At 40.5% G+C, this 144,179-nt stretch overlaps 3 protein-coding genes across 4 annotated transcripts; 1 reads left to right on the top strand and 2 right to left on the bottom strand.

The window, feature by feature from the left end:
- The first annotated feature begins 30,665 nt into the window (after positions 1–30,665).
- MPC1L (mitochondrial pyruvate carrier 1 like) lies at positions 30,666–31,352 on the top strand. Its single transcript, XM_043459137.1, has one exon. The coding sequence runs from the start codon at positions 30,738–30,740 to the stop codon at positions 31,212–31,214; it is 477 nt and encodes a 158-aa protein (XP_043315072.1). The 5' UTR covers positions 30,666–30,737; the 3' UTR covers positions 31,215–31,352.
- A 6,060-nt stretch (positions 31,353–37,412) lies between these two features.
- CXHXorf38 (chromosome X CXorf38 homolog) lies at positions 37,413–57,585 on the bottom strand. Its single transcript, XM_043459136.1, has 7 exons — positions 57,008–57,585; positions 56,707–56,841; positions 50,434–50,553; positions 48,259–48,408; positions 46,972–47,145; positions 38,215–38,377; positions 37,413–37,777 (listed from the first exon to the last, which is right to left on the bottom strand). Exons 1-6 carry the CDS (start codon positions 57,221–57,223, stop codon positions 38,216–38,218), a joined length of 957 nt encoding a protein of 318 aa, XP_043315071.1. The 5' UTR covers positions 57,224–57,585; the 3' UTR covers positions 37,413–37,777; position 38,215.
- Positions 57,586–59,423: 1,838 nt separating this feature from the next.
- On the bottom strand, positions 59,424–119,926 carry MED14 (mediator complex subunit 14). Of its 2 annotated transcripts, XM_043458153.1 has the most exons (31): positions 119,388–119,926; positions 115,355–115,381; positions 112,815–112,920; positions 107,261–107,434; positions 106,483–106,612; positions 105,890–106,018; positions 105,464–105,571; positions 104,564–104,696; positions 103,689–103,839; positions 103,081–103,192; positions 98,898–99,023; positions 96,524–96,602; positions 93,131–93,290; positions 90,017–90,211; positions 89,484–89,618; positions 86,644–86,720; positions 82,230–82,390; positions 81,977–82,123; positions 81,212–81,303; positions 80,317–80,469; positions 79,828–80,097; positions 76,590–76,730; positions 74,912–75,023; positions 71,975–72,106; positions 69,844–70,026; positions 68,725–68,960; positions 66,470–66,649; positions 66,211–66,318; positions 64,763–64,888; positions 64,298–64,490; positions 59,424–61,739 (listed from the first exon to the last, which is right to left on the bottom strand). In XM_043458153.1, exons 1-31 carry the CDS (start codon positions 119,594–119,596, stop codon positions 61,666–61,668), a joined length of 4,359 nt encoding a protein of 1,452 aa, XP_043314088.1. In that variant the 5' UTR covers positions 119,597–119,926; the 3' UTR covers positions 59,424–61,665. The 2 variants fall into 2 exon arrangements, with proteins under 2 accessions (XP_043314088.1, XP_043314089.1); XM_043458154.1 differs by lacking the exon at positions 71,975–72,106.
- Between the last annotated feature and the right edge of the window lie 24,253 nt (positions 119,927–144,179).

Raw genomic sequence — 144,179 nt, 5'->3', positions numbered from 1 at the left:
CTCACGTACAGATGTGAGAGTTGGACCATAAAGAAGGCTAAGTGCTGAAGAACTGATGCTTTAAAACTGTGGTGCTGGCGAAGACTCTTGGAGTCCCTTCGATAGAAAGGAGATCAAACCAGCCTATCCAAAAAGAAATCAACCCTGAATACTCATTGGAAAGACTGATGCTGAAGCTCCAATATTTTGGCCACCTGATGTGAATAGTCAACTCATTGGAAAAGACCCTCATGCTGGGAAAGATTGAGGGCAGGAGGAGAAGGGGGCAACAGAGGATGAGATGGTTGGATGGCATCACTGATTCAGTGTACATGAGTACATCTCAAGAACCTCCCTGAGATTCACCTCTAGGCTGTATTCTCAGGACCTAGAAAAAATTTGACCCTGAAAATCTTAGAAAGAAAAGGCTCACATTCTTTTTGCAACAAAACTTGGAGCCAGTACAAATTGAGGAAATATGAAAAATGGCCTCTGAATGGCACACTAAATTGTAACACAATCCTCCAACTTGATCTCTTTTGCTGTTCCTCATGCTCAAACCTTTATGGCACTTAGTCTGACTCCAGATCTAAGGGACTCATGCCACATATGTCTTTCTTTTGCCACCTTATCCCCTCAACTCCCTCTGGCTCTCCCTCTCCATCAGATTTCTGAGCCCAGGACTTTCTCCTATAATCAAAAGCCTGGGAAAACTCTCCTAACATTCTAAAGAATCCCCTTATCACTCCTCCTACCTCTTGGGGACAGGGTTGGGGGGAGGGAGAAGAAAATGGAAAAGAAACCAAGCTTCCCCTCTTTCTGCAAGTTCCCTTACTCTTCCAAATTCTTCTGATCAAACTAAGCTCCCACCTCCCCAGAGGAACAATCGCGGCTGGGACAACATCAGTCTGCCCCTGTCATCAGAGCCAATTTGAGCACTCTCTAATTTAAATGTTATCTATGAAACTATGACTACAAAAAAGAGAGATGACATTTTTGACACTGGATAGCCATGATATTCTTTAGACCCTGAAAAAAACAACTGGTTAAAATGAAATCTTTTTGAAATTGCAAAACTGGTTCTTTTTGCTATTGCAATTAGGAAAAAGCTGGTTTGTTAAAATCTCTCTTTTTCTCTTTTTAGCTCTGACCCAGCCTGAGAAAAGAGAAACATGCCTAGGAAAAAGCCTGAAGTTAACTCTTACCATGTCCCTGAAATACACACCCCACTTTGCCTGAGACTCCAGTCATGAGCAAGTTAGCAAAACTTCAAGCCAAGGGGAAAAAGGGGGCAAAGAGACATGTTAAATCTCAAGCAGAAAACTGAGATCTCTGTCCAGGTTTATGTATGTCTCAGTGTGTGTCTTTGTCTTTGGGTAATATTGCTGAGGTTATTCTGTCAATGGGCTCTATTTAATCTGCCTAAAGAAAAGTAAGCACTTACAAATCATACAAGTCTTAAGTCAAGAAAAAAATCAAACTGAATCACTTTCAGGTTCATGTGAACTGGAAAATATTCATTATTAAATTAATACCTGGTATTAACATTTATTTGTTAATCTAATGAACATAGATATTGTGAAGGTACTTTTAAGAAAATGCAAATGACCTAAGAGTTTTGGGTGATTTATGTTTACCAATGTACGGAATGCTTATATAAAGGACAGTCCATGGTTGCTGAAGGAAAGTAGGGTATATGTTTTCAGTAAAAAGGTATAAGAAATGAAATTACATTCTATTAAGGGAAAAGGAAGTTAAGTCTAAACTTATAGGTGCCTGTTCTCTGACTGAGCAAGTGATGTATTTACAGAAAGTGTAAAAAATGTTTGTGGGACATGGACCCCGAGAAGAGAGTTTTGTGCATCGTACCAGTTTCTTAAGATGTTGAACTGCATTTGAAATCTTATTGTTACTTTGGCTAAGTGAATAACTCTTGTTTCACAGTGAATATAAGCTGGTACCAAACTGGAATTTGGTTTTCTCTCCCTGTTAAAAGAATAAACTTTTCTTAGAATATGGTTTTTTAACAACAGATTATGTAAATTTCTTCATCTTTAAGTGATTTATATTTGTTTTCAAAACTTATTGTTACTTTGGCAAAATGAGTATTATTTCACTATGATCTATGAAGACTGTGACACACATAGACAAAGCTCATTCTGCTTCTACAAAAATTAACCCCTCATCTACTCCTAAATCAGGGAATTTAAAATGGATAAAGAATGGCTGTAAATCAAACAGTCAGGGCTATGGGAAATCCAAGATGGCCGTTTGGCCTTTCCTGGCTCCCTGACAAACCTCACTTTCATTTGATGGAATAAAGCCGTTCCTGGCTGCAGAGTTGATGCTCTTACAATGAAAAAAAATGTTTAAAATGTGTCTTCCACTTGGATATATGTTCTACAATCTCCAGTGTTCAAGGCACCCACTTCACTGGACAAATCATACAAGCGTTAATAAAAAAACTTCACAAACTTCTTAAAAACTATCACTGTCACTGCCACCCCCAATCATCAGGTAAGGACAACAGAACAAAGATGAATTACATGGGATTAAATAAACTGCTAAATATGATTACAATTTTCATGACTTTTTGTCTGACATACCACTGGCTTCTAATCTTTGTTTTCAGATATAAAGAAGCTCTTCCCCTCAAACTACTTGTGGTCTAAAACAATTTAGCAATTTATACCTGTGGGTAAAATTAAAACTTTTTTCTCTCTGCCTTGTCCCTCCAGAAATTTGAGACACTTGAGCTCTGAATAACCTTATCAGGTAAATGAAAAGACTGTCTCCTGGCATATACAGAGATTTCAAAGTGTAGTAGGGATCTCTAGAAGAAAATATCCACCTTACAAAAACTCATGACAGGTGTATGGTGTCTATAGTCAATGGACCAAACTTATTTTAAAAAGAAATTAGTCTTGACTGTATTTAATAAAAATGGGGCCAGAAAAATTTATGTTTCACTGAATATTAAATTCTAGTTTTGTTAATTTAACGTCTGTGTTTACCAAGACTCACTTCCCAGTTAGTCCCTTGCTGTTATGTTTTACTATTATAAGATCTAATTGAGTTAATAAAAGGACACTCTAAGTTTGTTTCTGAAGCCTGACTTCATAATCAATCTTTGGATAAAGATCAGGTGCCCCATGACCTACAACCAGGAGATGAACACCAGCCTACAGTTGTTCAACAAAGTCAGACCACACAGTATATACTGGGCTGCATCTAATAAAAGTTCTTAAATTCTTACTTGTGAACTTCCTACTAGCATAGTGTTTTCTTTTTTCTTTTTTTTTTTTTTTGAGCTTTTTTTTTAATTTTTAATTTTATTTATTTTTATTTTTATTTTTTTATTAGTTGGAGGCTAATTACTTCACAACATTTAGTGTTTTCTTTTTTAAAATTAATTTAATTGGAGGATAATTTCTTTACAATATTGTGGTGGTTTTTGCCATACATCAATATGAATCACCCACAGGTGTACATGTGTCCCCCACATCCTGAATCCCACCACCACCTCCCTCCCCACCCCATCCCTCTGAGTTTTCCCAGAGCACTGGCTTTGAGTGCCCTGCTTCATGCATCGAACTTGCACTGGTCATCTGTTTTACATATGGTAATATACATGTTTCAGTGCTGTTCTCTCAAATCATCCTACCCTCCCCTTCTCCCACAGAGTTCAAAAGTCTGTTCTTTACATCTGTGTCTCTTTTGCTGCCTTGCGTATAGGATCGTCATTATTGTCTTTCTAAATCCCATATATATGCATTAATATATTGTATTGGTGTTTCTCTTTCTGACTTACTTCACTCTGTATAATAGCCTCCAGTTTCATCCACCTCATTAGAACTGACTCAAATGCGTTCTTTTTTATAGCTGAGTAATATTCCATTGTGTATATGTACCACAACTTCCTTATCCATTCATCTGCCAATGCACATCTAGGTTGCTACCATGTCCTAGCTATTGTAAACACTGCTAACATGTTGTTTTCTATATTGCACGGTTAACAAAACTGTTGTCTCTCACATTACCAAATGTGTGACTGAGCCTCTAATAAACTGATGATAGATAGTTCCATATGAGATCAATGATTGTAATAACGTTAACTCTAGATATGGGAAGAAGCAACACGAGGGTATATTTTCCTGGACTATAAGAGACTAGTAAGGCAGATATGGTCCAGGACTTTTGTTACTTTCATGGCCTAGTAATGGCATATTGAGTGACCTATCAAAAATAAATCTTCACCAGACCTGAGCACTGCTACCACCATGGGACAAAATGGACCATGAGTTGCCCCCAAAACCAAGGTCAAATCTACAGCCGTGAAGGAGCCCTTCTGACTGGAACTGGCACTTGCTGTTTGCCTCTATGGAGATTAAATCAGGAGCCACTGCAGCTACTGACCTTCAACACCCTGTGAAAGGAGCTCAGGGTAGCAATCACAAATGAGGCACTTTGTGCTCTGGGAAAAACTGGCAGAACAGGCCTTCAGATAATTAGATATTTTCATGAGTCCCAATTCTTGCATCTTCACTTACCTAGAGAAACACCAACATCATGGGCCAATGTCTGATCCTAGTTCTCCTGACTAGCCTCTCTTGTAGGCCCCTTGGCAGCTTCTCTACTTCTATTAATCTTTGGGCCACATATCTCTAACCATCCTGTTAAGTTTGTTTTTTTCTAGAAGACAACAAGTAAAATCTCCAGATGCTGTTACAACAAGGATACCAGCTGGTGAACACATTGGAACAAGCGGTTCTGTCAGTCTGCGGACTCTCAAGTCCCTGAGCAGATACACCCTGACAGAGAGCGGGCACTGGGACCCAGGACCCCACGATGCCCCTGTCCAGAAGGAAGAAGCCAGAGTGGTCTGTGCCCCTTGCCCCAATGACCTGGGTCCCCACATCCCAAGACCGGGATAGGCAGGTAGTTAGACATGAGCAGGGTGTTAATGGGCCAAAGATTTGGCCCATGAATAAGGAGAGGGACGAATGTTGAGCTCCTGCCCCCAAGGCCAGAGGTGCAAGGACTTGCACCAAGGCCACAGAAGCAGAGTCCAGAACCAAGGACACCTCTGAAGCTGACTGAGCCCCTTTGAAATCACTGCCAAAAGCCCCCTGATCATCACTAACAAGCTTCCTGACTCCCAATTACTCCTACTCCAGTAAACACCCTAAGGCACCCCAAACAATCACCTAATGTCAACCATCCAGCAGGAATTTTGTCTTGAGGCTATAAAAAGTGGCTATTAACTCACAAAAACTATTGACTCTCCTTGGCCTGTCAGGATGATGGCCCACTGCACCCGCAGTGCCCACATTATCTCTGCTCTTTGTTCTTAATAAACTAACTCCCCTCTCAAATGCTCTTCTTTTCCAACCCTGACTCAACAAATACTATCTACAATAATGATAAGACTTTAGCTGGTTAGACTCATCTGTTAAAATACAGGGAAATATACAGCAGGCCTAATTTCCCTGTGGGGAAAGGTAATCCCAGACCAGTATTACTGGTGTTCTCTACTCCTAAAACTGTTTGGTAACTATCTCTGCCAGGCAGGATTCTCTACATGTTTGTTCATTTCTCACCCGGTATCCTTCTCAAGTCTCACCAAGTTGCATTAAAATGTCTTATTCTCCATTTGGGCCATTGATTCCAACAGTAAGAACCAACAAATATCTCCTGGGCACAAACCTTATTCAAAGACTATATTTAGCTAGGCATCTATCAGCTGGGATTCTACTAGGAAAGTCACTTAAAACTTTGTCTGTACCTCCATTTCTCTGCTTCAAAATAGCCCCCATGAACAGGAAGATCTTGTCTTCCATTTGGGCCATGTCCAGACAACACATTAGAAACGCTTGTGGGGAGAAGGAATGTTTCATTTGGTGATACTTCCCTGGCCTAAGGGAACTTGCAACACAGCTGGAAAGACAGAAACACATCAGATGTTAAAGTGATTTGTGCAGAGGATTGATGTGAGAAAAGGAAATTTTAATCCTGGTCTACCATGAATTCCCTGTGTCACCATGGCACATGATACAATCTCTTAAACCTTCCTGTCTCATTTGTAAACTGAGAAGGCTAGAGTGGGTGATGATGATAACAGCTAAAATTCACTGAGCATTTCTTATACACTAGGCCCTATATTCAGTACTGACCATGGATAAACACACTGAAACCTCCCAATACTGCTGAGGTAGGTACCACTATCATCCCTATTCTGCACATAATCCATGAGATCCAATGTTCTGTAATTATGTGGTTTCAAGTTAAAGATTATGGTAGACAGTATTTTCCAAAGGTGGCCACAACAATAGTTCCCATCCCACATGCTCTTCTTAGAAAGTATGACATTGACACTCCTGCCTTAGAGAGGTGGGTCTATGTCCCCTCTCATTGAATCTGGGTGGGCTTTTGTCTGGAGAAAGTTATGTTATGGGACGTCTGAGAAGAGGTCATAAAAGCCAATTAATACAGCTTATATTAGTTTTCTACTGTTGCACAACAGCTTGTCATAAACAGTGGCTTAAAATAAGACATTTGATCATCAAAAAATCTACAAACAAATGTTGGAGAGCGTGTGAAGAGAAGGAAACTCTTCTACATTAGTGGTGGGAATGTAAATTGGTACAGTCACTATGGAGAACAGTATGGAGTTCCTTAAAAAACTAAAAAATAGAGCTACCATATGACCCTGTAATTCAACTCCTAGCCATATAGTTGGAGAAAAATACAATTCAAAAGGATACATCCACCTCAGTGTTCACTGCAGCACTGTTTACCACAGCCAAGACACAGAAGCAACCAAGACCCAGAGGAATGGATATAGAAAATGTGGTACATATATACAACGGAATATTACTCATCTAATAAAAGAATGAAATAATACCATTTGCAACAACATGGATGGACCTAGACACTGTCATACTGAATGCAGTCAGAAAAAGAGAAATACATGCAAATTCTAAAGACAAATGATACAAATGAACTTATTACAAAATAGAAACTGTAATGTTGAGTGTAGTCAGACAAAGAGAAATACATGCGGAATCTAAAGACAAATGATAGAAATGAACTTATTTACAAAATAGAAACAAACTCATAGAATGAATTTATGGTTACTAGGGAAGGGTTGGGGGGAAGATATAGTTATGGAGTTTGGGACTGACGTGTACACACTGCTATATTTAAAATGGATAACCAACAAGGACCTACTGTATAGCACAGGAAGCACTATTCAATGTCATGTGCCAGACTGGATGGGAGGGAAGTTTGGGGGAGCATGGGTTCATGTATATACACGGGTGGGTAACTTTGGAGTCCACCTGAAACTTAGGTGGTGTAGTAGTAAAGAATCCAGCTACCAAGGCAGGAGACGCAAGAGACATGGGTTCAATCTGTGGATCGGTAAGATCCCCTGGAGGAGAAAATGGTAACTCCCTTTAGTAATCTTGCCTGGAAAAATCCATGGACAGAGGAGCCTGGCAGGCTACAGTCCATGAGGTCTCAAAGAGTCAGACACGACTGAGCAGGCACACACACACTTGCCTGGAATACTCTTCCCCACCCCCAGTGAAACTATCACAACATTGTTTACTGGCTAAACTCCAATTTAAAATTGAAAGTTTAAATTAATAATAAAGAAAAACTACACAGGGAACATCAGTTAGGATGTGTGCAACAATAATGACAGAGAATAACAAGTATCAGCGAGGTTGTGGAGACACTGGAACCCAAATACATCACTGGTGGCAATGTAAGAAAGACACTGAAGCCCAGTTTGTAAAAACAGTCTGGCAGCTTTCAAAAGACTAAACATAGAGTTATTTACGACCCTGTCATTTCACTCTTAGGGATCTACCCATGAGATGTGAAAATATACAACCACATAAAACAATCCAATCAAAAAGTGGGCAGAAAGCCTTAACAGACATTTCTTCAAAGAAGATATACAGATGTCAGTAGGTACATGAAAAGGTGCTCAACATCACTAATTATTAGAGAAATGTAAATCAAAACTACAATGAGAAACCACCTCACACCTGTCAGAATGACCATCATTAAAAAGCCCACAAATAACCAATGTTCGAGAGGGTGTGGAGAAAAGGGAACCCTCCTACACTGCTGATGGGAATGTAAACTGGTACAGCCATTATGGAAAACTGTGTGGCATTTCCTCAGAAAACTAAAAATAGAATTACCATATGATCCAGCAATCTCATTCCTGGGCATATACCCAGACAAAACTCTAATTCAAAAAAGATACCTGCAAGAAAACTCTTGAAGACATTATAGTCAAAAACTTCCAAACATGAGAAAGGAAATAGCCAGCCAAGTCCAGGAAGCACAGAGTCCCATACAGGATAAACCCAAGGAGAAACACGTGGACACACATATTAAACTAACAAATACAAATTCAAAGAAAAAGCATTAAAAGCAGCAAGGGAAAAGTAACAAATAATATACAAGGGAAACCTCATTAGTTTATCAGCTGATGTTTCAGCAGAAACTCTGCAGTCCAGAAGAGAGTAGCAGCATACATTTAAAGTGATGAAAGGGAAAAAACTACAACCAAGATTAGTCTAACCATCAAGGATATCATCCAGATTCAACAGAGAAATCAAAAGTTTTGCAGACAAGCCAAAACTAAGAGAATTCAGTACCACAAAATCAGCTTTACAACAAATGCTAAAGGAACTTCTCTAGGCAGGAAACATGAAAGAAAAAGACTTACAAAAACAAACCCCAAACAATTAAGAAAATGGTAACAGGAACATACATACTGATAATTATCTTAAATATAAATTAATTAAATGCTCCAACCAAATGGCACAGGCTGGCTGAATGGATACAAAAACAAGACCACTATATATGCTGTCTACAAGAGACCCACTTCAGACCTAGGAACACATACAGACTGAAAGTGAGGGCATGGAAAAAGATATTCCATGCAAATGAAAATCAAAAGAAAACTGGAGCAGCAATACTTATATCAGACATAATATACCTTAAATTAAAGACTGTTGCAAGAGACAAGGAAGCATACTACATAATGATCAAGGGATCAATCCAAGAAGAAGATACAACAATTGTAAATACTTATGTACCGAACATCAGAGCACCTCAATGCATAAGGCAAATTCTAACAGCCATAAAAGGGGAAATCAACAATAACACAATAATAGTGGGGGACTTTAGCACTCCACTTACACCAATGGATAGATCATCAAGAAAAAAAGTTAATAAGGAAACACAAGTCTTAAATGACACACTAGACCAGATAAGACTTAATTGATACATATAAGACATTTCATCTGAAAGCAGAATACACTTTCTTCCTAAGTGCACATGGAACATTCTGCAGCATAGATCACATGTTGGGTGAAAAATCAAGACATGGTAAATTTAAGAAAACTGAAAGTATATCAAGCATCTTTTCAAACCATAATGCCATGAGATTAGAAATCTATTACAGGGGAAAAAAACTAAAAAAAAAAAAAACCCCACAAAAACATGAAGGCTACATTGATATGCTATTAAATAACCAAGACATTGCTGAAGAAATCAAAGAGGAAATAAAAATACATAGAAATGAATGACAATGAAAACACACACAAAACCTATGGGATGCAGTAAGAGCAATTCTAAGAGGGAAATTTATAGCAATATAATCCTACCTCAAGAAACATGAAAAATCTCAAATAAATGACCTAACCTTACACCTAAAGCAATTAGAGAAAGAAGTACAAACAAAACCCAAAGTTAGCAGAAGGAAACAAATCATAAAAATCAGAAGAGAAGTAAATGAAATAGAAACAAAATATGGGCAAAGATGAATGAAACTAAAAGTTGATTCTTTGAGAAGATAAACAAAATTGATAAACCTTTAGCCAGATTCATCAAGAAAAAATGGAAGAGGACACAATATATAAAACTATAAATGGAAAAGAAGAAATTACAACTGACATTGCAGAAATAGTATCATAAGAGACTACTTACAAGCAACTATGAGGCTTCCCAGGTGGCTCAGTGTAAAGAATCCACCTGCCAATGCAGGAGATGCAGGTTCAATCCCTGCGTTGGGAATATCCCCTGGAGAAGGGAATGGCAACTCACTCCAGTATTCTTGCCTGGAAATTCCCATGAGGAGAGGAGTCTGATAGGCTACTGAATGACTGAGCATGCATGGACAAGTAAGTATATGTCAATAAAATGGATAACCTGAAGGAAATAGACAAACTCTTAGAAATGTACAACCTTTCAACTGAATAGGTAAGAAAGAGAAGATATGAACTGGCCAATCACAAGTATGAAATTGAAACTATGTTTAAAAATCTTCCAACAAACAAAAGTCCAGGACCAGATGGCACCACAGATGAATTCTATCAAACATTTAGAGTAGAACTAATATCCATCCTTCTGAAATTCTTCCCAAAAAATTGCAGAGGAAGGAACACTCCTAATCTCATTCTACAAGGCCATCATCACACTGATACCAAAACCAGATTAACATATCACAAAAAAAGAAAATTACAGACCAACATCACTGAAGAACATGAATGCAAAAATCCTCAACAAAATACTAGCAAAAAGAATCCAACAACACATTAAAAAGACCTTAGAACCATGATCAAGTGGGATTTATCCCAGGGATGCAATGATTCTTCAATAAACACAAATCAATGTGATACACTGTATTAATAAATTGAAGAATAAAAACCATATGATCATGTCAACAGATGTAGAAAAAACTTTTGACAAAATTCAACACTCATTTAGGCACTGAGGGAAACTACCTCGACATAATAAAGGCCATATACAACAAAAACAAAGGAAACATCATTCTCAGTGGTGAAAAACTGAAAGCATATTCTTCAAGATCAGGAACAAGAGAAGGATGTCCACTCTCATAACTATCACTCAAAAATAGTTTGGGAAGCACTAGCCAGTTCAGCAGATAAGAAAACTAATAAAAGAAATCCAAATTGGAAAAGAAGTCGTAAAATGGTCACTGTTTGCAGATGACATACTATACATAGAAAATCCTGAAGATACCACCAGAACACTACTGGTGCTAATCAATGAATTTAGTAAAGTTGTAGGATACAAAATTAATTCACAAAAATCTGTTGCATTTCTATACATTAGCAATGAATGATCAGAAAGAGAAATTAAGGAAACAATCCCAGTTATCACTGCAACAAAAAGAATAAAATACCAAGGAATAAACTTACATAAGGAGACAAAAGACCTGTACTGAGAAGACAATAAGATACCGATGAAAGAAATCAAAGACGACACAAACAGATGGAGAGACATACCATGTTCTTGCAATGGAAAAATCAATATCATCATGAAAATGATGATAACTACCCAAAGCAATAAACAGATTCAATGTAATCCCAATCAAATTACCAATGGCATTCTGCACAAAGTTAAAACAAAAAAAATCTCACAATTCATATGGATACACAAAAGACACCAAATAGCCAAAGCAATCTTGAAAAAGGAAAATGCAACTGGAGGAATCAGGCTTCCTGACTTCAGATTATCCTACAGACCTACAGTCATCAAGACAGTAGAGTACTGGCAAAAAAAAAACAAACCAGAAATACAGATCAATGGAACAGAATGGAAAGCCCAGTGATAAACCCATGCACCTATGGTCACCTCATCTTTGACAAAGGACACAAAAATATACCATGGAGGAAAGACAGCCTCTTCAATTAGAGGTGCATAGAAAACTGGACAGCTACATGTAAAACAACAAAATTAGAACACTTCCTAAAACCATATCCAAAAAATAAACTCAAAATGGATTAAAGACCTAAATATAAGGCCCAATAGATAAGACTTCTACAGGAATATGAAGACAGAACACTCTTTAGTATATATTCCAGCAAGATCTTTTTTGACCCCCCCTACAGAATAATGAAAATAAAAACAATATAAACAAATGGGACCAGGTTAAACTTTAAAGTTTTTGTACAGCAGAGGAAACCATCAACAAGACAAAATGATGACCCTCAGAAAGGTGCAAAGTACTTGCAAAGTAAGCAAATGAGAAGAGAGTAATCTTCAAAATATACAAACAACTCATGTAGCTCAATATAAAATAAAAAACCAATTAAAAAATGGGTGGTATCCCTAAACATGCACTTCTCCAAAGAAGACATACAATGGCCAACACACACATGAAAATATGCTTAACATCACTATTTATTAGAGAAATGCAAATCAGAACTACAGTGAGGTACCACCTTACACTGGTCTGAATGGCCAACATCAAAAAATCTATAAGAAATGAATGCTGCTGAGGGTGTGGGAAAAAGAGAACCCTCCTGCACTGTTGGTGGGAATATTTATTTGTACAACCACTAAAGAGAATAGTATGGAGGTTCCTTAAAAAACCAAAAGTAGAACTACCACATGACCCAGCCATCCCATTCTTGGGCACATGCCTGGGGAAAACCACAATTCCAAAAGATGAATGGACCCCGATGTTCATGGCAGCACTATTTACAAGAGCTAGGATATGGCAGAAAGTAGAGAAGAACTGGAGAAGGCAATGGCAACCTACTCCAGTACTCTTGCCTGGCAGATCCAATGGATGGAGGAGCCTTATAGGCTGCAGTCCATGGGGTCGCTAAGAGTCGGACTGAGCAACTTCACTTTCACTTTTCACTTTCATGCATTGGAGAAGGAAATGGCAACCCACTCCAGTGTTCTTGCCTGGAGAATTCCGGGGTTGGGGGAGCCTGGTGGGCTGCCGTCTATGGGGTCGCACAGAGTTGGACACGACTGAAGTGACTTAGCAGCAGCAGCAGCAGCAGCAAACTAAAGAGCCTCTTAATGAAAGTGAAAGATGAGAGTAAAAAGTTGGCTTAAAATTCAACATTCAGAAAACTAATTTCATAGCATCCGGTTCCATCACTTCATGGCAAATAGATGGGGAAACAATGGAAACAGTGACAGGCTTTATTTTGGGGGGGCTTCAAAATCACTGCAGATGGTGATTGCAGCCATGAAATTAAAAGACACTTACTCCTTGGAAGAAAAGCTATGACCAACCTAGACAGCATATTAAAAAGCAGAGACATTACTTTGCCAACAAAGTTCAGTCTAGTCAAAGCTACGGTTTTTCCAGTAGTCAGGTAAGGATGTGAGAGTTGGACTATAAAGAAAGCTGAGCACCGAAGAATTAATGCTTTTGAACTGTGGTGTTGGGGAAGACTCTTGAGAGTCCCTTGGACTGCAAGGAGATCCAACCAGTCTATCCAAAAGGAAATCTATCCTGAATATTCATTGGAAGGACTGATGTTGAAACTGAAACTCCAATATTCTGGCCACCTGATGCAAAGAACTGACTCATCTGAAAACACCCTGGTTCTTGGAAATACTGAAGGCAGGAGGAGAAGGGGACAACAGAGGATAAGATGCTTGGATGGCATCACCAACTCGATGGACATGTGTTTGAATAAGCTCCAGGAGTTGGTGATGGACCGGGAAGCCTGGTGTGCTGCAGTCCATGGGGCCACAAAGAGTCGGACACAACTGAGCGACTGAACTGAACTGAGGATATGGAACCAACCAGAATGTCCATGAAGAGATTAATGGATAAAGATGTGGTACATAGATACAGTGGAATATTACTCAGCCATAAAAAGGAACAAAATTGTGCCATCTGTAGAGACACGGATGGACCAAGAGCCTGTCATAAGAGTGAAGTCAGTCAGAGAAAACAACTATCATATATTAGTGCATATAATGTGGAGTCTAGAAAAATGGTACAAATGAACCTAACTGCAAAGCCAAAATAGAGATACAGATGTGGAGAACAAACGTATGGAAAACAAGAGGGGGAAATGGGGGCTGGGATGAATTGGGAGACTGGGCTTGACATATATATGCTACTATGTATAAAATAAATAACTAATGAGAACCTACTACACAGTACAGAGGGGGAAAAGTACAATCTGTTTCAACACATAGGTTATTGTTGTTCTTTAGTTGCTAAGTCATGTCCCCGTGGACTGTAGCCCACCAGGCTCCTCTGACCATGGGATTTCCCAGGCAAAAATACTAAAGTAGATTTCCATTTCCTCCTCTAAGGGATCTTCCCAACCAAGGGATCAAACTCCCATCTTCTGCTTTAGCAGGTGGGTTCTTTACCACTGAGCCACCTGGGAAGCCCAAGACATATATTAACTTTAAAAATGCAGTGTTTATTAGGTGCAGATAAATACAGTTTGATTCCACTTATATGAGGTATTTAGAATGGTCAAATTCAGAGTCAGAAAGTACACTTGTAGATATCAGGGTCCTGGAGTGGGAAGTGAGAGTGGGGAGTGTTTAATGGGGACAGATTTGCAGTTTAGTAAGGTGAAAAATTGAGGAGATGGGTGATGGTGAGAGTTGCACAACAACATGAATGTATTTATTGCCACTGAACTGTACAGTCAAATATGGTTAAAATACTGTGATTTATATTATGTGATTATTTTTACCACAATAGAAAACATTCAAAAAAAGACACACACCCCTATGTTGATAGGAACACTAAACATGGAAACAATGAAGATGGCCACTGACAGATGAATGGATAAAGAAGATGTGGTGCATATATACAATGGAATATTCTTCAGCCATAAGAAGAATGAAATAATGCCATTTGCAGCAACATGCATGGACATGGAGACTGTCATACTGAGTGAAGTAAGTCAAAAAGAGAAAAATATCCTATGATGGCACTTAAATGTGAAATCTAAAATATGGTACAAATGAACTTGTCTACAAAATGGAAACAGACTCACAGACATAGAGAACAGACATGTGGTTGCCAAAGGGGAGGGGAATAAGAGAGGGAAGGATTGGGAGTTTGGGACTACAGATGTAAACAATTACATATAGCATGAATAAACAACAAGGTCCTAGTGTGTAGCAAAAGGAAATGTATTCAACATACAGTGATAAACCGTAACAGAAAAGAATTTGAAAAAGAATGCCTATATGTGTATAACTGAGTCACTTCACTGTACAGTGGAGATTGGCGCAACACTGAAAATCAAGTATACTCCAACTTAAAATTTTTCAAAAATAAAAATTTTAAAAAGCCTTGTACACAAATGTTCACAGCAGCACTATTCACAATACCTGAAAAGTGGAAAGAACCCACATGTCCATCAACTGATGAACAGGTGAACATGATGTGGTCTATCCCCATACCAGAAGAGTGTTCCACCATAAAAAGGAATGAAGTACTGACACACACTCCCACATGGATGAACCTTGAAAACATAATGCTAAGTGAAAGAAGCCAGGCCATAATGAGATGTCCAGAATAGGCAACTCCTCAGAGTCAGGAAGGTGTTGGAAGGTTGCCAGAGACACTGGAGAGAGTACAATGAGGAGGAAGTACTAATGGGCATTGAGTTTCCTTTTGGGTGGCGAAAATGTTCTAGAATTGATTTTCATGACAATGGCACAGCTCTGAACATATACTAAAAACCGGTGTACATTTTAAATGGGTGAATTGTATTATATGTGAATTATACCTCAATACAGCTGTTTATTAACAAGCAGAGACATTACTTTGCCAACAAAGGTCCATCTAGTCAAGGTTATGGTTTTTCCAATGGTCATGTGTGGATGTGAGAGTTGGACTGTGAAGAAAGCTGAGTGCTGAAGAATTGATGTTTTTGAACTGCGGTGCTGGAGAAGACTCTTGAGAGTCCCTTGGACTGCAAGGAGATCCAACCAGTCCATCCTAAAGGAGATCAGTCCTGGGTGTTCATTGGAAGGACTGATGCTGAGGCTGAAACTCTAATACTTTGGCCACCTCATGGGAAGAGTTGACTCATTGGAAAAGACCCTGATGCTGGGAGGGATTGGGGACAGGAGGAGAAGGGGACAACAGAGGATGAGATGGTTGGATGGCATCACCGACTCGATGGACATGAGTTTGAGTAAACTCCGGGAGATGGTGATGGACAGGGAGGCCTGGTGTGCTGTGATTCATGGGGTCGCAGAGTCGGACACGACTGAGCGACTGAACTGAACCGAACATCTGTTTATACACTGCCGACAAGGCTGTGGGGTAACACACACTCTTCAACATTGTGAGAAGATACAATGGAAGATGAATTGTCAGTATCTAACAAAACTAGATTTGTATTAACATTTAGCCTTTGACCCAGAAATATCATTTCCAGTGCCTTCCTCTTAAAATACACCAGGAACAACAAGAAAATACACAGACACAAGGATATTCGGCATTACTCATACAATATAGCAGAAACTACTCAAGTGTACAAATCAAGACTATTGGCTAAATAAATGATGATACACCCACAATACGGAGTACTATGTAGCTATAGGAAAAGAACTTGGAGATCTCTATGAGGTGGTGTGGGGTGGTTTCCACGATACACTGTAACACAAAAAGTATATAAATCATCTGTTGCCATTTGTTTAACAAAGGGGAAATAAGTAAATATGCATAAATTTCCTTATGTTTGCAAAGGGAAACACAGGAAGGATGAACCAGAAAACGATGAAGTTTCCTACTTGTAAGTCTGGGGGTGGGGGTGGACAACATGAACTAAATCAGAAGGAAGACAGCCCCTGTAGGGTATACCTTTGCGTGTATTTTAATGCTGAAAGGTCAGAGGAGACAGCTTCAAGGGGCTCTCACTGCCCAAATGTGGGCCAACGGGGGCATCAAATTAAGGGCACAGTAAAAAATTATTTCAAGGGATTAGATCTGGCAGACAGAGTGCCAGAAGAACTATGGACAGAGGTTGCTAACATTGCATAGGAAGCAGTCACCAAAACCATTCCCAAGAAAAAGAAATGCAAGAAGGCAAAGTGGTTCTCTGAGAAGGCCTTACAAATGCCTGAGAAGAGAAGCAAAAGGCAAAGGAGAAAGGGAAAAAGATACCCAACTAAATGTGGAGTTCCAGAAAATACCAAGGAGAGGTAAGAAAGCCTTCCTAAGTAAACAGTGCACAGAAATAGAGGAAAATAATAGAATGAGAAAGATTAGAGATCTCTTCAAGAAAATTAGAGATACCAAGGGAACATTGCATGCAAAGATGGGCACAATAAAGGACAGAAATGGCATGGTCCTAACAGAAGAAGAAGATATTAAGAAAAGGTGGCAAGAACACAAAGAACTGTACAAAAAAGGTCTTAATGACCCAGATAACAACCATGGCGTGATCACTCACCTAGAGCCAGACATCCTGGAGTCTGAAGTAGAGTGGGCTTTAGGAAGCATTACTACGAACAAAATTAGTGGAGGTGATGGAATTCTAGGGGACTGTTTCAGATCCTAAAAGATGATGCTGTAAAAGTGATGTACTCAATATGCCAGCAAATTTGGAAAACTCAGCAGTGGCCACAGGACTGGAAAAGGTCAGTTTTCATTCCAATCCCAAAGAAGGGCAATGCCAAAGAACATTCAAACTACCACACAACTGCACTCATTTCATATGTGTGCTCAAAATTCTTCAAGCTAGGCTTCAATAATATATGAACTGAGAACTTCCAGATGGATCTAGAAAAGGCAGAGGAACCAGAGATCAAATTGCCAATATCTTTTGGATCATAGAAAAAGCCAGGGAATTCCAGAAAAACATCTACTTTTGCTTCATTGACTATGCTAAAGCCTTTGTGTGGATCACAACAAACTGTGGAGAATTCTTAAAGAGATGAGAATACCAGTGCACCATACCTGCCTCCTGAGAAACCTGTATACAGGACAAGAAGCAAGTTAGAACCTTACATGAAACAACCGACTGGTTCAAAGTTGGGAAAGGAGTATGTCAAGGATATATATTGTCACTCTGCTTATTTAACTTATATGCAGAGCACATCATGCAAAATGCCGGGCTGGATGAAGCACAAGCTGGAATCAAGATTGCCGGGAGAAATATCAGTAACCTCAGATATGAAGATGACACCAACCTTACAGCAGAAAGTGAAGAGGAACTAAAAAGCCTCTTGACAAAGGTGAAAGACGAGAGTGAAAAAGCCGGCTTAAAACTCAACATTCAAAAAACCAAGATCATGGCTTTGGGTCTGATTAATTCATGGCAAATAGATGGGGAAACAATGGAAACAGCGAGACTTTATTTTCTTGGGCTCCAAAACCACTGTTGACCGTGACTGCAGCCATGAAAGTAAAAGACGCTTGCTCCTTGGAAGGAAAGCTATGACAAACCTAGACAGCATATTAAAAAGCAGAGACACAACTTTGCTGACAAAGGCCTGTATAGTCAAAGCTATGATTTTTTCCAGTAGTCTTTGTATGGATGTGAGTGTTGGACAATAAAGAAGGCTGAGTGCCTAAGAATTGATGCTTTCGAACTGTGGCATTGGAGAAGACTATTGAGAGTCCCTTGGACAGCAAAGAGATCAAATCAATTAATCCCAAAGGAAATCAATCCTGAATATTCACTGGAAGGATTGATGCTGAAGCTGAAACTCCAATACTTTGGCCACCTGATGTGAATAGTCAAATCATTGGAAAAGATCCTGATCCTGGGAAAGAATGAGGGCAGGAGGAGAAGGAGGTGACAGAGGATGAGATGGTTGGACAGCATCACCAACTCAATGGATATGAGTTTGAGCAAACTCCGGGACATAGTGAAAGACAGGGAAGCCTAGCGTGCTGCAGTTCATGGGGTCGCCAAGAGTTGGACATGACTTAGTGACTGAACAACAAAGGATTATAACCCAGTAAATAAAATATGAATCCATGAGATCACTTTAATAATAAATAGGTAAGTATATAAACGGGCTTCCCATGTGGCATAAAGAACCCTCCTGCCTATGTAGGAGACATCAAGAGACCTGGGTTCCATCCCTGGGTCAAGAAGATTCACTAGAGGAGAGCATAGTAACCTACTGCAGTATTCTTGCCTAGAGAATCCCATGGACAGGGGAGCCTGGTGGGCTATATAGTCCATGGGGCTGCAAAGAGTTGAACATGAATGAAGGGACTTAGCATGCGGGCAAGTATATACCCCCCTGTGCCTCTCCCCAGGCTCACACTAGACTCCTGGCCAGTCTCTCTTCAGGGCCCAGGGCCCGCTTTGGCTCCTCATGCTGACTCACTGGCAACTTCTCCTCACTCCAGGTCCCCCATCACATCACCTCCCCAGCTTTGTCTGCTGCAACAAACCCCTTCTTAAGCTGGGTGGCCCTGCTTCCCAGATAGAGCCCTAAGGCTGGGTGATCTCAGGAAAGGGTATGTGAGAATTTTCTGCGTTCTTGCAATGTTTTTTGTTAAGTGTGAAATATTTTCAAAATAATGTCTTAAAAAACTGAATTTTTCTAAGATTTACTTGAGGATTCTTTCAGTAAAAGGTTAATAACAGGTTTTCATTTCTGGTGCCAAGACTAAGTATGAGTAACAGGCACTGCATATTTCCTATGACAGGACCCTGGGAATGAGGCCCTGGCAGGAGAGGGATGGGGGAGTCCTGCAGCCTTCTGCTTGTTTCACTACTGACCTGATCTGAGGACATAGGAATCAGGCAGAAATGAAACAGATGACGACAAGGAAGCCATGGTCCACTGGGGGCCGGAACCAATGAGCCCCTCCTGCCACTCGACCGCAACGAGGGGACCAGACCAGAACATGGGGGATTTTATAGCTAGAGAAGCTGAGCTACAACACACTTGATTGATATTTCTGAGTTACTGGAATATGCTGGATAACCACCCAGCCTTCAGCCATTGTATTTACATGTGGGGAAAAAGAAAAATAGTGTAAGAAGGCAAAAGATTAGAATCAGTGGCACAGATGGCTCTGATATTAATTTTTGCAGTAACTGAAAATAGCACAACCAATATATCCACCTCTTGTCCTATTTATCCAGCTTTTCTGGAGGCACTATTCTCTTTATTCCCTTTGGTAGAAGATGAGAGCAAATATTCCAAGGAAATCAGCATCAAATGTGGCTCCCAAATTTTATAAAATACCTAAATAATAAATGTTCAGTTTTCACAGCCATAATTCAGGAATAGTCTCATGTTTTATAAATGTTGGCCAGCATGCCAGGGCAGCTCTAGAGAAATACAATTTCTGATTTTTGTTTTAAACCATAAGACAGAAAATCATTAAAAAATTAATAATAAAATGTTGCCATCATGACTGCAATTCTTTTTTTTTTTTTTTTTTGCCTGCACTGTGTGGCTTGCAGGATCTTAGTTCCCTGAGCAGGGATTGAACCCAGGCCCCTGCAGTGAAAGCAATGAGTCCTAACCACTGGACCACCAAGGAATTCCCACCCATGATAGTAATTCTTGATTCAAGCAGAATCATCAATGGATGCTAAAACTAGTAGTTGAATAATTGATGAAGAAATGGATATTTACATAGGCTCAAAGTATCTCCCCACAAATTATGAATTACAAAGGGGAAAGTACTGTGTTTTTGAGAAATCTAGGGAACATCACTTCAGTCTCATGCATCACCAAAACGCCACCTGTTTCACTAAAAACAGTCACGTGCCTCCTAAGGTGCCTCGCTGGGCATAGGACGTCATTTCTGCGGGGGCCCGCTAAACATGAACTTCCTGCAGGCAGTCATGAGGAAACATGCAGTGAACCCAAACTGAGGGACATTCTATAAAACAGTTGGCCTGTACTCTACTCAAATGTCAAGGTCATGAATGCTGGGGAAAGGCTGAAGAACTGCTGTAGATTACAAGAGATTACAGAAACAGTTGTCTTATTAACAGACAGATTAACAGAGACAATTAAAAACAATGTGTGACCCTGCTCTGGATCCTGGACTAGAAACAGAAAATTGTTATACAGGACATTACTGGGACAATTGGCAAAATGAGAATAAGGATTGTAGATTACAGTACTGTATCAATGGCAAATGCCTTGCTTTTGATGGGTGTGTTGCAGTAATGTAAGAGAAACTCCACGAGCATCCAGATGCTTAGGAAATAGACACTGAAGTCCTTCTGAAGTTCTTAGAGCAAAGAAAACCATAAAGCAAATGTGTCAAAATGTTAACAGCTGGTAAATCTTAGTAAAGGATATACATGAGTTCTTTTCACACTTCCTGCTTTGTTATTCTTGTTTTAAATTATTTTCACTTTTCTGTGAATTTCAGATTGTTTCAGAATAAAAAATTTAAAAGAAAATAAAATCAAAAGGTGTGCTCTCCATGGTCCACCTCACTGGAACCCCTTGAGGAGTCACATGCGTCCAGGTCCTTAATGTCAAGGAAGATGGCAAGAGACCCATGACCTGGAATTTTTGTTAGAAGAAAGTATGCAATGGCGCATTTTCAATAGACTGGGGAAAGGTAGAAAATCTTAGTATTTGCCAGTCTTCTCCAATTGTTTTCCTTTCTTTTTTCAAATTAAATTAATTTGGCTGTCTTGGGTGTTAGTGGTGGAGTGCGGGCTCCGTAGTTGTGGCGCGTAGCCTTAGCTGTCGTGCAGCATGTGGGATCTTAGTTTGCTGACCAGGGAAGTCCCCAGTGTTTTCCTTTGAAAGGTGATAGTGAACTTGCTCTCCATGTTCATGTGTCTCGAGGTGGAACCACACAGGAGATCCTGAATGCTTTATGTTGGCGAGGCAGCACAGACTGTAGAAAAGCCACTTTCAATGATATTAATGGTAAAGAAATACTATCTACAATAATCATAAATCTTTAACTGCTTTGTCTCATCTATTAAAATACCGTGAAATATACATTAAGTCTAACTTCTCTGTGGGGAAAGGTAACCCCAGGACAGCATTACTGATGTTCTCTCATTCTAAAACTGTTCGGTCACTATCTTCGCCAGGTAGGATTCTCTATAGCTTTGTTCATTCCTTGCCCTGTATCTTTCTCAAGTCCACCCAAGTTGCATTACAATATCTTACCCTCCATTTGGGCCATTCATTTCAACTGCAAAAACCAACAAATATCTTCCGGGCACAAACCTTATACAAAGACTATATTTAGCTAGGCATCTACCAACTGGGATTCTACTAGGGATGTCACTTAAACTTTGTCTCTACCTCCATTTCTCTGCTTTAAAATGCCCCCCATGAACAGGCTTCCCTGATAGCTCAGTTAGTAAAGAATCCGCCTGCAATGCAGAAGATCCTGGTTCGATTCCTAGGTCGGAAAGATCCCCTGGAGAAGGGCTAGGCTACCCATTCCAGTATTCTTGGGCTTCCCTTGTGGTTCAGCTGGTAAAGAATCCACCCGCAATGTGGGAGACCTGGCTTCGATCCCTGGGTTGGGAAGATTCCCTGAAGAAGGGAAAGGCTACCCACTCCAGCATTCTGGCCCGGAGAATTCCACGTGTATAGTCCATGGGGTCACAAAGAGTCGGACACAACTGGGTGACTTTCACAATACAACAACAACATGAACAGGCAGATCTTATCTTCTTCAATTTGGGACACATCCAGGTAATACATTAGAAAGGTTTGTGGGGAGAAGGAATATTTCATTTGGTAATACTTCCCTGGTGACCTAAGGGAACTTACAACACAGTTGGAAAGACAGAAATGCATCAGACGTTAAAGTGATTTGTGCAGAGCATTGATATGAGAAAAGGAAATTTCAGTCCAGGTCTACCATGAATTCCCTGTGTCACCAGGGCACATAACACAACCTCTTAAAGCTTCCTGCCTTATTTGTAAAATGAGAAGGCTGGACTGGGTGATGATAATAATAACAGCTAAAAATCACTGAGAATTTCTTATATACTAGGTCCTATATTAAGTACTGACCATGGATTAACACACTGAAACCTCCCAATACTGCCTATTTTACAGATAATCCATGAGATCCAATGTTCTATAATTATGTCACTTCAGGTTAAAAAATATGGTAGACTGTATTTTCCAAAGGTGGCCACAACAATAGTTCCCACCCCATGTGCTCTTCTTAGAAAGTATGACTTCGACATTTCTGCCTTAGAGAGGTGGGTCTATGTCCCCTCTCATTGAATCTGGGTGGGCTTTTGTCTGGAGAAAGTTATGTTATGGGACTTCTGAGAAGAGATAATAAAAGCCAATTAATACAGCTTATATTAGTTTTCTAATATAAGCTGTATTAGGGCACAGGAGGGCCGAGAGGAGCTACTCCACATTCAAGGTCAGGAGGGGCGGCCGTGAGGAGATAGCCCTCATCCAAGGTAAGGAGCAGTGGCTGTGCTTTGCTGGAGCAGCCGTGAAGAGATACCCCACGTCCAAGGTAAGAGAAACCCAAGTAAGACGGTAGGTGTTGCAAGAGGGCATCAGAGGGCAGATGGACTGAAGCCACAATCACAGAAAACTAGCCAGTCTGACCACATGGACCACAACCTTGTCTAACTCAATGAAACTAGGCCATGCCATGTGGGGCCACCCAAGATAGATGGGTCATGGTGGAGAGGTCTGACAGAATGTGGTCCATGGGAGAAGGGAATGGCAAACCACTTCAGTATTCTTGCCTTGAGAACCCCATGAACAGTATGAAAAGGCAAAATGATAGGACACTGAAAGATGAACTCCCCAGGTCGGTAGGTGCCCAATATGTTACTGGAGATCAGTGGAGAAATACCTCCAGAAAGAATGAAGGGATGGAGCCAAAACAACAACAATACCCAGCTGTGGATGTGACTGGTGATAGAAGCAAGGTCCAATGCTGTAAAGAGCAATATTGCATAGGAACCAGGAATGTTAGGTTCATGAATCAAGGCAAATAGGAAGTGGTCAAACAGGAGATGGCAAGAGTGAATGTCAACATTCTAGGAATCAGCGAACTAAAATGGACTGGAATGGGTGAATTTAACTCAGATGACCATTATATCTACTACTGTGGGCAGGAATCCCTAAGAAGAAATGGAGTAGCCATCACAGTCAACAAAAGAGTCCGAAATGAAGTACTTGGATGAAATCTCAAAAACGACAGAATGATCTCTGTTTGTTTCCAAGGCAAACCATTCAATATCACGGTAATCCAAGTCTATGCCCCAACCAGTAACGCTGAAGAAGCTGAAGTTGAACGGTTCTATGAAGACCTACAAGACCTTTCAGAACTAACACCCAAAAAAGATGTCCTTTTCATTATAGCAGACTGGAATGCAAAAGTAAGAAGTCAAGAAACACCTGGAGTAACAGGCAAATTTGGCCTTGGAGTATGGAATGAAGCAGGGCAAAGGCTAATAGAGTTTTGCCAAGGGAACGCACTGGTCATAGCAAACACCCTCTTCCAACAACACAAGAGAAGACTCTACACATGGACATCACCAGATGGTCAACACTGAAATCAGACTGATTATATTCTTTGCAGCCAAAGATGGAGAAGCTCTATACAGTCAGCAAAAACAAGACCGGGAGCTGACTGGGGCTCAGATCATGAACTCCTTATTGCCAAATTCAGACTTAAATTGAAGAAAGTGGGGAAAACCACTAGACCATTCAGGTATGACCTAAATCAAATCCCTTATGATTATACAGTGGAAGTGAGAAATAGATTTAAGGGACTAGATCTGATAGAGTACCTCATGAACTATGGATGGAGGTTCGGGACATTGTGCAGGAGACAGAGATTAAGACCATTCCCATGGAAAAGAAATGCAAAGAAGCAAAATGGCTGTCTGAGGAGGCCTTACAAATAGCTGTGAAAAGAAGAGAAAGAAAAAAAGGAGAAAAGGAAAGATATTCCCATCTGAATGCAGAGTTCCAAAGAATAGCAAGGAGAGATGAGAAAGCCTTCCTCAGTGATCAATGCAAAGAAACAGAGGAAAACAACAGAATGGGAAACACTAGAGATCTCTTCAAGAAAATTAGAGATACCAAGGGAACATTTCATGCAAAGATGGGTTTGATAAAGGACAGAAATGTTATGGACCTAACAGAAGCAGAAGATATTGAGAAGAGGTGGCAAGAATACACAGAAGAACTGTACAAAAAAGATCTTCACAACACAGATAATAACGATGGTGTGCTCACTCACCTAGAGCCAGACATCCTGGAATGTGAAGTCATGTGGGCCTTAGAAAGCATCACTACGAACAAAGCTAGTGGAGGTGATGGAATTCCAGTTGAGCTATTTCAAATCCTGAAAAATGATGCTGTGAAAGTGCTGCACTCAATATGTCAGCAAATTTGGAAAACTCAGCAGTGGCCACAGGACTGGAAAAGGTCAGTTTTCATTCCAATCCCAAAGAAAGGCAATGCCAAAGAACGCTCAAGCTACTGCACAATTGCACTCATCTCACACACTAGTAAAGTAATGTTCAAAATTCTCCAAGCCAGGCTTCAGCAATACATGAACCGTGAACTCTCAGATGTTCAAGCTGGTTTTAGAAAAGGCAGAGGACGCAGAGATCAAATTGCCAATATCTGCTGGATCATCGAAAAAGAAAGAGAGTTCCAGAAAAACATCTATTTCTGCTCTATTGACTATGCCAAAGCCTTTGACTGTGTGGATCACAATAAACTGTGGAAAATTCTGAAAGAGATGGGAATACCAGACCACCTGACCTGCCTCTTGAGAAACCTGTATACAGGTCAGGAAGCAACAGTTAGAACTGGACATGGAACAACAGACTGGTTCCAAATAGGTAAAGGAGTACATCAAGGCTGTATATTGTCACCCTGCTTATTTAACTTATATGCAGAGTACATCATGAGAAACGCTGGGCTGGAAGAAGCACAGCTGGAATCAAGATTGCCGGGAGAAATATCAGTAACCTCAGATATGCAGATGACACCACCCTTATGGCAGAAAACTAAGAGGAACTAAAAAGCCTCTTGATGAAAGTGAAAGAGGAGAGTGAAAAAGTTGGCTTAAAGCTCAACATTCAGGAAACTAAGATCATGGCATCTGGTCCCATCACTTCATGGGAAATAGATGGGGAAATGGTGTCAGACTTTACTTTTTTGGGCTCCAAAATGGTGCAGATGTTGATTGCAGCCATGAAATTAAAAGACGCTTACTCCTTGGAAGGAAAGTTATGGCCAACCGAGACAGCATATTAAAAAGCAGAGACATTACTTTGCCAACAAAGGTCCGTCTAGTCAAGGCTATGGTTTTTCCAGTGGTCTTGTTGGATGTGAGAGTTGGACTGTGAAGAAAGCTGAGTGTCGAAGAATTGATGCTTTTGAACTGTGGTGTTGGAGAAGACTCTTGAGAGTCCCTTGGACTGCAAGGAGATCCAACCAGTCCATCCTAAAGGAGATCAGTCCTGGGTGTTCATTGGAAGGACTGATGCTGAAGCTGAAACTCCAATACTTTGGCCACCTCATGCGAAGAGTTGACTCACTGGAAAAGACCCTGATGCTGGGAGGGATTGGGGGCAGGAGGAGAAGGGGACAACAGAGAATGAGATGGCTGGATGGCATCACCGACTCGATGGACATGAGTTTGAGTAAACTCCGGGAGTTGGTGATGGACAGGGAGGCTTGGCATACTGTGATTCATGGCATCGCAAAGAGTCGGACACGACTGAACTGAACTGATGGTAGTTTTCTACTGCTGCACAAAAGATTACCACATATTTAGTGGCTTAAAATAACAACCATTTAATCATCAAAAAATTTACAAACAAATGCTGGAGAGGGTGTGGACAGAAGGAAACTCTCCTGCATTGTTGGTGGGAATGTAAATTGGTATAACCACTATGGAGAACAGTATGGAGGTTCCTTAAGAACTAAAAACAGAGGTATCATATGACCCTGCACTCCCAGTCCTGGGCATGTATCTGGAAAAAAACATGATCCGAAAGGATACATGCACCCCAATGTTCATTGCAGCCCTGTTTACAAGAGCCAAGACATGGAAGCAACCTAAATGTCCATCAACAGAGGAATGGATACAGAAGATGTGGCATATATATAAATGGAATATTACTCAGCCATTATAAAGAATGAAATAATGTCATTTGCAGCAGCATGAAGGACCTAGAGTGTCATACTGAGTGAAGTCAGAGAAAGAGAAATATCATATGACATCCCTGATATGTGGAATCTAAAAAGAAATTATATAAATGAACTTATTTACACAATAGAAAGAGACTCACAGACTTAGAAAAAGAACTTATAGTTGCCCATTTGGGGAAGGGATAATTAGGGAGTTTGGGAAGGTTATGTATACACTGCTATACTCAAAATGGATAACCAACAAGAACCAGTTGCATAGCACATGGAACTTTACTCAATATCTTGTGCCAGCCTGGATGGGAAGGGGGTTTGGGAGAGAATGTGTGTGGGCTTAGTCGCTCAGTCGTGTCCAACTCTGAGATCCCATGGACTATAGCCCACCCAGCTCCTCTGTCCATGGGGATAATCCAGGCAAGAATACTAGAGTAGGGGGGTGGGTTGCCATTTCCTTCACCAGAATATCTTTCCGATCCAGGGATGGAACCCGTGTCTCTTACGTTTCCTGCACTGGCAGGAGGGTTCTTTACCACTACCGCCACCTGCGTGGATACGTGTATATGTATGACTGAGTCACTTTGCTGTTCACCAGAAACCACCACAAGATTGGCAATCGGCTACACCCCAATACAAAATAAACAACCTAAAGTATGAAAAGAAAAACCCAGCCATTTATCAGCTCATAGTCTGTAGGCTGGGATTCTCGGCAGAGCATGACTAGGTTCTCTGCTCAGGGTCTCACCAGGTGTGCCCGTTGCCGGAGGAATTCAGTTCTTTGTGGCTACAGGGCTCTGGTCTGCCTCTCCTCACTGGCCATCAGCTGGGGATGCACTCAGCTCCTAGAGGCTGCCTACCTTCCCTGCCAGGTGGCCATTCCACGCTCCAAGTCAGCCAGAGAGAATCTCCCGCATGTCAAATGCCACTCACACTTTCGATCTCTGACTTTCTCTGTCTCTGACTAACAGACCCAGATTCAAATGGCTCGTATGAGAGAGAAGACACTCAGAAGAGGAGGCGGCAATGTTACCCCAGAGTCTAGAGTAATATGGCCTCAAGCCTAGGTATGGAAGATGAAAGAGGCTGAATTTTGGACTTTTAGCCTCCAGAACTGTGAGAAAATAAATTTCTGTTGTCTTAAGCCAAAAACAAAACACCTCATGTGATCAGGTCAGGCCCACTTAGAGAATCTCCCCATGTTAAGGTGAACTGATTTGGGACCTTAATCTTATCTTCAAATTCCCTTTCGTCATATAATCAAGGGAGTGATATTTAATCAAATTCATGCGTTCTGCCCACACTTGAGGGGAGATTATGCAAGATTATGCCTAAAACACAGCTTCTGTTTGATGTGCCTTACACATCTTCTTAGGCACCATGCTGTGAGGAAGCACAAGTGGCTTTAATAGTCCCAGCTGAGCTCCCAGTAACAACCGGTACCAACTTGCCTGCCTTGTTAGGGAACCATTTTGAAAGTGGATCTTCCAGCCCCAAGCTGAGCTGCCTCAGGTGGATCAGATAAGCTGGCTCTATTTAGTCTCACCCAAATTGAAAATATCTGAGTACAATAAAAGACTGTTGTTCTAAGCCACTATATTTTGGGGTGGTTTGTTACACAGTAATGGGTAATCAAAACCAAGTAGCAACCTACGGGAGATGATCTCCAAATACTGATAGCTTCTAATGGACAAGGTGTGGCAACTTACATTTATTTTAGGACACCGGAGCATCTGGCAGTGTAGACCTAAAATGTCATTCCATTCATGGTTTGCTGATTTATTAATTCCAATTTATAATGAATTGACTCACACCAGTATATCAGTCATCCATATGTGGAAGCCCAGCGCTTTAAAAGGGTTATATAAAAATAATGCTGCTTTCCTTTTGAACAATGGTTATACTGTGTATTTTAAAACTATATCTGTAAAACATCTGGGATGTAAATGAACACAGATAATGAATATTAATTTTTAAAGTATAATGGGCTCATTATAAATCACTGCATGTATGCTCACCTGCTAAGTCATGTTCGACTCTATGACTTCATGGACTGTAGCCCGTCAGGCTCCTCTGTCCAGGGGATTCTCCAGGCAGGAATACTGGAGTGGGTTGCCACTACCTCCTCCAAGGGATCTTTCTGACCCAGGGATCAAACCAGTGTCTCCTGCATTGCAGGCAGATTCTTTACCACTGAGCCACCTGGGATGCCCTATAAATCACTATGTAAGTACAGACTATACAGTCCATGGAATTCTCCAGGCCAGAATGCTGGAGTGGGTAGCCTTTCCCTTCTCAGGGGATCATCCCAACCCAGGGATCAAACCCAGGTCTCCAGCACTGCAGGTGGGTTCTTTACCAACTGAGCTATCAAGGAAGCCCATAAAATGAAAGTCACTCAGTTGTGTCTGACTTTTTCAGACTGTATAGTCCATGGAATTCTCCAGGCCAGAATACTGGAGTGGGTAGCTGTTCCCTTCTCCAGGGGATCTTCCCAACCCAGGGATCGAACCCAGGGCTCCCGCATTGCAGGAAGATTCTTTACCAGCTGAGCCACCAGGGAAGCCCACTAACATTTCAACATATACTTAATTACTTTTCGACTCATCATTTTTACTGCAAAAAGTAGAAAACACTGGGAAGACCACCATCAGCTTTGTCATTAAGAATTTTCATCAATGGATATTAACTATTAGGTGAAAGACTTGGGAGAACAGAATATTCATCCACTCTCAAAGAGGCTCCAGAGAGGAGAGGAAAAGGTACCTTTATAATGGAGAAACCTGACAGACAATTCCTTAACCACATGATCAAACTCACTGTCACCAGTGATGGAAACAAATAATATCAGGTGCCTCCCATTGTAATGCATTCAAGACAACCACACCTGTGTAGTATTCTTACCAAAAAACATTCCATTTAAATTTAATTAAGATAAAACAGACTAATCCAAATTAAAGACGTTCTGAAAAACCACTGACTTGTACTTTTCAAAAATATCATATCACAAAAGAAAAAAAAAAGCTGGGGAACTCTTCTAGATTAAGGGAGGTTAATCTAAAAAAATATAACTACATGTGAATCTTGAGTGGATCCTGGATTTTCCCCCTCCAACAAGAAAAAAAACAGCCATAAAATTATTTAAATATGCACTGCTTATTAGATGAAAATGCTGTACTAAATGTTAAGCATCTGAGTGGATTATTGTAGTTTGGAGAATGTCCTTGTGAAGAGCCAGAAGCTGAAATATATAGAGGTGAAATATCCGCAGGTAATTCAGGCAAATTGTGCAGAGAAAATTCTGTACTTGGTTGAAGAATTTTGTATCAACATCTAGTTAATGCAGTCCACAGACTAGAGAGAGCAAGCAGGGTTTCCTTTGTACCTGAGAAGTGGTACGCTAGACCACCATCTCCCCCGGAAGCACCTGGAGCACTGAAAGGTTTCAAGTTGCGGCAGCACACTACGGAGGCAAAGACAAGGTTGTACGCGCATCTTTGCTTAAATACACTAGTGCGCGTGCAAACATGCATGCAGACTCTACACACTTTACGGCAGTCATGCAAAGGCAAAAAGGCGAGGCCACGCTTCATGTTCCCAAAGACGGGCACGACAGTGGCACGTGTCCTCTGGCGCACTTTACGGCGGAAACGCAAAGTCACGAGGGCAGGCCACGCCTCTGCCCGCAAAGGAACACGGGACATGTGCTGTCTGGCATGCTTTACGGCTGTCGCGTGTTAGGTGCGAGACTTGGGGCTAATGCAGCTTCCGGGTAGGCTGAGGTTCGAGGTTCTACGCCCCACGTCAGTATCGGTTAGCTGTTCGTTTGTTGGTGCTCTCAAGTCTTGACGATCATGGCAGCGGTGGTGGCTCTGTGGCGGAAGGCGATGGAGACCGTGAAGACTAAGGAGTTCCGAGATTACCTGACCAGCACGCACTTCTGGGGCCCAGTGGCCAACTGGGGCCTCCCGCTGGCCGCCTTCAGGGACATGAGGGCATCACCGGACATCATCAGTGGCCGCATGACGACTGCGCTCATCTTCTACTCGATGGCCTTCATGCGCTTCGCCTACCGTGTACAGCCTCGCAACTTGTTGCTGATGGCGTGTCACGGCACCAACATAGTGGCCCAGAGTATGCAGGCGGGCCGCTACCTCATCCACCACTATGGCGGTGGCACCGCGGCAGCCACCACTGCTGCTGTCTCTGCCGCCTCTGCCACCTCTGCGGATTCTACTGCAGCTACCACCCCTGCAGCTCAAGACCCTGTGGCTGACAGTGACTGCCGGGAGATCTCCTACTGTTGTCTAGTGACCTGGGACTGTGATTGAGTGGCCTGATCGAATCTCTGCAGCTTCCACGCACTGAACTAATCTTCCTAAACAAAAAGTTTTAAAGTTTGGTTTTGACTCTGAAACAGTGCAAATTTGATTGAAAGCTGCCGTTCAGTTAATAAAAAATTGCAAAGAGCACAGAACTGACGCTGTTGAGTACCGTTTATTTCGTGGAGAAATAAAATGGTTTTTAGGTGAGGGTAGATTGGCTAGTCTTCCTCTCTGCGGGGCCTGCAACTCGAGGGTTAATTTATGTAGGGGAGGAAGAGTGAATTGAAAACACTTCCAAGTATTGATTTTTTTTTTTTTTTTTAAAAAGCTCTCTTGGGAACATGTTTTTGGTACTTGTTTTGGGTGTTCAGGTTTAAATAAGGGTGCTTAGTAGAATATGACTTTAAAAACTTGATATAGCCACAATCTCTTTATACCAATAGATTCAAGGGCTATTTCTACTGAGGTAAATATTTCCAAGTGGGTTTAAATGAATTCAGTGATATCCAGCTTAGACTTTTAAGGTGTACTTAGCAAGAGACCGTAGAATCTCTTGGTGACCGAGAACAATGATAGAAGCTTCCATGGAAACAAGATAAATAACTCTGAGGTCAGTGGCTGTCAACCCGGAATTCTTGGTAAATAGAAAATAAAAACAAGATCATAATCCTTCCCTCTTTTCCTCATGCCTAAAAATGGGGGAAATGGCAGTTTGTAAAACTGGTGAACTTATCGCCCAGTGTTGCATGCTAGCTAGGGTTGGGGGTGAGGGTCAGTGGTCAACAGTATCAGCCCAGGGTATCCCCTCTAGGAGGACTTCCTAAGTGGCTTGGTGGTAAGGAATCCACCTGCAATACAGGAGATGCAGAAGACATGGGTTTGATCCCTGGGTCAGGAAGATTCCCCTGAAAGAGGAGGAAATGGCAACTGACCAGTATTCTGGGAAATCCCATGGACAGAGGAGACTGGGGGGCTACAGTAGTCCATGGGGTCTCAAAGAATCAGACATGACTAAGCACACACACACATCCATGCTAGTCCATGGGGGGGGGGGGTCACAAAGAATTGGATATGACCAAGTGCATGCACATGCGCACATGCACACACACACACACACCCATGCTAGGAATCCTATGAGTGCTCAAGGATTTGCTTAAACCTGGGAGCGTGAGGAGGGAAAAAGATAAGGATGGGGTTGTGGGTGTGAGGCCATTACCTCTACAGCAGAGGCTGCCCTCTAGGATTTGATCCCAAATCCCCCGAATCCCTTGGGAGAATGCAGAAGGTTCCAAAGTGATCTACTGGGGAACCTCAATTAATGCAAGTGTTCAAAGGTGCTTACACCCTGCTTTTGTCAAAGATTTCAAATGCAAAGACACTGAAAACAACTCTGAAAGCTTCTGAAGACATCAGGTTTTGGACAAGACAGGCACAAGTTTACCTTCTGTGGCATCTACACAACAGTCCTCTTTGGAGGCAGTCTCTGCATTTCACATTTTGCATACAGGGGGAAAAACAAACTCTGGAAAATGACAGCGTGAGTTATCTATTGCTGTGTAACAGATCACCCCCACACTTAACTTAAAACAACAAATATCTCACACAGAGTTTTGGAGGGTCAGCAATCTGGGAGGGGCTTAAGTGCTTCTGGCTTGGTCTTTCAGCTGTCTGCTGGGGCTGCAGTCTCTGAAAACTTGCCTGGGGCTGGAGGATCCACTTCCAAGCTCATTCACACAGTTGTTTGCAGGAGGCTTCACTTCCTTGTCATGTGGGCCATAGGGCTGTTCACAACATGGCTTCCCCCCAGAGAAGGTGTTCCAAGAGACAGAAAGTCCAAGATGGAAGTTGCAGTCTTCTATAGCTTAACCTGGGAGGTGACATACTATCACTTCAGCTGTGTTTGCTTGGTCACATGGACCAACCTTGGTGCACTACGGGAAGACAACAGAAGGATAGCATGAGGCAGGGATCATTGGGGGCCATCTTGGAGGCTGGCTACCACACACGGTTGTGAAGTAAAAATTTTCATACCTTTCTGAAACTCAGTAGAAAGTAATAAATCATGCAAGATCATTACCCACCTTCCCCAAGAGATGTCACAAAATGCTCAGTTTACAATTGTGCGATCATTACAAACAAGCATATATCATAGAGGATGGTTCTTGAGGAGCAGGAAAGAAGTCTCTGGAAGACGTGGTAGCTTCTAATATTTCAGATAGTTCAGACATACAATAATAAAAAGCAGTTCTAAAAGTTCTGAAATGAATCATAACCTTGGTATCAAGATGTTTATTGAAACTTTAAAGGATTTTCCCCCTTCGCTCTTACATGAGTAGAAATTAATATATTTCTAGATTTGTTTTACAAAATATATTTTGTAATTTGAGTATTGCATTTTAGTCAAGGGCCACTGTCTGTTGAAGCCATATGAGAGCAGATAGGTTTCTAATTAACCTGGTAAGGGGAAAGGGGGTAATCCCTGTTGATAATTTCCTGTCACTCTACATTTATAATTTAGAAGCCAAAACAGTTAGAGAAAAAAAATCCCAAAGATTGCTACGCCTCCATTCTAATGCAAGGCTTCACTTACAGGATCTAATTTGTAGTACGCCCACCCAGCTCAGAGCTCCAACCCTTTGTTGTCTAGGATATTAGTGTTTACAGCCATGTAAGTGATTAATACTTTAATAAAAATGTACTCTTCAAATCATTAGGGTAATAATCATTTCATAATCCCCCCAAACTCTCAAACATAATCCTTTCTGGCCTTGACAATTTGACTTAAAACTGTCTACAGTTCTCTATCATTGCTTTATAAAGCAATAACATTTTCCAAATTGGCAGAGCTCTTTTTCCAAAAGTTTTTCTTACTGACACACTTTGGTTATTTCCCAGAATTGTGGTTTTGTATTTGTGAGTTTAATACATAACATCTTTCTCTTGAGGTCCTCTGACTTTCCCAGCAAAACCCAAGATAAAATCCAAAGAACTGCCTTATCCTTGCAACTTGAATGCTACAACCATTTTGCTCCTCTAATTCTTTCAAAACTATGAACCTTATACCATGTACCAGGGAGAGGCCAGGTGCACATCACATTGCTGGACCAAAACAAGGCATCTGGAGATGAAACAGCGCTGTGTGGGAAGGAAACCACTTCCTGGGCTTCTCCTGACCCTGACAATTCACAAATGCCCCTGGAGAGGGAGCTGACACCCACAATAATGTAGACCACAATATATTCCAGCAAATGTGACACACAGGTCTTACAGCTTGAGTTTATGTCTAATATTTTGAAATACAAAATTTTAATGAAAAAATTTCAAAATACAGGAGTGCATATTGTTGTTCAAATTTCATATGGGAGTGTGCCAAGGACAGAAAAGCCAAATTCGACCCCAATTCCTTTCGCAGAGGCAACCTGGGGAAAAAACTTGGGAAAAGCTGAAAGCGCCATAATTTTATAGCATGCTATACATTTTTGGGGGCTCCAAAATCACTGCAGATGGTGATTGCAGCCATGAAATTAAAAGACGCTTACTCCTTGGAAGGAAAGTTATGACCAACCTAGACAGTATATTAAAAAGCAGAGACATTACTTTGCCAACAAAGGTCCGTCTAGTCAAGGCTATGGTTTTTTCCAGTGGTCTTGTTGGATGTGAGAGTTGGACTGTGAAGAAAGCTGAGCGTTGAAGAATTGATGCTTTTGAACTGTGGTGTTGGAGAAAACTCTTGAGAGTCCCTTGGACTGCAAGGAGATCCAACCAGTCCATCCTGAAGATCAGTCCTGGATGTTCATTAGAAGGACTGATGCTGAAGCTGAAACTCCTATACTTTGGCCACCTCATGTGAAGAGCTGACTCATTGGAAAAGACCCTGATGCTGGGAGGAGGGATTGGGGGCAGGAGAAGAGGACGACAGAGGATGAGTTGGCTGGATGGCATCACCAACTCGATGGACATGAGTTTGAGTAAACTCCAGGAGTTTGTGATGGACAGGGAGGCATGGCGTGCTGCGATTCATGGGGTCGCAAAGAGTCAGACACGACTGAGCGACTGAACTGAACGCATTGTTATACATTCTGCTTTTCTATCTGTGTGTCTTAGACATCATTTCCTATCAGCATGGCAGCCTTACCTCCTTCTTTTTTAACAGTCGTGCAATTCTTGGCAACATGGATGTGCCGTGATTATTTAACTGGTCCTCTCTCCATGGCTGCCTGCCAAGACTGCTGTGAACACCCTTCTGTGCACGCTCTGTGCCCTCGTACAGAGATCCAGAAGGTTGATGTCCCTGCACACACACTGTTTGCTTTAAAGCCCCCTCTGGGCATGTCTTCTTAAATTAAATGCTGGCCACACCTCGTGGGTCACGGGATCTTAGTCCCCCACATCAGGGACTGAACCTGGGGCTCATGCAGTGAAAGTACTGAGTCCTAACCACTGGACAACCAAGGGAATTCCCTGAATTCATTTAATTCATTAGATCAGACAATAAATCCAATAAGATGAGAGCTCACGTACCATTGTCCATCCTGTACAAATCTTCTCTTTTGCATCTACTTCAGTGCCTGGCATGTGGCTGACACTTGCTAAATGTTTGTTTGGTAGATAAGGAAAAGTGAAATAGATACAAGAGGAATGAAATAAAAGTATTCAAAACCCAAAGTTCCTAAGGTGAGAAACCAGATCTTAAATTGGTTAGTGAATCAAGATTTGATTTGATCCCAAGTTTTGTTACTTTATATCTAGAAACTAGGAAACATTTCATGAAGTTTCTTAGTTTGGTTGGGGGAGGGAGGTTGCAAGATGAAAGAAAATTGCAACTTTACTACTGAAGTCTTCTAAAGGTATTACAGGAAATGAAGGGAGAAAGAAAAAGCAAGATTAAAGACCAAATAGCAGCATGAAAGATGAAAGCAGGAAGTTACAGGCATATGAGCATTCATCCAGGTTTTACACCATTACATTCAATGCATTTTAATGTAAGAATACACCAAATATATCCCCCACCCCCATTCCCTAAAAATCCCATCCTTGATGGGCAGCTGAGTAAGCAAAGGAGCAGGGCTTCAGTTGGGTCGACTGGAAGCACTTTCTCCAGGCAGTGGGGAATGTGGCAAGTCTGTCCCTGAAGATCCAGGGGCAACATGGGCTAGCTCACCACCACTGTGCTTTTGTGCTTAGTCATTCAGTCATGTCCAACCCTTCGCGACCCCACGGACTGTAGCCCACCAGGCTCCTCTTTCCATGGGGATTCTCCAGGCAAGAATACTGGAGTAGGTTGCCATTTCCTCCTCCAGGGGATCTTCCCAACCCAGGGACCAAACCCAGGTCTCCTGCATTACAGGTGGTTTCTTTACCATCTGAGCTACCAGGGAAGCCCAAGAATACTAGAGTGGGTAGCCTATCCCTTCTCCAGGGGATCTTCCCAACCCAGGAATCAAACCAGGGTCTCCTGCATTGCAGGCAGATTCTTTTTTTTTTTTTTTTGGCAGGCAGATTCTTTACCAGCTGAGCTACAAGGGAAGCCCACTGGCTTTGGAAATGAGCAGACGTGGGGGAAGGTGAGGGTAAAGCTGATCCCACAGGCCACTGCACACAACAGGACAGGGGTTTGCAGTTCAAGAAACAAATAGGACAAAGCGGAAAGTGGATGACTTTTGGGGTAAGAGGAACAGAGTGAATTTGTGAAGTTGCTGAAAGAAAATGATGTCTTTGAACTTCCATAAGAATGTTCAAATTTCCTTCTTAAATCTCATAACAAAGGACCAGGCTTGGTTAACAATGTAATGAATATTTACATCTATGAATACCTCTACACTATCAGCCGACCCTTCAGTTAAGGAATATTCATCGAGCACCCATGGACCACACCCTGTGCTCAGCACTTGAAATAACTGAACAGAAAGAGCTGTGATACCAGCCTGGGCCTTCCTGCTATGCTGTCAGTCAAGTTACTGTATTCTCAGCCCAGCTCTCTGTCTTATCGTCTCAGGCTACCAGAAATGGGTACTCACAGTCCTCTACTAACTGGAAATGCTGGCAAGAAGGAAGGATTTATATCACAACATCAATACATCACAGCCCACCTGTGGGCATCCTCATAATTGAGACTTTAAGGCAAGGGTGTGTGTACCAGTGGGCAGAGAACTCAGCGTTGCCCTTCACAACAGGCCTGGCCGAACACAAGCCTAGTTACTGTTGAAGCAGTTAAGAGTTTTAGGACCAGAAAAGAATGTCACCTTTTAAACAGCAACACAAAACGAAAAACAAAACCTGAAAACAAACCACAAAAAAAAAAAAAACCCTGGATGATAGCAAGTTTGGTACAAGAGTATCTAATATTTTTTGGTTGGTACAGATAAAAACACCAAGCTTGTGAATGTTAAAAAAACAAAAAAAAAAACTCCCGAAGAGTCAAAGGAAAGAAATTACAGGAAAAGAACACAAATCCCTTTTTGTTTGAGTGGAGTACTCCGGAGAGTTTTTCCTTTGGCCAGAAAAGGATGCCTGAGATGGAAGCCTGGGTGACTTTCACAGAACACGCCTGATCTTTGTGGAAGGTCGACCTAAAATAGAAGAGAACATTTAATTTTCTTCATGAGGGAAAAAAGTAAAACACTGAATACCATTACTTTAATGAGGTTTTCTTATGAAAAGTAACAAGTTGCCATTATTAACGTCACAGCTAAGAGCAAGGCATCACTGCTATCATTTTAGGACTGAAGCGCTTTTTGATTGTCATAAAGTTGATTCATGTCAGACTAGCTAAATGACTTCAGGTATACTTGACTAAACAAAGCTGGCAGGGAGTTTATTTTGAATTAGTTCACAGATGTGAGACCTACCAATTAGAAAGAGCACAAAGCTCCGTGTTCTTTCAAATAATAAGGACACAGTGAAACTTCAGATGAGACTGGGTGTGCTATGGCCTTACCTAAGAGAACAGACATCAAAGAGATGAGGCCATTCAGTCCTTATTTAAATGTCGTATGTTTAAACTCACCTCAGGCCTTCCCTTCAGGTGTCTGTACCCCAGGTTCCTTTGAATCTGGTTTTAGATGCTGTTGACGGAGGCTGTCTAGCTTCTGCATATCTTCTGTCAGACCATTTCTAAGATCCTCATTGTTTCTTAGAAATTCTTTTACCACTTCCAGTTGGTTTAAGATCTGTACGAAGAAGCCATACAATACACAGCTTAGCTAATTTTATAGCAGACTTGAAATTCAGATGAAGAACTTACTAGCTCCAAAACTGAGTCCTGCTCCTGTGTCTACCAATAGCTGGTTTTGGGACCACACAAGCGAATGTTTGTCTTGTCTCCTTAAAAATTTTTGCTTTTAGGGGTTTATATCCAAAATATATAAAGAACTCATATGATTCAATAGCACAAAAACTACCCAAGTTAAAAATGGACAAAGGACCTGAACAGGCATCTTCCCAAAGAAAACATACAAATGGCCAACAGGTACATGAAAAGGTGCTCAACAGCATTAATCATCAGCGAAATGCAAGTTAAGACCACAATGAGGTATCACCTCACACCTGTTAGAATGGTCATCCTCAAAAAGAGATAACAGATGCTGGTGAAGGTGTGGAGAAAAGGGAACCATGAGCACTGTTGGTAGAAATGTGAATTGGTACAGCCACTTTGGAAAACAATATGGAGGATCTTCAAAAAATTTAAAAGGAACTACCATATGATTTAGAAATTTGACCTCTGGGAATGTATCTGAAGAAAATGAAAACATCATGCTGAAGAGATATCTACATCTACATGTTAATAGCAGCATAATTCACAATAGCTAAGACAAGGAAACAACGTGAGTGTCCATAAACTTACAAATGGATAAAGAAGATGTGGTACATATACACAATGGAATATTATTTGGCCATAAAAAGACAGAAATCCTATCATTTGAGACAACACGGATGGACCTGGAGGGCATTATGATAAGTTAAATAAGTCAAGCAGAGAGAGACAAATACTCCATGATCTCACTTATATGTGGAATCTAAAACAAAAACAAAAAAATAAATTCTTATGAAAAGAGATCAGATTTGCAGTTACCAGAGGTGGGAATGGCTAAGTGAGTAAATCTTAACTGTTCTTATCACAAGGTAAAAAACATCTTTTTTCCTTTTTGGGGCATCTATATGAGATGATGTCATATAAATATAGGAAGTCCCCTAGAAAAAAATTTTTAAAGTTTTTTTTTTTTGCTGTAAAACTTCCTGAACAAGTATATACCTATATGTGTGTGTTTACATACATATATACATATGTACACATATACATATATATGTACACATATACATATACATATGTATACATATACATATATACACAAATATGATATATATGTATATAAAAAATGAAGCCCTTTCATTTTGAATTTTGTATCCACTTATTATAATTAAATATATACACACATACATACACATATGTGTATGTACACACATACACAAATGTATACACAAACGCATGTAAGTGTATACACTCACACATATACAGCTCTTTCAGTTTGAATTTTGTACACATGTATGACTGTTAAAAATGTCTACATATGTACATTTATTACTATTCAGTATTTATAAAATATACATACCTATTCACTAGTAGTAAATATACTGGTACAAAATTCAAAATGAACACAGGGTACAAGGTAAAAAGTTGGTTCTCTGTCACATCCTTTCCCTAGTCATTCAGCTCCTCTTAGAGGTGACCACAGTGTTCTTGTATCTCTTCCAGAGATACTCCATGCATTTACATGTGAACACATGTATATATGTGCACACATTTTTAAAATTCCAGTTTTATTGAGATATAATGGGCACATACACATTTTACAAAAACACAAATGGCAGCATATTAGACGTTATTCAACTGATGTTTTTTCTATATCAGAATATAAAGAGTGGCCTCATTTTTTTAATGTCTGAATAGTTTTTTAGTTATGGATGTTTCATATTTTAACATATTATTTCAAGCCTTCTGCTAAGAGAAATGCTGCTGTAGTAACTAACCTGGGACATGTGTCATTTTGCATAAAGTGACAGGTTATTTGTAGGATCTGCTTTTAGAAGCAGAATGGAGTTTTAATTAATAGAGTTTTCTGTTTTAATGTTAATAGATTTTGCCAAAACTGTCATCTCTAGAGGTTACAGCAATTTAAACTCCCATCAGTAACATACTTCTTGACATTTAAACTTAATAAAAGTGTGTACTCTCAGAATAGTACCACAGACATGTTTTCACTCAGCTTATCCCAGGATACCCTCAACTGGTCACTGTGCTTATTACAAAGAGGAAAGTTATTAACCTTTTGGGGTGTGGTGAATTTTTTTTTAAATAAGGGACCCCTAATTCCAAACTAGGTCAAGATGATCAAAAAGTGATGGAGTACCCTACTCCTAGCAGAGTCGTGGTTCTTAAATTTTAGAGATGTACACAATTGATTCTGGTGCTGGAGGAGGAGAACCCAAGCAGGCACCAGGTTATTGTGACGTGAGAGAATGAGACAGTCAGATGCAGAATAATGGCTGCCAGAGATGGGAGGGAGGGGAACACAGGAAGGGACTTGTGGCCAGGATGAACAGGGAGCAAAGCTGAGGTCTTCAGGTAGGTTACTAAGTAGATGGGGATGTTCCCTTCAGCTGGAGCTGGGTTGGTTTTCTTTTTTTTTTCAATTTATTTTTATTTTTTGGCCATGCATATGTGATCTCAGTTCCCTGACCAGGGAACGAACTCGAGCCCCTGCAGTGGAAGTGCAGAGTCTTAACCACTGAACCACCAGGAAGTCCTAGCTGGAACTGTTTATTACATGGCTAGAAACAAGCCTACAGCCCCTGAAAGACTGTTGTTGCTATTGTTGTTTAGTCGCTAAGTTGTGTCCAACTCTTCGTGACCCTATGGACTGTAGCCCACCAGGCTCCTCCGTCCATGGGATTTCCCAGGCAAGAATACTGGAGTGGGTTGCCATTTCCTCCTCCAGCATATCTTTCTGACCCAGGGATCAAACCTGCTTGGCAGGTGGATTCTTTACCACTGAGTCACCTGGAAAGCCCTGCCTGAAAGATGTGTGTGGTGCTTAGTCACTCAGTCATGTCTGACTCTTTGCGACCCCATGGACTGCAGCTGGCCAGGCTCCTCTGTCCTTGGGAATTCTCCACGGAAGAATACTGGAATGGGTTGACATGCCCTCCTCCAGGGCATCTTCCTGACTCAGGAATGGAATCGGGGTCCCCCACATTGCAGGAGGATTCTTTACCAAGTGAGCCACCAGGGAAGCCCCTTAAATAATCAATTTGGAAACCATAAAGATGTGCAATGAAGCTTATATCAATGACATTATTCACGGTGGACATTAGTCACTGTGGGTACTGCACTGTTAGCGCTTATTGCCTGTGCCAGGCGTTCTAGATGCAGCCCAGGGTCCTTCCCGTTACAGCATTCCCATCAGACGCCTGAGACCATGCCGGCCTGGTCTGTGCACTAAGATGGACTGGGGTCCTCCCTCCCCAGAGACCTTCCCATTTGATGTCCTGAGAGCTATGATCCTTTGTGCTGTCACCTCCTGACCCTCTCTGCTCTTGAAATGTGCTTAAAAGAAATTATTATTTTAGCTTGGGGGGAAGATAAAGAGTCAAAAGGAGTTTTTTTTTTTTTAATTATTAAGAATGGGGAAGTCTTGTGCACCTTAAGTGGGAAGAGGAAGTAAAGATGGAAAAACTTAAGTCCTAGAAAAGTTATGGAATGCAGTTGGACAGACTTGGGTATTGAAACCCAGCTCTGTCACTTAACTAGCTGTGTGACTAGCAAGAATTGACCTCTCTGAGCTTATTTCCATATACGCAAATATAGGATGACCATACATATGCCAACCAGGATTCTTGCAAGGGTTAGATATAATCTACTAAAAGCACATAACACTACATCTGGTACATTCCTTCCTTCTGACAATCATTTAACAAAAGCATCATGAGAGTTAAACGGATGACTCAGAAGCTGGAATGAAGACTGCCAAGGAGAATTATCAACAACCGCAGTTATGTAGATGATACCACTGTAATGGCAGAAAGCGAAGAGGAACTAAAGAGCCTCTTGATGAGTGTGAAAGAAGAGAGTGAAAAAGCTGGCTTAAAACTCAACATTGAAAGAACTAAGATCATGGATCCAGTCCCATCACTTCATGGCAAACAGATTGGGGAAAAAGTGGAAGCAGTGACAGATCATATTTTCCTGGACTCCAAAATCACTGCGGACAGTGACTGTAGCCATGGAATTAAAAGATGCTTGCTCCTTGGAAGAAAAGCTATGACAAACCTAGACAGTGTTATTAAAAAGTGGAGGTACCACTTTGCCAACGAAGATCCATACAGTCAAAGTTATGGTTTTTCCAGCAGTCATGTACGAAAGTGAGAGGTGGACCATAAAGAAGGCTCAATGCCGAAGAATTAATGCTTGTGAATTGTGCTGGAGTAGACTCTTGAAAGTCCCTTGGACTGCAAGGAGATCAAACCAGTCAATCCTAAAGGAAATCAATTCTGAATATTCGTTAGAAGGACTGGTGTGGAAGCTGAAACTCCAATACTTTGGCCACCTAATGCGAAGAGCTGACTCATCGAAGAGGACCCTGATAGTGGGAAAGAATGAGGGCAGAAGGAGAAGGGGGTGACAGAGGATGAGACGGTTGGATGGCATCACCGACTCAATGGACATGAATCTGAGCAAACTCCGGGAGATAGTGAAAGACAGGGAAGCCTGGCGTGCTGCAGTTCATGGGGTCGCAAAGAGTCGGATGTGACTATGTGACTGAACAACAATTCTGAGTCTACTATGTACCTGGTGGGCACCATTCTAGGCAAAAGATGGTTAGTAAGTACATCCATACTCTCAGCACTTAAGCCAAAACCCTTGCACTTGTCTTTGACGCCTTTCCTTCTCTCACACGCCATGTGTGCTCCCCCTTCTCATCGCCTCTACTCTTCACCCTTCCACCCTGGCCCGAACTACCACCTCTCTGACCAGGTAACTGTGGCAGCCTCCTAACATCTCCCTATTTCCATCTTTGGTCCCCGGCCCCGCATCCTCTACATGGCGGCCAGTGTGCTCCTTTTATTGTTCTGCAGCATTGCTCACAAGGCTTCCCTTCTATCTGCTCCTACCACACTCCCCCCGCGCTGCTCATATCGCCCTGCCCTCGGCCTGAATGCTCCTCCTCCAGATGTGCCACCTGTCACAGCCCAACACCTGTCCCCATTCGGCCACTCCTGATCCCCACACTCTGCTCCCCACAGTACTTCTCCTCTTTCTAAATGCCTCATCATTACTTATTACATGGACCGTTTACCATCTGTCTCTCCCAAGGGGACCTTTGTTTTGTTCACTGATGCACGTCAAGCTTCTAGAACTGTGCCTGGCACACAGTCAGCACTCACTCATGAACTAAATCTGGACTTTAACGAATGGAGTGTCAATTACATCCTTTCCCCACCTGCCTCGACTGCATTCGGTCGCTGTCCTTTCTCCCCAAGCTTCCCTATGAAAGTGGCTCCCCCACCAGGATTTAAAAAATCAGTAGTGATTTTAAAGAACAGACACGTGGACACAGAGGGGTAAGGGGAGGTAAGATGAATTAGGAGAGTAGGACTGACATATACACACTACCGTGTGTAAAACAGATGGCTAGTGGGAAGCTGCTATATAGCACATGGAGCTCAGCTTGGTGCTCTGTGATGACCCAGAGGGGTGGGAAGGGAGAGTGGGGGTGGGAGGGAGGCTCAAGAGGGACAGCAGATATATATACATAGAGCTGATTCACTTCCTTGCACGTTTTCTCATATTTTAACATCTCAAATGAGATTGCACTTTACCATTCATAGCACATGCTTGCGTGCTAAGTTGCTTCAGTTATGTCCAACCCTTTGCAACCCTATGGACTACAGCCCTCTGGGCTCCTCTGTCCATGGGATTCTCTAGGCAAGAATACTGCAGTGGGTTGCCATGGCCTGCTCCAGGGGTCTTCCTGACCCAGGGATCGAATCCGTGTCTCTATGTCTCCTGCATTGGCAGGTGGGTTCTTTACCACTAGCGCCACCTGGGAAGCCCACCATGTATCTTACAGTAAATGAGCAGCATTTTTTTTTCTTTGAAAGTAACTGAATTAGTAATGTGTCGTGCAATTCACAGTGTTTTACACTCACTGAAATTTGGTTTATCAAATCCTCTGACTTTGGAGACTAACCTGAAAGAACGTGAATAATCATACATAGTGCTAAAATTTCAAAAGAGGTCCGTTCCATGCATCGTGGATAGACAACCTACAGCTTCTGAGATAATGTGCCAATCAAGTCAAACTTACATTCTGATCAATTGAAATATCAAAAGAAATGCCACGGTCTACTGAACAGAAAGCATGAAAAATGAGAATTTATCACCCCTATCTAGAGACTTTGGGACCCAGAGGACAAGTCAATTAACCCCAATTTCCTCTCTGTGAAATGGAGATAATGAGGGGTCAAAATTTCCAATTGCTAGCTCCTCGATGACACGACAGGAGACAGGATAACCAGTGCATGGCATGTGGGAAGGCAGGCTCAGGGTCAGAGTGGGGAGACCCCTGGGCCAGCCCTCACGCCCCGGCCCTGAGGCCTCTCACCCCGCAGCACTTGCTCCTCAGGGTTGTGGTAAAGCAGCGGATTGCCAGGGTCCCTTCCCACTCTCAACTGGCAGAGACTCCTGGTTTCAGTGTATTGCTACTGATGCATTTTGCTCTTTGTTACACAAACAGGAAAAGAATTGCAGCTCCCTCAAGGAAGAAGACAGCATTTCTGATGACTTTGGGGTCCATGAGCCTGAGCCCCTGGTTTTCGTCTGTTGGCCGACTTTGGGGGTTAGTTCTGATGGCATTTTCAAATAAAGCCAGATGAAACAGATGGATTTAGGAAATAGATTTAACAGTCTTATTCATCATCTTAAATACTTATTGTGTGCCATGGTGGGTGTGCCCCCAAACCAGAGGTATCCAGTCCCTGTGCCAAAGGAGCCCATCAAGCTGAGTGAAACACCCGGGTCAAGGTCGGACACCTTAACAAAGGCACATGGACCTGTACGGAGCATGGCCTCAAAAAAGAAGTACACACTTTGTATTAAAACATGCTGTGTTTTATACGACAGCCTGGATGGGAGGGGAGTTTGGGGGACAATGCGTGCGTGCTGTCACTTTAGTCACATCTGACTCTTTGTGACCCCACTGACTGTAGCCCGCCAGGCTCCTCTATCCATGGGATTCTCCAGGCAAGAATACTGGAGTGAGTTGCCATGCCCTTCTCTAGGGGATCTTCCTGACCCAGGGATTGAACCTGCGTCTCTGTCTCCCGCATTGGCAGGCAGGATCTTTACCACTAGAACCACCTGAGAAGCACTCGGGGGAGAACAGATACATGTATGTGTATGGCTGAGTCCCTCTGCTGTTCGCCTGAAACTATCGTAACATTGTTAATTGGCTATATTCCAACACAAAATAAACAAGTTAAAAAAAAAAGTAAAGTTCAAAATCAGCCTATTAAAAAAATAAATAGAACATGTTGTGTTTAACGAGGTAATCAGCAAAACTACTTTCCTTGGACAAGGTGGAATGGACATAAAATGACCTGTCCAAGATCTCCTGGGAATCTGGAATTCTAATCCAGCAGGCTATTTCTAAACCTTACAACAATATAATTTTATTATTGTTAATTTTTTTTAATACCTTGCCTGTAACAAAGGAGATTCCTAGCTCCTGTACTTGAGGCCCTCATTAGCCTGCAGTGTCCAGAGCTAGAACCCTTGTTGATTCTTTAACCTTTGCCACCTCCTGCTGGGTCCAAGAAATCTCATTGGCAACTATAAGCCATCAGCTTTGCCCGGCAGTGCCTCCAGAACTTGGCTCCTGCCTCCTGCACACTTCTAGCTTTTGTCCTTTTTCTCTCATCCTCACATAACTGCAAGAGCCTCCTGGCTTGTCTTCAACCTCTGATTGCCCTAAGACTTCACTTTGCAAAAGCCATTATCTAATCTATTTCATTTACTCTCTCTTGCTTTAAAACCTCTGGGTTGGCTGCCAACTGCTTTGGGGGAATAAGGTCCAAACCTCTTAGTGCGGCACAGAAAATCTTTCAAAATGTGGCTCTGACTTGCCAGACCACCCTCACACCTGACCACACCTCCCTCCTACACTTGCCTCGTCACTGTCCAGCCCAAGCTAGTCTTTCATGCCTTGGCAAGTGCTGTTTCTTCTGCCAAGAACGCCCTTCTGCTCTTGCCAATTTTCCAAATTCTGATTTGATTCTTAGTCCCAGTGACGGACAGGGACGCCTGGCTACAGTCCATGGGGCTGCAAACAGTCGGACACGACTGAGCAACTGAACCACCACCACCACCACAGCATCTCTCAGCAAAGCTGGTTTTGCAACCCCTTCTCCCCACCTTGACCTGGAGATACTCCCCAGAGCCTGAGGCTCAGGATTCCGTGGTCACCCTTCCTGTGGTTTTCCACTCAGTGGCACATACTAGGCACCCAAATGTTTGCTGACCAAGTGAAAATATTTAAGGGTACCAGTATTTTATGCCAAAAGAATATTCATGTCTGGAAATTATTTGACTTTTCAATCAGAAACATAACTGGTGACAAGTTAAAATGAGCTACTCTTTCTTCCTGGGGCCTTTGCTTCGTTTACTCACACAGAAGATATAGTGCTTTTTAAAAATTTTTTTTTTTACCTCTTCAGGCAACACCTCTTGTTCTTTTACTTGAAGATAGAGCTCTTGAAGTTTTTCCTTTAGTAATTCCATTTCTATCTCGTTTACTTGGCTCTCACTCAGGTAAACTCCTTTGTCACACCCATCTCGCTGATCTTCCTCAGGGATGTAAACAGCCCAGTCAGATGTCAACAGCTGTTGGGTTACCAAACAAATAGATGAACTGAATGGAAAATATATTCAAAAAAAAAAAAGAAGGATATTCCACTGGGTTACATGAAAGTGAAAGTCGCTCAGTCATGTCCAGCTCTTTGCGACCCCATGGACTATACAGTCCATGGAATTCTCCAGGCCAGAATACTGGAGTGGGTAGCCGTTCTCTTCTCCAGGGGATCTTCCCAACCCATAGGAATCGAATCCAGGTCTCCTGCATTGCAGGAGGATTCTTTACCGTCTGAGCTACCAGGGAAGCCCAAGAATACTGGAGTGGGTAGCCTATCCCTTCTCCAGGGGATTTTCCCGACCTAGGAATCGAATCAGGGTCTGCATTGCAGGTGGATGCTTTACCAGCTGACCTACCAGGGAAGAATTTATAATTAAACATTGCTGACTGGATCCATTCTAATATCATCCCATGACCACAGAAAAGCTGCTCAGATGAATCACAATTCTGACTTCATGTCAACATGGTGCTCTCTGCTTACATTCTAAAATTTTGTTTAAATCTAATAAGCTTTAAATTCTAAATAAGTGACTGTGAACTGTACTATATGATGATCTTTCACTTTTATCTAGCTTGTTTCACTTTTTCTATTTCATATTCAGTACTCCCATTTCACTTAATTTATATTTTCCAATTTCTCCATGCCTTTTTTTTTATGTTCTTTCTCAAGCTTTGGTATACATATATATAAATAATACGTATAATATATATATTTTAAGAAAACTTATGAATTGTTGCCCAACTAAAAATTTTAAAGACATTTTGATTCTACTTGTTTGACTTAGTATGAATAGAATGCTAGATTTCTAATTTAAAAAATAGATATGCAACAAGTAACAAAGGTCTACTGTATAGTACAGGGAACCACAGTCAATATCTTGTAATAACCTACAATGGAAAATAATTTAAAAAATAATATACATATATATGTATAACTGAATCACCTTGCTGTGCACCTGAAACATTGTACGTCAACTATACTTCAATAAAGTACATATATTAAGAAAAATAAATAAATAAGTGACTGTGGTTCCTTTTACCTCCCCTTAGTTCTTTATGCCAGAACTGCTAAATGTAATTTTTACCTGTTCTATTTGGGAGTATACCGCCACAATCTCCGGGATATTCTTGAATTCATTTAGAAAATTTTGGATCTTCATCTGAAAATCTCGTAGCCATACAGAAGATACTTTCATCTCTGAAGAGTGCATGATCTCGTTACGACACTTAATCACCTACAGAAAGACCAAAAAAAGAGAGAAAAACCTTCAAAATCCAACAGTGGGGTACACTGAGATTTTGGAGCTCCAGAGAAAAATCACAGAAAGGCCTTGTTCATTCTAAAATCCACAATTGTGTGGCCTGCAGGTGTTGCCAAGGCTTATTCAACCCCCTGCCATTTGAAGACTAAATTAATCAAGGTAAGAAATATAAACAAGCGTACAACTGTCCCGAGTCCTTGAGCTCTTGGGTGAATCTCTCTTACACAATCCTCCAAATGTCCTAACTTAAAAACACTACAAAATTGTAAAGTAATTAGCCTCCAACTAATAAAAATAAATGGAAAAAAAAAAAACCCACCTGCCAGGGTTTCTGTAGTGGTTCTGTGGTTAAGAATGAGCCTTGCAATGCAGGGGACACTGGTTCCATCCCACATGCCTCCATGGGGATGGGCATGGGCAGCTGAGCCCATGCCCTACAACTACTGACCCTGCATTCTGGATCCCGTGAGCTGAACCCATGCACCACAACTACTGAAGCCCCAGAGCCCACACTCCACAATGAGAGGCCACCACAATGAGAACCCCGCACACTGTAACTAGAGAGGAGCCCCTGCTTGTTGCAACGAGAGAAAAGCCCACACAGCAACGAAAGCCCAGCAGAGCCAAAAATAAACACATATTTTTTTAAAAAACCTGCCAAAGAGCAAGAGTACTGGCTACTGGCTCTGAGAATACCCAAAGGCTGAAGCAGACAATGCAAAAATCTTTTAATATTAATATATAATTCCTGCCCAGTCTTCCACATTCTTGATGAAAAGCTATCAAAGGAGTCAGTTTTGTATTGTGATAGTTTTTGTCTTTGCTGATGGTAAAGGACTCTCAGTCCCTTTGGCTGCTGGCATGCTAGCAAAATATACATGTGTTTCTGCACATATTATGAATAATCTGTGTGTGCCATATGTACTTCTTAATGATCCTCAGAGTAACAAATGCACCAGAACTGTCCTCTGGTGAAACAGAGACAGCTGAAATCTCCCAGAGGATGTCTGACAAGCACAGTGATCTGTTCTGACACTGTTTATCCACTAATGTTTATGTTTTCTTTAGGTCAAGGTAACTTGGTTTTGGGGCTTCCCTGGTGGCTCAGAGGTTAAAGCGTCTGCCTGCAATGTGGGAGACCTGGGTTTGATTCCTGGGTCAGGAAGATCCCCTGGAGAAGGAAATGGCAACCCACTCCAGTATTCTTGCCTGGAGAATCCCATGAACGGAGGAGCCTGGTGAGTCCACGGGGTCGCAGAGAGTCGGATACGACTGAGCGACTTCATTTCACTTCAGCTTGGTCTTGCAACTGTTCACGCTTCCCTGGTGGCTCAGATGGTAAAAAAGCCTGCCTGCAATTTGGGAGACCCAGGTTCAATCCCTGGGTCGGGAAGATCCCCTGGAGAAGGTAATGGCTATCCACTCCAGTATTGCCTGGGAAATTCCATGGACAGAGGAGCCTGGAGGGCTACAGTCCATAGGGTCGCAAAGAGTCGACATGACTGAATGACTAACACTTTCACTTTCAACTTGGTCTTGCAACTGTTAGCCAATGAGATTGAGAAGGGCAGGACTCAGATGCTGGCATCCAATGCAGAGAATGATGCATTGCTCTGTATTTGTTTTTTCAATATGAGGCAAAATTACTTTGCCTCAGTTTATGACAGAACAGGAAGAAGAAATTTGAGGTTTGCCGGTTTAGCAACACACAGTACAACAGCAAGCTGTTGTTTAACAACTTGGGAAAGTTCAATCAGGGAGAGCTGAAGGGACAGTCCAATGCCTGCTTTTACACAGGGGTTTCGGACATCACAGCAGGCACATGTGACGTGAGCGCTGCTCACCTGCTCAGCGATGCCAACGGTGGACCTAAGTCTAACTCCTCTGTGCACCGCTGTCTGGGGAAAGGACTGTGAGCTCCACCCATGTGGCTGCTTTAGCAACACAGGGTGTGGTTCCTGCTTGGCAACATCTGCTTGGCAATCTGAGGGTTCTTACCTCTGTGACTTTTCTTCGATCAACCACGAAGTGATCGCAGGAGTTGATGAGATTCAGAAGAGCAACCGCGTCACATTCCTCGGGTCCTGTTTTGTCTGCCTGTCCTCGGGGCATGAAGGCCTGCAGCAGGGGAGGCCCAAGAGGCTCATGAGTCTCCTCCAAGCCAAACAGACATCTATCTACACGGGGCTAGTGGGACAAAAATGTTATCTGCCTGTTCCCCCAAGGATGACTGAAACTCTCTTGTTGAGGTTAAATTAGAGCCTCATGAGTCCAAAATGCAAGTCGGGAAACAGTGTGGCAGCCAAGCCTCAGCCCAGAGCAGTAACTGAAGAGCTGCTTTATCTGCCCACCTGCTAGTAGAGACACTTCCACACCTGACCTAACTGTCCTTTCTTAATGGCATATAAGCAGGAGGCAGGGGTAGGAAGCAAGCTTCCCCGGTGGCTCAGTGGTAAAAGAATCTGCCTGCAAAGCAGGAGACTGGGGTTCGAACCCTGGGTTGGGAAGATTCCCCTGGAGAAGAGAACGGTTACCCACTCCAGTGTTCTTGCCTGGAGAATTCCCATGGACAGAAGAGCCTGGCGGGCTATAGCCCATAGGGGGGTGCAAAGAGTCAGACAGGACTGAGCACGCCAAGAAAGAAAGGGGTAGAAAGCAGCCTTTTTTTCCCCCTTAAGTTTCAGTGGCTGAGTTGTTAAGATGATTTGAAACTAATAGTTGCTCCAAAGTGAAAGTTCAGTATGGTGGTAGAATGTGAAGAGTTTGGGCTTTGGAATGCGACAGAGCTTGGCTGCAAAACCCTCTTCTGCCACCTGTCCACTGCGTGACCTTGGGCTAGTTATCTATCCTCAGATCCCTCATCAGTAAACGGGGGATAACTGTCCTCATCTACCTTGAAGGATGTTTCGAGAATTAAATGAGTCAATGCGGGTAAAGCACTTGCATGGTGCCCGGCACATGAGAATACACAGGCCACACATGTTGGCATTTACGATGCTGATGGTACAAGGTCAGCAGAACCTACACAGGCATTACAGATGGAGTCCCAGGGTGTGAGATACTAGATACAACAGAATGGCCTCATTCTAGCATGATCTTGCCTTTGGTAGGATTTTATGGTGTGGACCCCCAAAATGGTGTTTTAACAAGGCTTGGATATATTTCTTTCCTGAAATATTTCCAAATTTATGTCTGAATGCACCAACTTTACCAAGACACGAAGCTCAAGAGTACATTCCTGCTAAGGGACTAAAAGTGATAACGTATGAAAAATGACACGCAAAAAGAACTCTAAATAAAGAGACCTGCTCCCTTAACTACAAACACGTTTCTGGAGGCAGGCAACCAGCCACTTCCTATGGTGCTGCCTGGGGTACTGTTTTGAGAAAGGCACGGGGCAGGGGCCAACGCCCTGCAAGGAGAGTCAGGGCTCTGCTCCTGATAGTGGTTGAATGACACATCCTAGCCTCACATGACTGAGAATTTGTATACTGTACACTACATGAAAGTCAAACTGTTAGTTGCTCAGTTGTGTCCGACTGCGACCCCCTAGACTGTAATGGACTATAGCCCTCTAGGCTCCTCTGTCCATGGAAGTCTCCAGGATATCTTTCCGACCCAGGGATCGAACTCATGTCTCCCACATCTCCTGCACTGCAGGTGGGTTCTTTACCATCTTAGCCACCAGGGAAGCCCCCGTTACTGTCTCTATCTTAACATGTCCCAACCCACGGAAAGAAGTTGATTATGGATGCTGCAAATGTTAAACCAAAACTTAACGTATCACAGGTCAATTAATTTGAAGAAATGATGAAATGGAGAGGAAACAAAGAAAAGAAACGTGGCTGGGAGGACCATCCAAAGTGAGAGGGGGCCTTAGTTGACTCAAAACCAGGCAGTTTCTCTTGCCCCTTACAAGGTATGTCCAGTCTGGCATTTTCTCACCAAAGGAAACCATCTTTCCACATGAAGGTTTTATTCTAGTACTTCTTCCGTTCTTCAGAACCAGAAGCCAATGAGGAGGCTCCCCTGCCTCCTTGCTGCTGACATCTGTTTCTTAAAATGGCATCGACCACTGCTGCCTTCCAAATGAGACAGGCACAGGGTGAGAAACACACCTGATTGTTTCTCACTATCCACTCCTGAAGGGCTTCCCGGGTAGCACACTGCTAAAGAACCTGCCTGCCAATGCGGGAGACATAAGAGACCCAGGTTCGATCCCTGGGTTGGGAAGATCCCCCAGAGGAGGGCATGGCAACCCACTCCAATATTCTTGCCTAGAGAATCCCATGGACAGAGGAGCCTGGTGGGCTACAGTCCACGGGTTCGTAAAGAGTCAGACATGATTTAGCATGCATGCATGGACCCCCTTCTGTCTCTTCACTGAGTAGTAGGAGAAGAGGTTGGAGAAATAAACAGGGGCCAGAACATGCTGGGCCTTACTGGCCTTGACATGGAGTCTGGAGTTTATTCTAAGGACATCAGGAAGCCATCCAAGGATTTGGGGCAAGGGAAGAAAGTGATCTAATTCCCACATGAAGACTGCACATCCTCCATCAAGGGTGAGCAGAACAGCAGAGGCAGCCAGGTGGGAGGCTGGCAGGAGAAGGGGTCGAGAGCCGTGACCTAGAGAGGGTGAGGAGGAGTCCAAAAAGAATCTGCAAGTACAAATAAGAGGGAGGGGGGAAGAGATGAAGCAAGAATGATTGTAGGTGGTTGGTGGTGGGGCATGGGGATAGCCTGGGAAGGGGAGATGAAGAGTCCAGCTTGAGAAGACAAAGTGCCCAGGAAGTGAGGAAGTGAAAGCGTCATGTAGCAGAGATGGGCTTCCGGAGCACAGAAGAGGGCACAGAGCTGTTCTGTCAGCAGCAATGTAGTATTTAATATCTCACTCCACGGGCCTGAGCAATATCCACCAGGGGAGGAGAAGCAGGGGACAGAAGAGGTCCAAGGAAGGCCAACCGACACTCAGAAGAAGCCTGAGGAGGAGGAGTTGGGGGGACAGGAAGATACCTGGAGAGGAATATGTCTCAAGGCCGTGACTGTTTCAAGAAGAGGAGTGGCCGGCGGCGTGGCAGTGCTGAATGTCTGAGAGGTCGGAAGGATGAGGCTGGAGAACTGAAGGTCATGTGTGCCCCTGACAAGACAGATGCAGTGGAGGGGGAGGGGCGGCGGAAGCCAGGGGGTGGTGGGTTGAAGAGTCAATGGGACTGGGGGAAAAGAGAATTAGGCATAACACACTTTTTGAGAAGTTCTACTGGGAATACATATGGGAGGCAGTTAGAGAAATGGGGAGACAGCAGGAGGGAATGGATAAGGGGAGCTTTCATTTCTTTCTACAGTTTATTTTCCAAGTGTTTATCAATTTTTTTTTAAAAAACAGCTTTACTAAGATGTAATTCATATACTATGTAATTCAAACATTTAAAAGTATACAGCTCTTTGCAATGACATGGATGGACTGTGAGGGCATTATGCTAAATGAAATGCCACAGAAAGACAAATACCGTATGATCTCACTTATATCTGGAACCTAAAATAAACCCCCAAACCCAAGCTCATTGATGCAGAGAAGAGACTGGTGGTTGCCAGAGGTGGGGGAGGGTGGAGGAAGGGGGCAAAATGGGTTAAGCAAAAGTTACCAACTTCCAGTCTTAAAATAAGTAAGTCCTGGGGATGTAGTATTTGAAAGTTGCTAAGAGAGGAGGTCTTAAAAGTTTGCATCAGAAGAAAAAAAAGACTGTAACCACACATGGTAATGGATGTTAACTAGACTTATGATAACCATTTCACAAAACATATATCAAATCTTTATGTTGTATGCTTGAAACTAACTACACCTCACTAAAAAAAATTAAGCATTTACAGTTCATTGGTTTTTAGTATATTTAAAGTCGTGCAACCATTGCCACAGTCGATTTTAGGACATTTTCATCACCCCCCAAAAGAAAACCTCTACCCATTAACTATTGCCCCCTCTTCTCCTCCAGGCCCTAGCAACACTAGTCTACTGTCTGCCTCTATAGATTTGCCTATTCTGGACATTGCATATAAATGGAATCATACACTATATGACTGGCTTCTTCCACTTAGCATGTTTTCAAGGTTCAAGAAATGATATAGCATGTATCAGTACTTCATCTCCCCCCCATTAGTATCTTTATGTTACAAATACTTAATTTCTTTTTATGGCTAAATAACATTCCATTGTCTGGACAGACCACATTTCGCTTACCCATTCATCAGTTGATGGACATTTGTGTTGTTTCAACCTCTTGGCTGGTGTGTATAGTACTACTTCTGTGAATGTCTGTGCACAGGTTTTTGGGCAGCTGTATGTTTCAATTTCACTGGGTACGTACCTAAGAATGGTACTGCTAAGTCATATAGTAACTCTACATTTAGTCTCTTTTCTTTTAAAAAACTGAATAAACCAAGGCAATACTAAGACTATTTGTACAGTGATGGGAGTAAGCTGGCAGGTCAGAAGAGTAGATAACTGGAGACTCAAAGTCCTTGGGCAGGTGGGAGAGGATAAGGTCCAACACTCAAGTGGAGGGACAGGGCGGTAAGAGGAGAGATGCCCTTCCTCCTTTGGAGCAGAAGGAAGAAGATGGTGCACATGGAGGTAGGTTGGTAAGTCTGGTAAAAAGACAAGGAAGCATATATCTGTGGCTATCCGTGAACTCCAGGAAGTGAGAGCAAAATTAGAAGCTGGGATCGAGGGTGGAGGGAAAGGCAGTAACAGTTGTCTCCGGGAAACAGCAGCCTATGGAGAGACAGAGCCAGACGGCAGGGGTTGCGGGGCGGGGGTGGGGGGGTGGAGGGGTGGCTGGTGATTAAGAACTAAAAGTGAAATTGATCAGCTCCCTCCAAGCTGAAGTACATGATGAAGTACATGATGTACATGTACTGAAGTACATGATGAAGGCTGGAGTTGGGGCCTGGCCAGTGCAGAGAAAGGAGAATAAAGGCCGAGAAAACTGCAAAGGACTAAACAGAATGATGGACCATGGAATCTGGGCTAGCCGAGGAGACAAAGGACGTGGGGAGGGCCAAGGCTGCTGGGGACTTGGAAAGCAGGGGAAACCTCAGAGCTGTGAACATTGTATAGGGACAAGGGGCTAAGCCTGGGGCGGGAGATGTTAACAAGTGTGCTAAGAGTAAGGAGGCTGCTGGACACCACAGCTCCCTGGCTGACACGGCCCTAGATATGAGCCTGCAAGTGGGAGGCTGAGGTGGATGAAATCAGAGGATGCTCAAGCGGGGAGTCCAGAAACTGAGAAGATGGGGTTGGAAAGGTAACTAAGAATATGCGGTTGGACTAAGTCTGCGGGTGACAGCAATGGTAAGGGGAAAGAGTGGCAGAAACAGGTGGTAAGGGCTTCAAGTGGATTCTGAGGGCATGAAAGCAACAGCTGCGGGACCTTCATTCTACACCAGTAAAAGGTAGAGTTTTAAGTCTTCCTCTCTAGGTAAAAGTGGAAGCTGGCAAGTCTATGGCAGCAACAAAAAAAGAGAGAGAGGAAGAGGGTGCGACTGCTCCGTGATAGCCAAAAGTCTAGGGGTCACCGATATAGTCCAATTTCCTCATTTTTGAGGTTAGGGAACAGAGGCTGGCCCAGGGCTGCACCGCAGCAGCTGAGTGGGGCTTCTGATTCCGGCTTCCCAGGCACCTCCAAAGGTGAATGCAGGTTCGCAAGTGACTTCGACAGGCCCCTCCCACCCCCTACTGGGCTTCTGGCAAATACCAAAAAGTCAAAAAAATTCCTCCATCTGCCCAGCTAGTGAGTCACAGCGCCAAGGCCTGAAAACAGGCCTAATAACCCCCCCGCTTCTATCTTGCTGCCTACCCCACCCCGCCTCCCCAAAGTTTTATGCCTTAGCTGCGCACTTAACGGTCCTTTCTATCTTTACCCCAACTTTCTTTGCCTTATTCTGCCATCTTCATGGCACCCTACAGACAAAACGAGCCATTCAGGAAGTCCACTCTCATAAACGCCTTGCCTGCTCTTCCCTCTGTGCCCAGGATACTCGCTCCACACCTTGCCCCAGCCACACCTGTTGAAATCTTCTACTTCACCAAGCTGCGCTGGGTCCGATGTAACAGCCCTGAACCATCCAGACACTAGATCAAAAACCCAATCTCTCTCCGTCTGCATCCGCTGGTGAGGCTTCAGCGCCCACAGAGACCGGACAGAAGCCCCGGGCTCCAGGTAACGCTTACCTGGTAGGCCAACTCCTCCTACCCTCCCGACCGCAGGTGCTTACCTTGGCCACCTCCCAGGCGTCGACCGGCCAGAGGGCCGGCCGGCAGTTTCCCCAGTGGACGTCTCCATTTCTGTTGGTGTGATGTTTCAAAATCTCCCGTTTCCACTCTGCGCACACCTGACACTGAGGCTGAAACTACAGGGGGCGGCGGTGAGGAGGGGCCCGGGAGGGAGGGGCGGCTCCGGGCTTCGGAGCCTCGGGTAACGCGGTCGGTTCGGCTGCGGGAAAGGCACGAGACACTGCGCCCGGGGAAGGGGACGGGGTGAGGGGCGACGGTCAAGGCCACGGGCCAGGTGCTCACCTGGCGGGCGCGAGGGCTGCACCGCCAGCCGCCGCTGCAGGCGGCGCGGGGGCCCAGGCCGGGGGCGGCGGCGAGCAGCCTGCTGTGGAAGGCGAGCACCTCGCGGCCGACGAAGCCCTGCAAACAGCCGCGCAGCAGCAACAGACAGTGGCCCGCCTTCACCCAGTTCTTATACTCGGCGCAGTTGAGGCGCACGGCCAGCTCAGAGAGCACCATGTCCAGACCTGGCGGCGCGGCTAACGGGTGAGGGGCGGGGCGGACTGCCGTGCGCAGGCGCAGAAGCCTGGGAGCGCCGGAGGCGACAGGGGAGCCTTGGGCGTGGCCCCGCCCCCTTCCCGTGACTGGGTGACCTAGTTTCCGGGGCAAGTCGGCCCCACCCCAGTCTTATAAGACCCCGGACACGTAAGTTCTTTGTCTGGTGCTTGCCCAGAAAGCCTCCACGTAAAACTGTCTCCCTCTTCTCTGCTCCCCAAAACTGAAACCTCACCAGGCCCGATTTTAGCTCCCCCTCCTTGAGCCTGTGCTCCAGTTCTCTTACTGTAAAGGTGTAGACGGTGCTGGCCCTTCCCTGGTGGCTCAGACGGTAAAGCGTGTGCCCATGGGAGACCTGGGTTCGATCCCTGGGTTGGGAAGATCCACTGGAGAAGGAAATGGCAACGCACTCCAGTATTCTTGCCTGAAAAATCCCATGGACGGAGGAGCCTGGTAGGCTACAGTCCATGGAGTTGCCAAAAGTCGGGCTCGACTGAGACTTCACTTTCACTTTCTAGACGGTGCTCAAGGCCCCGTTCTTGGATTACATATGTTCCTTGCATTATATAGTTCTAGAAAGTTTACTTAACTGTATCCTAAACCTGCAGATTGACTGTAGCATATCTGGGCATTAGTTAAACTTGACCGCTGGCTGTCTGGACTGCACACTTGTTATGTGCCTGCTGTGTGCCAAGGTGACACGAAGCTCAAAAACTTCTGCCACTGGGCCACCTAGCAGAGGCAAACAGGACACAACATCACCTGGATTCTGGAGGGCTGCATCCTCCCGAGTGGGATGAGGACTTCTTCCACTATGGTTCTGAAGCATCGTTCTTAGATGATGATGATTTTGGTTATATGATAGCTGGAGCTCCTTGCATAGGGTAAGCTAAGTGCTGTAAGGGTCAGAAGGCAATGGCTTGTCAACTCTAAATGACACGAAGTCATCGCAATTTTAGTTGCTTTTAGTGAGCTTCTTGAGCTTGGAAAACATGTTAAAATTGCATGTAGTCAAAAGGCTCTGAGGGAAGAGTCTAAACGTTTGAAGTCTTCCCCTGACTTTGTTTCACAGAAGCGTGGCAGTGTTTAGGAGTGCTAGCTTTGACTCAAAATGCTGCTTCTTAGCTGTTTGATCTTAAGCAATGTTGATTTGATCTCAGCAAATTACTTCATTCCTCTGGACCTCAGTTTACTCAGCAAAAAAAGGAGGCCTGCCCTGTTGGGTGGCTGTGACAAGTAAGACACTGAAATAGTTAGAATAGTGCCTGGAAATAGTAAGCTTTCAGTAAATACTATTATTTTATATTGACCTAAATGTGCCCTTTCAGTCAGTCATTCCTGGGCAAGATATTTTGACAATTCACTGGCTACCTGAAAATGGAGGCAATTTATAGAAAACTGTGAGCAGATCAGTCTCCTGAAATTGTGCAGTACACAATGCTGGGTAGCCTCTAATTTTTCCTTAAAAACCTCAATATTAAATCCATCCCAAGTAAATTTCAAATCATTTCCTTAGACAAAGTGTCCATTCCCATTAAACCAAAGGAAGAAGGAAATTCCACAGGATACAATGAAATATACATTAACGTTTCTCCTTTCTGTTCCTTAAATTACCTGAATATAAGTTCTCTTGTAGTTTCCTGTGTATGATTTTATATCAGGAACACTTTGATGATAGTAAATGACTAAAGTAAAATGTAATAGGTATTTCTTCTGGGGAAGAAACCATGAAAGGAATTTCTTTTTTATGTTGAAATTGGATACAAATTTATAGTGGCAAAGTTTTATTTCTTGAAGTTATCAAATCAACCATGATCCAAAAAATGACTAACAAACCATTTAGTATCCTTGCTTTACAGGTTACTGTGTTAACTGCAACACAGTTATTAGTGGAATTTAAATTCAAAATCATGTATATTTTAGTTTATGCCTGCACTTAGCTCACTCATTGTTAATTTTCAAACAAAACGTTCAGCTCTTGCTATTAATAACTTGGTATGTTCTGGTAAAGTTTTTGCTTTCTTCCTAATTCTGAAAATACTTATACATTCTGAAATGGCATTTCAGCAGATGGAAAAAAGATGTGGCAAATCAGGATCAATTTCTTCAAGGTTAAACCAGACTATTCGCCAAAACATCTTCATGAAAATTAACTAGAGAGTTGTTAGTTCTCTGAAACTTGTATAAATTTCATTTATTACTGAAATTACTATAATCACATTGAAACACACTAAAAATCCAAACCATCAATTAGGAAAAACTCCTATGGGTATCCAGTCCCTTTGATTGAACTTGGGTTAACAAAAGAGGTAAAAGACATAGCTTGTGATGAAACTTAAGATCCAAATGCTAAGCATTTTCCAGCTGTAATAAAGTATGTACCAATTCCAAGTATCAAGTATGATAGCAAAATTCTAATTCATGGATTTACTTTTAATAAGCATCAAAACCAAATTCTGTTCACTGAATCCTATCTTACTTTTGATTTGTACAATGCATTCAGAGATGAGTTTAATAAGCGAAAAAGTATTCACTGAATGCATCATGTTAAAAATGCAATTAATATTTCAAAATCACCCTTAAAAGGGAAACACTATTAATAAAATTATTTGAGACAATATTATCCTGCAGATAAAAATACATTTCTTGTATACACATGTATATTTCTACATGAAAGAAAGGATTCAACTCCAAATAGAAAAGGGCTGACCCTGGATAAAATCTCGGACTGCCAAACTGACATGATTACCATTGTAAGTTGAACCAAATATAGAAGGATAAAAGCTAAGTTATGGGAAGGATACAAGTTTAGTCACCTGCTTCCGCAAAGTGGCAGAGTTGGGGGTGAGAAGCAGGAAATGAAGGCAGAAATAAGACACAGAAGAAAAGGCAAAGAAGGCCTCAACTCTGACCAGAAATGAATAGAGTCAAGCAAAGCTGAGGACAGATATAACTGCAATGAGATGCCTGAAACTAGAATTTGGTAATTGACAGTCACAGAAGCTCAATTAAATCATCTTAAAGTAGAATTAGACAAAGCATCTAAAATTTCATGGAAAACCAGTAGTACGGTGACCAGACAACTCAGCATGGTATTACCATTTAAGAAACTTTCCCAAATAACATCAAGTCTTCAGAAGACCTTTGCTTTGGATCATTCTCTTTGAGGCTTAAAAAAGTTCTCGACTGACTGGGAGAGGCAGCACATTGCTCCAAAGAAACTGCTGAAATGGGTCAGTAACAGAACCTCCATTTGACCCTGGACAGGTCCTGGGTCTTGGATTCTTCAAGCTGAGTGGACTGTACCAGGTTTCTTCCAAGTAAAACATTTTCTCATTTTGTTGACAATAAATTAAATTGGGATTGTTTAGAACCACCCCAGTTTTGGTGAGAAAGGCAAGGGGAAGAAGTTACTCAAGATAAAGAAACATCACAGAAATTTCATGCAAGGGTCCAGCATTCAAGTTCTTGGTTTCCTAATGAATGCTGTGTGCAGAAGTATCCTGTAAACTACATTTGCCTAACAGAAAAGTTCCCACATCCTCAGCAGAGAATGACTGCATTATTTTGCATCTTTGATCAATATGAACTACTCACTGTCTCTTCTCAAAGACTGAGTTCTTTTTTTTTTTTTAATCCAATTCCTACACTGAAAGACAACCAAGGTGCTAAATGTTAACCATCAATCAAGTTAGGAATGTCTGAAGAAAATAAATTAATCTTGAAACAAATAAGCAGATGTTTTGGTCAAATTTCAGACATATATTATTAGAAATTACTTACTGGCCCCACCAGGTTAAAGATAAAGGGAGGCCGAGAAGTCTACAGAGCTGATATACACACAAGTGAGTGTCACTGTTTTTGTGTCTTTTTTTTTAAACCTAGTTTTATTAAATATTGCTTCTTTGGGGTGTGTTTATAACAACTCCCAGAACATTTTCATGTAAGGATTCAAAGCGGTCATATTAAAATACAGCTTCAATATAAAGTTTATCACAGTTTTACAGTATTCAAAAATGACAGACCTGCCTTAAAAAACAAAACAAAAACCAAAAAACGACTATTACACCCAAAACATAAGAAAACACTTAAATAAACAAGTTTGGCATTTCCGTAACTTTATAGTATAAAACAGAATATTAAACCTATTACTGGCAAACGGACACTGATGTATTACCTAGTTTGAAATGTGTCCCATTTAAACACACTATACAAGTTAGCTATACAAAAGATTGATGGTCTTTTTGATGAAAGAAGTGCACCCTGAAAATTTTTGCCAGTTTAGAATATTTAGCTCTTAAAGTCAAAAAAGTCCTTTTTTCTTTTTTTAAACTGAAGGCTGAATTCAGATTTTTTTTTGTTGTTTTGTTTCTTTTTCAGCCTTCCTGGTTTAAAAACAATAGTGTCTATGGACGCCCACCAGGGGGCAGTGTAAGATTAGCCATTAAATCACGAACAGCTGCAAATATTGTGCATTCACCTGCAACAGAGAAAAATGGTCATTAGCTATTCGCAATACAGGAAAGATGATAACACACTGGTGGGGTAGGGGTAGTTAATTCTAAAATTAGTAAGAACTTTAAAGATCAAAACGAAAGACTAAATTTTAACTGCACAGCTTATAGGGGATTAAGCTTTGGTGTTAGGTATTTATTAGATGATACTTGGTTTGGGTTTTTTCATCATGAAGACATTTTGGGCAACTCCCAGTTAGATGTGAATTTAAGCTAATATGCCTAGAGTTTCTCTATAGAAACACTGGAGCATTGGATAAGCCTCTGAAGCTGGACTTCAAGGCTACTGATGACCTGTTCTTGAATCTAATGAAAGATCTAGTTTTATATTTATGCATTAGTTACAACATCAATGACATCCTTCTGCTGTTACATTAAAGGCCGGGTAACTCCTGTGATAGCACTGTCTTAACAGAATCTTCTGTGATGACAGAAATATTCTCTATGTGTGCTGTGGCTACTGAGTACTTGTAATATAGCCAGTGTGACTGAGGAGCTGAATTTTATACTTTTTATCTGATTTTAACTAACTTAAATTTAAATAGCCAAATCTGGAGAGTGGCAGTTATACTGGACAGTGTAGGTCTGTGACATCTATTGGAGTTTTCCCCAAGATTTCAAGGAACTGATCAACTTCTGGAGTTCAATGTTACAATCAATTAATAAAAGTAAAGTGATTCCTCCTTCACCAGGGGAGGAAGTGATGAGTCTGGGAGGAGGGAAGGGAGGCTAAAATATGGCATACCAACAATCCAAAAACAAGATTTGTGTGTGGGGGGAGGGGGGATTGTAGGAGGTTAATGATTCATCCTCTCAATTTCCCCTTCGCTCCAAGAACCAAAGAGCCTGCGCCTTTTACTCCCTGTATATGTAAATTATAAATAGTTCAATACAGTTGACCAAAACCAGTTGTAAATATGATAAATCCCAAACCTGATCCTTTCCCTGGAGCATGGTCTAATGCCGAGAGGCTGTGAGTGAGGGAAGTAAAGACCTCAACTGAATAATGGCCCTCCGGCAAAGAGCAGGATGTGCAGTGACCCTGTGCAAGTCACTGCAACCTTTTCCCCAACCACTGGCAAATTAAGGTACACACAAAAAAGAACCCCAAAGGTTTAACCAGGCTAAGGTCAAATAAAAGAAAACTACTCCCAAAATATCTCAACAATTTCTTAAATAAAAGAAGTTACATCTTTTTCTTTTTTAAAAACCCATTTTCATTATTGATAGGGAGAAAAACTTGCCTGATCCCAAACAGGATCAAAACATTTGTTCCTTTAAATTTTAAATTCCATGAGACATAATAATGATAGTCATTTGCTTGTGAAGGAATGGTGTTTGTGATCAAGGTTATACTGAAAATATAATACATGCTTTGAAAATGCTGATAGCTTTAAACTTTGATACTGAAGGACCTATTTTGAGCTGAAAGAAGAGATAAGTCAAAGGATGAAAGCAGGAAATTATAAGAAGTGGAAGAAGCATTACAACAAAAGCAGCACACCCTTCTCTACTGCCCAGTGCGTTCCTTATAAACTATGCTTTAAGTGAGAACTTGTCTTTGTATACAATATGGGGTAACAAATAGCTGAAAATATAACTTCTCCCATGATCCTGTGTCTAGTAAAATTTTGAAACTGTGGTAACTAAAAAATGTTTCAGAGAACAACTTCCCCTCATTTAAAAAAAATGAATTCTGTTATCATACTATTCTAAACAGAAAGATATAGAGGACTTCCTTAATATTAGATATAAGCAAAATGTACTTTAATTTCCTTAATGTTAGAAACAAGCAGAATGGAAGGTATGTTCTCTTTGCTGAGCATTATGTATTATAACCAAAAATTTAGCACTGCCAGGAGTTCCAGGTTAAGCACAGGCTACTCCAGTATTGAAGGGACTGTGTTTATATGCCAGAATCATTCTGGTCTCCTTGAAAATGTTCCGTTTGAGAGCTTCACTGTGCACTTGGTGAAAAGGTTCACTTGCACCCACCTGACACTTAGATAAGAAGCCCAAAAAGCAGGATGCCATTTGTATCAGCTTTTATTCTTCACAAAACATTTAGGAGATACAGAAATTTGGATGATATTATTCTAGTCATGACTGAACCATGAAATATGAGAAACCAACATGCATTTCAACTTGGTGATGTACAGAGTGGCAGGTATCGATGGTGGGGCAGGAATTCACAGCCATGGAAAATTCTATCATCCTAACCTAGGGCTTAGTAGCAATGTGTGCTATAAATACAAGCTTCTGGCATTAGCAACTGGGTCAGTCCTAATAGTAAATCATGAACAAAAATAAAGTCCAGGCAGCAGAGACGTGGACAAAACTGAAGAGCCAGTGAGAAAGGAAGAAAGCGACAGGCAGACATTAAGAGGGCCACGGCAACCAGAGCTCTACTACAAGGATTGGAGGGGTGAGGTGGGTAAGGAAGAAGCAGAGGGGAGAAAGGGCGGCCTCTCAGAAGAACGTTTATAACATATATGCAATAAAATATCATCTACTGGTCATGTACCTTGTCGTGGTGGGTTCATCTCTGCAAACCTCTTCAGAATGTTGCTGACCATCATGGGAGCAGCAACAGAAGAGTTCTGCTGCCTGGGAATGTCTGCCTGCTGGGTGGTACCTGAAGCCATGTCATAAATTATTGGAACTATAATACTAACAGGTTCTTGGGGAGGGACTGATGTCTTCTGAGTCAGCTGAAGCTGTTGACATACAACACATACAAGAGAAAATAAAAACACAGTAAGAAAACAAAATACTTACTGAAAATGATTCAAAGGTACAATCATTTACTCAGATTAAAGATACAACAAGTAAAAGAAAATTAAATATAACAAAAGAAATGACCAACAACTAAATACTATGATTAAGATGCAACTGTGTCACACAATTACCAGGTTCAATATATTTCTTACTACAGAAACCAAGATTACATGAAGTCTAAACTCACACATACACACCAGGTGGTACTTACAAAAAATAGCATTTTGGATTTCAGCACCACAGCAGGTGTCCCAGGAGGTGCAATTGGTGGTGCACTGGGAGGGATCGTCAGGCAAAACTGAACGTTCCATTTTAGCTGTGTTGCCTGGTCAGGAAACTGTTTCGGAAAAAAAAATCATGATAAAATCAAATTAATGTTTAAAATTATACTGTAGTGTAGGAGCCTGAAACTGGAATTTTATACTCACTTATCAATAGATCATGAAGTTGATAACCTGCATTTTTCAAAGGAAATACACATGTGAAGTTGCTAACTGAAGAGTCAAGCTCTGGATTTATGAGATATGTTCCCTTTCCTTTCCTCCCACTTCATTAATCCCCAAGGCCAGTGGGTTCTGCTTCCTTGTTCTCTCTGACATCCATTCCCGCCTCTCTATTTTCACTGATGCCAAGGAGCTGAGGGATCCATAACTTCTCTCATGGCCCCTGTAACGGTCCCTTCTGGTGGCTGCCTCTCCCAGTCTACCCTTAACACCACTGCCAGCCAAATGTCCTAGAGCACAGTTCTACTTTAGCTTACAAATTCTCAGTGACACGCAGGTGCCCCAAGCACCCCCACCCTGCCACCTAGGTACCAACACTGGCATTCAAGGCACTTCCTAACTGGGGCCAGTCCAGACTTCCCAGTCTCATTTCCAACTCCTTCCCTAAAAGCAACTAGTCAAACTGTATTAATCATTTTAAATTATATCTACTGGAGCTTTTTCAGTGACAATATTTACTCCTTTAAAAAATCTCAAACGGATTTTTTTTAAACATAAATAATGTTTCCTATAGCCTATCAGAGCAGAAGCCAAATGCTGACACTATTAGCAAAGGGGCAGTGCCGTCCCAATATTAACAGTAAAACACCAACTGAAAAAAGGAGTGAGGTATTTACAGTTACCCGAAGCAATGCTAGAAACATTAAAATGAAGGACTATTGTAAAACTGGAAAAATAAAATTGGCTTCCACCTGGATTCCAGCTATATAATTGTACACTTTCACAGGACAGAAGAGGCATTAAAAATTTCCCCAGAGAAGACAGCTTTTTCAGTAAATGGTATTAGGCGTGGGAGGATTATTTCATGATCTAAGAATAGGAAGAAGATTTTTTTTTTTTTTTAGGAAGAAGATATTAAATGTATTTGGTTTTATAAGAGGGAAGTCACTGGTAACTTAGGTTACCTATGGGGAGGAGGACTAGACAGCTGGACAAGGACGGATGTGAAATTTCCCACTGTCTCATTCTAAACTCAAAAGATACAAGAGGATTGTGTTACCTACCCAAAGACAAATAAAATTTAAGTTAAAAATTAAGAAGAATGCAAGAGGAAAATGCAGGTACATAATGGTGAAAACCAACATATGCTCTCCCACCAACTCCACCCTCCTCTGATTGACCTGGCTAGAGAAGTTTGTCTGTCTCTGTAACTTACCAGCTCTAGCTTCATAATATGCACACAGTCTCTGAGGATGTGTGTAGGAGCTCCTAACAGCTTGGTGAAAGCTATTAATGTATTGGCCTTAAATGGCGGTCCTGCAACCTACAAGGATAAATAAAGCAAGTTAAGTTACTCTTTTTTTAAATTTTTTTTTATTTTTATTTTTTTTAATTTTTTTTTTTAAGTTACTCTTCATTCTACCTTGATTCTATTTCACTGAGTGTATTAAAATTATACATTAAGAAACACATACTCTTGTTTCAAAGAATTTCTCCAAAACTTGAAGTTCATCAGGTTTCCACTGTCCTGCATTTTCGGGTGTCACTTTTAGCTGAAGTGTTTGGTTGGTTTTAGGACTAAGTGCTACTCTGCATTTCAGCGCATCAGTCTTAAACATGATCACCCCAGGTTCATTGGAATTTATCAGCTGTAACTGCGAAACAAGAAGCATGCATCAAATTAACATATGAGGCAATATGTAAGTGAAAGAGAAAATGTAATTTTAAGTAGATAATTGTTTCAAAAGGAAAACAACTAAGTTGAGACCTGTTCCAAAACAAAAGTATCTAGGCCTTGAGCACCAGCAACTGCTAACCACATGGCAGAGAGAGAGGTGATCAAACATTATGTGTCTCTTGATGGAAGAACATAACACCACCTATCAAATACTCTTGCAAAACAACCAACTTGAGCCTGAATTCAGTAGTCAGATCCACAGGACTGATTGACATTACAAAAATATGGGGGTCAAAAGAGCATGTCAGGTGATTCCAAAGGGATGTGATCACCAAGGCCCAGATGGTGAGAAATTCTGGAGGACAAATGATATGGCTTCTTCAACAAATACATTATTTAATGAGAAATAGAGAGGGAACCTATAATTTAAAAAGGACTTAAAAATGTGTATGCATTCTGATTCAGATGGTTAAAAACTGTCACAACTTGGGAAATATGGACACCAACTAGATAGCTGATTATAAAGAAACCATATTTATGATGAAATGATGTCAGGAATTTGCTGTCAAACAATATGAGAGGAAAAGTTATAGATGAAATAATATTAGTGTCAGTTCACTGTTGAAGGTAGGTATGAGAACAGACAGGTTCATTGTATAAGAGAATTATATATTCTCTCTACTTCTGTATATGCTTAAAATTGTCCACAATAAATTTTAAAAAATGGTCCATTAGAAAAAAAAGAATAAAAAGTTCAATTACAGAATGTTAGATCTGGATTGGGACATTATGCTAGCCCAGGATTGGTAAATATAAGTTCTATGGTTTCTGCTGCCATCATAGGTGAAAGCAGCCACAGGTAATAGGCAACTGAATGCGTGTGGCTGTGTTCCAATAAAACTTCACAAAGACAGATGGAGGGCAGGATTTGGCCCCTATGCACACGAGCAAATGAGGTTCAAAGGCTTCGTGGCAGAGGTGAGGCTAGATCAGGGGTCTGATGATTGCCATTTTAATGCTAATTTATTCAACTTATGTTAAAACTTATTTCTTTCAAATTCAAATGTAAAGGTTGCAAAATAGCTTGGTGCCATCTGTGGAGAGGCTATTTTAAGCATTCACCATTCTGACTACCTCATTAACGTAAGTATCAATAACAATAATTATTATAAATAATATATAACTGAATACCAAGACATTATGTAAAGGTTTTATATAAAGTTATCTCAAATTCCCACAACTGCTGGGAATTAGGTAGATACTACTATCTATTATTATCAAAAAGGTGAAGAAATTTGCCCAAGCTTATACCAGCCAGCGGCATGTCCTGGCTACAAACTCAGGTAGCCTGATTCTAGAACTGGTGCTCTCAACTCTGAACTATTTCCTAATGGTTATCACCACAGGATAGAAGTCTTTCTACAGGAGTTTGAAATCCATTCAACTGCTCATGTATTTATGAAGCAGCTTTCGGGGCTTTTTCCTGGTAGCTCAGCAGTAAAGAATCAGCCTGTCAATTCAGGAGACACAGGTTCAATCCCTGATCCAGGAAGATCCCACATGTCGCAGAGCAGCTAAGCCCGTGTGCCACAACTATTGAGCCTGTGCACTCAAGTCCAGGAACCACAACTACTGAAGCCCACACAGGCTCCACACACACAAAAGCAGCTTTCATCCTTCTGTGATCAGAAATAACTTTAGGATCACAGATTCAGAGTCAGCCTGCCTGCAGAAGCATTCCAGAAGGCAAGTAATTACTCATGTGCTATTCTCTGCCAAATCAGACCCTGAGTACACTTGTCTCATGGTATAGTGGAGATCTATCTCCAGGTTCATGTTAGCCACAGTACAGCGAATTCTAAAAGAAGCAACTTGTTAATGAAGAAGGTAAAGAAAACAGTGGATCCACTTTCAATGCTAGGGTGGGGAGAAAGCGTAATTCTAACAAGCAGGTTAAAGGAGGTGAGGGAACAGTTCAGATCCTATTCTGGGAGGCATCTGAGCACTTGACTTGACAATCATCACCCAGGAATTCACCAGGTATCCACATACCGTTTCCTGCTGAATAATTCTTTGAAGGTGGCGTCTCATGATGACTGATCCAAGGAATCTCTCAAGTGGAGAACAAAGGTAACTGCCTGCCAGGCCAGGCACGAGGCCTGGCGTTGGAGAGGGCAGCAGCAAGATGTTCAAGGCACTGTGAGTGAGGATGGTAGGGATGGAGGCTGCCCAGGAGCGCTGAGGTAGTTTACGAGGTGGAGGCATGTTTGTCGGCATCGTTTGGGAACCTTTTGGGAAGGAAAACATCATCATTTTCTTTTTAAACAAATGCATACTATCTCACTGTTCCCTGTTTAGCTTTGCTTTTATATAGCAGTCTGTACTGTTTGTTACTCCTTGTGGTGTAACAATCACATAAGCTTCCTTACAGTTACTTTCCTCCTTGCAGCCAGGTCCCTTGCAGTGTGACTTTATGGCAACTCCTTCAAGGAGTGATGTCTACTTCTTTACTTGTATTCTGGGCTCACTCTGTCACTTGCTGTGGCCTACAGAAGGCACTGGAAGTGACACGGTGCCAGCTGTAGGCCTAAGCTTTTACTCACTCTCTTGGAACCCTCTCCAGCCCAGGCGAGCAAGCCCATATTAAGTATGAGACCACACAAAGCAGAGAGAAGCCAGACCCCCACCAACCCAGGAGCTGACCACAGATGCACAAGTGAGCCCAGCAGAGCCTGGAAGATCATCCAGCTGTGCTCAGCCCAAACTGCCAACCTGCAGAACGGCAAGCTAACATATAATTGCTGCTTTAAGCCACAAAAAGTCATGCGGCAAAAGCTAATGAACATATCTGTACAATTCTTCTGTATTAATCTGCATAACTATGCCAGTTACCTTGAGGTTATCTTTCAAGGTCCAGTACTGCAGCTAAGTTAGCAGTCACGACAGAGGTACAAGACTCTCCTCCAATTCTGGAGAAAACATTTCCCTTCTTCTGCCCAACTTTGCAAATTAACTATCATTACAACCAACTTACTAAATGTATAAAAGTTTAAGTTGTTAAGTATCCTTATTAAGTCATGACTTTCAAATGTGAGGATGGGATAGGATGATTAAAATAGGTCATTTGTTGGTTATCCTAAAAGCTCACATAAAAATGTTGATGACACTCACTTGTTCCAGCTCGAGGGGAATGAGAAGCATCTGGAACTGGAGAATGTAGTGATGGGTTGGCTGGTGACATCCCAGGCATGCGTGTTGCTGGTGAGGGGCCAGACACTTGAGGAGACCCTGGCCAGTTCCCTCCTCGGCCACTTGGTGACACCATAGTATATGGAGAACTAGGGTCCAGGGTTCCTGCAAACAAGTAAACAAATGGTTTTCAAAACCTGTATTTTAATACCTGAAAAGTATTTGACAACATTCACATGCTTATACGTTATGTAGTGATAATTTTATTATTTTCTTTCAGAAAGATATTTCACTAAAGCCTGATGCACATGACACATTTGATCTCTACTTGGTATAGTTTTTGTACTTTTTAACATGATACAAAAATTAGAAACATAAAAAAAATATTGAGAAAGGATAAAATTTACCTTTACATAAGGTTCAAGATGTATAATACGTAAGTCTCCTTTAGACTATATAGGAAATACTATGGTTGAAAAGATAAAGAGAAAAAAAAAAAACCTCAAAGCTCCATTAAGGGCAGAAATCTTTTATTTTAAACTAACCCTGACAAATTATGTTTTTAATCTATTCAGAGAAGGCTGGAGAGAGGGAATTTTTCATTTTCTTTATTTAGTAAAAGACACAGTAACTAAGAAATGAACCAAGAATCAAGTTTTGAAAGCAGTGACTTCCTGAACAATCTCAAATTAAAATTTCATCCTGCAGATACTTTTAACATATTTACACCCCTTTGTAACCAAATGACAAAATGAGAAAACACTACCATATATCAGAGAGTAAATGTTCCTTACTTAATCTTACAAATCGGTAAGAAAAAAACACAAGAATATAGGCAAAAGATAAACTAGCAGGCGTAAAATAAGAGACATGAAAAGACTAATGAACATAAGAACTTCACTAATAATCAAAAAAACACACATTGAACAGTAAGATGACATTTTTTACTTATCAAAGTGACTGAGACTTCTTTAAAAATCACAATACCCTGTGCTGCCAATGATGCAGGAAAACAGACATTCTTGTACGATACTAGAGGAAATTGGCACAGCCTTTCAGGTGAGCAATCTGCAATGTTTCAAAAGCTTTAGAATTTCTCAAACCCTGTGAGACAGCAATTCCACTTCTAGGAACTTACCAAAGGAAATAATCCTGTGAGCAGAGAAGACACCACTTTCAGTTGTGAAAAATTAGAAACATTCTAAACGTATCATATTAGGAGAGCAATTAAATCATGGTATGCCCAGACAAGGGGATACTATGAAGCCATTAGTATGATGATATAGAGTTTTTACTAACAGAAATATTCCTGCAAATATTCATAGTAAAGAGTAGAATCACAGGTGCTACCCAGCTGTACAACCTGAGGAAGCTCTTTATGTTCAGAACTGGCATGGGATTCACGATATAGTTAAGTGACAAAAGTAAGGCACTGAACACGGTGTACAGTATGCTGCCATGTACATAAAAGAGAGGGAAAGACCACTCCACATAAAACAAGAATTCATGAGAAATTAATAGCACTAAATGCCTTTGGGAAGAGGAACTAGGTGGTTTTGGTCAAAGGGAAGGGAAACACCTGACTGGCTACCTCTTCTTTATCTATTTGAACAAATTCAAAATAGAAATTTTGAGTTAAAAAATTCAAGTCTCAAAGCAATACATATGATAGGGTCCCAATTTTTTTTGAGGGGGTGGTGTTTGAGCAGAGAGACAAGAAGATGGGTAGAGAGCAAGCTACAGCAACAGAGATTCAGGCAAGCAGCAGGTACATGACAGGTCATGTGAGGGGGGAAAGAGTTCAAAGCAGACAGACTAACTGGTAGATCTCTTGGTGGTGTTATTAGCAAAAACCTAGTTTTTTCGTTCTTTTTTGGGCTGAGCCACGCAGCATGTGGGATCTTAGGTTTGAACTTGCGCCCCCTACTGTGGAAGTGCAGAGTCCTAACCACTGGACTGCAGGGGAATTGCCAGGAAAAACATATTTTCTTTTGCTATTCCCCCAATATATAAGTGTTAATTTTGCAAAAAAAAAAAAAAAAAACTTTTATTTCACAAAAACTACTTTCACATCAAACTCTTATGCTCTAACGATTTCTATGTATGGACTCACCATGTGGACTAGCAAAACTGGCCCCTGGTCCTATTGAAATTCCATGCGAGGATGGGGGAGGAGTTGGAACAAATGATGCTGGTGATGGGGCTCTCAAAGCCCCACTCGGGGAGCTGGCAGCATGCAGATTTCCTAATAAAGGAAAATAATTATAGATGATCTTGCAGGACACATATTATGTCCTGACCAAGGACTGCAAGTTAAGACTATCTACAGACTAAAGAAACAAGTAGTAAAGCTCCCAGAAGTAGCACAAAGAAAAACTGGAACAATTTCACCACTAAAAGAGAAATCAATTCCATGGGGCCCCAATTCTAGCTCTTACACTGACTAATGCTTTAAAAAAAATATATGCAGTGTACTTTTTTATTCACTCATTCACTCATTCACCAAAAAGGCATGAACATCAATGTCATGCCATGCATTGTTGTAGGTACTTGGGATGCAGCAGTTAACAAGAGACAAAAATTCTTGCCCTCGTGGGAGTTTATATTTCCAGTATAATGAGAAAGACAAATATATGTCAGGTTATGCTAAGTGCTATGGAGAAAAACAGGGCAAGGTAAGGGGGATATATCGTGTGGTGGTGGAGGTAGGTGCTGCTCTTTATATAGAGCAACTTCTTCAAGAAGGGGCTATGTGGGCTGAGACATAAAGTGAAGGATGAGGCATGAGGATATCCAGGGAATAACACACTGAAGGCAAAGAGAGGAGCTAGTGCAAAGGCCCCAACAGTAGCAGCAGTTAAAGGTAACAGGGGGAGGCCAGTGTGGCTGGAACAGCGTGAGCAAGGTGGGGAAGGGGAAATGGAAGACAATTAGGTCAGAGAGGTGGGAGGAGGGTCCCAGATTTCACAGGGACTTGTAGGCCGCTTTAAGGACTTAGGGTTTACCCTGAAAGAGATGGGAAGCCACTGCAGAGTTTGGAGCAGAGGAGTCATGACCTAACTTCTGTTCCCCAAGGATCATTCTAGCTGCTGTTGAAAAATAAAGACTATAGGGCAGGGGGCGGGAAAACCAGTCAGAGGTAACTGCAATTACCTAGGTAAAGATAGTGACTCGGGAAAGGGTGAAGGCCAAGACATTGAAAAGTGGTTAGGTTCTAGATAAAGTCTGAAGATGGAGCTGACAATATTTGGTAACTGACTGACTGTGGGTATGAGAGAAAGGAGTCCAACACTACTCTTACAGCTTTGGCCCAAGTAACAGGAAGGAAGAAGCTGTCACTTGCTGAAATGGGGTGTCTATGGGAGCAGCAGTATAGGGGACAGCTGGAGGGTGTTAGGAATTTAGTTTCAGCTGTGCTGAGTTTCAGATGTTGGTTAAACATCTATCGATACATAGAAATGCTGAACAGATAGCTGGAAAATAACAGGACTCGAGTTTAGGGGAGAGGCCTAGATGGAGATATAAAAAACTGGGAGACATAAGCTTAAGGATGGTGTTTAGCCACAGGACTAACTTTAATTTAGAATTACGAAGGGCAGGGACTATGACTACCAAAACTATGAATGCAACATTAAAATACTTACTACATTACCATAATTATCCTCAATACCAGCACTTTTCAAATTCTCCACTATTATGTAAGAGAATTTCATATTTTTAACGTTATATAGTACCTAATGCAGTATTAGTTCAATATAGTATCAATTCAACATTAACATATTTACATTCAAGAAATATGTTAATTGACTTAGTTAATCTTTATTGACATATCTAGCTGTGTGACCTGGACAAGTGACTTAACTTCTCCATGCTGATTTTTCCTCTGTTAAATGGGAAATAATAGGACCTATGCCACGGGTTTGCTGTGGAGATTAAATGGGTAAAGTACTTAGAACAGAGCCTGGTGCACAGGAAGCACTACAGAACTGTCTGCTACTGTAATTATTTCAAAATAATCATCTCTCCTTCTATGCGAAACCAGTCTCAACTCACATCCTAGAAACCCCCTCCCCTCAGGGCCTGGGTCCCCGCTTCCCATTCTCTCCCTTGCTCCCCAGCTGCTCCTCCCTAGGATCCCACACTGTCTACTGTTGGAACTTCACAGGGGCTGAGTCCCCCACCAGCTTAGCCTTCGGGAACCTTCAATGACATAATGATCCAAGTCTTCACCAGGGGTGCCACCAACTCCAATGAGCAGGGAAGGGCTCATCTACCCCCAAATCTCATACCAGTCCTCCTTGCTAGCTTGAGCTAGCGGAGCTTGAGTAAGCAGGGTAAGCTTGAGGAGCAGGGCTGTTATTGGGCTCACTGCTGAATCCCCAGCACCCAGCAGCATTAGACACACAGCAAGTGCTTAAAACATACTGTTTTAACATACTGAATTAACAGTTCAATTAAAAGTCTAAATCTGGCATTCTCCAGCAATTTTTACATCGCACTTCATCAGGCTGCCCACAGAGCCATTTTGTTCGTACAAGCAGGCTGTGCCCTGCTTGACTCTGAGGGTGGGGCACCGTTCACATACACCGGGGCTCTGTCAGCTCCTTCTGTAAGGAAGCTTTTCTGTAAGCAGTCATTGCAGCAGGAAAGCAGTCACACACACTACATACATGGGTGTGGTTGTGTTCCAATGAAACTATTTACAAAAGCAGGTGGTGGGTAGGACATGGCCCACAGGCCTGAGTGTGTCAACCTCTGACATAGATCACGCTGTGACACAGACCATGCTGTGATTCCTGGAGTTGCACCATGAGTCTGGTTCTGGGTGACAACCCTGCCACTTAATTCAAACCTTTTAAAAGTGCTCCTGAATCACAAACACAGATTTCACAACCCTGCAATAATGAATGAATAGCAGATATCTGGCCATAGACTAGCAAAGCAGTTCTCTCTGAAGTCTCAGGCTACATGTTGTAGGATTTCTCACTGTATGTGTGTCTATTTGGGATCTGAAAGTTGAACATGACAAAGAGAAGAGTTAGTATCTTACCTGGAGACTGTGTGTGCATCATAGAGGGAGACTGGTTGACTGTGCTGTGGTAAGATGTAGGGGGTGAAGTAAGAGGATAAGCACCTGATGATCCTGGCTGCTTTGGAAATGGCTGAAAAGAAGAAAATTCCTTGTTGGTAAAATGGCCAACCATGTAGCAGATGCGGGCGTGGCTTTCCCCAATCAAGAGCTACAGTGTTAATTAACATTTACATGTCACTGGTTATCAAATAGGAAAGGTGAGGTGTGAAAATGCCCCAAATCCACACCAGTGTTGCAAATTTTAAAAAGCTACCTTTCAAAGTGTTTTAAAAATAGCAACGTCCTCATTCCTGACCTTGCAGTACCACTACTTTATCCTTCAAGATGTTTTTTTTTTGTTCATTTTATCTACCAAATCACGGATTCATCAGTATTATTTATCTACCATTTCACTGATTCTAAGATCAACTCCCCCCACATTTTAACATCTCTGAAATTATGGTGTGTCTTCCAATTCATGGAATGGTACAGTCTAACTGGCAGCACTGTTTCAGGCAGTACATAAAAACAGTGCACCTTACATTGGTGGCATTTTAGAGTCAGTGAAATATGATAGTTCAACCTGATCCCTACTTACCTTCACCTTCATCTTCAGTAACAAAAAACCTAGGACAACGTAATTCTTCCAAGTCTATTTTTTTAACTAGAGTATGAGTCACATACAACAAAGCACACAAATGATGAGGATTTATAAATGTAACTGCCACATAAGTCAAGATACTGAAGGACATTACCAGAACCCGAGGCCTCCCTCCTTCCAAATCTCTTATCGCCACCCACCTTCCAAATCTCTTATCACCTCCCAAAAGGTAAGCAGTACTCTGACCTCCATCACTTAAGCTTGGTTTTGCATCTCATATAAATACTGAATGTACTCCATTAGAGTTTGGCTTCTTTTGTTCAACACTGTCAGTGAAAACCACTGTTTTATTGCACGGAGCAACAGCATTTTTCTTTTCTGTGAAGTGTTTCAGTGTATTCCAGCTCACTCACTCATTCTTCTGTTGCCGGTTATTTGGGTTGTTTATAATTTTTTGCATAAATAATGTTGCTATGAACATTCTTGTGTTCTCCAGCTGCATTTCTGTTGCGCATATACCTAAAGTAAAACTGTTAAATCACAGGCATGCATAATGTTCAGCGTTAGCACTCTGAATACTGCTAAACACCACTGCAAGGTAGCTGTACCATTTTACACACCTTCCAGTAGTAAGTGAGAGTTTCAGGGGTCCTGATACCAAATGTTGGCAAGGATTACTAATTTTTTTCCTTAAAGCCATTTTTGTGGGTGTGGGGTATTAACTCACCATGGTTTTAATGTATAATTCTGTGATGCCAGATAAGAATGTTTACCTTTTCTGTGCTTACTGGCCATTTGGACATCATCTTTTATGACCACATGGGTGGCCACCCGAAATTATTTTAAGTGCGTGAGTCTAAGGTTAATGCTGTCTCTGGTACTATTTACTTCCCTTCACTAGAATCCTCCCCCTGTCTCCCTTTGTCATTATTTTTCATATGGCTATCTTGGGTCCACCAAGGACCTCCTCGCCTTTTAACAAAGAAGTGCAGGCATCTGTAGAACCTGTTAAGTAACACAAATGTGATGCCATGTGCAATATCAGTTAGACATCACCTGTTGCTGCGGTGGTGGTTGGAGTTGTGAGATTAAAGAATCCATCATATCTCCTCCAATGGGAGACGGGGGATTATCGTCCTCATTTACAGACCTTCTTCGAGCATCCTGATTGCTGTCAACAAACATATTCAGGAATGTCTATGGATATAAACAGGTAAAATTTAGATTATTTTATCTAACTTTAGTAAGATATTCTTAATCATTTAGAATGTGTTAACAGAAACAAGCATATCATGTCTATCTCTGAAATACAAGTTTGACACATGGCCACCATTGTTAGGCCAACCTAGAAGAGATTGTCATCGTTTTGAAGGAAAGAGGAAAAATTGAGGAAAATGGTTAAACACAACAATAAAAAAATCTAAGTTAAATGCTGTTATGTGAACAGAAGTTAAAGAAAGAAGTACACCCTTGTCAAAATACTTTATTAATTTCTGAATCAGAAATGTGGAAAAGAATAAAAAGTTGCATGGCAGGCATGTAAACAACTTCAATGACTTGGAAAGTTTCCTATTTAGTGAGAGTTCTCACTTTTTAAGCCAGCAAATATGAAAGAGGAAAACTGAAAAAAGAAACTAAGCCATCTTTTTCCTTTTTATTTTATGTAACAGTCTTGAACTATCAAGAATGGGATAAGGGTATGTTTTATAGACTATGTCATCAAAAATTAGGTGAGGCTAACAGAATTTGTGTCTCAATCACATATGCTTTTTAATATCCTCTACCTTCCCAATCTTCAAAAATATAGATTATAAGCTTATCAGAATTACTGAAAAGCTTTTAAAGGTACATAGTCTGATTTCTAATTAAAGGTAATAGATTATTCACAATACTCATTTCATCTTCTCTCAACACCCCTCTGAAACTCCTAAAAGAATTTTTCAAGCAAAAGTCACAAAGACAAAAAGAATGGGATAAGAGAGAAACAGCAATAAATTCTAGGAGGCTGCAGAGCAGATGGCTGAGTGGTAACTGAACTATCCAATGTGAGGAAGTCGTTTCCTAAGCAAGCAGTGGGGAAAGCCAAGAAGCAAAGCTATTTCCACCCAGATCTCCAAGATACACAGGAACTGACAGCATCAGACACCTCTGGAAATGAGAATGCAAGAGACTAAAAGCAGTAGGACTGGGTGATTATCTCTTTACGAGACAGTGAAACCCTCCAGAGCCTTTGTCCTCTCACTGAATGAAGCCAACCTCTACCGCTTGGCAGAAGGCCTCTGATTTGGGGGACTCTAGGATCAACTGATAGCTGGGGTACCACATTAAAAATGAAGATTAAAGTCTCCATAATGAATGCTGAGAATACCAGTTTCCTTATTTCATTTGCCAAAAATTGGGAGCCAGTGCACAACAGCTATGCAGAGTTCTGATATTCTTCTCCTGGTCCTCACACTGGCCCAACAAAGAGATCTAAAGCTACTGACACTGGGAGTTACCCAAAGAAATGGCCCAAGCAGATCGTCCTGCAGTGAAGATCACAGTCAACAAGTCTCACCTTCAAGAGAGGACAATGTAACCATATAGAACAGATGTCATAAAATGAACTTTGAGAAACAAAAAGAGCTCTCAAATTTTTTCTTAAAAAGATGGAAAAAAAAAAAAGATGGCAAAAGAAGTTCTTGATGGAAATCAAAAATAGAAGGATTGGGGGGAAAATGAGGAAATCTCCTAGAAACAAAGAGATAAAAAACAGAAAAGAAAAGAAAATCAGAGGTTATGTCCAGGATGCCTGACATCAGAATAGTGGGGGTACCAAAAAAAGCTCACAGAGAACACAAAGAAAAAGACTTGAGGAATAGCATAAGGAAGTTTCCCAGAACAAAAGGATGTAAGTTTCCAGACTGAAGGAGTCCACTTGTTCACATACGGTTGAAGAAGTGGGATGGATTAAACGTCTCAATGGTCACAATAGAAGCTAGAGGACAATGGAGCAATGCTTTCAAAATTCTTACAGAAAATGACTGCAACCTAGAATTCTATATCAAGCCCCTCCCTCAACTAGATGAGGTTAACTAAAGACACTTGCGAACACACAAGGTTCTCCCAGGGAGCAACGTAAAGTATTCCACCAAAACAATGAAGTAAAACAAGAAAAAGAAGTGGGGTCCAAGTCACAGGGCAAGCAACACAAGAGAAATGAAGGACTCTCCCACTTCACTGCTGTTCTGCAGATCCCTAAATCAAAATTAGGCAAAAGGTCTGGAGCGTTTAGAGGTCAGAGACTGTGGAAGAGATGGCTTCAAGATGAAACTGATAAGGTATCCGATTTCTGAACATACTGACGGGAGAGTTACATGGGAGAGACTTTAAGGCTGTTAGTGGTAAGTACAGAGAGAGCTAGTAATTTTAATTAATTATGAATTTTTAAAAGTTAATAATTCCCAGGAAAATAAAATGTTGAGCAAGAAAGGAAAAGTAATCATAGTAAACTTGGCAGAACAGTGTTATAATGTTCATAATAATGTGAACACTGAAAAATTATCTAATTGAAACTGCTACCCTAACCATATTGCAAGGCTGGAGGAAAAGAAGGCAAATGTGTACTGAGAGTAGCCTGGAAAGGGGAAGGGGCATATAAGAAAGAACTAAAAAAGAATTAAAACCTCCTCTTCCATTAGAGTCAGATAATGTCCTTAACTAAGAAGTCAACAAAGAGCAATGAAAGAATGCTATTTAGAGGTAAAGGTGTGAATACCATGAGAAAGAGCTGTACAGAGTAGGAGAACGGCAAGAGTAGGACTAATTTTCAATACAAGCCATTTGGAACTATTAGACTCTAAACTATAAGAACATACAATTGAGCTATCATACCAATATCTCCAAGGGTTATGGCCTAGGACTCTACATTTAAAAAAAAAATATCACAGTTGAACTGATGCTCAAAGCTTCTCAATATTCACTGATAAAGGCTACTTTCAAAGTTCCTTGAAATTCCAAATAGCAAACAGGACTCTCTTGAGTACCTTCCACCTTACTCATTACATTGTAAGGAAATAAAAGGACATTTTATCATTTCATATACATAGGCACAGAATTTCTAGCTCCTTCAGAATAAAGCTACAGAGATGATGAATTACTACTAGATGTAGCTACTACTACAGGGAGTAGTAACATGGCTACTCATTAAATTTAAACAGGAAATCGTTGCTTTCCCTCATTATTTCACTCTTAAAGGAATTGTTTTAGGGATCCCATTTATATTTATTAATTCTCCAACACTAAAGTCCATTACCTTGAGTCCTGGTGCAGGATAAAAACCTTCAACTAACTTGCTATTATCAAAAAGACTATAGGCCCCATCCCGTATTGCCACAACACCTCGACTTCGGCAGTATATATCAATGCAATACATGTTCCTGAAGGCCAGTCGGATGTGGGTGGACGACTGTGGCAGGATGGAGAAGCACTGGTAGGCAGTGTTGGTTCTCTGGGTCAAGCCCAACATTGGCACAGTGGGCAGTTTGTTGATGGCATTCAACGGTGCCTGAGTATCAAATAGTACCTACAAGGAACAAACATAGTGAGAGCAGCCAGTTTCTGTACAGATGCTAAAACCTCAGAATCTTCAAGGCAAAAATCATCACAAATGAGACAATCTCCTTCTGGCACATTCTGTAAAAACTTTCTCATCATTAAAGATGAGTTAAGTCCACATGATTTTTTGAGGAGTTTTATATGACACCCTGAGTCTTATTTTTAAACAGAAAATAAAGTTAATTACCTGTAATAATTGGACCACATTTGGTGTTTTGTTGAACATTTCTTGAAGCTGATGGAGAATGGTATTGTGACAGTTACTGCATCCTGAGTTTGGACCCACAGTTCCCAAAGAAATGTGAAATTTCTGATGTATGGAATTCCATTGGATACTAATCTAAAGCAAAAAGATTATGCTTCAGAAACCAAGAAAGGAAAAGATACAAGGAGAAGAAAAAATAATCTTTAAACACTAAGGCAAAATGCCAAAGATCTAAATGAGGTCTTTTTGGGAAGCAACTTGTTAAGATTAGACTCTATAAATTCCAGATGGGCTGTCACTATGGATCAGTACATTCACTGAGTGTGTGAGTTAGCCCACTTCTGCTAAATTTCTGATATTACTTTATGTGGAAGAGTTCAGAAAGAAACTAGCTAGCTGAAATTTGTATACTAAATTTCTAGGACTTTACATATGGGGTGGGGAAAAAATAAGAACTACAGATTATGGGGAATACCTTCAAGATTAATATAGGATCAAATAATGTTAACAATCATGTGACTAAAAGCGTAGACATACCGTATTGTTCAAGACCATTTGTACATAATCTTCATTATAGTAATCACGCTGCTAAGTAGATTTGAAATCAGTGAAGAAAGAAACACAAATACCAAAAGTACATTACGTTGCCAAAACTCTTTAAAAATACACACTCCGAAGAGGGTATAATTTTTGTTTTCAATTTTTAAGAGTTAACCATTACAAAATACTATAACAAAGTATTTAAAAATATCATTTTATCCCTAATTTTTACTTGTACCCTCAATTATTTCAAGAAAGTTTTCATAACTGTTGAATTCTTGATTTTTTAAGAAGACTTATGAGAGGAACTTTAGTTCTAAGTAATTCATAAACTTACTGAACTTCCCTTGGTGGTTCCATAACACAAGATAAGTTTTCGGTAATTATAAACACGAACTTCTGAGAAAATGTTTAGATGAGTGGGTATGTCTAAACAGAAAGAAAACAAAATGGAATTTAAGATTATACATGCAACATTTTAAAATATATATGTGAAAAAGTAGAGATCTTGGTAATATTATATGCCTAGATAGAAAGGTCTCTCTCTTTATAACTTAGTTTAAAAAAAAGAAAGAGAAAGAAAACAAAAAAAGATCAACAGCATAAATAGCAGGCTCCAATTTCCATTTGGACTGACAGGGGCAGGGCTGGGCAGCGGGGGAGATGTACTGAAGCACATTCAGGGGTTCCAATTCCAGCCCTGTCTTTTACTAGCTATGTGAACTTCAGCAAGTTTCTTTTAAGTCTCTGACTTGTTTTCTTCATTTGTGACATGAGGAATGGTAAATTACCTCCCTCATAGGATTACTGTGAGGAATGAATGAGTTAATACAAGCAAAGTGGTTATTACATTTATGGCACCTAGTAAATTCTCAATAAGCACTACTATAATCTTGTATACCTATGTGTATGAATATATACAAATTGTAACAGTAGCTGTCTCCTGGGGAAAGAAATTAAGTCTGAGGTAAAACAGAAAACTTTTCATTAGATATACTCAGGATTTTTTTTTTTTTAGCAATGTACATGTTTTACTTCCTCCAAAGGCATTGGGACAGGGAAGGTTACTTGCCCTCCCCCACAAGAAGATGATCACTTGTACCTGGTAGAGAACGTGCAAATTCCAATACACACTCATATAATCGTGCAATGCTATTCCAGTCATTAAGGAACATTTCAACCACTTTTCTACCACCAACGGGTTCAGACAACAGGTTTTCATATGTCAGATAAACATGCCGGGATGGTCCTACAGGATTAAGAGACATTAATTGGAATCAATACTTAAAAAAAAACCCAAAAAACAAAAAAACAGAAATAGAAATATGCAGACAAAAGTGTGTGAAGCATCTCACCTTGTTCCCTGGTAGAAGTGCCATTAAGTGGACAATTTGCAAACACTAGCTCTGCCACCCACGTGCGGTTATTTCTACCTTGTAATCGGAAAGTGCAGTCAAGGAGAGAGCGGTCCAGAGCCTTTTGGGTTTCCTCATTTACACCCTTACAGGGAGGAATTCTGGTGATGAAAGATAGCATATGAAATGTACTTCACATCACAGAAAGACAAAAGCACAATTTACACAATGACAGGCAGGGTATCACAGTAGAGCTTTGGTTCAAACTCTACTACCAGGTACCTTCTGCAAGAGGAGGAAGCAATTCATAGCAATTCACAACAACTAATAGCATTTAACCCACTTTCATTCCTATCAACATGGATGAGGACTCTCATTTTAATGGTGATGTTTGCCTTCGTCCTTAATCTTGTTATTAGAAAAGACCACCATTTCTCAGAAAATCAAATATACTGGTTTTCTATGAAATCTACCTAGGATATCCTCAAAGAAAAGTTAAGGAAAACAAAATATTTGTAAGACCAGACTTTGAAGGCAGGATGATCTAGTGAAAAGGACAAGGCTTTGGAATCAGGGACCTGCATCCTAATTCTGGCTCAGCCACATTCACCCTCTCTCAAATTGTTTCGCAAGTATAAAATGAAGATACATAATTACCTTCTGGGTCACTGATTTTAAAACATGATGAAACATAAAGTGCCTACAGTAGTTGGTTCAGCAGGTATTCAAATATGTTAGTTTCTCCTTGTAGTAAAACCAAGTCTTAATCACTAACCGCCATGACAAAATTTCAGGTTCATTCTCTCTCCCCGCCTCATTATTTCATTATTTCCCCTCCTCTTCTGTAGAGGTAACTCATTGTGATGGACCTATTCATGTATCAACTCATTTACCATACATACTGTCTCTTATATATACCACATATACAAGAGGATTGTATTAGCTTTGGTGTCTTGAAATACCCATTCATTTCTTCTCCTCTTGCAGCTTTATGAACTATCTTATTTGTCATAAAACATTATGAGGTAAGATATTTTAGCAGTTTTTTCAGTACTGGATGAAATAATGAGATAATATTTAATTACACACTATCCTTTAACTCATAGGAAAGAAAAAGGAGTTAACTGTCAGACTTGATAAAATGATTATCAAAATCTAAGGCAAAAAACAACAAATATAACTAGAAATATGGAATTTTGGTTCAGGCCTCTTAGATATAACACCTAAAACAGGGCATCTCAATGTCAGCAATACTGACATTCTGGGCGGGAGAATTCTTTGTTGTTGGGGGGCAGCTATCCTGTGCAGCCTTGGCCTCTATCTACCAGGTGCCAGTAGCATCTCCCACCCCTTCTTCTCAGTCAATGATAACCAAGAATATCTCCAAACACTGCTAAATGTTCCCTGGCAGGGAAAACTGTTCTGAGGTTGAGAACCACTGACCCAGAATAAACAATTTAAGAGAGCAAAAAGGGTGGAAAGTTTGCTCAGGAGCTCAAAACCAGGCACTGCAAGCAGGTTGCTCTCGAGACGTGTCATCTGTGTGGTGTGATCAAGGCGCTTCTGAATCTGCACCAGGCAACAGGTCCATGAACCAGAGCAGCCTAAAGTGTTTACCATGGTATTTTCAGAGATACAGCAAGGAGACCTGCTCAACAGATTTTCATGGAGATAAGTTGAACAAGAACAGACTACATCTTTAGCAAAGAGGAGAAAAATGTGCTCAGTTTTAAAGCTTTGAAGTATCTACTCATATTCCCACTTAATATGAAAATACCTAGGACTAAAAGCTTACAAGTTTCTAAAGATTAAATGTATTAAAGCAATTACTTAATAATTAGATCCAGGCCAGATTTTAATAAAATCATATTTAGACATTATTTTTTTCCTTCTTCACGTCTATGAAGAAAACACCCCCAATAATGGACATCATGTACCAGACAAACAGATCTCTTTATCCGTTTCTATATATTTTCTTAAGTTTTAAATAAAGAAAACAATAGCCAGGATATAGTAAAGACTTTCTTAAAAATTACTGTAAAATGAAAATCAAAAAATATGAAGTGCTTTCTTTCTAGGTAAGGACTGTAATGAATTCTCTTGAGCGCAAGAAGAAAGGGGACTGAAATTTTTTTCGTAAAAATGCTGAGAACAGACATTTTAAGATCGCTGAAAAACATGAAAAAATAAGAGAACACAAATGTTATCATCTATTAATCTGCAATTGTCAAGAAGAGTAAAAAGAAACACCCCATATGTTAGGCAGAAGTAATATAAAACCAAAGGCAAATAAACTAAAAGTATTACATTTCCTTTTGATGTCTATTATAAAACAAACTTGCTCTCTAGAAACCATTTTGTGCATAAATAAATGAAAAAAAAAAAGAACAAATTATGCTTCCCCAGATAATTTTGCCTTAACTCTAGCCATCAATCATGTCATGATTAGTAAAGAAAATGATTCTTCTAACTATGTAAATCCTTATGAATAAAAAGTGGGAAATAAAGTAAGATTTAAAAAAAAAAAAAAAACCATTTTGTGGACATGGCATTACGGCAGCCAGGCAGGGCAGCTTTTCTAGTTCTTCAACTCTTCATCTAAAGTGAGCACCATGACACGTGGGTGGAGTACATGCTATCTCATACACCTTTCCCTCTTCCACAGGACAAACTGATTTGCAAGCAACAAATTGGTTACAAATTGACTCCTGCTGGCTCAAACTGCAGAGCCACCCATGTCTTGGCAGACAGAGGAACTCAATAAATAAAAATTGCTTCTATGGTTTATATTATTAAGCAACATCTAAGAAACTATACAAATGCAAAAAAAGAAAACTGCTTTCTGCACCAAAAAGGCTGACCTCTTAAAAATGGCATTTGAGCTTGCAAGTCCATCCTGGTCAACTCATAAATCACACACGCTGCCTTAGTTTTTCCTCTAAGCATCCACTGGCCCCTAGTCCTCTACTCATTTAGAACCAAGCCCTCTGTACATCTCCCTCCATGTACTTTTCCCCAGTGATCTAAGTTACTATCCCAGCTTAATTATTTCCACCTTGGTAGTGACTCATCTATTTCCCCTGCCCAGACCTGTCACCTGAGCTTAAGACACATCCTTGCCTGTCCAAACAGATGTCTAAACACCTCGAACTTAGCAAAACCTCTTCAAACTCACATCTTCATTCCCGTGTCTCAATAAACACCACCACCATCCATCATCTGCCCAAGATAAAACTAAGAGCCATCTCTGCCACCTTCTACTCTCTCTCTCACTTTCAATATCACTTATAAAGACTTCATCCCCTAAGTCTTTATGGAACTTGCCCTGGTCCAAGCTACCAACAACTCTGGTGTGAACCATTTCAGCAACTGGTTTTGCTACTAAAGTCTTGTTTCTCTCCCATTTATTCTCCATGTTGCTATCAGGGCGAGTTTTCAAAAAAAAAAAAAAAAAAAAACCATCTAATTATGTCAGTTTCTGCTTAAAATCATCTGATGGCTCTTTCCTGCCATTCAGATAGTCTAAATTCCTTAAGGACATTTACACCAAGGCCCTATAGGATCTGACCCTTCCTGTGTACATCTGTAGGCTCATCTCCCCTAACTCCTGCCATGCCCTACTTCTTTCAGTTCCAGGATGCTGAGCTTTCTCTCCCCTCTAAGCTGTCATTTTAGCAGTTACTCCTTCTGGTTGCGGCACCCACTCCCACCCTAGCTCCCTTTCCTCTGGCTAATTCTCACCTCTCCTTCAGTCTAGGTACAACTTGTACTTCCGTGGGGATCAGTCAGTTCAGTCGCTCAGTCGTGTCCGACTCTTTGAGACCCCATGAATCGAAGCACGCCAGGCCTCCCTGTCCATCACCAACTCCCAGAGTTTACTCAAACTCATGTCCATCAAGTTGGTGATGCCATCCAGCCATCTCATCCTCTGCCGTCCCCTTCTCCTCCTGCCCCCAGTCCCTCCCAGCATCAGGGTCTTTTGCAATGAGTCAACTCTTCGCATGAGGTGGCCAAAGTATTGGAGTTTCAGCTTCAGCATCAGTCCTTCCAATGAACACCCAGGACTGATCTCCTTTAGGGTGGAAATTTCCAAACTAGCCCAGATTCCCCTGCTATATGAACCCACAGCATCCCAAAGGGCTCTATCAGAATTCAAGCCTGACACATACATTCAGTAAACATCTGCTGAATGAATGAAAGAAAGCCAAAGGAAGGACATCCTCAAATACCAAGAGGTGCTGGATCTCCACTTGGCAGGTAAAAGAGAATCCTCTCCTAGACTGTCTAATTCCATACAGAAACCTGTGACATCCACAGGTTCTGAACTCTGCTTTATGCTGACTCGCAGAAGGAGCAGCACTGGCGGGATGGCTGCAGTGTGTGGCACCACATCAGACACATGACAGGGACTTACTTCAGTAAGCGAATTGCGTGGCTGAAGCCATCACCTTCCATTTGCACTCCTTGATGTGGAATCTCCAGATTGGACAACTGGAAAGAGAAAGGTACAGTTATGTAAGACCACCAATTTTACAAAGGCAACTACCTTTTCTAAGTACTACTGTCTCTCTTCTCATGGCCTCTGTTCTAGAGCTGTGAGCATTGTCCCCCCTCATCTGATTTCCTGGGGAACTAAATAAGACTGGTTTCCTTGTGTGATGCAATTAACGTCTATCTGAAAACAAAGTTTGAGTCATAGCCACATCTCATTTTTAATCACAAACAGTATTTTTCAGTTTACAACTTTTCTGGAATACATTTTTTTAAACAACTATTTCCTCTGTGAAACTCAAGAAGAAAAGATTTCCAGTTGATGCATTTACCCAGAGACCCTGTCAGTGGAACTACAGGTTATTTGGGTATGCCGGGAAGTCATTCTAGTCACCCAGCAGAGGAACACACTTGCCTTCAAGCAGATAGTCCCAGGTCTTCTCTAACAGACTATTTATATCCACCTTATTCCAGAAAGGATTTAAGGAAGCCTTAAGCATGTCACTGAGCCCTGCTCTTTGGGCCTGGAAAGAGCAGAGGTGTAGAAAAACAGCTGCTGACCATGAAGTAGGGCTCCAGATTAAAAAGACAGCAAAGTGTGGGAGAGCTCAAAAACACTGCCTCTGTTCTATGGATCACAAATATCAACATTCCTGCTAAGATCAGATTTAGTTATTCACATCTCAGTGTAAATTACCTTAAGCAGAAAATGTGCTTGCTTCTGCCTTTAACATCTTTTCAATGAGAGAAAAGAAAGTTTTTAAGAGCTTGATTGAGTTCAACAGAGTACTACAGAATGTTGAATAGCCTACATGTGCGACAGGTATAGGAACACAGAGAAGGAGAAGAGGCCATTACGCTTACAGGTGTCTATGTGGGCACGACAAAGACAAGCTTTTGCAACTTCTGGCCTGTGGGTAATGAGGAAGACAGCAGACAATGACTGAGGCACTCCCCCTGGGTATCATGCAGCCTCCCATTCCACTGCAAGGGAGGAACTGAGTGACTTTCATGTAATCCATCCACGTGTTGTGCTTAGTCACTCAGTCATGTCCAACTCTTTGCGACCCCATGGACTGTAGCCCGCCAGACTCCTCTGTCCATGGATTCTCCAGGCAAGAATGCTGGAGTGGGTTGCCATGCCCTCCTCTAGGGGATCTTCCCAACCCATGGACTGAACCCAGGTCTCCCTCATTGCAGGCAGATTCTTTATTGTCTGAGCCACCAGGGAAGCCCAATCAATCCATGTAGCATGATGAAAAAGCCCAACAACAGAGTCAAATAGTTAGAAGTACAGACACTGTAGGAGCTCTGGACAGTTCCCAGACAAGGGACACTCATCAGGCTCACAGTTGTAGGAGCTGGGACATCGAGGACATGAGTATCTACTTTAGTCGCCTATTTCTGGGCTTGGATTTTCTGGGCTACTGCTGCTCCTCACAATTTCACACCCTAGTTTCCACCTTTAGATCCTGAAGCCCTATAAAGCAGCAACTGGCATACCATAGCTCATGGGCCAAATCTAGCCACTGCCTGTTTTGGTAAATAAAGTTTTACTGGAACATAGCCACACTCATTTGTTTAAATATCAACTATGGCTGGTTCACACTACAACAGCAGACCTGAATGAGCAGACCTCAAGAGATGGACTGATGCTGAAGCTCCAATACTTCAGCCACCTGATGCGAAGAGCTGACTCAGTCAAAAAGACCCTGATGCTGGGAAAGATTGAGAGCAAAAGGAGAAGGGGATGAGAGAGGATGAGATGGCTGGATGGCATCACCGTCTCAATGGTCATGAGTCTGAGCAAACTCTAGGAGATTGCAAAGGACAGGGAAGCCTGGCATGCTGCAGTCCATGGGGTCGCAAAGAGTCAAGACACAACTTAGTGACTCAACAACAACAATAAATGACCCACAAGACCTAAAATATTTACCATCTGCCCCTTGATAGAAAAAGTCTGCTGCTTCCTGCTCTAAAGCATCTAAGTGTTTTCAACAAGTCTTCCCAAGACTATTATCATCAGCCTAACAAATAATCCACTTCCACATTTCTAGGTCTTTCCTTCATCACCAATAATTTACAGAAGGGAGAAGTCTTACAAAAAGTAAAACTTTAAACTAGAGGGAAATAATTAAGATTTTCATGTATTACTTTTTAATTGTTGCCAATCCTTGGCCAAAGTCCTTTTTGGAAATACAAAAATACAGGTTCTGTTACCTCTCTTTCCTTTCATGCTTGGGGATCATGCTGGATATCACAATTGTGTACTCTTGAAAGACACTAACTCGGGCTAAGTCTATTGATTCTTCCATGGGAAAAAAGTAAAAATTTAGTTTAATACTTTCTGACCTGCTTCTCACAAAGGAACCCAATTTTATTAGTAAGCAATATGTACAGCTTCACTCACTGAAAAATATGCAACCCCTTTAACTATTAACCATCCCTAAAAAAGGTAAATAATGCTCCTTCGAGGTATACAAGTAAGGTTCTCAAAAGTTGCCTTTATTTTTTTTTTAAACTGGGAAGAATTTACTTCCCATTTCCACAAAGAACAGAAGGCCTACAATTTGGAATCAGAGATAAATAATTTAATAATCTCATGGTATACACATATACCATGAGATGTTGTGATTTCAACCCTACCCCTCCCCAAATAAACAAGATCACAACCATCTGGTTCTCCTAATGGAATTCATGTATCTTTAGCAAGGCATTTAAAACATTACTCTTCGGGTACCCAAAATTGTTCCAAAAAGTTACCTCCAACCGAAGTCCTACAAATGGCATGTTTGTATCACACATAGCGACGAAATGAGCTAGAACTTTATTAAAGGCACGCATTTCTCCTGATCGTTTGGTTTTCTTGGGTTCTACTGGACATACATCATCAGACAACTAGAATTTAAGTAAAGAACACAAGTGGGTTAAAAAAAGAAAAAGTATGTGATGCAATTAGTTAAGCACCTGGACTAGTATAACAAAAGTCAAAGTTAACCAAAACAAATCTTAATTCATTCAACAAATGTTTACTGAGCAAATATTGACCTAAACACTGGAAATTCAGTAGTAAATATTATGTACTTAACAAGTTGCCTTGTGGGAAAGAGTGTACAATTAATTATTAATTAAAGGAGAAGCATTTTCAAGAATGTGTAGACATTTGTTACCTAAACCTTATTGTTGGCCAGCCTCTTAAAAATCATACCTAATTCTTTCCCATTTAAAAATAGTTAAAAGAGTACAGCAAAGTTAACAGATACAAACCCTGGGCTCATTTCTGTTCGTGAACATACCTTGCGCTTGGTACTGGTTCTAGGCTGTTTCCCATTTTTTGTACGATAAACTGATTCCTGGAGGTTTTCCTTAAACTGCTGCAGCAAGAGGGCCATGAGAGGGCTGTCTTCACGATCCACTGCATTCACAGACAAGAAGTAGTACTTGTACGACAGTTGTGTGGGTTTATTGGGAACTTCCAACATCTCTACAACCTAAGAAGGTCCAAATCAGAAATGAGACTCAGAGACATAACTAACTGATAAATGTTGAATATTTTCCTCCTTGTATCAAGTAGGGCTCAGAATTATATATCTAATGCAGATGACTTTTTAAACACGGACAAATCAGTCATGATCTCAAAAAAAAGCACTGCAATTAAATATGTAATTTGTTTTCTAAAAAACAGATCAGACTAAGGAACAATGATGAAAGAAAAATGACAACTGCATCTCATACTTGGAAGGATATAAAAATAAACCCGGATTTTTCAACTGAAATATACAGTCACTACGAGGATGAGGATAACAAGAACATGAACAATAGTTAATACCGATAAAGAGTTTATCCTGCGCCAGGTACTCTCCTAGTGAGTGAAGTGAGTGAAAGTTGCTCAGCTGTGTCTGACTCTTTGTGACCCCATGGACTATTCAGTTCATGGAATTCTCCAGACCAGAATACTGGGGTGGGTAGCTGTTCCCTTCTCCAGGGTATCTTCCCAATTCAGGAATCAAACCCAGGTCTCCCACATTGCAGGCAGATTCTTCACCAGCTGAGCCACCAGGGAAGCCCTATAACTCTAAGTACTTGACAGATGTTAACACATTTAATCCCAGTAACTCAATGAAGTAGGGATTCTTATCTTCACTTTTCTGATAAAGTTAGGCACAAAAAGCTTAGATTAATTGTCAAAGGTCTCAGAGCTCAGAAGTGACAGACTCACGCTCTGATCCTAGAAGTCTGGATCCAGAGACCTTGCTCTCACTATAGAGGCTTACTATTTTCAAGGTCTACCTAAAATTTAAGAAGAGTTCCCTAAATACTTGAGTGAGAGAAATAAATGCCACTGGACAGGGCTCTTGACCAACATACACTTTTCTGTCTCTGTTCCTGTCTCTCCCCTCTCTCTACCCCACCTCCCCACATAGTCTCTTCAGGAAATTGTTTGGCCGACACTTAAGAATCAACACTGAGGAAACTGAAGAATTAAAATGGAACTTCACCAAAGATATATGGACGGCAAATCAGCAGATGAAAAGATATTCAATATCATCAGTCATCAAGGCAACATAAATTAAGACTACAATAAGATACCACTACACATCTATCAGAATGGCTAACATTTTCTTTTTTAATTGCAATAACAAGTGCTGGCAAGAATGCAGAGCAACTAAAACTCTCATGTATTGCTGGCAGGAATGCAAAATGGTCTGGCCACTTTGGAAAACAGTTTAGCAGTTTCTTATAAAGCCAAATATACACTTAGTGTGTGACCCAACAATCCCACTTTTAGTTACTTATCCAAATCACCAAAAAAATCTATATGCAAATACTTCTAGCAGCTTTATCCACAACTGCCCAAAACTGGAAACAACGCAGATGGCCTTCGATGAGAGGCTAAACAAACTGTGATACATTCATACCATGGAACACTACTCAGCAATAAAAAGAATGAATTATTATAAATACAACAATATGGATGAAAATCAAAGGCATTATGCCAAGTGAAAGAAACAACTGAAAGGCTAAACTGTAGAGACAAAAAACAGGTCAGTGGTAACTAGAGAGAGCAGGAGTAAAGTCTGATTATAGAGAGGAAGCATGAAGGAATTCTAGGGGGTGACAGATAGCTTCTGTGTCTTACTGAGATGGCAGTTACAAAACTGTATGCATTTATTAAACTCCAGACACTTAAAAGTCTGAATTTTTATTGTGTTTAAATTATATTCTAATAAAGCCAGCAAAAGTAAAATAGCAAAGACATTTAAAGGCAATAAGACTTTCCTCTATTCTTCTTAAAGGCTATGGTAGTTTTCGCCACTATTATGAATGTATCATCCTAAGTGAGAAGGATGAAGAGTGATACACATTCAGTTTGGTCTAAACCATGTGAAACAAATTATTGCTTTATAATAAACCACTAGTTACTGAAACTGAAAGCCTGGCATTTTGTTGATACTAAATAAAGTCAGAAAATACATGTAGATCAGGCAGCACATGGAGAACTGAAACAACAATCCTGTCACATGCCAAATCCAGTTTCACAGCTGGTGTTTTAAAATTCAGAAAACAGTGAATTCATATCAGTGACAGACTTATTCGTCAACCTAAGTAACCCTAACTTAAGATATATCAGGCTACACAGGGTACCTTTTGATGATAGTATCTTTTTAAAAGTACAGCTTAAAGCTTCAAAAAAAATTCACTCCCATTGAATTAAGTTTTTCAAACACCTTAGAATCTTAGCCAAAAGTATCTACTTGGTGTACACAAAAACTTCTACATGCAGGAAATACATTTATGAAATATATGAGTACATATTTCAAATTCTTACAAATTTTAACTAGTTCAATAATCTGAAGGAAACTACTAGAAAAATCTAGAAAGGGTGAAAAAGGAATGAGGATTTTATTGTGTACTGAAAAGTACATGCAATCAACAAAATGGATATATATACCTTCAATTAAGGATGAGAAAATAAAGCTAATTTAGTCCATCATGTTTAGAAAGCAGCATTATGCAAGCTAACATTTGATTAAAACCAAACAAGTTTACCTGACACCAAAACATCTCCAACTCTTCACAACAGTTGCTTTCAAATTGTTTCTTACATAGAGGAGATGCCTAATTCCAAGCAGAAACTAGGCCTCACTATAGGACAGATCCTGGGGTGAGGGACGAGGCATACCTTATATTCCCCAAACCTGCCTAATCATTGTATTATTTCCTACAGATAAGATTTTCTCGCTGCCCCATCCCTACCAACTCTCCCCTCTCTTGGCTTGAGAATCATCATACAAAATTCAAATATCCAATAAAAAATACATTTTCAAATTAAACTAAACAATAAATGATTCAAGATACAAATAGAATTATTGAACTCAATCACCGAAATCACCCCTTTGCATACTTACAATGTAGTACTGTGGAAGACGGGTAAGTCTGACAAACAGCTTATTCTTAGAAAGGCTTCCTATGGGATGAGTTGAATAATTGGACAGCTGCAATGTTTCACTGGTTATTGTAGGCAGGTGTTTTATAGATTGTTTGCAACGCTGTTGTCCAAGCCAAAACCTTAGTTTAAAAGAGATCATCCACATCACAAAATCATAGACTTCTGATTAACTGTGTGCTACTGTTTTACAAATAGATTATTAAACCCCACTAAGAAACCAATTAATATATGAAACTTAACTGAACTACTAAAAGGACATATGACCATAATGATGAATCATTTCTCTAGTTTTGTACTGAACCGTTAATTTTAGTTTAAAGAGTTTAAACTGCAGTGTGAATGACCTTAATTAGTTATAAGGTAGAATCCACTAATATTAAGGCTGAGAAAGTATCAGTTTATTATAGGAGATGAAAGATCTCCTGTGGTTTATAAGACAGCACAAACTAATCTCAACATCTTTTATAAAATGCATGAAGTGTTTATAAACCAAAATAGAACAATAAATAAATATAAAAGTATCTCATTTTCCTGGTTATCACTGGAGATCTCCAGTTCCAGTTTTCATCCTGCTCATATAAAAGTGATGGGTATGTCTTGCAGGTGCCAGTAAGTGTTCATTACCCTCCTCTCTCAGTTAAGCCACCAGATTTCACTTTGTTGCTTTTACTGTAGTACCCCTCTCATTCCTTTTATCTGGTTATCTATCCTAGAGACCAATATCATATTAACGTGTGAAAAAGGTAAAACGATAGGTACACAAACTCACTGATCCACCATGAAACAACTAAAAAAGTAAGAATACACCTTTAGAAGCTTTTCATAGCAATATAACAATGCCACAACATCCAAGCTCATGATCAGTCGGCTTGTCTTACATAACAGGGTACAGACCAGTTTGGGTGCTATTGCATTTGTGTGATGAGCTGCATGTGATACAAAATGTGTGCTAGCTATGTGCAGTAAAACCATAGTTAATGTCTAACATTTTAAGAGCAGTTTGAAAACTATTACCCCAAAAATGTATAAAATCTGGAAACTGCTTTTTTACACTGAAAAACAAATTTAACTATAGCTTCACAGGATCAACTGCTAGAACTGACTATTTAAAGGAATGATGATAAATTTTTAAAATATACCAAAACTTACTTCATTTTGGAAGACAGTTAAAAACATATACCCTGAACTTGCCAAAATTGCTTTCAAATCTCTACTTCCAGTCTTATCAACATACTTTGTGAGACTGGTATCTCTACTATGTATGTTATTTTTAAAAAAACACAGACACATTTAAGATAAACATTATCTCCTGTAATTATCATCACCAATCCAACTTAGATTAGTTACAACAAACCAGAAACAAGCGCTTTTGCCACATTAAAAATTTGAAATATATTGCAAATATATGTAAATTATAAACATATGAATAATAAATACAAGATATTCTTTCAGAGCACATATGGAATTGCTATTTCACTCAGCTTTTTTGTTATGACTCTGTGGAACAAAAAGTTTAAGTGATGAGTAACTTGTCTATACATGTATACGTTCAATGAAAAATGTATAGATTTTGAATTTTTTTTATTATTTTTTGTTCTGATCTTATTTATTGAAATGCAATTTTATGACTGTTGACTCTAATAAAAAATTGGGGCTTATATTTTGAACGTTTTTTCATTTCTTTTTTCCTAGAATTTGTTTTCGGTGAATATTATTAAAAAAAATAATCACATGAGCAGATGCCCAATACTAATAGTCCCTAGAAAATGTAAATTAAAACCACAGTCAGATACCTTGTCACACTCACTAGGGTGGCTATGGTCAAAGACAGTAACAACGGCTGACAAGGATGTAGAGAAATGGAAACCCTCATACACTGTTTGATGTGACTGTAAAATGGTACAGTTACTTTGGAAACTAGTATGGTAACTTCTTAAATAATTCCACTCCTAGTGGAATGCAAATTACACACATGTATTTGCACATGAATACTCACAGCTGCATTATTCATAAGAGTCAAAAAGTGGAAACAATTCAAATGTCCATCAAATGATGAATGGATAAATAAAAGGTGGCCGAGCCACACCATGGAATGTTAGTTAGGCATAAAAAGGAATGAAAAATTGGTACATGCTTCAACATGGTTGAATCTGGAAACATTATGCTAAATGAAAGAAGCCAGTCACAGAAGACCACATACTTTATGATTCCATTTTTATGAAATGTTCAGAAAGGGAAAATCTACAAAAACAGAAAGCAGATTCATAGTTGCCTGGGGTGAAGCTGGGAATGAGGATTAACTGTAAATGAGCATCTTTTTGAGGCAATAGAAATGTTTTAAGTGTTCTAAAACTGGATTGTGGTTATGGTTGTTACAAAACTCAGTAAATTTATGACAAGACATTGAATGGTACACTTAAAACAATTAAAGCCTATGCTATGCAAATTATATTTCAATAAAATTATTTCAAAAGATTAATGTCCCATGATAGATTAGTGATAAACTGATCAAAGATCATCTGAGAAGCATTATAAGTGACAACCAGGGGACCTTTCCTATAAATAATGTGAGTTTAAGTACAAATACATATTTGATAAGTTTAAAGCTTTTGGGACTTGACGTCTTGGTTTTAGGCTATATATATTTCTACTAGCTGGAACTGCCCAACAACCTCAAATTATGCAAAATATGAATTATTAAGATTTAAGTATTAAAATCCCACTGAACAGTCTGCCCCACCCCCACCACACCATTTGCCAGTTTGGTTTTAATCTCTGATATTTATTTTTATTCCTTGGAATTCTGTTTTACTGATTTAAAGAGTCTGTTAGAGTTGCCATAATGATACCTTTGTGTACCAGGGTGGTAATGAAACCTCAAACAATTATCTCTAGCTTCATTTTCAATTTTATTTAGTTTAACAGTCTGAAGCATTCAAAGAATTCTGAGACAAACTGAATGAAGCAGATGACTACTCTGAAAGTATCAGCTGGTCAATTCATACCATGAAGATTATCCTAAGAAGAATCTACTGCACAGAACCCTAGATACAATAAAATTCATTGTGTAAGTGATTTGTAGAGGGCTTACACAGGAGATAACATGACAAGGAATCAAAGTTGAGTGTCATGCCCTTCATACCTATATTTGCTTTCGAGAGGAATTTGATATGAAGCACTGCCATCTCAGACCTAATTCAAGAAAATTTAGATTCTAAGTACCAAAAGGGGCTCAAGCTTCACATCATAAATAAAAAGGATAGTGGCTGATCAAGATCAATGATGGGGAAGAAAATATATCTTGTCAAAATAAGTTTCCAATTTTAGTTTTGAGTTAAATAAACAGCCTTACTTAAGTTGTTGAATCCAAGGAATGATCCGTTTCATATCATCATTCACAGACTTCTCCATGTCATCCAGTGTGGCTTGGTCTATAGCATAAAGCACTTCATTAATTAATGGCTTACACGAGACACAAGATATCCAGATAGCCCAAAATTTAAATGAGAGTTACTGTTTCAGGCAGAAAGTAGTGTTATTTTGAGTTAGAGAAAAGCTAAATGATAACACATCATGAGGCATAAATTAATCTGTTTTCCTTCTTTAATATTTAGGGAGAGTTATAGTTAAGATAATTAATAGCAAGTGTACATTAGCAGGAAGAATGAGTAACAAATACATTAAATTCTTTGCCCATATTTTAATTACCCAAACTCTTAGTCTAGTTAGTTAACATTATAAATGTGTATGTATTTAAAACTCATAGTATTACTAAACTTAGAACCTTAAAAATTACAAAAACTATAAAACCTCATTAAAATGTTTATTTATTAAACACAAACGATCTCTGGCATAAGCAAGAGCTGTTGGTTGAAGATTAGCTTGCTAAATAAGCAAGAGCTGTTGGCTGAAGATTAGCTTGCTAAATGTCACTTAGAATTTTTAATGACATGAGAAAATGCTAATAATAGAATGTTGAATAAAATGCTAGATTTCTAATTAAAAAAAATAGATATGCAACAAGCAACAAAAGTTTACTGTATAGCACAGGGAACTACAGTCAATATCTCATAATAACCTATAATGGAAAATAATTTCAAAAATAATACATGTGTAAATAGATAACTAAATCACCTTGCTATGCACCTGAAACACTAAGTCAATTATACTTCAATAAAATACATATATTTAGAAAAAGAATGTTGAACAAAAAGCAAAATATAAAATGATTTCAACTAAAAAAGAAGTAGAGAAAAAATTAGAAGAGCACTGCTATGGGCTGAATTGTGTGCGTGCTCAGTCAGTCATGTCTGACTCTGTGACCCCGTGGACTGTAGCCTGCCAGGCTCTTCTGTCCATGGGATTTCCCAGGCAAGAATACTGGAGTTGGTTGCCATTTCCTTCTCCAGGGGATCTTCCCGACTCAGGGATCGAATCTGCATCTCCTGCATTGGGAGGTGAATTCTTTACCACTGAGCCACCTGGGAAGCCCATGGACTGAATTGCATCCTCCCAAATTCATATGTTGAAGCCCTAGCTCCTAATGTGATAAGTGTTTAGAGGTGGAGCCTCTGGGAGATAATTAGGTTTGGATAAGGTCATGAGGGTGGGGCCCTCATATAAGATTAGTGCCCTTATAAAGAGACACCAGAGAGCTTGCTCTCTCTCTCTCTCTCTTCCTGCCATGTGAGGACACAGCAAGAAGGCTGACAACTATAAGCCAGGAAGAGAGCTCTTACCATAACTTGACCATGCTGGCAACCTTATCTCATACTTCCAATCTCCAAAACTGTGAGAAAATAAATTTCTGTTGTTTAAGTCACCCATTCTGTGGTTCTCTGTTATGGCAGCCTGAGCTAAGACAAGCATACATCCCTTAAAAACAATGATTACCAAAAGGCAACTGTTTACTGCTTCTCTCATTTTTACACATTTAGTTTTTCTATTATATGAGTATGTACTATTTTAATTATCAAGAAAACCATTAAAGTTTTGAAGAACAATTTCCTAACGTGTCACTTATCATTTAGCCATCATAAATGTGATGTATTCAAAGTAGTGAGGCCAGTTTTTTCCATGAGCAGTTCATAGAAAAATCTATCTTTACAGGCATGTAATATAACCAGAAAGGATTTTTATTTTCATAAATATGGCTTAAAATTAATTTCAAATGGGAAATGTGCTAACATATTCAAGAATACTATCTCATTAGCAACACAAAAACACTAAGTTTCCAGTATTTCATCATTTCAGAACACCAACTTGGTAAAAGAACATGCTAGAAATCAAACTTCAATTTCTACTGTGTTTAAGCCAGAAAAAAAAATTTCTTTCCTCCAGGATTCTATATTCAAGTCATCTTGAGATATTTATACTGTCATAAATTTATTCTTCAGTCACGAATGACATTAGATTGTAGTCTTCTCCATGATACCCAACTATTAGTGGTAAAACAGTTAATCTAAGAAAAGATCAGCCATCAACATTATTACTTTTACATAAGAGAAACAACATGAATGGACTTCATATTGGGAAGTTTAACTTCTGGTACAAGAGAGCTAAAATGGGCCCCGAGGAACAGACATCAACCGGTTATTCCTTCCATATCTACTTTCTATATACTGTTTATACCACCCTTCCCAATAACTAATGGCAAAAATTTTTATTCTGCTTTTGTTAAAAATATTTTTCTTTATACTGAGTGAGTCTATCATTTAGTAACTTACCAAGTCCATAAAGCATCAACTGGAACATTCCAGAATGCAAATCGACAAAAATGTGTAGACACTCTGAATTACCACAGGGCTCCAAGATGGGAACAACAAGAGCTGGAAGTGCAGTCTCTATGGAAGCTGAACAGTTAAAAATTTTAATTATATTTCTATCTGAATATCCCCCCCTCCCCCAAAAATATATATATTTCTCAGCAAGTAGAAACGAACCAACTACTGAATGATCTGAATGTTAGAGGAAAGACATAACTTTGCTAAACTAGATTAGTACTATTATGTCAATAACTCAAAGGAAGAATGTAACCTACAAGGTGACCTGAAACAAACATACCCATCCCAAATACTACAGTCAAAAAAAAAAAAAAAACAACCCTCCAAGATTCCTTAAAAAAGGTTAAAATAGCTAATGAAAATTTAACCTTATCAATGAGGTGTGTTCTAGCTTTGCTTTCAGTCAGTAATTACTAATAAGCTGATTTTAAGGGTTTTCTTTTTGATATGTATGCTTGATTGCTCAGTCGGGTCTTTGCAACCCCATGGACTGTAACCCACCAGGCTCCTCTGTCCATTCTCCAGGGGATTCTCAGCAAGAATACTGGAGTAGGTTGCCATGCCCTCCTCCAGGGAATCTTCCCAACCCAGGGATTGAACCCAGGTCTCCTGCATTGCAGGTGGATTCTTTACCATCTGAGCCACCAGGGAAGTCCCTTTTTGATATAGTGGGGGAAAAAAGTTGTTTGGTAAATAAAGTAAATTTCATTCACAACCTAAATATTTTTAATGCCATTCTTCATAAAGAGAGATTTTTCTGGCAATTAGGGCCTATATTTAAAAAACATTTGAAAGCTATTAAGCACTATTTATTATATAGGACAAAAGTTTTTTCAAGTTATTTACGTACCTCATTTTCAAGTCACAGATAAAATAAGAACAGAGGCAAACTACTAAACACAAATTCCCAATACTCATTCTAGAGTTTCAAAGTATTTCCACCAGGCCCAATTAACTTTCTCCTTAATCTCACAAGATAGCATAACAAAATCCAGTAGAAAAGCAAAGTATTGAAAGCACACCCACCGTGTGCTAATCAGACTGATGACCTGCAAAAGGAATATGCTCTCCTGGTTACCACATTCCTCTAAAACTACAGTGCAGAAGGCAGGCAGGCAGTGAGGAGAGTGGTAATGTAGGCTCAGTCCTTCACCAGGGGTGACTTCTCTATGCTACTTCATTAAAGAAGGGCAAAGACCTCTTCCTGTCCACACCATGGGTTCTCAGGAAGAAGCAATGACAAGCTTGTAAGGGTGCTTTGAAAAGCAAAGTGCTCAATAATATATATTATCTGTATTCCTTTCTGAACCAAAGAAAAAAACCAAAACCTCCCGCTATATAATCTGCAACAAGTAAAATGGGAGGTGTTGCCATTGGTACTGCCTATACAAATTACTAAAGCAAAAAAGATTGCAGGAAACATATTTAATCAGATGAAAACTAACTGCTTTCAAGTATATCTAATGTATTTGCATACACATCTTTACCATGCAGGTCCAGCTTAACTCTCACCTAAAACAAACCAGCAGGACAAAAAGGCACAAACAGGAATTTCTTTTACAATATTCTATATTCAGATTAGCATGAAAAATTGTAAAAATGCTTACAGACTTGAAGCAGACTTGCAGATTTTTAAAACACAGCTGTACATCTTAAATCCTAACAGGATAGGAAGGTATTCTCTAAAGCAAAACTATTTTTAAAGTGTAGTAATGGAGTAAAACTCTTGACAATTGGGATAACAATTATAATTTCAATCTAATTCACAAAATTAAATATTTTTTAAACAACAGGGAATCAAAGAAGAATACAGAGAACACAGTCCAAAAAATATTAATAGAAAATATGTTCATATATATCTCTGAACATATTTTATGGTTGCCAGTGTCCATATTTTTCTTCACAGAAATTGCTGTAAGGCCCTGAGCATTTAAAGGCAACAGGTTTTAACGGAGAAACTTATAAAGAGACCATTAAAGGCTGTGCAAGATGACCAGGTTGCACACTAGTTTTTCCTGCAGCAGGAATATACACACATCTCCTCTTTCATTTCTCCCTATTTATTGAGGACAAAAGGAATGGACCAATAGACAGTAATATAAAGTGGGAAGACTAAGAGAAGCAACTAAGCCCCATTAGGAATTGCTGTGTGTGGTTCACAGCTTCTGAAACTGATCTCGAGACCCTGAATCTGGCGCTGACAGAGGACAACTCGAGGGAGAGCACCCTGGCTTCCTCGAGTCAGGTGATGCTGAGAAGGGGCCACAGGACAAGTTACCTGTAGTGTCTTACATTGCCTTTTAAAAATTTCTCTCCAAAAGTCTTGCCTACTCTCCCCCTAAGGCTATCTCACCCCTATCTCCCACCCTCAAGAAACCACACACTACCCCTTGGGCTGTCCAAAACCTGCAGTCTGTGCTCTCCCTTAGCCCTGTCTTGAAATGCTCCATTCTCCGAGTGACTGATTTCCTCGGCTTATCCTAGTGAGGAGTTGGAAGAAAAGACAGCTAATGAAGGGTTAGCTTCATAACCTTCATTAATGAAGGTTAGCACTAAGAGATTCCCAGAACAGACTATGGCCCCTCGTCTCAGCAAAGGATCTGACAAAAGCATGCTTTCCCATCACAAAAGCGATCAAGTGAGGCTACGCTGTGTATAAACGCATGAAAGTGAATTTAAAAAAAAAACTTAAAGCATATGTCCTAAAATGATGGGTCAGCAGACCTTTTCCTCATTTCCAGAACTGCTCTGATTCAAGTAGGGCTGAGGGCCCAACCCCACATGCAAGATCCTCCCTCTCCTTCAAAACTTACTCTCCAAAGCACCCTTCTCTAACACTGAGGACTCAACAGATTCCCAGGGCTTGAAAACCACTGCTACAGTACACTCCTACTAGAATTAGAGATCCAGGAAGAGCCCGGAGTAACATCCTCAAATACAGATGAGGAGAATGAGGCCCAAAGAATTTAAGTGACTTGCTCAAGAGCACATGAGCACATACCAACATCTTCTGACTACTCAAGCAGTGATATCGCTACAAAGTGCTACTCAAGGAAAATCTTCACAACTTCCTCGAAAAACACACAAAATTATTCCCAGGTAAACACATTTTCAGAGTCCATTTTTCAAAGTAATTTAAATACCCCCCAGGCAATCATACTGAGTTTTTTTTTAAGTAAGCCTTGTTTACAGATGATACTAAAGTAAACCAGAGCCTATCAAAAGGTCACAAACCCCAATTATCTACAATCCCAATGATACTATTTTGAAAAAAATTGAAATTAGAGAAATTAGGATTGTGAAAATACTGTGGGCACAAGGTAATACCAGTCAAAAATAACTGGGGTTGGGATAGTAAATGTTCTCATCATGATACTGGAAACTGTATTCCTAGAATGAAAGCACTTACTTTCTAAATGACTGACCATTCGTCTCCTAACATTCTGAATATACTAGGTAATTAGAAGATTTTTCACTGTGTGTACACCTGTATTTATTTTGAACCCTGTTAATATATTAACAATTCAAAAAAAACTTTTTTGAAGACATGGGATAAATTTAGCTTCATTTCAAAGAGGCATATTTTATAAACACATTATAAATATTTGCAAAGCTGCCTTATTAACCTTTTAGAAGAAAAATTAGAAGAATGAGATTTATATTAAAATGTTAAGCTAGCTTCTGTTTCAATAGGGAAGTTTTAAGGAGAGTCAATATGCATACGTTTCAAAAATAAGGTCAAGCTAAATGAGAAAGAAGAAAGTAAGGGGAAAATTAGGACAAGCTTGACAGATCATAAATTAAAAGGCAGAAATGCTCAGCTTTTACAACAAAATCAGTACATCAGGGAAAAAGGTCATTTTAAAAAAGACTCTTCATAAAATAAAAGCAGATGCTAATTTAAACAAAAGACAGACATGCATGCCAAGTTGCTTCCCGTCAAGCTCTGTCCATGGGATTCTCCAGGTAAGAATACTGGAGTGGGTTGCCATGCCCTCCCTCCAGGGGATCTTTCCTACCCAGGGATTGAACCCACATCTTTTTATGCCTCCTGCATTGGCAGCCGGGTTCTTTACCGCTAGCACCACCTGGAAAGCCCCAGAAATGTCAATTTAAAAGAACCTACAGTTTTCATTAGCATTGACGCCTCTAAGAATGGCCTTCAGTTCCTGAAGCTTCTGATGAGCTCGTGCATGGACACTGTCAATCAGGAGTTTTTCTATTGATAAATGATCAATCTGCATAAACAACAACAGAATCGTATGTACAATTCAAACATTTTTACTTTAAAAGTCTGAGAGTAGATTACTATGTTTCAAGTTACTTCCCTTTAGAATCACACTGATGAAGTGTTAACCAATAAAAGAAAGCAAACTTAAACAATGGTATTGATAGCTTAAAGGCTACAGTTAACATCTGGCAAGTATAGATCAAGACGCTGTTAATCATAGTTATCGTGATTAAATGGCAGATCTTAACAAAAATTAAAATGGTGATCTGATCTAAATTACAAAATTTGAAAGAATATCTTAAAAATTATACCTTACCACATTAGATGTTAAAACAACCACAACAAACTTACCAGCATAACATTCATTTAAAATAAGTTTCATAAAGGGTTTTAGGGACCCTTAGGTATTTTAAAGAATTTGTGCTAAAAGCTTAAGTAGAAATGATAAGTTACGTTATATTCATTTAATCAAGCCAATATTAAAATATATTGAGTTCTTTTACCTTCATAGCTCTTTCTACTAATTTGGAATCAGAAGCTGGCAAAGGAGGATCATGAAAAATCTGTAAAGGCTTGGAGGCATCATTCTCATCAATTTTAATTGTAACTTTGTGAACAGATGCTGTCCCTGTTTTTCTCCCAAGAACCTGCTGACTAAAGAGAAAAAATATTAAGCATTAAGAATTTTTTCCAACAATCTGTTAACTTCTGGAATAAAAGAGTCTACTGTGCACCTTATCCAAAGTCTAGAACACAGCAGACCCTCACTCTTTGTTGAGGGAATATTAATATTGGGAAGACAGCTATTCTGTAATCCAACACAACATGATCTACTACATTAAAAAAAAACCACATATATACATAAAAAACCCCAAAACAAAACAAACTGTCTCTAAGTGGTGCCTATTCACCTCTGATTCCTTTACAGAAAATGAAAATCAAGCAAAGTTCAAATGGAGAATAGAGGATTATAAGTCTGATAACTGAGTTTCCCCAAAAATCTTCCCCAAAAGTTTGTAAAAAGTTCAATTCAAAATATGACACTGTGACAGGCAAGGATTTTTAAAAGATGATGCCCAGTAATTTAACCTACTGGTGGTCTTTCAGCAATCTGGTTTGAAGCCAGAATAACCTAATCTTTTAAGAATAGTGTTTTAGTACAAACAGACAAATATCTACATATTTAAAATATTCCATGTTCTAAGAAAGGTGCTAATTATGGATGTCCTATGTGATTTACGATACCATGGGACCTTACCATACAAATTCAGGTTGCTAGATATACAGAGATATACAGTAAATCAGATGCATGAGAGAAAAGGAGAAACAAAGGTATTTACAGTCATCGCATGACGCCACCAGAATCAACTTTACTTACTTCCAAACTGAGAGGGAGAGGCACTTTCCTGCATGATACCTTTCCACCTGTACAAGGTCTCCCCACCGCTCTCGGATTAACATTAGAGTTTGAGAATGTAGCACTTCTAACTGAAGTGATAAGCAGAAAGAATCTGATGGATCTCGTTAAGCAAATCTAATGTATTACTACAACAGCCAAAGAAGTATAAGCAAACTTCATATAACAAATGCTCTAGTCCCCAAAAGTTGACCATTATATTTCTCCAGTGATGTATATAAAAGGAGGTGCGATTTGTGACAATAATTTTAGAAAAAGGTTTTACATTTAATTTTGAACCAATATAAACAAAAGGTCCAGGTTACCCCTTAATTCACCATAGTTTAGAGAATATGGGTAGACCAAATAGTACTCTTTTTTCTCTCCAAAGAGTATTATTTCTACCTCATTATTTTAAATTTTTACCTGCAAAGTCAACAGTAAAATGAAAAGCTTGGTTTAAAAAAAAAAAGAAAGAAAGATCTACCATTATTCTTTACACTGGCCAGTGTAAAGCCCCATTTCCACCCTGAAAGGGTAAGGGAGAGAGTTTAAGCTGCTCCAGTTCAGGACTAGAGGCAAATGGAAACGTGTGTGTGCTGGCGGGGGAGGGTGTTGTTTAGTCCTTTAGTCGTGTCTGACTCTTTTGTGACCCCATGGACTGCAGCACACCAGGCTCCTCTGTCCACTGGATTTCCCAGGCAAGAATACTGGAGTGGGTTGCCATTTCCTCCTCCATGGGATCTTCCTGACCCAGGGATCAAACCCACATCTCCCACACTGGCAGGTGAGTTCTTTACCACTGAGCCACCAGGGAAGTGTGTTGGGGGTAGAGGGATACAAATTCTTCACAAATACAGGGCTCAAATTTCAGAAGGATACGCAGGCAGTTGTACATGTCCTGAAGAGGTTTCTCATCAGCAAAGAGCCTAGATTGTACCAGTTGATGGATAAAGTTGATCTGCATACTATGAACCAAGGCTCGCCCATCTTCCATTGGCAGGAAAAAAGAAGGTGGTTACTCAGAAAAGTGTCCAGACTCTGTCATAGACCAACTAAGGAAGAGTATACTAACGATAAGTTAAAAAAAAAAAAAAAACTGAAATTATCTATGAAAACTACTGATTATACTATAGAAATACTGAAACCTTTGGGGTTAGTAGGGAGTTATGATTATCATAAAATCTGTTTCAAATTACAGGATAAATTGCTAAACACATGTATTATTCTGCAAGAATGTATCAATAACATAAAAACATCCAACATTTAAATCAGTACTTATGATTTAAATCAGTATTTATGACTTACCTCCTGTTTCCTTATCTTCAACGAGAATTTCTAGCTTGAGAAGACGCCATGGAACATCAGGGTCATCTCCCATCACAGTCAAGGTGGCTTCAAATTCTCCTTCAACTCGAAACTTCACTCGGCCATTTGCTTTTAGAAGAAGAAGAAATAGTCTACTTTGCTAGAAAATAAGCAGCCTCCTCCTGCTAACCTAGAACTTTTCAGTCTTGCTCACAAGAAATTTTAAATAGATTGAAGATTCTTTCATAAGTGTTCAAACAATTCAGTATTTCCTGCATTAATGGTAGCCAGCTTCCAGGTCATCAAGAAATCAAAGGCAACTCTTCTAAACATCAAGGAACAATACTGAGGCTCAACTCTAGGACCCAGGCTCTCCTCCAGCCCCAGGTGATCTTGCCCTCTCCTCAGCTTCAAATACCAGCACTGGATTTCCAGATACAGTGAAATGATATGGCACAAATTACAGTTTCAAACACCACCAAAATTGTAGGTAAAGACTTCATAATGATATTTTAAAAGATAAAACTCCCAAAAGCTGATTTTAAAAATATTCTAACAAGTCAATTCTTTAAAAATATATTCCAAGCACATACCAACTGTAAGATTTGCTAACTGAGGAGGAAGATCCGTGGTTACAAGCCGATGTCTAAGAATCTGGTTCAGCTGGTGAAGTGTAGCTTGTTTCTCAATTTTGGTAATTGGGTCTGGAGGAATAATTTTATCCTACAAAAATGTTCAAGTGATTTAGAAATAACGTACAAAGAGACATAATTTTTACCTGCGCCTGCCCTAACACAGTATTTTCTTACTTTACCTGAGAGAATCTCAACACTCATTTCTGCAGTCTACATCAATAGTGACCATTAATATCATATATTAGAGTGTCAATGATTCCACCAGTCGCCTGGCTAAGATAATAATGCAACACAATCTTCTTCATGCTCTATTTATGAAACTAACTTAATGTCACTAGATGATTTCTACCACTTCTTAGAAGTATAAAATACAATAGCACCGAGTGAATAAACAACTACAACAAATTTTATAAAAAAACACTTCCAAAAAGCAACTAATGCGCCATATTTTCACATCTGAAATAGATGTTACCTTTGCAATTCTGTTCACCCTCACCTAAATGAATACATAACTCATTTTGATAGCTACTCATGTTCGGGCTCCCATTTATTTCAACACCTCCCCTCCCCCAAATTTTAATGAGAGAAAAAGCAAACTACATGAAATATTTATTTTAAAACACAGAACAGTTTTTTTTTTCGGGGCGGGGGGGGGGGACTGGGCTACTTATTAATATTCTAGAATCTAATGCCAAAGCTTTCAATTTTGGGGGGGTGGGGGTGGGAACACACTTACCCTGATGCAGGTTGGCAGCCTTGGATAAGACCCAGTAGTCAGTACATCAATAGCATATGGGATGGCAAAACTAGGCAGGCGTGCATGGACCAGAGCATCTCTAGCTAACGAGGCCAGGCGATCCGCAGTGTCCACAAACAGGATGGCTTGCTGATCTAAGAAGCTTGAGATCATCTTTAAAGCAAAAGGTAAACGCATTAAGCTTCCTTGAAAACTAGCCACCTTTCTTTCACTTCATATATCATTTATTGATTCCAAAGTAAACCTTAAGAAATAATATAGTTTTTCCATTCATCAAAATATTTCATCAAAAAAATTTCCAGTAATTTGAGCAAAGAAGAAATAGTTTTAAAAACCAGTAATTTTCTATCAATTTAAATAAAAGGTTTCCCAATTCATTTTTCCATCCTTAACATTACACATACATATGACAAGTTAGGAAAAATAAATAGAATAAAATGCTTTTTCTCTTACAGACTTCTAGAGTTGACTGGTAATAAAGTAGATATAAATGCATGGACTCCTGGACCCAGACTGCCTTGGTCTCAATTTTACTTCTGCAACTTATGAGCCCTGTAACCTTGGGCAAGTTACTTTCCCTCTGTGCCTCTGTTTTTTCAATATAAAATGGAGATGGTTTCCTCCCTCTCAAGGTTGTTCTGAGGATTAAGAATGTATGCATACGAAACCTTTAGAACAGTGCCTAGAACATATAAAACACTTAGTAAACATTGCCCATTATGAGATCTAGGCCAACTTCATGCCCGATACAGAAAACCTTTCCATCAGTTCTCTACTCAATGCATTTCACAGGTGTGCCTAAACTAACAGAGTTCATCCAGAAGCTGAAAACTAATTCCTTTCCAGAACAATACTTAAAAGTCTCTCGTGTCCTTCAAACAGGGGAAGCCGCACTCTATCTTCAAGCTGAACATTGCAAACCACATCAATTAGTCTTCACATCTCCAAATTCCTGATTTACCATCCCAAGTCCACTGCTTGGAAATGGTCCAGTTTATCAGTGATCAACTTAAAATATGGTATCCAGAATTAATAATACATCAGGCTCACACAATGCCCTACATTTTCTCAGCATTCCCACACTTATTATCTGATTTTTACAACTCTAAGAAATAGACAAAAACAGTTAATTACCATCACCTTAGAGATGAAAAACTTGAGGCTGAGGTTTATACACTTGCTCAAAGATAGTCAATAATCAGAGAAGCTGGAACCAAAAACTGTTTTTTCTAACTCTTCAGTTAAGACCAGCATAGCCCTGTAGAAATGCTACCTTCCATGACTAGTAAAATGGGAGTCCTACAAATACCACCAACACTAACTTCTAACATCAGGAGCCACGACACTGTTGCCACACAGCAACCTTGAAGTTAACTAAAAGGTCTTGATCTTCTGTGCATCAATCTCCTTCAAGCAAGGTCCCCTTTCCCATCCTGAACGTGAAGCATGACTCTACTCTGATTTTAACATATTTAAAACCATTCTGAATCCTGCTTCTTTCAACTTCTGTTACTGGTTTTTATTCAGATTTAGGTCATCCCAAGTCTCCATTCACTTATTATTTAAAACCATTCTGAATCCTGCTTCTTTCAACTTCTGTTACTGGTTTTTATTCAGATTTAGGTCATCCCAAGTCTCCATTCACTTAGGACACTGTAAAAATGCTTAAGCCAAAGAAAACTAAAGATTTCCCTCCAGGAAGATGTGCATCAACCCTCGTGGGGTGTCATAGTTTATCCGGCCTACACTGCTCCACCTTAAATGTGGGTAATTAATTAACAAAACTCTCTAAACGGCCTTGCTCAACTCAAAATAAACTAGCCCAGCTGTATTTCTTTGACTTAGAAATCAAATTAATAAAAATAAAAGTTAAGTTTTGAGTTACTTCTTAGTGAATCCATATAGGTCCCTAATGATCACCATGTTCTTTTTTTAAGTACTCACATACCAGCCTTTGATATGATTAATAATAAAGTCCTTTAAAATTTTTAACTGAGCACCAAATAGACACTTCTCTAAGGAAAATATACAAATGGCCAAAAGCACATGAAAAGATGTTCAATATCACTATTGATATCACTATTCAGTATCACTATTCTCATCAGAGAAATGCAAACAAAAAACACAGTGAGGTGCCACTTCACACCTACTAGGATGGCTAGAACCAAAAACGTCAGACAACAACAGGTGTTGACATGGAGAAACTGGAACCCCTCTTACATTGCTGATGGGAATGTAAAATGGTATAGACATTTTCGAAAATAGTCTGGCAGTTCCTCAAATGATTACTAAATATACAGTTACCATATGATCCAACCATTCCACTCCTAGGTATATACCCAAGAGAAATGAAAACACATGTCCACACAGGAACCTGTATATGAATGTTTATAGCAACACTATTCATAATAGCCCCAAACTGGAAACAATCTAAAAGTCCATTAATGGATGAATGATAAACAAAATGCAGTAAATCCATACAATTCAGCTATAAAAATGAAGTATTGATACATGGTACAACATGGAAGACCCTTGAAAACATTATGCTAAATGAAAGAAGACAATCACAAAAGACCATATATTATGATTCCATTTATATGTAAATATTCAGAAGAGGCATATCTATAGAGACAGCAGAGACTGCTTAGGGCTGGGGGGTACTTGGGGTGACAATTAAAGGGTAACAATTTGAAAATTTTCTAAAACTGACTGTGGTGATGGTTGCACATATCTGTGAATATACTAAAAACCACTGAATTGTACACTTTTATATTATTTTGGCCACACCACATAGTCTGTGGGATTTTAGTTCCCTGACCAGGGATCGAATCTGTGCTACCTGCAGTGGAAGTGCAGAGTCCTAACAACTGGACCACCAGGAATTCTCAAAAATGGGTAGTCTGTACGGTATGTGAATTGCACCTCAATGTTGCTTTTAAAAAAGCTCAAGGAGATTTTTCTTTTTCTTAGCTAGAACATTATCCAGATTGTTTTACCATTAGTCAGAGTTCTATAAACCATGTATTTATACACTCAGCTAAACACTTAATATGTCTGGCATGGCTAAAGATCATTATCTATTAAGAACCTCTAATGAGTCTAGTTAAATAATCATTAAGTTGAGAACACCAAGTGTCAATATGTGAATAACCCTCTAATTCTCCAGTTTATGGACTTTATTCTTGACAACAGCACAACGGTATCTACAGTCACAAAACAAAAATACTGAAACGTTATGTATAAAGTTCAATATGAGACTTTATTCAGAATATGACTTACTGTGACAGCCAGTTCAAAAAATAGGAAAATACTATGAATTAATGAAAGATGAATACAATATGGCTCAATATCAAAACTAAAAGTTTTAGATTTTGCTTGATATTATTTTATCAACATACAGCTCAGTAGTATCAAACAGGTAATTTAAAAACCCATGGTATAATTAGGGATTTAACACTGGATTTGAAAAATTGAACACTTGGATTTTATATACTTCAGTAATACCTAATTCTTTACTGAAAGTCTGAATATCTTCAGGAAAAGATTACCCCAAATTAACTAGCTATTGAAAAGAAACCTTGGGACTTTTCAGAAATACTATACCATGGTTCTTCATTTTGGCCAAAATAGATTCATTAGGCTTGGTGCCCAAATTTCCAAAAACAATGAAACGAATTGTAAACTTTCTGATAAATAAGCTTGAAATAAGCCAGTTTATTCATCTTTATTTAAAAAATTATTCTTTGAATGATGCTTTACAGTGAACAAGACTTTCTGTCTACAAACTTTAATTTACCAAGCAAATCAACAGACAGATGAATAAATAAAAGGACTTTTCCCCCATTAAAAAAACTCAATATATGATACAAGATACCCTCCCCTCTTTGACCAATGTTATATAGAAGGATGATATCAGCTTACTCCTAGAGACAAAAAAATCTGTGGCTAGAAATGTCTTCTTTTAACTTTCAAAAAATATATTATTCTAGAATTTTAAGTTCTCAACTTCTTCATAACCTCTTTTCCTTTCACTTTAGCAATTTTCACATAAGCTTTCTGTCTAATGATAGGGGAACTTAGTGAAACTGAAGATATCAAATGCACTGGGCTAAAACTGAGAAGACATTTCAGAAAGTCAGAAATACAATTGTTATACATTTCTTTCTGAAGTGAAACTTTATGGAATATGCAAACGCCAATAAATCTGCAAATACAGTTACTATAAAAATATTTCAACTTAGCTTGTCAGGTGCAAAAAATAAATTACCTCTATACTGAGTAGCTGATTTGAATTTATCTAGGAAACCTGGCAAATTCAGAATTTGAAAATGATCTGAATATAATTTATCCAGTGTAAGCTTTTTTTGAACTTGCACCTATAAAAACTGATAAAACTTTTAAATGTTATTACATAACTGAATGAGAAAAAAGAATCTGAGCATCAATGTCAAGTTCACTTAGAGAATCTATCCACTTTTCCTACAGTGGGTAGAAGGCTACTTGGCCTTGCAGAGCTGGATCTGGAGAACTGACTTTAATTAATGTGGATTAATACATGTTCTCATCATTTTAGGATTTTATTCACTTTATTATAATTACTCTACCCTTTCCAATATGAACTCCTTAACCCTTCTTGAACACAGCTTAAAACTTTTGAGGGAGGTGTGTGTGGTGGGTATATTTTAGCATCTTTGGTAAACTTCACTACAGGTCATCCTTTTGAATTCAAAAAAGTGACCCAACAGTCAAAAGACCACGAGCTTCTTGAGGGCAGGGACTATGCTTTATTTGAGTCTCAATCCACCATATCTTTATGCCTTGTGTGCAATAAAGGTCTGGAGAATGAACAGATGAATAAACAAGTATGTTAGTCATGTCCAACTCTTTGCGACCCCATAGATTGTAGCCCACCAGGCTCTCCTGTCCATGGAATTTTCCAGGCAAGAATATCGGAGTAGGTAGCCATGCCCTTCTCCAGGGATCTTCCCAACCCAGGTATCGAACCTGGGTCTCCTGCTTTGCAGGTGGATTCTTTACTGTCTGAGCCAACAAGGAAGCCCCATTGAATAAAGGGATAGATAAATGCTATCATCAGTTCTGTGGCCCTGAAAAAGCCATTTAACTTCTAGGAAACTTATTTCCTTATCTGTAAAATAAGAAGAGAATACAGACTCTGCCACTCTCAAAACAGCTGTCAAGAAATCAAGAGGTAAAATTTAGGGAATACTTTGTAAACTCTAAGAAATCATACAAATGTAAACTAACCATTTTCCCCCTTTACATTCAGTCTCATATTTAATGTCTCCAGATATGGTCTACTCTTTTTTTTCTGATTAGGTGTCCATAAACAAAAAATAAGTTTCTACAGATATATACTATATGTTATCATACAGAAATGATTACTCACATAAGTAATGTCTCTGAAAACATATCAGCAGATATAAGTTAGAGTTAAAATTAGAAACTATGCCTATTACAAGTTAACATTCCAAAAAGTTATTTTATATAAAATAAAGTCAAAAGTTTAACTCACCGCACATTTTTCCACTTTGCCAGCATTATTAGCCCATTTTACTAAAGCTAACAGTCGAACAAAGAGTTGGCGTGTCCGGCTAGCAAACTGCACTATTTCTATTTTCCTTTAAAACAAAACAAAACAACTCTTAATGAATCAGCATATTTGAAGGAGTATTTCACAATTAATTTCATCTGAGCTAAATATGAATCAATCTGTTTACAACCATTACAATGAAAGAACCCACCTAAAATATTTATCTAAATATGAATTATTGTCACATTTTGTATACCACCTGCATATGCCTCATTTTCTACCCCAGAATAATAAATCCAATAGAATGCTTAGGCAATGAATCACATTTTATAATTAATTCTATACTACAATAAAAGTTGTTTACTAAAATATACTATATTCACAAATTAAAATTATATAGAAGTTAACTGGGTCACAAAGGGAATGAAATTATGCTTCAATATTGAAACCATGAGTTATGAATCAGTAACCTTTTTGCTAAGAGAAAGAAGTGAAAAGCTCCTTACCAAAGCTTGAAACTGTATTATTTTTACAAAAGCAAGGGTCCATTTCCCATCTGGCAGGAGCATGATTTATAAACCTGAATAAAGAGCTTAACTACGCAACTCTTTACCAAACTAAATTCAGTGAAAAGCCTGGATATTAAATTACCCAAGCAAAGTTAAATAAAGCACTAAAAATAAAAGCTAGGCCTGCCCATATCTATTTTTATGCTATATCCACTACAATGCTTTTTCTCCCAATATCAGTATTTTTATCCTTTCCTCATAAAGCCTTAAAAGCTTTACACCAAAAGCTTTATGTTGTCAATCAGCATGTTAGCTAGACCTCTCAACTTCATGTCGGCTACAAAACTGATAATCCTACCTTTCACGGTTTACCTTAAGACACGCAAAAAAAATATTCAACAGGTCAGGACTGATGACAGGCCCCAGAAAGACACCAACGTCCCTCCAAGTGGACTCTGACATATTAATCTTAGTACAGCTATTCAACGACCTACAGATCCAATCCATACCTCTGCATCTCCACAACAGTAACCCCACAATGCAATGCACCAAAATGAAACCTGCTGCTGCAACATAATCCTGACTGAAGACCATAGAGTCTAGCTTCTATTAAGAGCATACATAGCCCACAAACAACCTGAAAAGCTTCCTGAAGATTCAGCCTGCAATATTACTGGTAGTACAAAGAGAAGAATCCAGGACACTGATACAATTAAGACTCTTTGCCAGTGTCTGTGAAGGATCCTTAGAGATAAACCAAGCAGAGTGCATCACAGGCAAGACTGGGACACAGCAGAAATGTTAAATGTACAACTCCCATCTGGCAGTCACCTTAGTGCTCTCACTCTAACTTAGCAACAGCTTACAGAGGAAGTGAGGCCTCCTCTCCTCTCCCAAAGCAAACACATTTGTATAATATGAACTCCATTTGCCAGATGAGCTCCTCTACTGGAAAGGAAACATACCCCTTTGTAAACTACTTTGACATGTTCTTTTTCTTGACACCATGCTATCTCAGGTGACAGGCAGCAAGGGTTGGTTCTCCAAGGCCCACTTTCCCTTTCTACCCCAGAGTGGACAGAACACATCCTGATTTTCATTTCCTTCCTTTAAAATGGACCAGCCAAACCATAACACAGGTATGCTTTTTACCTCTATCTTTTCAATCTCTGTCGAATTCTATCAAAAAGGTCATTGGGAGTGGGGGGTGGAGCAGCTCCTAGTCACTAACAATGCTAAAATTCACCCAAGTGATTTGGTATTAAAAAAAAAAGATCAACCAAGGAGACTAAGTAGTGCCAAAGACAGAGTCAAGTAGACTATACTGTAGCCACAATTTAAATCTCCATCATCTGATATCTTTCAACCCTTAATTTATCTTGTTCCCTTGGGCTGTGGAAATGAACTAGCATTTAGTTATGTCTTAAGCCCCAACTCCAACTGAATTAAAATTCTCTTAACTATAAATCAGTAATGTTGCTGCTGCTGCTAAGTCACTTCAGTCGTGTCCAACTCTGTGCGACCCTATGGACTGCAGCCTACCAGGCTCCTCCATCCATGGGATTTTCCAGGCAAGAGTACTGGAGTGGGGTGCCATTGCCTCCTCTGATAAATCAGTAATAGCAATAGGCAAATGTCCATTCTCCAAAGTTATCTAATAGCATCACTCCAGAAAATGAGAAATGAGCAACCAGCTATCTCCATTTAGTTCTCTATCTTCTGCATCTTTCCACACCCTGAGGCACTTGACCTGGTCAGTTTCTAGAAGACGAGGTCCAGAGCTGGCCACATACCAAGAACTGTCAAGGATGCGGAAATTACACTTCCCGGGGCTCATCTTAAACAAATGGTGTGAGAAGTCACCCTAGGCTCTCTGGGCCTAGGTTCCCGGTCCACAATCCTACTACCCATACCTACACATATCTCCCCCCACACTCTCTCTCACACTCACACAAACTCACTCACTCACTCATAGATATATCAACACAGATTTAAGGTTTTTTTCATACTCACCTTTCCACATCAGATTTCCTTGGCAGCCTAAGAAGAAAAAAAAGAAGTTGACTAGATATATGCACATCTTCATCAAAGTATGATTATGGCCTTTACTTTCACTCTATTAAAATACCTTAGCATTTAGGAAAAACTGGACAAATAGCCACTATAGGCTTGTGTGGCTCCCACTCATAATTTTTATGTTTTCAGTAATATAGCTACAAAGGAAAAACTAACAAAGGAACATTTCTCTCCATTCAAAGTTCTTCAAAAGATACTGCACAAACCTCAAACATTAAAAAAAGCCCAAGTCTTATTAGCACACTACATCACAGAGAAGTCAAAGAAAATCTTCTTTTAAGACCAAATGGTCATGAATACAAGGTACTTAGTTGCCAGCCTCTCCATATTCAACAGAATCTTGCTTCCAAGCACCAATCCCTTCATGCTTTGTTATGGTGGGTTAAGCTAGGCATGGGAAACGGCTAGTGTCATCCAAGGGTTATACAGCAATTATGATGTCGCTTGGTGAGATGCAAATGATTATTTCTAAACAGCTCCAGGAAAATTTTGATCTCTTTTTTGCTAGTTCTGCAGTACTGACAGCCAGCAACCAATGTCACCATTTTCCCTGATAAACTATACCATTTAACACTCTCATATCCACTGATGCTCAGAAAGCTCCTGATCTGCTTCCTGAATCACCACATTCTCCACGGTTCAAGATTCAACAGCCTGAACTCTAAAGCCTCCCCTACATCAGATCCATTCTTGAAGAACACACACTGAGCCACTTAAGATGCTCTTTTCCCACTGACATGCCACAGGTGCAGAAAAACTAAAACCACCTCCAGAGATTCACGGTACAAGGAAGGGGAACTAGTAAAATGAGCTCTGGCTTATAGTTACCTACAGTTCTTAGCGTAGACAGTGGGATGGAAGCTCAAGTTATGATCCAAGTGACAAAAGAAACTGGTAGGAGTTGGAAGGGCCAGCAGATCAGAGGATGAAGCAAAAATTAAGGACGTATTATGATAAGACCGCAAGTAAAAGCAGTTGCTGGCCAAGTTCCTATGCCTGTGAAAGACTCAGAAGACATTCCCTGAGAACTCTCCCTTGTCCTTAAGAGGGGAGAGAATGAGAACCATGGATACTTGTGTGCATGTGTGAAAGAGAGAGAAAAAGAGGAGAGCAGAGTCTTTGGAGGCAGAAAGAACAGGAATCATTGTTTCAGCTCTTGCCCCTTGTCCCAGAAACCCTAAAAGGATCTTCTCTTGCCAGAGGTGGTATCATTTCAGGGACAAAGGATAGACTTTGCTGCCTGCATCCTCTTCTCCCCAATTCCTCCTCATCTATTTAAAGTTCCTTTATGGATGACAAGTCCACCACTTGGGGCAAGAGCCCGAGAGTGCAGTTAAGTCACAAAAACCTTATTTACACCAAAGTGTGTAAGATTCTAGCATTTTCTGATTTCAATTTTTTTTTTTTAAAAAAAGGTTTTTAAAAAGTAGAACTTAAATCTCTAAAAAAAAAAAATCACAGCAGAATGTAAACTCTAAGATAAGAGCATATACATGGGTGAGGGAAGGGCGGGAGGAAATGAACAAGCAAAAGAAAAATATTTAGAAATCCAGGGCCAAAAACAAACCATCTTTTTTACTTTCAATACTCCACAAACATCAAATGTGGCAGAAATAAGACTCATAAAGTATACCTTGAACACTGATTTTATATTAATACATTAACCCTGACAGTTTCTACCTGGAACAAGGAAAAATACATGGTTTAGGAACTTATTCCTAAACCAATTTTGGTGACCACAAATCAAAGGAGAAAAAAGTTATTTTATATACCTATGTATCAAGAACAACAGTGAATTTTCCCCTTAAATTCTCCATGGTCTACAATGGAGGAAACGCAAACAGCAACCCATCCCAATATCTTGCCTGGGAAATCCCATGGACAGAGGAGCCTGGCGGGCTACCGTCCATGGGGTCACAAAGAGTTGGACATGACTTAGCAACTAAACAACAACAACTAAACAAAGGCGGTGAGAGAGAAGACACATCATGTAGGACTTTAAAGGCAGACCACAGTCTTGGTTTGCTCAAGACAGTCCCAGTTTATGCCTGTTGCTCTGACATAGTTATTAATAGTTCCACCTTTCATGTTCAAAAGCATCCTCATCTGGACCATAAACTTTAATGGTCACTCTATGGGTGACTATAAAAAGTTTTTTACTCTGAGATTGGGAACCATGGGAAAGTTGTGAGTAAGAATAAGTTTCAAAAGGATCATCCTGACTATTTCATGAAGGAAAAACCATAGAGGGGCAAGGATAGCAGCAGAGGTATCAGTTAGTCGACTACTGCAGTAACAGGAGCAAAGGATTAACACTTGATGGAATGGTTGAAAAGTGATGGGATTCTGAAGCCAGAGATGACAGAATTTATTGATGTGGGATTGGAAGAAAGAGGAGCCAAGAATTAAGTCCAAAATTCCTGGCCTAAGCATCCAGAGGAAGAATAGAGAGAATACTTAGTGAGATAGGAAAGTTTCTTTTTTTTTGGGGGGGGGGGGGCGGGGATTGAATGGAATCAGGAGTTTGGTTCTGGACTTGGTCGGTTGAAATGTCCACTAAGTGCTTAAATGAAAGCATGTGGATAGAGTCTGCAGCTCAGTGGAGAGTTCTGTGCTGGCGAGATAAGTGTAGGAATCATCCTCATATAAAGGGTGCAAGACTAAACCTATATACTTATCCTATAGCAATAAATGTTTCTCTTTTCACAACTAAGTGCTAAAACAGAATAACCCAAGAATTTCTACAAATGCCCTATGGAAAGACAAATTATACAAATTATACACCACGGATAGCGGCAGTTTTCAACATTTTCCCACAGCTATACATAGGATGAGTACATGAGATTTTTCTCATGCCTACTCAAATTCTTATATGACAGCCAACAATAAGCGGTGCAGAGAAGTATACTACCACCATAATCCAATCATGACAGCTATTTAAGTTTCTCATTAGGGGTAGGCTTCTTTCCATCCCCCTCAATAAAGTATATCAAAATTCTCAGAATGATGTTTTACAGGATTAAGTGGAACCTCTTTTTTTAGTCATCTGCAAAAGAACATTTTAAGTCTCTAACAACAAATTACTGTGACACTTCACAGCCTCATACCTACATACGAATGTACTTCAACTGAATACACTGGAGTCTACTAAAAGATAAAAATGAATCTAGCTGAAAACTAGTAAGTCTTACTTTCTCTGAACCTAAATTTCAAAAATGTGAAACAGTAATTCAACTATATATACCCCTAAATTTCATAGTTTCTTTTCTTCACACACCTGAAAATCATTACAGTGTATTCTGATCCTATTCTGAAGGGATTAACACTCTAATCATATCCCAAGGCATTTTACTGGTAACTTGGTGATTTATAAACTCCCCTCGTACCCCACGAGACAGTAACAACAGGCTAGTTACCAAAAACTCTTTACTTACACTACAAGTGTTAAGACTTCAAACAGTCCCAAACATTCCAGGAAAACAAACGTTGGGATCCAACATTTTGCATTCTTTTACATACATCTCCTGAGTTCAAACTTTGTCAGAAGCAATTACAACCTACATTTAAAATGTACCGTAAGAGGCTGTAACACAATTTGTCTTTGGGAATTTTTTTAAACGCCCGAATAATATATATTCCTAAACCCTAAACTCGGAGTCTGGGCTAAAAAGCTTCCAACCAACAAATCAATAAGGTTCAGCAGGCAAATCGAGCAAAAATTCCAAAGATGGGCTTTTCAGGGAAACTCAAACAACGTGCATAATTCACAAGTCTCGATTGCTTCATCTCCAGGACCCCAAATGGAAAGCTCCTCCTCCACCTCCGCTGGGCCCCAAGAGTTCAGAAATTCTAGACTTAAGCAGCCCAGCGGAGAGGAGAAAGCCTCTTGGGGAGAAGGAGGTGAGAACCTCGCAGCCGGTTGGGCGGGAAGCGGGGGCTGGGGAGCAGGCGTGGATTTCGCGGCACTTACAGGTCCGTCAGCACCAAGAGCTCCGAGTAGGCCCGGTGCAGTAGAAATTCGATGAGGGTGCTCAGCCGGTAGCCAGGGCTAGCCGCGGCCGCAGCGGCCGCTGCCACGGCGGCTCCGGGAGGAGGAGGCGCCGGGGCTGACGCGGGGCCGCCGCTGCCGCTGCCTCCGGGCGGGACCAGCTGGTGGTTCTCCAGCTGCACTGGGGCCATGGCGGCACAGGGCCGGGCTTGGCGCAGCGGTACAAGATGCAGCCCTCGAACCTCCCTCCCGGGCGCTCAGTCACCGCGCCTAAGTGGGCGCGGGCGGAGTCGCCGCCGCCGCCGCCTACTACTGCCGAGCCGCCTCAGAACAGGAAGCCTCACGCCGGCCGCAGAGGCCCGCCCCCATGTAGCGACGAGGCCGCCGGCTCCAGGGACTGGAGCGAGGGGCGGGGGGAGGGCGGGGAAGCGGGGCGGCAGCCGCAGAGAAGCAGCGCCCCAGCAACCGTTCAGAGGCCGCTCGGCCAGGCAGCCGCAGCGTCCATATTGACGGCCCAAAGCGGAAGTCGTTAGGAAGAACGGAAGGGGAACCAAAGGGGGACTTCCGACAGCAACCTGTGCCTTTTCTCCAGGCGGCCGGGCGGGGGGACGTTGGGAGGGGGGCGGGGGGGTGCGTGGGAGTGGGGCGGGGCCGGCGCGCGGGCGCGAAAAGCGGAAACGGGGGCTGCGAGCCGCCGGAAGTGAGTGTAAGGGCGGAGCCAGTGTTGTCATCGAGAACGTCAGCAGTTGCCCGGCCCTTGCCCTCGCCGCCCTCCGGAATTTAAAAAGATCCGATTTGTGCTGAGGTGTTCATCAGCGTTCCCCTGGTGGGTGCAACCCGGCCGGGGAGGACACCCCATCCCAGATGTTTGTGACCTGTGTTTCTGGACTCGAAAAGAAATTGTTACGGCTGAGCGCTTGTGACATCTCAGATCTTTGCACCTCCCACAGTCTGCCCATGCGCCTTTCGTGGGATAGGAGACGTTTCTGTCATTTTTTTTAACTGTGGGAAAAGATGCGAGAAAATATTATTGAGGGTAGAAGAAGGGCCACTGGCAGAATAACTTCACTTGAATGGAGTTGGATATAGGCTGAGCTCCTTACCGACCCCCAAAACCTGACAGTTCTACTGCAGAAACAGTCTAAATCCTCTACCACTGACTCTCCCACTTGGTTCTTGTCCCTGCTGTTGAAGTAGCCGCCCTGCCTTTCAAGGACTTTTCAGTTCGTTTTCTATGCCCTACTGCCACATTTTCCCGCTCAAAATGCACGCTTAATATTTTGCTTTCTGATTTAAAGCCATGATTCTCAACCTTGCCTGCACGTTGGAATCTGGGGGGAGATGGAGGAGTGTGTGGTTTTAAAAAATACTTATGCTCCTCTCCCCATAGATTCAGCTTTAATTGGTCGGGGCTTCAGGATTTTTAAAAGCTTCCTAGGTGGTTTTAATGTGCACTGTTTAAAAGTGTCAGTTGCCGCCACCCTTTTCAAATATCTTTTTTGCAGAGTCTTATCTGTGACTCAGGAGTAAGAGATGCACTTGCCATTTCCTAAGGTTAAAATACTCTCATTCTTGTCCCCTTGTGTAATTCTTAGTCATTCTTGAAGACAATTCACCTGTCTTCTGAGGGTGTAATCTTAATCACTTGCTCCCTCTTTTGTGATCCTAAAGCACATTTACACAAACAATAGCATCCTAGTACTCATTAAAAGATAGTAGGATTACTTACAGCCCCCACAGGTACAGTTGCTGGAGGGTAGATACTCTCCCTAAGATCCATCCCTATGCTGCTACCTTAGGAAACAAATTTTTTCTAAGTTAGCTAGAATGGTATCATTTCTTTGGCAGTTGTTTTGTTTTATTGAAGGTTCTTTTTCCTCTTTTGAAAACTGTTGACTTCAGCCAAAAAGCCCTGGTGGTCACATACACACAAGATGTACAAGATGGTCCTTAGTTCTCCAGAAAGTGAAAGTGTTAGTTGCTCAGTCCTGTCCCACTCGTTGCGACCCCATGGACTGTAGCCTGCCAGGCTCCTCTGTCCATGGGATTCTCCAGGCCAGAATACTGCAGCGGGTAGCGGGCTATTCCCTTCTCCAGGGGATCTTCCCAACCCAGGGATGATACCCAGGTCTCCTACATTGCAGGCGGATTCTTTACCATCTGAGCCATCAGGGAAGCCCTTAGTTCTCCAGCCAAGTGTCAAACCCAAGCCCCCTGCACTGGCAGCACAGAGTCTTAACCACTGGGCCATCAGGGAAGTCCCTGAGATGGTCCTTAAGGTCTTTTCTAACACATTCTGATTGTGTGATGTTAATAGGATTTTAACTCGGTCTTATTGTCTATATTAAACACAATTATACACCATGCCTCTTAGTATTCATCCTATTGGGCAGTAAGATTATACCTAGAGAAATTACAACCAATTTGCAAATAAAAAAATTAATGGGTGGATGGGGGTTGTTTTAAAAAAGAGAAATTTTCACCCACATCCATCAGCTTAGATTTTAATGAAATTTCTGTATAGGTATCTTTAAAAATTGAAAAGTTCTAACAGAAAATAGGGTGAAAATACAGGAAAATAACTGTATTTTGCTTCAATTGTTGGCAATCGGGGAGGTAATTTAAATGAAAACTCCTGAAAGTGATAGCCCACCTCCCAACCTGATTAGTATAGCCACAGGCAAATATAGAAGAAATAAGAAAGGAAAGAGAGACAATGTTAAAATGTTTGGCTGAGATACTAAATGAATGGTTCATATCCAAATCACTTTTGGAAATAGTGTAATTTATCATTTTAAAGCCCACAATACAATGTTTGGCATTGTATTATTAGTATAAGTGCCTATTTCTTTCATTCCCAATTTTCAAGTGTTTCTGTATTTGGTCATCACCAGATTCTATCACACCTCAGATAAAACTATCTGAGAATTAGCAGATGAAACTCAGAACTAGCAGTATGATATTTCCTCAGCTCTTAAATCAACCTAAATGCTAGATCTTTCATGAAGTCAATCTGATTTTAGTAAAAGAACAAATTGATTGCAAAATATGGAGAAAAAAGAGAATATTTCCCTTTAAGCCCTTTTGATGGAAAATTGACAAATTGGTACATATACAGTTGACCCTTGAACAATGCAGTAGTTAGGGACACAGACCCTCCTCGCAGTCAAAAATCCATAATTTATATATAGTTTATAGTATAATTTATAGTCAGCCTTCTTTAACCAGAATTCCTCCTTATCTGTGGTACCTTGATGTTCAGCCTACCTCAGATCATGTAGTAACATTTATTGGAAACAAATCTGCATATAATGCAATTTAAACCTGTGTTATGCAAAGGTCAACTGTAGTTTCACTCTGAAACATACAGCTGCCCCTCAGACACAAAAGATTGGGAAAGGAATTGAAAAGTATTTTTTTTCCTATGATATTATCATCACTTCCTCCAAAAGCAGTAACTGAATTCATTTAAGAGCTGCTCCATTCCCTGGTGGCTCAAATGGTAAAGTATCTGTCTGCAATGCAGGAGACCGGAGTTTGATCCCTGGGTTTGGAAGATCCCCTGGAGAAGGGAAAGGCTACCCACTGCAGTATTCTTGCCTGGAGAATTCCATGGCCAGAGGAGCCTGGCGGGCTACAGTCCATGGGGTCACAAAGAGTCAGACACAACTGAGCGACTAACACTTTCACTTTCCATTCGTAGTGAAGTTGAAGAAAGGAACTCACAATACTGTGAGTATGATCTGATCAATCCAGAGAAAATGAGAACACTTCGATGGCTTTCCATATACGTAGAAGAAAACCCAAACTTCTTAGTATGGCCTTTAAAGCTATTAACACAGTAGACTGCCTGCTTCTCCACCTCTGCCTCCTGCCTCTCTTTCCTTCACTCACTTCACTGTAACTGCCCTGGGTGGGTCTAGTACATGCCATTCCCTAAGGTGTTAGGGCTTATCCACTACTCCAGACACCTGAAACACTTGTTTCCCAGCTCTTCACGTGGCTGCCTTCTCCTCCTCCCAATATCAGCTTAAATGAGAAATCCTCAGAGAGGTCTCCCCTGACTGTATGATATTAGGCAGATGATACAAGGAAGTTCATTGTTTGTAGAAGCAAAAAAATATGAATAATCTTAACTGTCTCAGTAGGAGAATGGATAAGTAAATTATTATGTTTCTACATAGTAGAATAAATTAGACCTATAGGTACCAACATGGAGACACCTCAAAAACAATATGGAATGAAAAAAGCTATCATTTTTATACTATTCCTATTTTTCTAAGCACACAAAATACTCCATAATTTAATATATTGTAGACAAAGTAAAAAATGTAAATGAGGATAATAGACACCACCTTCAGGATAGTAAGTACATCTAGGGAGGGGTAGGGATGTGGTGATGCTTTATTGGTTATTAGCTATTAGTTATATCTAATGGGTTTCTTGGGCTTCCCAGGTGGCTCAGTGGTAAAGAATCCACCTGCCACACAGGAGACCCAGGTTCGATCCCTGGGTCAGGAAGATCATCTGGAGAAGAGAATGGCAACCAACTCCAGTATTCTTGCCTGGACAACTCCATGGACAGAGGAGCCTGGTGGGCTACAGTGCATGGAGTTGTGAAGAGTCAGACATGACCAAGCAACTAACACACCCATACCCAATGGGTTTCTTGAAGATTGACCAGAAGGAAATGTGACTAATAGCTAATAACTAATAAAGCATCACCGCATCCCTACCCCTCCCTAGATGTAATTACTATCCTGAAGGTGGTGTCTCTTATCCTCATTTACATTTTTTACTTTGTCTACAATATATAAAATTATGGATATTTTGTGTGCTTAGAAAAATAGGAATAGTATAACAAATATATTAATATCTGTTAAATCTAGGGATAGAGGTATGATTGTTAATATATTCTGTACTTTTCATTAGTTTTGAACTATTTCATAATTTTTAAAAGTTTAAAATGTTTCTATTAGTATTAATTACACAATCTGCCATAACAAACACCCCCCCCAAATCTCAGTGATTTAGCACAGTAAGAGCTTATTTCTTGTGCTCACAAAGTTCAGTAAAAATGTACCTGATGGAGAGGCTCGCCTCTAAGCAATTAACCCAGCGATACAGGCTCTTTTCATCTTCGTGAGACAGGCTGGGATCTGGGACTCTCTGCTGCAATGCTTGCACCTGGACACCTCTCCTCAAGCAACAAAATACAAAGAAACTACATGGGACTAGAAACAACTGTGTGCATGCACAGTTGGGACAAATTCTGGACCCCAAAGATACAGAGAGACCAAAAAAAAAAAAAAAAAAACAAACCAGTGACCACTTTTGAGGAACCTGGAGCAAAAACTGGGTGTCAGCGGGAGCCAAAGCACAGGACCCTTGCACACAACACCCCATAAGAGACGGGCAAATCACATAAGCCACCCCTCTGGCCAGCCCCTGAACACACCCCTACCCTCACCCCATATAAGGAACAAGCTTGCCTCCACCACAGGTAGTGAGCAAGGAAAACTGTAGTTTGTTCTCACTCCCCTCTGCTACAGCAGGAGCTCCAGTAAAGCCTTGCCTAAATTTCTTGTCTAGCCTCTGATCAATTTCTGTTGATTGGGAAAGGCCAAGAACCCTGGTCTGTAACATTGGGAAACAATCGCTCCAACCCAGAGATTTTTTTTTTTTTAATATCCACCCACATTCCTTTAGCCAGAATTAGTCACATGGCTTGTTTAAAGCCCAAGGAGCTGGGAAATACAAGTCTACCTGTGTGCCAGGAAGAAAATGAAATGGTTTAGTGGATAAATAGCATGGATTTTACCACAATATTAAGGTAGTCTTTTTTCTTAGAGCACAGCCTACGGTGGGCAAGAGTCCCATAGCAGAAATGAAGTCGCTCTTATAATCAACAAGAGTCCAAAATGCAGTGCTTGGGTGCAACCTCAAAAAAGACAGAATGATCTCAGTTCGTTTTCAAGGCAAGTCATTCAACGTCACAGTAATCCAAGTCTATGCCCCTACCACCAATGCCGAAGAAGCTGAAGCTGATCAGTGCTATGAAGACCTAGAAGACCTTCTAGAACTAACACCAAAAAGAGATATTCTATTCATCATTGGGAATTGGAATGCAAAAGTAGGAAGTCATGAGATACCAGGAGTAACAGGCAAGTTTGGCCTTGGAGAACAAAATGAAGCAGGACAAAGGCTAACTGAATTCTGCCAAGAGAATGCATTGGTCATAGCAAATACCCTTTTTCAACAGCACAAGCGACGACTTTACACATGGACATCACCAAATGGCCAATACCAAAATCAAATTCATTATTGTCTTTGTAGCTGAAGATGGAGAAGCTGTATACAGTCAGCAAAAACAAGACCTGGAGCTGAATGTGGCTCAGATCATCAGCTTCTCATAGCAAAATTCAGGCTTAAACTAAAGAAAGTGGGGAAAACCACTAGGCCAGTCAGGTACAACTTCAATCAGATTCCCTATGAATATGTAGTGGAGGTAATGAATAGATTGAAGAGATTAGATCTGGTAGACAGACTGCCTGAAGAACCATGGACAGAGGTCCATAATATTGTACAGGAGGCAGCGAACAAAACCATCCCAAAGAGAAAGAAAAGCAAGAAGGCAAAGTGGTTATCCAAGGAGGCCTTACAAATAGCTAAAGAAAGAAGAGAAGCAAAAAGCAAGGGAAAAAGTGAAAGGTATATCAAACTAAATGAAGATTTCCAAAGAACAGCACAGACAGACAAGAAGGCCTTCTTCAATAAACATTGTATAAAACTAGAAGAAAACAATAGAAGGGGAAAGACTAGAGATCTCTTCAGGAAAATTGGAGATATCAAGGGAACATTTTGCCCAAAGATGGGCACAATAAAGGACATAAATGGTAGAGACCTAGTAGACACTGAAGAGATCAAGAAGAGATGGAAAGAATACACAGAAGAACTGTATAAAAAAGATCCAAATGAACCGGACTACTACAATGGTGTGGTCAGCCACCCAGAGCCAAACATTCTGGAAAGCAAAGTCAGGTGGGCCTTAGGAAGCACAGCTGTTAATAAAGCTAGTGGATGTGACAGAATTCCAGTAGAACTGTTCAAAATCCTAAAGGATGAAGCCATCAAGGTGTTGCATTCATTATGTCAGCAAATCTGGAAGACCCAGCAGTGACCACAGGACTGGAAAAGGTCAATCCTCATCCCAATTCCCAGGAAGGATAGTACCAAAGAATGTGCTAACCATCCGACAATTGCACTCGTCTCCCATGCTAGTAGTGTTAGTTGCTCAGTCATGTCCAACTCTGCAACCCCACGGACTGTAGCCCACCAGGATCCTCTGTCCATGGAGTTCTCCAGGCAAGAATACTGGAGTGGGTTGCCATTTCCTTCTCCAGGGGCCCATGCTAGTAAGGTCATGCTTAAAATCTTGCATGCTAGGCTGCAGCATTATGCAAACAAAGAACTTCCAGATGTCCACTCTGGGTTTAGAAAAGGAAGAGGAACCAGAGATCAAATTGCCAACATTCGCTGGATCACAGAGAAAGCTAGGGAATTCTGGAGAGACATTTATTTCTGTTTCATTGACTACACCAAAGCCTTTAACTGTGTGGATCATAAACTATGGAAAGCTCTTAAAAGAGATGAGAATACCAGACCATCTTACCTGTCTCCTGAGAAACCTGTATGCAGGTCAAAAAGCAACAGTCAGAACCCTGTATGGAACAACTGATTAGTTTAAGATTGAGAAAGGAGTACAACAGGGCTGACTGTTGTCACCCTGTTTGTTTAATCTATACACTGAGCACATCATGAGAAATGTGGGGCTGGATGAGTTACAAGCTGGAATCAAGATAGGCAGGAGAAACATCAACAACCTCAGATATGCGTATGATACCACTCTAATGGCAGAAAGTGAAGAGGAAATAAAAAGCCTCTTGATGAGGGCAAAGGAGAGTGAAAGAGCCGGCTTAAGACTAAATATTAAGAAAACTAAGATCAAGGCATCTAGCCCCATTACTTCATGGCAAATAGAAGGGGAAAGGTGGAAGTAGTGTCAGATTTCCTCTTCTTGGGCTCACCAAAATCACTGCAGATGGTGACTGCAGTCATGAAATCAGAAGACGTTTGTTTCTTGGCAGGAAAGCTATGACAGACTTAGTGTGTTGAAAAGCAGAGACATAACTCTGCTGACAAAGGTCCATATAGTCAAGGCTATGGTCTTCCCAGTGGTCACATATGGTTGTGAGAGCTGGACCACAAAGAAGGCGGAGCCATGAAGAACTGATGCCTTTCAACTGGTGCTGGGAAAGACTCCTGAGAGTCTCTTGGACAGCAAGGAGATCAAAACAGTCCATCTTAAGGGAAATCAACTGAATACTTGTTGGAAGGACTGATGCCGATGCTGAAACTCCAGTATTTTGGTCATCTGATGAGAGCAGCTGACTCATTGCAAAAGTCCCTGATGCTGGGGAAGATTGAGGGCTGAAGGAGAAGAGGGTGTCAAAGGATGAGATGACTGGATGGCATCACCATAGCAATGGACACGAATATGGACAAACTTTGGGAGATGGTGAGGGACAGAGAGGCCTGGTATGCTGTGGTCCATGGGGTCACAAAGAGTCGGACATGACTGGGTGACTAAACAACCACATAGCCTCTGAAATCAGACCACTTAGATTAAAATTCTAGCTTAACCTCTTATGATCTGAATGCTCTCCAGGAAGTTACTTCATTTCTCTGGGTTTCTCAGTTTCCTCATCCATCCAACAACATATATATCTTGTTTCTCATATTGTTTTCCATTATGGCTTATCACAAGATATTGAATATAGTCCCCTGTGCTATACAGTAGGACCTTGTTGTTTATCCATCCTATATGTACTAGTTTGCATCTGCTAATCCCAAACTCCCAATCCATCCCTCCCGCCATTGTCTTGGCAACCATGAGTCTGTTTCCATTTCATAGAAACCATTTGTGGTTTTTAAAATTTTTATTGAAAAATGACATTTATTCTTAATAACATTTGCAAAGGGCTTAAAATAGTCATTTATCTATAAATATTAGCTATTACCATTATCATCACCTAGGAGCAATAATGCTTGTATTTGATTTTTCACCTAAATAACCCATGAACTTTCCATCTTCTGCCCTCAACTGACTCTCTCTCTAATATTCCCAGCACCTAGCATGTCTGGTTTTCATGAGTGAATAGAACAGGCATATTGCTTCATCTATACATTGTAATTTTACTTATATTGCATTAACATTTTGGGATTAAAATTGACTTACATATTAATATATTTACATGTGAAATGAAGTGTCTAGGAGTTCTTTTAAAATAGTTCAGAAAAATAGTTGCAGGAGGTAGATGAAAAAAGTTTGGCAGAATGTTGACAGTTATTAAAGCTGATAATGGATACGTGGGAGTTCATTTTACTTTTTCTCTTGTTTTCAGTATGTGTGATAATATACACAAGAAATTTGTTTTAAAAAAATTGAGAATGGGTAGTCGACTAAAGGCCTGGATCTTTTTTCTTCCCTAACGAACAACCTTTAATATATCTACTCAATTTTTTCAGATTTTAAGAACATTTTCTGTAATGTATAGAGTTTAAAACTAACTTTAAAAAAGAAAGCTACAATAAACTTCAATGATAACTGCTTATAAAAGAGATGAAAATATCCAATATTTTAACAATTTTGGTTTCAGGCCTTGAAATAAGAATGTTTCCAAGGAGCTCTCAAAACACACACACACAAACATATAACCTGAAATTTTTCTAGCTACGTTAAAATTCAATATCTTTATTTTCACCTCACGTAGTTTACCTTTTTAAAATGTTTGTGGTGGGAACATTTAAGATACCCTTCCTAGCAACTTTCAAGTACAGAATACGTGTTAACTATAGTTCCCACGCTGCATATTAGACCTCCAGAACTTGGGACTTCCCTGGCGCTCCACTGGTTAAGACTCCCTGCTTCCACAGCAGGGAGTTCGAGTTCTATCCCTGGTCAGAGAGTTGAGATTCCACATGCCACAAGATGTGGCCAAAAAAGCAAAGAAAAGACACCTAGATTCCCCAGAACTTACTCCATCTTAAAACTGGAAGTTTGTACCATTTGAGCAACATCTCTCCATTTCCCCAATTCCCAGCCCCTGGCAAGCACCAAGCTACTCTTTGTTTCTATGAATCTGGCTTTTCTAGATTCTACATCTGAGATCATACAGTACAGTTTTAAAAAGATGAGGGTGAAGGTAATGACCTGCACAGTTAAAAAATCCATGACTAACTTCACAATCAGCCCTCTGTATATGCCGTTCCACATCTGAGGATTCAACCAACTGTGGATTGTGTAATACATATTTGTGTGTGTGTTAGTCACTCAGTCGTGTCTGACTCTTTGCGACCCCATGGACTGTAGCTCTCCAGGCTCCTCTGTCCATGGACTTCTCCAGGCAAGAATATTGGAGTAGGTTGCCATTCCCTTCTCCAGGGGATCTTCCAAACCAAGGGATCAAACCCAGGTCTCCCGCATTGCAGGCAGATTCTTTACCATCTGAGCCACCAGGGAAGTGGGGGGAAAAATTCATGTATAAGTGGGCCTGGGCAGTTCAAACCCATGTTGTTCAAGGATTCCCTGTATTTGCTTTTCTTTGTCTTACTTATTTAACTTAGCATCTGCTTTCAAAGTTTTGTCTGTGTTGTCACACATGACAGGGTTTTCTTTTTTATAGCTAAATAATATGCATGTGTGCATGCATTTGTGTATGTGTATGTGTGTGTATCCCACAGTTTATTTATCTGTTGACAGACACTTCAGAGGAGGAAATGGCAACCACTCCAGTATTCCTGCCTGGAGAATTCCATGAATAGAAGAGGCTGGTGGGCTACAGTCCATGGAGTCACAGAGTCAGACACAACTGAGCAACTGAGCGTAGGTTGCTTCCAGGTCTTGGCTCTTAAGAATAATACTTTAGTGAACACGCAGGGTGCAGATACCTCTGTAAAATTCAATATCTTTAAAATAAATTATTTCTAGTCGGTGAACAAAGGAAAAAGAAAAAGAGGGGTATTAGTAGAAATAGAAGCGGGAAGGAACCTGTTTAGAATACAATTATTATATTCTGTCGAAGAATGAAGAGACGAAAATCTCCCCTTGCCTTGTTCTTCCTTTGTAATTAATAGGAAGAACCCCCAACCTGTGGATTGCAAAGAGTAAACCTAGCATCCATAGGTACCGGAAGTAGATTACATGATCAGAATAAGCCTCAGCACAGCAACAGCTGAGGCATCAGCGTGGGAGCTCTGGTTCTCATGCCCCCAAGTCCCAGGGAGTGATTCAATGGACTTGGATGGACATTCTGTGAGCAGTGAGTTGCGTCACAGCTGAGGAACCCAAGGCCAAGGGCTAAATGCCTTAATTCCTATCAGCCAGATTGGAACAAGGTTACACTGGTGCCCATATGAGGGGGGAGCTGAGGTGTCCGACACACCCCAGGGGTCCCGCTTTCCCGAGGGTGTCGGGCAGAACTGAATAGTCCTGCTATTGTGCGGGTGTCCCGCACAGCCGAATAGTTTTGATCCCACATTAGTTTTTTTTTTTCTTTTCCTAGGACTCAGACGGGATGACAAACCCAGCAGCAGAGTTATTGCCAATTGCAGCTGTTGCTTAACTCAAGAGGACCATGTCATTATTTTGTGATGCTGCAGCACTGGGTTTAGAGAATGGAGGAAGCGTTAAGTATTTCCACCCACCCCCCCAACTTCCCGGAGATATTCTTTCTTCAGGTACCAGGGTTATTGTCCTCTTTCCATGGGCACATTGTTCATTTGTTCTAGGTCAGTAGCCATTATTTCTCCCTGGGGGCCAATGGCTGCTCTCTGAGTCATCTAGGAGAGGGAACTACAATGGCCCCTAGAGGGAGCTACAATAGCCCATTCGCTTCACCAGTGGAACTAAGCTGGCTTCTCCCTTGATTCTATCATTTTCATTAAATCACACAAGACTGTTGTGCCTTTCCCTTCCATGGTTTTGTCTTAGATCGCAGTTTGTGCCTGGCTTGGGGGTGCCCATCTTTATCCGGGGCATTTTGGGTCTCAGCATCATCACAGTCTACCACAGAGGGCCCCCAAGTAGTAAAACAAAGATGGTGGAGTCTTTCTTCCACTTGAGGCAGGAGGCAGATCAAAGTATCTTCTCAGCCATTCTCTGCAGTGGGAGGCTCATCGTGGGAGCTGTCATTCTGCCCATTGTCCATTGTCAGTCTGGAGCACCTATAGCACTCAGGCTTTGAATAGGTTCTTCCACGGTAGTCCGTGGGGTTTTTTTTTTTTAAATCAGCCTCAGGGAAGTCTTTCCAGGTTGGCCATACTGTAGCCATTGGAACAGAAATCCAAAGTAGCAAGCCTTGTTGAGGGAATGAGTCTGTCCCAACTGAATGGTCTGCATGGCAGCCTGAAGCACGGGAGACAGCCTGGCTACTGCCATTCATTCTCTCTTGTCACACAGACACACCAGCCATGTCTTTAACAGCTCCCCAGGCCATCAGCCAAAGCCATCTCAGGTCCCTCAGCATGATGGGTCAATAAAAACTGAATTTATCAGGCTATGGGTTTGTCCCTGGTGGTCTTAAGCGGATTCAGCTAGGACAATTTGGAGTCTCTATTAAGGTATGGCTGAGATCCTTATTTATTTATTTGTCTTAAGTGCGGCACATGGCATCTTCATTGTGACATGCGGGATCTTTTCGTTTTCATTGCGGCTCGCGGGCTTCCCTAGTTGTGGCGTGCAGGCTCAGTTGTCGTGCAGCAGATGGGATCTTAGTTCCGCAACCAGGAATCAAATCCTCGTCCCCTGCACTGGAAGGCAGACTCCCAACCACTGGACCACCAGGGAAGTCCTGGACCAGGATCTTTGACTCAGTAATCACGTGCACATCTGCAGCCCCTTGCCTCTCATCTACTTGAGGCATCTCTGTCCCTGATTACATGGGTTTTGCACTGAATGTGGACTCTGATGGCTTCTTTGTCCCTGTGGTATTAGAAGTGTTATTCACTTCCTGAAATTTTAGAGGTCTGATTAGACTTTGGTGTCCTCTGGTGGAATCTGGCTTTTAACACCACCTTCTGTTGTCTGCATATCTACCATCTTGTCTGTTGTTTGTCTGAGAACTCATGAGAAATTGACTTTGGAAGAGATCTTTCTAAATATTCTGCCTTCCAGGAGACTGCTGATTCTTCCCGTCAGCAGTCGAGATGACTTAACATTAGAGTTAAGGGCCCAAGTCATTCATCAGTGATATTTTTATGTTTGACCAAGTGTCAGCCAGATTCTCGTGGGCTTGTTGGCTAATAAACTAACTTCTGGCATAACTTCACTAAGAACAATTTGGAATTATGCCTACTTTGGGCAACTTTGACATGGATAAGACTGTTCATTTGAGAGGAGCTTTAGAATAAAGAGAGACAAAGAAAAAAAGAAAAAACTCATGAGGAGACTGACTTGTCTAAAAGACAGAGACCATGTTTTTTCTTCCATACAACTGTTAATAAGTACTAGCTTTTTAACAGTATGATGATAAAATTATCAAGGCCCCAATAACATGCTAGAAGGGGTGTGGAGAAAAGGGAACTCTCCTACATTCTTGGGAATGTAAATTGGTGCAGCCACTTTGACGAACAGCATGGATGTTCCTTAAAAAACTAAAAATAGAGTTGACATATGATCCAGCAATCTCACTTCTGGGCATATATCCAGACAAAACTATGATTTGAAATGATATATGCATCCCAATGTTCATAGAAGCACTATTTACAATAGCCAAGATATGGGAACAACCTAAATGCCCAAAGACTGATGAGTGGATAAAGAAGATGTGGTACACACACACAAACACAGAGACACACACAGACACACACAGGAATATTACTCAGCCATAAAAAAGAATGAAATAATATCATTTGTAGCAACATGGATCGGAGAAGGCAATGGCACCCCACTCCAGTACTCTTGCCTGGAAGATCCCATGGATGGAGGAGCCTGGTAGGCTGCAGTCCATGGGGTCACTAAGAGTCAGACACGACTGAGCGACTTCCCTTTCACTTTTCACTTTCATGCACTGGAGAAGGAAATGGCAACCCACTCCAGTGTTCTTGACTGGAGAATCCCAGGGACGGGGGAGCCTGGTGAGCTGCTGTCTATGGGGTCGCACAGAGTCGGACCCAACTGAAGTGACTTAGCAGCAGCAGCAATGTGGATGGACCTAGAGATTATCAAACTAAGTGAAGTCAGAAAGAGAAAGACCATATGATGATGTCATTGTATGTGGAATCTAAAATATGACACAAATGAACATATCTGTGAAAATAGAAACAGGCTCAGATATAAGAACAGACTTGTGGGTCCTGAGGGGTAGGGAGGTTGGGGGAGGGAAGGATTATGAATTTGAGGTTAGCTATTATATATAGAATGGAATCTCCTACTGTATACTAAAGGGAACTATATTCAATATCCTATAATAAACCATAATGGAAAAAGAATATATATGTATAACTGAATATATATATATGTATAACTGAATCCCTTTGCTGTACAGTAGAAATGAATCCATTGTAAATCAACTATACTTCAAAAAAATTAAAGCAAACTATCAAGACCCCAAGTTATAGCTTAAAGCACCTCTAATACACATGCATGGTTGTGTGTATATGTGTGCATGCTAAGTTGTTTCAGTCATGTCTGACTCTGTTCGACCCCATAGACTACAGCCCGCCAGGCTCCTCTGTCAATGGGATTCTCCAGGCCAGAATACTGGAGTGGGTTGCCATGCCCTCCTCCAGGGGATCTTCCCGATCCAGGAATCGAACCCATGTCTCTTATGTCTACTTGCGTTGGCAGGTGGATTCTTTACCACTAGTGCCACCTGGGAAGCCCATGTGTGTATTATGTGTTAAAATGTGTGTTTAGCTTTTACAATGATAATTTTATTCTAAAACTGGTTCCTTCTCTTCTTTTACTTTTTTTTCTCTTTACACTTTACATTTTTCTCTTCTCTCTTTCAATTTACCCTTATTCATTTATGTTATAAAACTGTTGTAAGTTAACAGAAGGTTCCAGTCCTGTGGCTGATATATGAGCTTATTTTGCCACCTTACAATTTATAAATATAATGTAAAAAGTATATTCAGGGAAAATTAACTAAGTGGTTCTTGGCTTCAAAAGTTGGCTATGTAAAGTAGATAATTTTAAAAAATGATTAAGGCTATACACAGTATAGGGGATTCCCTGGTAGTCCAGTGGTTAGGATTCTGCACTTTCACTGCTGAGGGCGCAGATTCAGTCCCTGGTCAGGGAGCTAAGATCCTGCAAGCCATGCAGTGTGGCAAAAAAAAAAAAAAAAGCTATACAGAGTATAATAATTACCTAAAATACAAATATGTGTACAAGAAAATGTTTTTTCTGATGATGGATTTGTCTGTTACTTAAGGAAATCATTAGTTTGTTAAAATAGTCATTTCAATGTCATATGTATTTTATTTAATATACTAACACTAATCTTAAACTAATACTAACACTAACACTAATCTTAAAATTAAAGTCATTAATTTTATCTATTTATCGCTAGATATTTACATCCAAACACGTTCATATAAAAGTTCATTATGGAATGATGTTACTGAAAATTAGGGAGTAGCGAACTCCAGGACTGTGTCCCTCCACAGAAGCAACTAATGAGCTGGCAAGAACAATCATTATCAACTTTTGCACAACTCTAGAATTTGGTCAAACACAACAACCGAAGGAAGACCTGGTGAAGACAAAAGCTGCTGTATTGAGGAAGGAGAGCACAGTGGCATTTTAAACTGCCCACTTACAATCCTCCCTGTCCCAGACTGGCAGCAGCCGCAAGGACAGCAGTCCACACCCCTGGCGTACGTTGCCAGTGCCTCAGGGAGCAATGTGGAGTTTATTCTCAAATACTTGTGGTTGTGGGTTTAGACTTGCCTGGCAGCTCCCTAAAGGACCTGCACAAGACTTACCTTTGTTTTGCTCAACTGGGAGCATTCCCAGGCCTGGAGCAGCTTCCCAAACAGCTTTTACCAAAAGCATTTCAGGGCCCAGGTATTGGCAGCAGCAGCCCGGGACAAGAAATAGAGACCATAAAGCCCAGGAAGGAAGAGATTGGGAAAGGAGGTACAGGAGAAAATAAGGGCTTTTTAAAAAAAATAATAATAATAAGGACTTTTAAAAGCTCCCACATATACTTGGGAATCAAGAAGGCCACATGCACGCCCAGGGCTAGATGCATACTCAAAAAAAAACCCCCAAAACTCTGAAAAGATCCTTAACTCTTACCTCTGGCTTGCCTTCAGGCTCTGTGCAAGCAGGATGTGAAGGCTAAGCAGAGTTGCAAAGGGCTTGGCTAAGCACTGAAGGAGTACCCTGACACTGAGCCAATTTGCAAAGACTAGGAGAAAGGGGATTTTTTTTTTTCCTTCTCTCTTCCTCCTCCTTCTTCTCCTCTTTTTCTCCTCTCCAGGTCCTTAAGGAAACTGTCAAAACATTATCTGACCACAAAGCTAACAGAGCAGACATAGGTGGCCACGTATGACAAACAACACAGAACTTACAAAAATAGTCTAGAAAAGTCACTAAGCAAGCAAACAACTAAATAGATCAATGGAATAGAGTTGAGAGTTCAGAAATGAATTTGTATATCTATGGCCAATTGATTTTTTATGAGTGCTGAGACCATTCAATGGGGGAAAGAATTGTGTCTCCAGTAAATGGAGCTGGAATAGCTAAATATCTACACGCAAAAGGCTGAAATTGTTGAGGTACAAACTACTATGTATAAAATAAATAAGCTACAAAGATATACAGTACAACACAGGGAATATCACCAATATTTTATAATAACTATAAACCTTTAAAAACTGTGAATCACTATGTTGTATTTGTTGTTGTTCAGTCGCTAAGTCATGTCCAACTCTTTTGCCTGAAACTTATGTAGTATGGTACATCAAATATTCCTCAATTAAAATAAAGATGAAATTGGGCCCTTTCCTTTTACCACATACCAAAATTAACTCAAAAATGGATCAAAGACATAAACGATAAAACTCTTAGAACAAAACATAATAATAAAACTTCATGATCTTAGATTTGGCAATGGATCCTTAGACTTGACACAAAAAGCATAAGCAATAAAAAAAAGTAGATAAATCAAACTTCATAAAAATAAGAAACTTCTGTGTATCAAAGGAAGCTATCAAGAAGTTGAAAATATATACAACTAACAGATGGGAGAAAATATTTGTGAATCATAAATCTCACAGGTATCTAGTATTCAGAATATATATACTATATATACAACTCAACAAAAAACAAACAACACAATTTTTAATATGTGCAAAGAATTTGAATAGACATTTCTCTAAAGAAGATATACAGGTGGCCAATAAGCACAAGACAAGATGCTCAACATCATTAATCATTTGGGAAATTTAAGTCAAACTATTTTAAAGTGTACAATTCACAATGAGATGCCATTCACTCCTAGCAAGATGGCTATTAAAACAGGATATAACAAGTGTTGGTGAGGACATGGATGGTGGGAATGTAAAGTAGTGCACTACTGTGGAAACAGTTCAGTTGGTCTTGAAAAGTTAAATGTATAATTAGTATATTAGCATATTGTTAGCATATTAATAATTCCACTCCTATGTATATACTCAGAAACATTGAAAATGCGTATACAAAGAAATATTTGTATACAAATGTTCATAGCAGCACTGTTCCCAGTAGCTAAAAGACAGGAACAACCCAAATGTCTATCAGGGAACTTCTCTGGCCATCCAGTGGTTAGGACTCGGTGCTTCCACTGTAAGGGACACTGGCTTGATCCCTGGTTAGGGAACTAAGATCCCAGCGAGTTGCGGTGCGGCAAACACAACACAACACAACAACAAAAAAAAATGTTTATCGATTGATGAATAAACAAAATGTGGTAAATCCATACAATGGAGTGTCATTCAATCATAAAAAAGAATAAAATACTGATATGTGTTACAGCATGGATGAACCTCAAAAATATGCTAAGTAAAAGAAGCCAGACACAAAAGGTCATATATTGTATGGTTCCATTTATATTAAATACCCAGAACAGGTAAATCCATAGAGACAGAAAGTAGGTTAGTGTTTGCCAGGGCCTGGGAGGGGAGAATGGAGAGTAACTGCTTAATAGGTACAGGTTTCCTTTTGGGATGTGAAAATGTTTTGGAACTAGATAGAGGGGAGGGTTGCACAATATTGTGAATGTGCTAAATGCCACTGAATTGTACACTTTAAAATAGTTAATTTTATATGAATTTTAATTTACCCTCATATGAAAGTACCTTAAGAGTAATTTGTAAAAGCTCTATAAATAGTAACAAATAATTAAGGGTATCTAAAGAGTCTACCTGCAATGTGGAAAACCTGGGTTTGATCCCTGGGATGGGAAGATCCCCTGGAGAAGGGAATGGCTACCCACTCCAGCATTCTTGTCTGAAGAATTCCATGGACAGAGGAGCCTAGTGGGTTGTAGTCTATGGGATTGCAAAGAGCTGGACACGACTGAGCAACTAACACTTTCACTTTTACTCGTACTGATAGATTTATTTACTTAAAAAGGCATTTAAGTACTCTGTTGCCAATTATTACATGGATGATCTACACAAAGAGTAAAAATTAGATTTGGGCTTTCTTTCTGTAGAACATCCAACTAATTCTTTGCCTAGAAAACAGAAGTTTCTCTTATGACCTATTTGAAATTTACAGGACATACTTTGTTAAGGCTGAAAATATTCTTTCTGCTCTTTGTACTTCTTGCAAACTCTTGAATAATTTCAACAAAAGTTTCTTATTTTTTCAGTTAAGCTGTAAAGATCAGTGTTAATTATTACTGTGGTTTTAAAATGTATAACTGCATCTTGGTTTTTAAAATTATGACTTACATTAATGTCTTCTGTTTCCTGACAGTTCTTGATTTTGTCTTTCCCTTATCAGACCCTAAATATGAAATAATAAAGCTGTTAAGATGTCTTTTGTGTCTGAACTATCTTTGGATTTCCTGGAATGGCCTCATAAAGATTTACTTCTTCACCTCATAAAAAAGAAAGATAATAGACATAGGTTTGTTTCAGCATTCTCCACATTTAAGTGAGTAATTCAAAATTACTGTGAAAACTCTTTTGTTTCCCAAAGTTAAGACTTTGGGGGAGAAAGAGGTGGAGGAAGCTAACACATGAAAAAAGTTCAATCTTCTTAGATCACTTATGTACAAGTTAAATAGAGTAGATACATTTCAATGTGTACCTTTCAGGTTAAAGCAAATATCCTCATGTTCTAACACAGACTTACACAGTAGTTGTCTACAAAGTTGAGTTTCTTTCTAGATTTCAATACCTTTGTTGATCAGGGACCATCCTGGTCAACTCTCAGATATAAATCAAAAGCTACCGGAAGTTTGTCATTGTCCCCACTGTCCATAAAGTGTTCTTACTCCCAGGGCAGTTTTGACTATATCCTTATTAATTAATTATGTTAAACCCTAGAAGAGGATGGGGCTTCCTAGGTGGGGCTAGTGGTAAAGACCCTGCCTGCCAATGCTGGAGACTTAAGAAACATGGGTTCGATCCCTGGGTCAGGAAGATCTCCTGGAGGAAGACATGGCAACCCACTCCAGTATTCTTGCCTAGAGAATTCCCTGGACAGAGGAGCCTGGTGGGCTACAGTCCATAGGGTCGCAAAGAGTGGGACACGACTAAAGCAACTTACCACGCAATGGCAGGAAGTGAAGAACTAAACGCTATTCTCTTCCAGTCTAGTGCTAGTGCTGATTAATATATAACACATTAGCCAGAAGTGTTCAGTCATATTACCGAGGCAGAGATAATCTGACTAATTTTTAAACCTGTATTTGTTTAAAAGATATCACCAAGGATTTTTTTAAGTCTTTCTTTTTAAAATTTATTTTGGATTGCGCTGGGTCTTTGTCACTGTGTGCAGTCTTTCTCTAGTAGCAGCAAGCGAGGCTTCTCTCTGTTTGGGTCCGTGGGCTTCTCATTGTCTTGGCTTCTCCTATTGTGGAACACAGGCTCTAGGGCAAAGGGGCTTCAGTAGTTGAGGCACATGGGCTTAGTTGCCCCATGGGATGTGGAATCTTTCTGTACCAGGGATCAAACCCGTGTTCTCTGCGTGGGCAGGCAGTCTCCTATCCATGTTTTGGGTATGTCTGTGCCATAATCCTGTGGAAACAGTTAAGATGGGATAGATCCCATAGCCAAAGCCTCAAGCCTCTTTTAAAAAGTTCCAAATAGATTTACATGGGAGGTAAATATGTTTGGCCATTAGGTATCTATTTTTGAGACTCATCAGAGGTTATCAAAAAGCCACAACTTGAACAACAACCAAAAGGTTACTTGATTTAGTTGTTTTCTACTTGGAAAAATCTTGATGTTCTCTCTAGCAATGGGGACATTCACTTCTCTAGAACTGTTACCAAGCATCTTTGGGAGATATTACATCTTACTCAAAATCTGCATTGACCCTATCGCCTTCAGTCTTACATTCAATGGATGTGAGAAGAGTTTTTCCTATCTCCTCTAAAACAGTGGTTCTCAACCAGAGGCTAGCCCCACCCCCGGGGACAGTTGGCAATATCTGCAGACGTCTGTGTTTGTCACAACGGGGGGCGGGGAGCTAATGGCATTGAGTGGGTAGAAGTCAGGGATGCTGCTCCACATCCTACAGTGCACAGAACAGCTCCCCCCACCAGCCACCACGCCAAGAGCAAAGAGTTATGAGCCCAGAATGTCAGTAGTGCTAAGGTTGAGAAACCTTGCTCTAAAACAAAGTCTTGAAGTCCATATGTATACGGAAGGCTGATTCATTTTGCTGTATAGTAGAAACTAACACAATGTTGTAAAGCCACTATACTCTAATAAAAATTAATTTAAAAAATAAGACAAAGTCTTTACAATTTGAAACCCAGAGACTTTGACTTCCGAACAAAGACATCCCTCCAACCTTGATGAGGACGTTACCAGGTACTCTTTTTTTTTTTTTTTTTTACAGTTCAAAATAATGCATTTTTATTTATGCTAGCTATAACTCAACAAAGCTGAATTTTTTTTCCTATGTTACTTTTTTTTTCCATTTATTTTTATTAGTTGGAGGCTAATTACTTTAAAATATTGTAGTGGTTTTTGTCATACATTGACATGAATCAGCCATGGATTTACATGTATTCCCCATCCCTACCATCCCTACCCAAGAGTACCAGGTACTCTTGACTAACACGGCAGGGCTTCCCAGGTGGCACTAGTGGTCAAGAGCCCGCCTGCCAATGCAGAAGAAACTAGAGCTGCAGGTTCGATCCCTGGATTCCCTGGAGAAGGGAATGGCAACCCACTCCAGTATTCTTGCCTGGAGAATCCCACGGACAGAGGAGCCTGGCGGGCGACATTCCATGGGGTCGCAGAGTCAAACATGACTGAAGCACCTCAGCACACAGCTAACACAACAGTAACACTGCAGGACATTGATCCTCGGACTCATGTCTCTCAAAGAAATATAAGCCACTCTTAAATCACTGGAAGACTGTATTGGCCGGAGACCTCAAACTAAAGATTCTTCTAAATCCTTCAGAAGGAGATGCCAGCATGAAGTAGACAGCTTTCACCCAACATCCATAGCACAAGATAGGCTTTTTTCCCCTTCTTTGCCAGATTGAGATTGTTGACTTCTTTAACTGTAATATCCATAGAGCCTATTCTTTTTTTTTTGGCCATGACATATGGCATGCAGGATCTTAGTTACCAAACCAGGGATCGAACCTGAATGCCCTGAGATGAGTCTTAACCACTGGACTGTCAGGGAAGTCCCTATAGGACCAATTCTTAATATTGCTTTTTGAAGCCTTACTCACCCCTTGGCAGAGCTCTTACACCTGGCTACAGTTTGCTCATGATTTGGCTAAAAACAGACAATTAAACCAGCTGTTGATGTACTGTCTATCCAACTTCCCTTGGTACAGATTTCTTGTGATAAACCAATTGGTCTTCTAGGTTATTGAACTCAATACTGACTATAGATGGCAAAGACATTTCCTTTAAAAATGAGATAACAACCCAGCAATCCCACTTCTGGGCATACACACTGAGGAAACCAGATCTGAAAGAGACACGTGCACCCCAATGTTCATCGCAGCACTGTTTATAATAGCCAGGACATGGAAGCAACCTAGAGGCCCATCAGCAGATGAATGGTAAGGAAGCTGTGGTACATATACACCAGGAATACTACTCAGCCTTAAAAAGAATTCATTTGAATCAGTCCTAATGAGATGGATGAAACTGGAGCCCCTTATACAGAGTGAAGTAAGCCAGAAAGATAAAGAACATTACAGCATACTAACACATATATATGGAATTTAGAAAGATGGTAACGATAACCCTATATGCAAAACAGAAAAAGAGACACAGAAATACAAAACAGACTTTTGAACTCTGTGGGAGAATGTGAGGGTGGGATATTTCAAAAGAACAGCATGTATACTATCTATGGTGAAAACAGATCACCAGCCCAGGTGGGATGCATGAGACAAGTGCTCGGGCCTGGTGCACTGGGAAGACCCAGAGGAATTCGGGTGGAGAGGGAGGTGGGAGGGGGGATCGGGATGGGGAATACGTGTAAATCTATGGCTGATTCATATCAATGTATGACAAAACCCACTGAAATGTTGTGAAGTAATTAGCCTCCAACTAATAAAAAAAAAAAATGAGATAACTCAGCTAATACTCCCATCTCTAGCTCTGCCAACTCCAGATTGGGATAAATCTGTTGTCTTAATTTAATTTGGATACCTTCTAACTTACAAGTATTCTTCAAATTCTGATGACAAAACCTTCTCTTAGTATCTATCTGTGTTACAGCATTCAAATGTGTGATCTTCAGAGACTTAAATGCTACCATTCAGATATTGTCACAGAAATTGACTCACCAGTTCATCTTACAATGGAAGAAGTGAAAAGGACTGACTAATACAACTGCCCAAATAGCCTTCCAATCAATGGAACTCAGACAGTGGTGCCGACCTGGATTTCACAACATAATGTCCTATGGATTGAATGCCATAGTCCTTGGACCAAAGAAGGAACGGTGAAAGTCAAATTTAGTTCAGAAAGAGAAAGTAGGAATCTGCCCAGTCATTCATTACGCTTGGGTAATACACAAAGTGAATTGCACAGTTCACTGGAAATAATATTTCTCTCAAGAACATGCTGCAGGTAGAAAATGTCACAGTAACCATGCTACTGTGACTACTGCTGCCATACTCACTAAGAAATTTTGTTCTCTAAAATCATGGACTGTCAGAAACTTTGCTGTTTGAAATTATATCTTCAGGTATAAAACATCACACTCTTGCCTGAAGGATCTAAGTCACTTTGACCTAGACAAGCAGCTACAATTTCCATTCTAGGTGAACAGCTTCAGATAGGGGTCCTGGTTTCAATATTCCTCATACATGTTAATCCAAGGGTTCACTTTGCAGCACAGAGCTGATATTCAGCCTTCTACACACAGTCTTGCTTGGAGCCTCCAAAACACTGATTCATTTAAATGTCACCAACACGCCACCCTGGGCTTCCCAGGTGGCCTACTGGGTAAAGAATCCACCTGCAATGCAGAAGATGCAGGAGACTCGAGTTCATTCCCTGGGTTGGGAAGAAACCCTGGAGGAGGGCATAGCAACCCACTCCAGTATTCTTGCCTGGAGAATCCCATGGACAGAGGAGCCTGGCGGGCTACAGTCCACGGGGTCACAAAGAGTCAGACATGACTGAAGCTACTGAGCATGCATGGATGCATTTGCCACCCTTCCCCCAAATTCCATAATGACTGTCACTTTTCCTTCATTTGATGAAATGCCCCATGGTTCCTCTTGTGTGATCTCTCTCATTGCAGTGGTTCAATGAACCTGATTTGTTACACTACAAACATGTCTTTGGTAGTCTGATTGGCCTAACACAGGGTAAACCTCCTACTTCCACAGATGCCAAAATGGCCGACAACGAGAGGTGATAAATCAGAATAAAGCATTTTATTACTACCTAGAGAACAAGAGGAGCATCAGTATAGTGGTACCAGTTCCTATCCCTCTAAGTCTCATGAGGCAATGAGCTAGGCTACACATATAGTGGATTAGGCTGCAATCCAGGGCCAAGGGCTCAGTACATTCTGTGGCAAGCATCAGACAAGCCAATTCCCCTTTCCGCAGAGTAGTCATGTTTTGGTCTCCATGACCAACTTAATACATGACTCTCTATGGAAACCATTCAGTATCCAGGGATGGTCAGGCCTTAGTGTGGCACACTCAGCAAGGCCATTCTTGAGACCCATGCTAGACTACGTCTTCCTAAACCAGTGGAAAGATTTATACAGAATTCATTTTTTGCTTCAAAACAATTTAGCCCATTATTTCTAGACATTTCTGAACAAGATAGAATGAGCCAAAAGGGAAGGAAACTCCCACTTCTAATCTAAAAGCAAAGTTTAGAAGAGAAAACAATGCTCCTGAAGAACATGTGAATATAACTTTGGTTTTTCTTTGATATTTATGAAAATTACTGCCAAATTACTACCAAAATTACTTCTCCCAAATGTTACCAAAAGATTGCTCAGTTAGGTACTACAAAGAGATAGGTAGCAGTAGAGCA

This window comes from Cervus canadensis, chromosome X (genome assembly GCF_019320065.1).
Source record: "Cervus canadensis isolate Bull #8, Minnesota chromosome X, ASM1932006v1, whole genome shotgun sequence".
Lineage (NCBI taxonomy): Eukaryota > Metazoa > Chordata > Mammalia > Artiodactyla > Cervidae > Cervus > Cervus canadensis.
This window is presented reverse-complemented; position numbering and strand designations above follow the sequence as displayed.

Excerpts from the sequence above, each read along its gene's own strand:
- MED14 (XM_043458153.1), bottom strand. The coding sequence starts at position 119,596 with ATGGCCCCAGTGCAGCTGGAGAACCACCAGCTGGTCCCGCCCGGAGGC. Across the intron at positions 80,470-81,211 it reads GAACCACCAAGGGAAGTTCA|ATTAGTATCCAATGGAATTC; the intron begins GTAAGTTTATGA and ends TTTTTGCTTTAG. Across the intron at positions 64,889-66,210 it reads ATATTATGAAGCTAGAGCTG|TTTCCTGACCAGGCAACACA; the intron begins GTAAGTTACAGA and ends TTTCCGAAACAG.
- CXHXorf38 (XM_043459136.1), bottom strand. The coding sequence starts at position 57,223 with ATGGTGCTCTCTGAGCTGGCCGTGCGCCTCAACTGCGCCGAGTATAAG. Across the intron at positions 50,554-56,706 it reads ACGCCTGGGAGGTGGCCAAG|GCCTTCATGCCCCGAGGACA; the intron begins GTAAGCACCTGC and ends CCCCTGCTGCAG. Across the intron at positions 38,378-46,971 it reads AAGAGGTGTTGCCTGAAGAG|ATCTTAAACCAACTGGAAGT; the intron begins GTAAAAAAAAAA and ends TTCTTCGTACAG.
- MPC1L (XM_043459137.1), top strand. The coding sequence starts at position 30,738 with ATGGCAGCGGTGGTGGCTCTGTGGCGGAAGGCGATGGAGACCGTGAAG.